The sequence below is a fragment of the Panulirus ornatus genome, chromosome 17, assembly GCF_036320965.1.
Source record: "Panulirus ornatus isolate Po-2019 chromosome 17, ASM3632096v1, whole genome shotgun sequence".
In the NCBI taxonomy this organism is placed as follows: Eukaryota; Metazoa; Arthropoda; class Malacostraca; order Decapoda; family Palinuridae; genus Panulirus; species Panulirus ornatus.
The window spans coordinates 15,701,116-15,845,294 of record NC_092240.1 but is presented as its reverse complement, the minus strand read 5'-3'; the positions used below and the strand labels follow the sequence as shown (position 1 = coordinate 15,845,294).

The 144,179-nt window shown below is 40.2% G+C and overlaps 3 protein-coding genes across 5 annotated transcripts; 2 read left to right on the top strand and 1 right to left on the bottom strand.

The window, feature by feature from the left end:
• Positions 1 to 6,543: 6,543 nt before the first annotated feature.
• Positions 6,544 to 43,295, top strand: LOC139754577 (poly(A) RNA polymerase, mitochondrial-like). Its single transcript, XM_071671959.1, has 11 exons — positions 6,544 to 6,780; positions 11,640 to 11,818; positions 14,032 to 14,259; positions 14,510 to 14,593; positions 18,234 to 18,362; positions 18,793 to 18,921; positions 24,282 to 24,370; positions 25,963 to 26,189; positions 31,932 to 32,137; positions 32,306 to 32,422; positions 42,722 to 43,295. The coding sequence occupies exons 1-11, from the start codon at positions 6,633 to 6,635 to the stop codon at positions 43,103 to 43,105; spliced, it is 1,920 nt and encodes a 639-aa protein (XP_071528060.1). The 5' UTR covers positions 6,544 to 6,632; the 3' UTR covers positions 43,106 to 43,295.
• A 19,683-nt stretch (positions 43,296 to 62,978) lies between these two features.
• kin17 (kin17 DNA and RNA binding protein) lies at positions 62,979 to 109,976 on the top strand. 3 transcript variants are annotated; one of them, XM_071671958.1, is made up of 3 exons: positions 97,005 to 99,930; positions 100,707 to 100,830; positions 106,166 to 109,976. In XM_071671958.1, the coding sequence occupies exon 3, from the start codon at positions 106,187 to 106,189 to the stop codon at positions 107,372 to 107,374; it is 1,188 nt and encodes a 395-aa protein (XP_071528059.1). In that variant the 5' UTR covers positions 97,005 to 99,930; positions 100,707 to 100,830; positions 106,166 to 106,186; the 3' UTR covers positions 107,375 to 109,976. The 3 variants fall into 3 exon arrangements, with proteins under 3 accessions (XP_071528058.1, XP_071528059.1, XP_071528056.1); XM_071671957.1 differs by lacking the exons at positions 97,005 to 99,930; positions 100,707 to 100,830 and adding an exon at positions 62,979 to 63,049; XM_071671955.1 differs by lacking the exon at positions 100,707 to 100,830 and having other exon boundaries at positions 97,006 to 99,930.
• Positions 109,977 to 117,005: 7,029 nt separating this feature from the next.
• Positions 117,006 to 134,975, bottom strand: LOC139754575 (cocaine esterase-like). Its single transcript, XM_071671954.1, has 12 exons — positions 134,879 to 134,975; positions 133,250 to 133,486; positions 130,917 to 131,048; positions 129,143 to 129,296; positions 127,384 to 127,569; positions 126,942 to 127,135; positions 123,867 to 124,050; positions 123,198 to 123,281; positions 119,468 to 119,568; positions 118,456 to 118,538; positions 117,515 to 117,712; positions 117,006 to 117,336 (listed from the first exon to the last, which is right to left on the bottom strand). The coding sequence occupies exons 2-12, from the start codon at positions 133,448 to 133,450 to the stop codon at positions 117,129 to 117,131; spliced, it is 1,725 nt and encodes a 574-aa protein (XP_071528055.1). The 5' UTR covers positions 133,451 to 133,486; positions 134,879 to 134,975; the 3' UTR covers positions 117,006 to 117,128.
• Positions 134,976 to 144,179: the final 9,204 nt, after the last annotated feature.

The following is a 144,179-nucleotide window of genomic DNA, read 5'->3' as shown; positions in this document are numbered from 1 at the left end:
AGAGAGAGAGAGAGAGAGAGAGAGAGAGAGAGAGAGAGAGAGCATGAAATCAAAGAATATGCCATTAGACTTTAAATACGGATGCGCAATAACACATCTTGGACTTAAACACAGGTACACGTACAACAAAAAAAATGTGTTGCTTCCAGCTACTCTTGTTGACATGTCATTCCATGTTAACAACCCTATTAGATAAGGACTAGTTGCCTCAAAGTAGAAATAAAAAAAAAGATTATCTACGCGTTTAAATCAAGGTTGGCGGGGGATTGATGACTGTGGATACTTATGGTAAATCTTCTCTTACTCTTCTTTTTTCCAGACTAAATATATTTAGGTCATTTGCACAGCTTTGATAAGATTCGTTTTTCTGTGTGGTAATCATCTCAATAACTCGCCTCTGCAACCTGTTTCATCTACGTCTTTTCATGTTCTTGCGGATAACCAACATTAGCACATTACTGAAGGTACGTTTATTAGCACTACGCACTACTCACTTGACTTACGTCACAAGAGACTTACACCGGTCTTTTTCCTACTGAACGATATGGAGCTAATCAGAGTTTACACTACACTTTGTCTTGTCGTAAAATTGTTAGCTTACAGACATTATGAATCCACTTGCCACTCTGGAGCCCAACCTATCACTTTGTCTAAGTTAATATAAAGCTGTAGACGTTCATTTTCTGTCGTAGCGTTCTGCGTTACAGTTTAGCGTCGCCTGCAATCACTGTCGTCATTAACATACCTTAGAACGTATGCACCTATACATCACTGCACCTGGACCAATGACCGATTGTAACTCATCCCATAACGTCCACTGTGATATTCTATCAACTTTTCAAACACAGTGTTAAGTAAAAGAGTTAAAAGATAGAAACGTATAAACTTGGCCGATGATATCAGTTTATTATGAATTTGACTCACTAGCTCGTGTTTAACGAATTCTGGCTTGGATTCTTCTCCGGGTTGCAGGTGATGTCGGAGCGTTCTTCCTAGTCTACGGATTGAACATGTGACGTTATCGCAGTGTCATTTTCAAGTCTTATGAACTAACTAGTATGACTTGCTTTTCGTAATGCTAGTCAAAAATCTACTTAACAACTTAAAAAACTGAAATTAGTCAACCTGATTCCATCATATGAGTTAATACTGGGATAAAAATGTCAATGTTATAGGGGTAATTATACTAAAATGCATGATCTTAAGGCAACACGTCTGCAGGATGGCGCTCAACCTGATCATGGCAGTGTTATAAAATGCTACGTAAAAAAAGAACAAGTCTTCCTCTCGTAGATAAACCACCTTTAAGATCCTCTCCATGATGAAGAGAGTAGTGGCTATAGTCCCACAATTTGGTGACGGTAAGGCGTTTACGTGGAGAATGTCGGATGAAAGGTGACGACTGGGTGACCACTGAAGGAATGCTGGAGTGATGGGTTAGGACTGACGGTTAGTGAATAATGGGCGGGAAGTTTCGGATAAAGTCCTGGTTTCAATTACTATGTTACCTGTTAAGAATCAAAATCTTTAATTGGAAAAATCCTTCACGAATGTTAAGCAGAATTTCCTTGAAAAAAAATCCAGGCGAAATTAATTTTCCTTTAGTTTCACCTGTTACTTTTTGTTTATCAATTTCCTATCATTATATATATATATATATATATATATATATATATATATATATATATATATATATATATATATATCAGAATCTTTTCCATCTTAGGGGGTAGGAGGAAGCATGGGACACAAACCTCACCTACCTCTGTCTTGTCATGACACTCTTGGGAAACACCTGTTTTTATAAACCACGACTCGACGGTCTTACCTACACCGGGATGAGAGCACTACAGGGGTGAGGACGATCACAGGCTACAACAATCTTGGATAACACTACAACACAACCACCATGACCATCCACTGCTGCCCTCTACCTGAGACCCATTGTTGTTTACATCAGCTGGGTACTCCAGCCACCCGCCACCGCGAGCAAGATTTCTTCCTAGAGCAGTCATCATTTTGAAAAGGTGAGAGAAAATATATATTTTTCTTTAGAGTACTGATATGTACTAAAATATGTATATAATTGAGCATTATAGTTTGAGACACATTTGCCGCCATGACGTTAAGGAACGAACGACAGTGAGGGGGCGTCGGCCAGGTGTCTCCTCGCGGACCGCGACCTTTCTTGGCTCTTTTGTTATGAAACTTTTCTCATGATGGGCCAACCATTCTCGACGAGGGGACAATGCGACAAGGACACATGAGATCCTCTCTGTTAGGGAACTTTTTACCTTTTCGCTGGTGCAGTTACAGTCGGATGTTGCGTAATATCAGTCTCCTGCTGTGAGAATGTCGGTTCCCACAGACGACATCATCCAGGGGAAGACGTTGGTGTACCATCCAAGGACTATCCCTACATTCCGTCGGAAATGAGAAAAGAAGTCACATTTTCCTATAAAAATCAACCTTCTAATCATGGAAACTTTAACTACAGGCCGCAAATGGCTGCAGGTTCGGTAGAACAGCTGATAGTGAGAGCTGAAGGAAAGATTTGTGCTGGTCTTCCGGAGAAGTGCACGCCAGGAATCTCGCGCCTCCTTTTAGGACCTCCCAGGACTAAATCACTGATTTCCGTTCCTTTTCCCGAGAATTTACCCTCTAACCAGTTCCTTTTTCTAAATAATCTCTTCTTATTGCTTTTATTTTTCTCTTTTCAGGTCTTGCTTATTTATTCGTCTTCCCTTTGCCTATATATTATTCAGATCAGCTTATCAATACGTTCAAGTTAGCAAAGCTATTAAGGTAACTGATATTTGTTCTCTAGTAATAAGACTGGACAAAACTACATCTCGAGCTAGCACTAACCGCAACTCTGGTATAATGTTGTTTAAGAATTAGTAACATTAAAGTTACAACTTAGCCTTCAACCTGCTCGAATCGCGTTGGTGGCTTCAAACGGAAAGTTGGATGTTCAAATGTTGCCACACATCAAGACCGCGAATGTACTTCACTTACCAGTCTTCTTGCTAACTTCTTTCGTTCCATCTTCATCTTGCTGCAATCCTTATCACATACCCTCTTATAACTATTGCATGCATGTACAGACAGCAATCCTGGAGCAAATAATGAGTCAACACAATCCTGCAAGAGAAATTTCCTCTCAATCCTCTTAAATATTCGCGTGTCGCCGTGAGTGCCACATACCCCTCGGGCGTTGAGGACGAACAGGTTGGACTGTTTATGATTTTCATTATAATTCCTATTTTCATTTCACACGTTTCACAACTAAATTCAGCTGGTTTTTGTTTATTGTGTGCCATTGTGGTGATATGTAATATGACAGAGTGATGACAGCGGTGTCGGGAACCTGCATTTTGACAGTAATATCAAGGAGGGGCGCCGATGAGGGTGTCAGATGATCTTCAAGGGAAAAGGGAATGATGGCTATCAACGCGGTGCACCACCACTCGACGTAGATCAGGCAGAGTACGCTAAAAGGCATATAAAACATCCGATAGCCCTTAGTTATATGCGGGTTCGACTAACGCTTGATAATCTTTTCATTGACACGATGCTTTATATATCTAGTATTTATTTTATTGAGTCATTGAAATTCTAAACCTGTGAACATGACAAAAAGCAAAGTAAATGCTAAGTAAAAGTTCATGCTGAACTCAGGAAAACAAATCTGTGGGAGGCTGTAGCTACAGACCACTTTAAAAATCTTCCATATGCACACAAGTGATACATATGCGATACACTGTGAAAAAATATTTCAAAGAAGACGTCCCTACGTTCGCAAGATAACCTCGTTATCATTCTTTTTCTATAACTTCGATTGTGGCATAGTCTTGCCCATGGTGTTGGCTACTATCAAAAATGAATTGGTGTCGAATATGCATCTGCCCAAGCCAAGTGGGCTACTCTAAAAGGAAATGCAGATCTGCCCTTTCAATAGTCGGTGGAAGGTTTTGTATCTTGAAAGATTAGAAAATGTTCTAATTACACGAATAGTTCTAAAGTACTTTACATATTTTCTTTACTGAAAATCTATATGTCGCTTCTTATAGAATTTTCAATGAATATAACAATCTAAAGTAATAGAAAAGATCAACTTCCATCATAAAATCTGGTTGAAGTACTCCTTAGCACAGATTTTATCTAAAAAAAAAGTTTACCTTCAGACATGGAGGGTAATGCTGGTATGTCCCAATGATTCCTATCAAATATGATGGTTCATTCCAACTACCGAGTTTTCACCTAAATGGAAACTATAAGACCATATATCACTCTCCAGCGAAACTATATTGGCTCTCTAAATGATAAAAATCATGCGAAATGTCCAACAGTACCTGGCAAGTCACATTGCCCTCGAAGTCTAGCCATCCTGCAGTTTATTTACCATTGGGAACTCTACCCTGCAGGCCACAGGTGATGTGGCCTGCCTAGTAGAAAGACAGCAATGAGAATGTTGGGTAAAATGATCGACAGGTTACATCATGGTGTTTTTCTACTCGGCGGGTATATATCGCAATCGGATTTTCCTTCCCGCCAATAACATTGTTATGGGATCTTAGTACGCGGCAGATCACCCGCTATGTGATCTTTCTACCCGGCAGGTAATATTGTTGTAGGATCTTATATTGCAAGTAACGTTGATGAGCGATCATCCTATCCGGCAGGTAACGTTGCTTTAGGTGTATTTTTAACCTGTTAGTTATGTTGGGCCGGAGTCTCTCTACCTGGGAGGGAACATTGCTCTACGTTTGTGTAGCAGGTCATGTTGTCATTCGCCTATGATGTACCTGCTGCGTAGAAAGTCCCCTGCTGTAATTTATCTATCGGGCTGAAAGTTCTGTGGAACGATGTGACTTGCTCAGTCCTTGAAAGACTGACGTCCAACTGATGGAATCTGTTATTGTTAGTCCTGGTGCTGACTGTTGAAGAATTTGAGCTTCCTTGCATCCATGAATAGACTGCTTGATTTTTTCCAAGCTTACATGATCTAAAATAGCATTTCCCCTTCATCTTAGAAGAGAAAAAAATTTGAGATTTCGGAACCTCAAGGAAGAATAACGGCATGATGTCATCTTGCAGTACATTGAATCTCAGTACCGTCCTTCAGTGTATGGTCCTCAGAGCCGTGAATACTAAATGCCTTTTGTGTCAAAAGTTACTTGGACATATTGTTTGAGACTCCAACTAAAAGCCAGAGGAAGTAAGGGAGAAAAAGAGGGATCAAAGATGAAGGCTAACCAGCGTCTTCATGTGTATCCGCTATCTGGAACGTGATAAATTGATATGACATAAGGGAGAGTTTCGTCATAGATGTAAGCGGGTATCACAAAAGCTGCTATGAAGGAATTTGCTAACGACAATACTTGACAAAACCAGATATAAAGACTAGATGAATTATGCTTCAAAGACTTAATTTGAAAAAAAAAAAAAAAATCCATGAGTAATAAACATTGATCGGAACAGGAACACGAACGTATCACTGACTAAATTACTGAAATACTCCCTCAGTTCTATATCCCCTTCTTTTCCAACACCAAATGACAAATTGGTTACAATAGATCAAAGAACTGAATAGAAGCATAAAGTGAATGATGTAGTATCTTGTTAAAGCATGTGGATCATAGTTTTAAGAGAAATTTCTTCAATTCGCCACCTTACCCTACACGAATAATTTTTGTGTCAAGTCGGAGTCATCATTCTTTATGGACTCAGTGAAAACTTACATACCTATTTCATGTCGTGAAAGCACAAGTTTAGGGTCCAAAGAACAAGAAAACATGCCAAAAAGTTTATGTATTAAGGATTAAGACAGCTTAGGCTTAAACTGGTGGGCTTATTTGAATATCGTCACTAGTACTCCATTATTAAGATTATGTTGAAATTGGATATGAAGTTTTATATCCAAAAAAAATTTTCGTTTCTTCATTTTTTATTCTCAAAAACACTTTACATGAGTTCACGGACGCACAGGCCAAAGGAACAGCTCTACCAAAGTGATGCGAGACAGACTAAACTGTAGATAGATTCCAATCTCGTGCTCAATGCTCAGGTTCTACCTGTGAAAGTTAATACGGTAAAATTCACTGAAAATGACTTTATACATCTAGATTTACGGTGATGTTCTACCGAAAGCGTGAATTGACATTCAAGTTGTCCAAATTGATTTCCAAATCCTATTATCAGTTGCTAGCTAAGTAAGAGAGCCTGAATATTTGGGATTTCAGTATGGCTCATAGATAGACTTTTGTTAATATCTATTTAGTTATCACTTTACATCAACTGTCAATCAAAGCGCACGTTTATAATTGTTTTGATGTGGTTTTTAAAAACCATCCCTCAGAAACTAGAACAGAACAGCAAAGATTAATAATCATCCGGAATTTGGATTCTTGCTCGTCCTCCAACATCTGATCAACAGCTGATTTTGTTCCAGCAACATGAATGTGCTTGCCTTTTTCTACTTTTTAAGCGATAAAATGGAAAGTATTAAATCTTGAAATGCAAAATTGTTCTGTATGAATATTGAATTAAGTATTTTGTTATCTAAGAGTGATATGAGCTATTTGTATGCTTTATGATTAACGAGTTTTACCTATGGTACTACGAGTATTATGGTTGCATCCAATGTTTACATACAGAAGGCTGCCGCAATGATAACGTGTTATGCTTTCCCTATACGCCGCAGTCTTAAATGGACCGTAAATTTTCATAGGAAGGCATTTCATTTATTCCCCTTGATAAATTCTCGAATGTCCACAGGTGAGATTCAAAGTTGATTGATGTAAAGAAGTAGATATAGATGATTATTCAGGTAAATCGGGCAGATTTCGAAATTTAAAAGCCGGTATATTTTACAAACCTGTTTTGGATTACAAGTTCCTGACAGATTATCCAAACTCTTAGGTGTTATAGATCTTAAGACGTTAGCTGTTGTGACACACGGCATATGAAACTTGTACATTAGGAAGGGAAAGCTGAAAAATCGTTTCGTGCATCCCCCAGCTTTCGAAAAATATGGTCAGAATCGTTCAAAAAACACCATAAACTATCGGAAAAACAGCAGCAACTAAACCAAGCCTAACCTATTAGATCTATGTTAACTTGACAAAATTTTCGGTATGTTCGAAACGGTAAGTAAAGAGAATAAGCTACCTATAAATAATTGTTATTTTGCCGACCAATTGGCACCGGCTGGTCTGACGTTATTTAACATTATTTACATAGATTTATGCCACAATTTAGTTAATGTGAGGTTGGGGGCAAAGCATTTTGGTTGGGGGTCGTTAATGTGGTTATGATTGCTGAATTAATAGTTTTGCAGTGCATTGAAACCATCAGTGGTAGATTGATAAATAGACTATGGAATGACAGATGTAGAGCTTGATATGGAGAAGTTTTGGAGGATTCTGAATATAAGGGAAAATGTGATGTTCACCAAATAGTGGGTAAAACACTTATATAAAGTCAATAATATATGAAAAACCTTCTTTACTAGCTGGAATTTTTATTATAAATATGCTCACATTGATATGGTGTGTTGTTAGGTGCTGCTTGTGCAGTGGTTGTGCGGTTGTATGAACGTGTGATATGCCTCAGTTTAGCTGACATTCAACAGCAGTTGATGTAATCTTCAGTTTTTGTTGTATTTGGTACATTTCAACTTGGATGTCAAAAGTTCAGATAGTACTTGGCCGTTGAAATGGTTGATAAAGTTTTTTGTAATTTTTGTTTTATGTTTCCCTTTTAGTTATATTGATTAATTCTGACATTTTCCTTGATATTTATAACCTCACCTTTATTGCCATATTTTTTATAGAATACGATATAATTCTCTTAACTTATATTCAGGTCTCTGAGCTTGATATTACATATGGTTTTAAGAATTAAGTGATTATGTTCTGTAGGGTAAATAAAGTGTTTAAGGAATAATAGAGCAAGATTTGGACCATTTTACATTATTGAATGATATTAATGAAGTATTCCTGGTAAATTATATGGGAGGGTATTGATTGAGAGGGTGAAGGCATGTACAGAGCATCAGATTGGGGAAGAGCAGTGTGGTTTCAGAAGTGGTAGAGGATGTGTGGATCAGGTGTTTGCTTTGAAGAATGTATGTGAGAAATACTTAGAAAAGCAAATGGATTTGTATGTAGCATTTATGGATCTGGAGAAGGCATATGATAGAGTTGATAGAGATGCTCTGTGGAAGGTATTAAGAATATATGGTGTGGGAGGAAAGTTGTTAGAAGCAGTGAAAAGTTTTTATCGAGGATGTAAGGCATGTGTACGTGTAGGAAGAGAGGAAAGTGATTGGTTCTCAGTGAATGTAGGTTTGCGGCAGGGGTGTGTGATGTCTCCATGGTTGTTTAATTTGTTTATGGATGGGTTTGTTAGGGAGGTAAATGCAAGAGTTTTGGAAAGAGGGGCAAGTATGAAGTCTGTTGGGGATGAGAGAGCTTGGGAAGTGAGTCAGTTGTTGTTCGCTGATGATACAGCGCTGGTGGCTGATTCATGTGAGAAACTGCAGAAGCTGGTGACTGAGTTTGGTAAAGTGTGTGGAAGAAGAAAGTTAAGAGTAAATGTGAATAAGAGCAAGGTTATTAGGTACAGTAGGGTTGAGGGTCGAGTCAATTGGGAGGTGAGTTTAAATGGAGAAAAACTGGAGGAAGTGAAGTGTTTTAGATATCTGGGAGTGGATCTGGCAGCGGATGGAACCATGGAAGCAGAAGTGGATCATAGGGTGGGGGAGGGGGCGAAAATTCTGGGGGCCTTGAAGAATGTGTGGAAGTCGAGAACGTTATCTCGGAAAGCAAAAATGGGTATGTTTGAAGGAATAGTGGTTCCAACAATGTTGTATGGTTGCGAAGTGTGGGCTATGGATAGAGTTGTGCGCAGGAGGATGGATGTGCTGGAAATGAGATGTCTGAGGACAATGTGTGGTGTGAGGTGGTTTGATCGAGTGAGTAACGTAAGGGTAAGAGAGATGTGTGGAAATAAAAAGAGCGTGGTTGAGAGAGCAGAAGAGGGTGTTTTGAAGTGGTTTGGGCACATGGAGAGGATGAGTGAGGAAAGATTGACCAAGAGGATATATGTGTCGGAGGTGGAGGGAACAAGGAGAAGAGGGAGACCAAATTGGAGGTGGAAAGATGGAGTGAAAAAGATTTTGTGTGATCGGGGCCTGAACATGCAGGAGGGTGAAAGGAGGGCAAGGAATAGAGTGAATTGGAGTGATGTGGTATACCGGGGCTGACGTGCTGTCAGTGGATTGAATCAAGGCATGCGAAGCGTCTGGGGTAAGCCATGGAAAGCTGTGTAGGTATGTATATTTGCGTGTGTGGACGTATGTATATACATGTGTATGGGGGGGGGTTGGGCCATTTCTTTCGTCTGTTTCCTTGCGCTACCTCGCAAACGCGGGAGACCGACAAAGTATAATAAAAAAATAAAAAAAATAATTAATGAAGGCAATAAGGTTTAAGTATATCAGGGAAAATATTTGGTAATGCAAGAGTAGAATATCTAGTAGCAGGATTATACTAACATAAATCTTTGTCCTGCTGTGAATTGCATGGCTCCTCACTCATTCATGGGTATGACTGTTAGGGAGGTTAAATTAGGGTCTTATGAGTTCCTGTGAATTATTAAAGTTGTATTATCGTGGGGGTATTTGATTTTATCACATGTTTTCCCTGATATACTACTATTACTTTATTTGATATTTTTCAGTAAAATGTGATACTCAGAGTCAAACTCTGCAACATTTGAATTTTTAAAGCATTATACGTGTAGAATAAAATCACTATTCAAAGCTGATAGTGATATAGAGCTAATTATAGCAATCAGCTACCACAAAGTTATTTGGTATTCAAATCTAGTTGTGATGTGTAGCTAACAGGTGAATTACCATTGGTTTGACCATTCTAACCCAACACTTTGTCTGGATTTCAAGTTAGTGGTGGATATGTGCTTTTCAATGACATTTGTGGATATAGTGCAATAAAAGTTTATATTTTCATTCTTAAAATTGATATTTGCAAGAATGTTTCTCTTGCATGAAGCTGATAAATGCAGTAATAGATTGGAAATAAAAGAAAAAAAAAAACGATAGCAAATTACAGAAAGTAGTTGTTACAAGGATTAAGAAGAATCAACAAAATAATGATCTGAATTGTAATTTTGCTCACAGATGCATCAGCAGAGGTGGAGGAAAGTCAGGTGACAACATTTTGATATTGTTTACTTTTCCTAATTCTCTTCATTTCTGGATTTGGTAAAATGTTACCCCAGGCACAGTACAGAAATAACATATGGATTTGGAAGAAGCTCATATGAGTGAATTTGACAGACAGTACTGTAGGAGTGAGTGATATCAGCAATGTACGATTTGGAGCATTTTTGTTCTTGATTATTAACTGTGGCTGTGCCACTTTATTAGCATTTTTTTCAACTTGGTGTATAGAAGAAAAGTTATTAGAAATATCGTAAAAGAAAGTAGTTGAGAGATGTATAGAAGAAAAGTTATTAGAAATATCGTAAAAGAAAGTAGTTGAGAGAAAGGCAATACCGATAATCTGTTTTCACTGAAAAGTTGTACTAAATCCAATGTGATGAACTCCATCAAGTTGCCTGTGTATGGTCTACAGATGTTTATGATGTAGATCCATTTCCTATAAAGCATCAGTCTTTCAGATTCTGGTAAAAGTCCAGTTTAGCTCTGAATCACTTCTGCCTCTGGATATTGAATGATTTTGTTTTACATTTTTAGGGTAGTGTTTAGAAATTAGATATAGAATGGTAGGGAAGCTGGATAGTATCCTTTTGTGTGGTTTAAAGGAGTGTGCCGGTGAAAGTTTAAGAGCATTAGAAATAGGTTAATGAAAATTATTTAAATTGTATTGATTATCTGGATACTTTATCCATGCTAGACTTTTACCTCACTGCTAAGTCCAGTTCACTTTTGTCTATTAATTTTGTATCGTGTTTAATGATTGAATGATGATACCTGTTCCTCCCTACAAGAATATGTGATGAAATAATTTGAGATTAAAGTTCAGGTGTTTAGACTGCCTTCTGATTATAGAAGCCCTCAACACATGGAGAAGACCTTGCCTTTTGTATTACCATATTCCATTCACAACTTGCTGCTGCTGGATGCTTACTATCTATGACCTTAGATCTCCCCATAACTTTGTATGGGCTGGCACAGGATAGAACCTGGTCATTCACCATGCAGGGTTGTTATCTCTCATGGTACTCACAAAGGCACACAAATCAGAAGATTATTGATGTGTTCCTAAATGTTATATTAAGAATAGATATTTTTCTGTGGTATAAGGATAGAAATTTAACGGTGGTGATTTGTAGCTTCTTGCCATGGGGATTCAATTTGTTATTGGGTCAAGCATGGTAATTTTGTTACATTTGAAGGATACAGAAGGTATATATAACATGCAGGTAGTTATATTCAACTTTTTTACTATAACTTTAGATGGCTTGAGCTTGTTTACATTAGGTTTTGTTGATAATTGTTTAGATATCTATAGACATTGTCTTTATCTAACTTTTTTCTTTTGTAAGATTATTTAGATATCAGTTATTAGTATTTGTGTACTTTTTAGACTCTGCATTCCTGCCTTTTGATCAACTTGTCAGCTGTCGACGTGATGAAGCTCAGAGATCATTATTGGTGGAGGTTGCAGGGCCGACATCTGCATCTGACCTTTATCAAGTCTGCTCACAGTATGGCTCTGTGCACAAGATGTTTTACTATTCTGTCAAATTTGATGGTGCAAACAAGGTATTTACTTTTTTTTTTTTTAGATATTAATGTCATGCATATTTGATAACTATTACCTTGTAATTTACTAGACAAATGATAATACTGTTATATATATATACATATGTTATCCCTGGGGATAGGGGAGAAAGAATACTTCCCACGTATTCCCTGCGTGTCGTAGAAGGTGACTAAAAGGGGAGGGAGCGGGGGGCTGGAAATCCTCCCCTCTTGTTTTTTTTTTAATTTTCCGAAATAAGGAACAGAGAAGGGGGCTAGGTGAGGATATTCCCTCAGGGGCCCAGTCCTCTGTTCTTAACGCGGGAAATGGCGAATAGTTTAAAAAAAAAAAGATTATTATTATTATTATTATTATTATTATTGTTATTATTATTATTATTATTATTATTATTATTATTATTATTATTATCATTATTATTATTATTATTTTCTTTTCTTTTAAACTATTCGCCATTTCCCGCGTTAGCGAGGTAGCAGTAAGAACAGAGGACTGGGCCTTTTTTGGAATATCCTCACCTGGCCCCACTCTGTTCCTTCTTTTGGAAAAAAAAAAAAAAACGAGAGGGGAGTATTTCCAGCCCCCCCGCTCCCTCCCCTTTTAGTCGCCTTCTACGACACGCAGGGAATACGTGGGAAGTATTCTTACTCCCCTATCCCCAGGGATATTATTATTATTATTATATTTGATTGCGATGTAGCGCTAGGAAACAGACATAGAAAGAATGGTCCATCCACTCATATACACATATATATACATAAACGCCCATACACACACATATACATATAGATATTAACATTTACACATATACACATGCATACACAGACATATACACATGTACATATTCATACTTGCTTGCCTTCATCCATTCCTGGTGCCACCCCGTCCCACAGGAAACAGCTTTGCTACCCACTGCTTCACCAAAGTAGCACCAAGAAAACAGACAAAAAAGCCCACATTCGTTCACACTCAGTCTCTAGTCATTTGTAATGCACCGAAACCACAGCTCCCTGTCCACATACACAGACCTTTCCATGGTTTACCCCAGATGCTTCACATGCCCTGGTTCACTTCATTGACAGCATGTTGACCTTGTTATACCATATTGTTCCAATTTACTCTATTCCTTGCATGCCTTTCACCCTCCTGTATGTTCAGGCTCTGATTGCTTAAAATCTTTTTCATTCCATCCTTCCACCTTCAGTTTGGTCTCCTGCTTCTCCTTCCCTTCGCCTCTGACTCACATATCCATTTTGTCAGTCTTTCCTCACTCATTCTCTCCATATGTCCAAACCATTTCAAACACCCTCTTGCTCTCTCAACCACACTTTTTATTTTCTTACATCTCTCTTACCCGTTCATTACTTACTTGATCAAACCACCTCACACCACTTATTGTCCTCAAACATTTCATTTCCACCACATCCACCCTCCTCCATACACCCCTATCTATAGCCCATGCCTCACAACCATATAACATTGTTGGAACTGCTTTTCTTTCAGACATACCCATTTTTGCTTTAAGATAACTTTCTCTCCTTCCACACATTCTTCATTGCTCCTAGAACCTTTGCCCCCTCCCCCACCCTGTGACTCACTTCCGCTTTCATGATGCCATTTGCTGCTAAGTCCACTCCCAGATATCTAAAACACTTCACTTCATCCAGTTTTTCTTCATTCAAGCTTACCTCCCAATCAACTTGTTCCTCAACCCTACTGAACCTAATAACCTTGCTCTTATTCACATTTGCTCTCAACTTTATCCTTTCACATACTTTTCCAAGCTGTCACCAACATCTGCAGTTTTACACTTGAATCAGCCACCAGAGCTGTATCATTGAACAACAACTGACTCACCTCCCAGGTATTCCAAATTAACTTTAGCACATGGAGATGACAATCAATTTGGTGATAGTCAGACTAGCATGCACCATTTGCTTAAGTATGGAATATTACTTGGCTGTTTTTTCATTAAGGTTGCAAGATTGGTGTTGAATGAAATGTTTATGGATGATTCTGCAAGTGTCACCGTGTTTCAGTTAAGGGATATTACTAAAAATTTCTGTTTGTGGATTTGTAACTAAGGATCATCTGTTTTTCACTTGTTCTTTGTCCTAAATTCATGCACTTGAGAGAGACAGTAGTGCATCTGCATTGATTTCTCTTTAGTTTGATTTCTGAATTATCATATCTGGAGCTTTTTTCTTTTTCATAGGAGATGATTCTTGTGGAGTTTAAGGAACTATCATCACTCAACAAAGCTCTTCGGTTTGTGTGTTCACTATCGTCAAAATATGTTGTTCCGGCTCAGTCTCCATTTGTTTGGTTAGCAGCTGGAAACCCAGGTGGTAGAACTACCAATAATGACCCTTCAGATTTCTTGACACCAAGTGTGATATACAGTCAAACTGAACTCATGCAGCAAATTTCTCAGTGTTCTACTGTAAGCAGAATTCTTAAATTTATATTTGGTTCTAAAAACTGAAATGTAGTGACCTAGATAACTATTGATTGATTAAGTTATTTATGATCCTTGTGGTTTAATATGCTCATATTTCTCTTTTTAAGTTTGCTCTTAGTTTATGTATCCTTAGAGTTTATATCATAGTCATTTAGGAATAGGAATGGCTTGTCTTTTTGATGAATAGACTGGAAGTATCCAAACTTTTTTCTGTAAGCAAATCGTTTTTAAGATTTCAGAGCAAATTCAGAAGCTGTATGATGGCCTGAAGCTGACAGAATTGGGCTGGAGATTAAGGTTTTTTACATGCAGGCAGGTTAGTGTAATGTTTAATTTTGTAGATTGATAATCAGATGTCCTGTTTATGATATCCTTTTTTTTCATTAGAGTAAACTGTACATAATCTGTATCAAAACAGTGAGTCCTGTTTATGATATCTTTTTTTTTCATTAGAGTAAACTGTACGTAATCTGTATCAAAACAGTAAGTAGAAATTCATTTACTTTTGATGACCTAACTCTTTCACCAAAACTTGACTGGTGCTACCACATCTCTTACACTATCATTCTTTACATGATCAACATTAATCACAAGACATATGGTCCTCAGGCATTTCATATTCAATACTTTCACCCTAATCCTGTTGTGTTTTGGGCCCAAGACTTGCATCCACAGTGCTTCTGGGACTACTGTACCTTTGTCTTAACAACCATTGACCTCACCTTCAGCTCCTCCATAATGCACCCAGGGCCTTAGACCCTTCTTCCACCCTGTAACTTAGCTCCATGGTTTCACCTGCTGCCACATCCACTTGTAGGTACCTGAAACATTCCACTTTTTTCAGATCCTCTCAGTTGAAATTTACATTCACAACATCCTGTCTAATCTCCATACTTCTGCTCATTACATTAGTTTTGTTCATGATAATACCTATATTTCTCTTTTCACATATTCCGAATTTCATGACCAGTTTGTTGAGTTCTTTATGGAGTAGATGGCGTCTGCAAACTGCCACTGATTCACCTTCCTTGCTGACCTCAGCATACCATAGACCTGCCTCTTGTTTCAAGACCATGGCATTTGCCTCCCTAATCATCCCATTTTTCTTGAGATTAAATGACCACATCATACATCCTTCCCTCAGACCCACCTTCACCAGGGATCACTCAGCCTCTTCCATTCCTTGCGACATGCTATTCATCATATTTTCCTCATGAAATTCCTCACTATTTTGTAACTTTTTAGCCAATATATTTTTAGCACCTTCCACAAGACGTCTTTGTTAACCTTGTCATGTGGTTTCTTTGATCCATAAATGTTATGCACAGTTAATTCTATTTCTCCAAGTATTTGTTACATATATTCTTTGAAGCAGACACCTACTCTTCACACCTGCTATCTGTTTTAAAGCCATATAGCTTCTCCCCAGTCACACTTATTGTGCATACCACCACTCTTGTCAGGTATTATTGTCCTATACACCTCAAAAGGTATACTCGACAGCCTTTTAACTGCTCAATTTAAACACTAACTTTGGCCTCCCATGCCTGTACATATACATACATTTTGCAAGTCCTTATGTAACTCACTTTGGTCCATATGAACATTGATTACCTTGATTAACCAGTCAACAACACTGACTCCATCTTCCATTTTCGATGACTCTCTCATTCTGCATACTTCTGTATCCAAAACACACCATATCTGCCACCCTGTCAGCAAACACTTTCAGCAAGCCATTTCAATACTCACTGTGATTTTTTTACTTCTTTCTCTCATACCTCTTCCTCATCCACTCTACTCACTGTCTCCTGTATTTGATTGCTTATTCTCATACTGTTCATCATATTCTTAGATATTTTCTCATTCTGTCTAAAGTTAATCAGTACTCTTTCACCCCATCTCACATTTGCTTTTCTTTGTAGCTCTTGTATCATTTTGTTCCTCAACTGCAGCTTCTTGTAATACTCCTTCCAGTCACACATACTACTTCCCCAGAAGACAGCATCCAAACACATCCCTTTTTTCATTCATTATTGATTTGACTTCCTTATTGGATCACTTACCACCCTTTCTCATATGTCTACATATCACCTGCCATATGTCAGTTACTTCCCCCATACATGTATGAACCAATTTCCTGAATACCTTCCCCTCCCCTTGTTTCACATACTCTCTCCCTATGCCACTTTTCACTGTGTCTTGGTATCTTTGCATTCATGCCTCTGTTAACAGTGTGTTTGTTTTCACTGCTTCTTTCTTATTTTCCCATTAAAACAGCCTTAGACTTTTATAATCTCACATTAAGAAATGATAGGCCATTCCACCTGTTACCTGCTGTCAGCACAGTTACATCCAACAACCTCTCCTTTGCATACTTCTCATTTAGCACATGGTGATTTGATAATGCTTTTTGACTCGTATTCCTACTCCCCATGTATTTTTATGAATACTTTTTTTAAACCAGTTATTTTCAATCAACTCTCCTCTTTCAGCATACTACTTTTCAACCCTTTTCCCATTTTCATATCCAATACTGTATGTCAGGAACCTTGTGCTATAAAGGTATACCTTTGGTTGCCCCATCATCCTTACCCTCAGATCCTCATGCACCAAGATTTGATGCCTGTTTTACTTTTTAATAATCAGTTCCTGCTGTATGCTGTTGCAAATTTTTGAAAAATCTGTAGGGTGTTGAGGTGAACAGCACCTGAATTGTTTGGAGGGGAAATTCTATCGTAACCACACTTCTATGAGTAGGGTAAACTGCATAGGTAACATAGATAAACTGAGTGATAGTAAATGTGTTGAGTATGAAGGTTGAAAAGGAAGTTCAGAATGATGGGCTGTATGCTTTGAGTGGAGTTCAGGAGCGAATGAAAATGCTGACATATAAAGTTATTTGTTTGGAGACATTGATCCCTCCAGGATATTCTTGTTTAAAGATCTTTTTTAACACTGTATATTTTAGGCTTTGTCTGTCTGATACCCAAAATATGATGGTTACTATCTTATGCAAGTTTTGTTTATTGGACAGCAGACTTGGGCCTTTGGGCAACTATTGCATTACATTCAGGTGTTGAGGAGACTGTGTGATGTAGGTTCATCTTTTCCTACATAAAACCTCATTATGACATTAGTTAAAGGAGGTTAAGGCTTATTTTGAAGAAAATAGTAATGCATTATTGTTTGATATACTATATGCCTGTGACCAAGGCAAAAGAGTCTCCACTTATCCGTATCCTTACATGCCTCCCTTGCACAAACAATTCCACACATTTTCTCCCGTTTCTCTGTCTCCAGTTCTCTTCACTGTATTTTACCATGTCACAGGTGGTCTTCCACTCACATCAAACCCTTTTAGTTGTACTATCATACCTTCTTGTATACTCGCCATTATGCATTTTTTCCACATGCCTAGACTACCTTACGATATTGCATTCATCCACTCTACCATTCCACAGTTCATTCCCTTTTCATTCTTTGCCATACCAAATTTCTCGCACACCCCTTCATTACTTTCCTCATTCCCTTTGCATTCCTTGCCCTACCAGATCTCTCATATATCCCTTCTTTACTTCCTTCATTCCATCTATGTATACCACATGCTCTTATGAATAACTCATTTCTGCAGCCTGGATTCTTGACCTCTGTGCTACATCCCATGTTCAGGTTTCAGCGACATAGGTCAGGGTTAAGAGGCCTAAGCTGGCCTGTAATCCTTTCTTCATTTTTGTACTTACACCTCTACTCTTCATTGTTCTATTAAGGACCTAGTGACTCTTTTACCCTGTTCTGCTCTCTTTCCACATCACCAAATTTACCCAAGATAGCTCTTAAATACTTAAAATCTGTCACCTCTTCCAGTCTTTCACATCACTTATCTATAACAGTTTAACACTTTCTGCTCTAACTCTACTGGGCTTTACTGTCAAAGCTGATTCTTTTTTTCTCAGATAGAAGTGGCATTATCAGGGGTATTTCCAAGAGCTGCTGTTCTCCCATTTGGGTCTTCTGTAAACTCCTTTGGAAACATCAACTGTGACTTAGACATGGCCCTTGACCTCTCTAGCATTTCATCAGAGGTAAGGAAATTGATCATGCTGTGGAAAGTTTTAAAGTTTACGTATCCATATGTGTACCTGTGTACTTCTCCACTGTTCTCTAGACTAATTCTTAAGTGATTATTTTACTCTAAGAGGTATGCACTGTATCTAGGTGATGTTACCAGCTCAACTCTTCTGCATGAGATTATCGAAAAGTTTTATATTTGAATTATTTATCTTACCACGTTACTCTCCTTGGTAACTAAGTATCTGAACACACATAAGTACCATTTTTAGTGCTGTTTCTGTTAATGCTTGTTTGTATTATATTTTTATATCACAAAGGATTGCATTATGGCAATGATACCTCATATTTAAATTGTATTGCATGTGTCCTTTGGGTATTCTTTATTAGCTAGTTATTGTGCCAGAACAACCATTTGATGGATGGATTCTCTCACATATTTAGGAAAACACTCAACGGTTGGTCTTTCAAGCAAAGAAATATCCAGCTGCTGCTCGATCTCGGTTTAGACTGCAGCGCCACATGGAAGTCATCTCAGGCATCATAGACAACTTTGTACCAGGTTGTTCCCAGGTGTGTAAGTCATATTTCCTTATCTCATACACTGATTTTGACCTTACATCTAGTTGAACTAGGAGGAGCCTGCTCAAAATACTTTATTGTACAGTTCCTCACATTTCCCTGAAGTAGAATATTTATATGATTTGGCACACAAAAACTATGAAAATTATTTTTTTATTATTAGTTAAATTTTAAGAATTTTTGGTTTAGGGAAAACACATTAATTACTGGACTGGCACTATGAGTAGTAGGTAGTAGGCAGCCAACAACCAGGGAGATATATTACCAGTACTACCCGCCTGGGTATCCGGAGGGTTACTGACATCTGCTCATTGAGCCGGCACTTTAGTGGTTGTCAAGTTGCACTCCTCTGATGCAGGTAGCTATCTTTTCTTTCTTCCTCACTAACATGTGGACTATGTACTGGCATTCTGTGTGCAAACACCATATCTCCTTATCGTATGTAACACTTGACAAAACTTAACTCACACAGCTCATTTTTCATAACTCTAGATTTTCCTGTGGTGTGTACTATGTGCTAGCCCAGCCTTTTGGCAAAATGGTAGGAGCAGTAAGTATAAGTAGTAAGTAGAAAGATTTAGGCAGAAGCATTAGGTAGTAACATTAGGTAGAAGTAGTATGTAGGAGCGTTAGATAGAAGTACTCATTAGGAGTACCGGGTAGAACCCTCAGCAAACACTGCACTAGACTTGCCCTCTGCCTGTGGCCTGTTAAGGGTGAGGCACTAAAGGCCAAGAAGTGGCTCAGGAGTTCTTCAGTTATGGAGACTGTTACCATGGCCACCTCTTTAAGGGAGTTCCTGTTGGAACAGGCATGAAAGATATAGATAGAATAGATAGATAGTGGCAGTGGGCATTGCGTATTCAGTGAGTTCATAGAGAAGGAGTGCAGCCACCTTTCATAGTCACTGGCAGATTACTGAGGTCTCCAGTGGCTCATGATCTGTTTGAGTTGCCATCAGTAGCCAGCCATCTGAGTCTGCAGTGTTTGAAATTCATCTTGTGACAGGAAATTAAAACTTTTTGAGTTCCAGCATCTCAGTAGTTATCTTTCAAAAATTTTTGTTGGTGAATTCACTAGAAATCCAGTTTTTGGTCTGTAGATGTGTTTCTTGGTAAAAATTGTGCACCAACCTCTCCTGTGCATTATGACCAACAGATGCATGTAAAAATCCACATAAGACCAATAAACAGTATCACAAGATATAGTAATGAATGCCCTAACTGGAGTACTGCACCATTTCAAAAGAACTCTCTGTTTAGTGATGATGGTTTCATATGTAGTTTTGGTGTGCATGATTTAACAGGCCAATCACTCATGAATAAAACTATGTAAAAGAGAAACATTTATCCCTGGGGATTTGGGAGAAAGAATACTTACCATGTATTCCCTGTGTGTCGTATAAGGTGACTAAAAGGGGAGGGAGCAAGGGGCTGGAAATCCTCCCCTCCTGTTTTTTAACTTTCCAAAAGAGGGAACAGAGAAGGGGGCCAAGTGAGGATATTCCCTTTAAGGCTCAGTCCTCTCTTCATAATGCTACCTTACTAATGCGGGAAATGGTGAATATGTATAAAAAAAAAGAAACATATATGACCAAAAATTATATCAGTCTTTTTTGTAGTGACCAACATGGTATGAGCAAATGTGCCTCAACCATAGCCATCTCAGATGAGAAGGAAATAGCGTAAGAAAAAATGACGAAATCCTTCAGAGCTCCTTAAGTGTGTAGACTCAACTTTAAAAGGTGCAAAGGTTGTAAGGTTGAAGGTAGCAGGAAGATAAAAGAAGGAAAAGGGGGTATCATTATGGTCCTACTCAACTTTAAAAGGTGAAAAGGTTATAAGGTTGAAGTTAGCAGGAAGATGAAAGAAGGAAAGGGGGTATCATTTTGATCAATCCTTGTGTTCCTGTCTCCACACACAAACTGCAGGTCCAAGCCTTAGTGGTAGGGTCACATGCAGACAGATGTAAGAACAGTGGCCAAAATAATACCCATAGAATAGAGTGAGGGAAGCACATCATGGTGGACAGTGATGGGTGGTGTGGGGAGAGTGAGGCCTTGAAAGTTAATAAGATGGAAGGCTTATCATAAAAATTTTCATAGTATTGGTAGGATGCATCTCAATAAAGATTTATTATTTGTTAAAAAGCCTTTATGAAAATGATTTGTGAATAAATAAAAAAAAAAAGAATATAAAACCAAATACAATGCAACAAATCATAAACATGTATGTTTGAGGACAATGTGTGGTGTGAGGTGGTTTGATCGAGTAAGAAATGTAAGGGTAAGAGAGATGTGTGGAAATAAAAAGAGCGTGGTTGAGAGAGCAGAAGAGGGTGTTTTGAAATGATTTGGGCACATGGAGAGAATGAATGAGGAAAGATTGACCAAGAGGATATATGTGTCGGAGGTGGAGGGAACGAGGAGAAGTGGGAGACCAAATTGGAGGTGGAAAGATGGAGTGAAAAAGATTTTGTGTGATCGGGGCCTGAACATGCAGGAGGGTGAAAGGAGGGCAAGGAATAGAGTGAATTGGATCGATGTGGTATACCGGGGTTGACGTGCTGTCAGTGGATTGAATCAGGGCATGTGAAGCGTCTGGGGTAAACCATGGAAAGTTGTGTGGGCCTGGATGTGGAAAGGGAGCTGTGGTTTCGGGCATTATTGCATGACAGCTGGAGACTGAGTGTGAACGAATGGGGCCTTTGTTGTCTTTTCCTAGTGCTACCTCGCACACATGAGGGGGGAGTGGGATGGTATTCCATGTGTGGCGAGGTGGCGATGGGAATGAATAAAGGCAGACAGTGTGAATTGTGTGCATGGGTATATATGTATGTGTCTGCGTGTGTATATATATGTGTACATTGAGATGTATAGGTATGTATATTTGCGTGTGTGGACGTGTATGTATATACATTGTGTATGGGGGTGGGTTGGGCCATTTCTTTCGTCTGTTTCCTTGCGCTACCTCGCAAATGCGGGAGACAGCGATAAAGCAAAATAAATATATAAATAAATAGTATGTGCTGCTGGTTTTATGTGCCTTTTTCACCTTTTGGTATAAGGAGAGCTCACTACCTGGTTCATGAAAGTATTATGTTATGGATTGACATTCATATCATTTTGCTTGATAACAGTAGATTGTCACCCATTGCATTGAAGTTTTAAATTTCTTGAACATGACATTGTGTCATATGGGAAAGGAACTTTAATGATCACCAGTTTATTGAAATCCTCTTTCTCTATGATAAAAATGATTAGCATCAGAACTGCTTAGAGTTACCTTTTTAAGGATAGTTTCCTTTTGTTGATTTATTTTTCTATGATATTCCATTTCTCCTTTGATGGATGGCAGCTTCAGAATGCTTTCCAAAAACATTTTCTTTTTCAGGACATCTCTATATGTTTAGATTTTAAAGATGCAAGCATTATGATTTTGCAGAAGACATTTGAGTAGATCAGCAGTCACATAGGGGTCAGCACTATTTTGTCTAATAGCATTTCTTATGTGTTTTCTATTCACTGGTACCCACATTGAAAAGAGAATGTTGTATGGAGGATCTTTGTGAAAGCATTTTGTTTATTTACCATCTTTTGCACTGGTAATTAAGATTGATCACCAGTGCCCAGTATTCTTATAATTTTTACTCCTCCATCATTGGAGTAGTTGCAGTTGGAAAAGCTTGTATTAGACAGAGAAGTAAATACAAGAAATGAGTTTTGTCTCTTCAAACATGCTCATGCATATGAGCATAAGTATCTTAGAGAAGCATTGGAGGTTAGATAAAAATAAAGAGATGTGTGGGTAGAAAAAACTATTGAAATCAGTCTCTAATGGATACCATGGAATTTGAACATGGGTAAATTTACATTTTGAGCTGATGTAGAATATTGGGATCATCTGAAGGTACCCCCCACCTCCAGTATCTTTCTAGGCTTTGTTAGATTAGGTTAGATTAGATGAGGTTAGGGTTGTACCTTAACAAAACCATATCTACAGATCTCATGTAAACTGTGGGGAGGTGGGGCATTCTTCATGTGATCCAAATATTGTCAATGAAGTAGAATTATTAGTGGCAGAAAAATGGCCTTAGAGAAATTCAGTATCTTATTCACTTAGATGTAAAAGAAGATCCATTTGGGTATGGATAGAATAGAAATGCTGTGAAAATGTAGTAAGAATTGGTACAGCACTCATCTGTTGTGTGTGTATGGTCATAAAACTGTGGAGTTTGTCATATGTATGCACAGCCATTCCTTTACAAGCCACATGAGTGCAGTCTGCTGCCAGATTGGTCCACCAAATGTATGAAAAGCAGACATCCTTGCTTCAGGTGATTTTTAGAAGGCCAGTGCCAACATGCCTGTATATTCTGTTCTGGGACTTGATGGCTTATTTTGATAGAACAGTGCAGAAAGACTCATGAAAATGCATTTATCACTTCTGGGAAGATAGTTTAAACTTCAAGTGTTATTCCAGTATTTTAAAAGATGGTAACATGCCCCACTGCTTAAAATGTGAGAAAAGTGATTCCCAAATACATTATAAACTGTAAGATATTTGATATAATGTTAAGAAGTAAACTGACTGTTTAAAATCAAATTACATAACCCAGGTAAGTATAACTTGAGGACTGACTATAAGGATAGAATCTGGAAAGTGTTTTAGAATAGTCAGAATGGTGTTGTTGAATATGCAGGTTTCATAACGGTCTGTGACAGCTGTAAGCATTGAGCAGTAGGACCTACATTTCACACAGGGGACATAAATGGTGAAATAGTACATTTGGCACTGTTTTTCATAACCTGATCTTGAAGTGTATTGGAGGAGAGAAAGAGAGAGAGAGATAGGTCACCAAAATGGTTACAATTTCTCATGGGTGTAGTATCTTGTCTTGTTGAAGGCATAGGTTTTAAAAGTTGATGGCCATCTTACGGTGAAATATGAGCTTTGCTTCTTTCTATTAAGCTGCGTTGCTTGGTAGTGTAAACCTTCCCGCTGTCTTTTTTTATTGTCCTGGTTTTCTTTTTCCAGAATAAGGGGTAATTTCATAAATGAGGGGCTAATTTGGTCAAGGGTTATGCAGTTGCTGATAACTTGAAAATTAATCACAGAGATCTTACATTTGTACACCATTACATTTAATTGTGAGTAGTCTGAGACAGTAGGTAAATAAGTACAAACATAAAATTAGCAGATTTAAGGGTTCCCGAACAGCTGTGAGTTTAACAAAAAAAATTTAAATAGTATATTTTTCTGTATAATGTAGCTGATGAGTCATTGCTTATTTCAATACAGTAGAATACCAAAGTATATAGATATGTGAACTACTGATTTTTCTTATCTCAGGTGCGAAAAATTCTAAATGCCAGAGTGCCTATCATCAAATATCGGCAGGATCTGACTGGTGTAGACTGTGATCTTAGCATGTCAAATAGGTGAGTAACATTATTGTATATTATGTAAGGAATTGTTTATACATACTGATAATGTAGTTCTAATGGCTGCAACAGTAATACTATAAATATACGCACATATATGCATTCACTCACATACACATACATATCAGTACATTATTATTTTTTTATTATACTTTGTCGCAGTCTCCTGCGTTAGCAAGGTAGCACAAGGAAACAGATGAAAGAATGGCCTAACCCATCCACATACACATGTATATACATAAACACCCACACATGTACATATACATACCTATAAATTTCAACGTATGCATACGTATACATACACAGACATATACATATATACACATGTACATATTCATACCAGCTGCCTTCATCCATTCCCATCGCCACCCCGCCACACATGAAATGGCACCCTCCTCCCCTTGCATGCGTGCGAGGTAAGTGCTAGGAAAAGACAACATAGGCCACATTTGTTCTCACTCAGTCTCTAACTGTCATGTGTAATGCATCGAAACCACAGCTCTCTTTCCACATCCAGGCCCCACAAAACTTTCCATGGTCTACCCCAGACGCTTCGCATGCCCTAGTTCAATCCGCCAATAGCACGCTGACATATACATATATACGCATACTTGCTTGCCTTCATCCATTCCTGGTGCCACCCTGCCCCTCAGGAAACAGCATCAACACCCCATGTCAGTGAGGTAGCACCTGGTAAACAGTCAAAAAAGGCCACATCATTCACACCCCAGTCTCTAGCTGTCGTGTGTAATGCACCTAAACCATACATAGGTAGCATTAATGGGATGGCTTTGATTTGGGCCTCAGCTGCCCTTGCTGTGGTTTTGGTGCATTACATATGACAGCTAGAGACTGAGTGTGAAAGAATGTGGCCTTTTATGTCTTCTCCTGGCACTACCTTGCTGGAGAGAGAGAGAGAGAGAGAGAGAGAGAGAGGGGGGGGGGGGGGGGGGATGCTATTACATGTGTAGTGGGGTGGCGACGGGAATGGATGAAGGCAGCAAGTATGAATATGAACTTGAGTATATATGTATATGTCTGTGTATGTTTTTTTTTTTTTCCAAACTTCGCCATTTCCTGCGTTAGCGAGGTAGCGTTAAGAACAGAGGACTGGGCCTTTGAGGGAATTTCCGCACCTGGCCCACTTCTCTGTTCCTTCTTTTGGAAAATTAAAAAAAAAAAAATGAGATGGGAGGATTTCCAGCCCCCCGTTCCCTTCCCCTTTAATCGCCTTCTACGACACGCAGGGAATAGGTGGGGAGTATTCTTTATCCCCTATCCCCAGAGATATGTGTATGTATATGTTGAAATATATATGTATGTATATGTGCGTGTATGTATATGCATGTGTATGTGGGTGGGTTGGGCCATTCCTCTTCTATTTCCTTGTGCTACCTCACTGACGCAGGAGACGGCGATTAAGTATAATAAATAAATAGTGGATGAATATATTTATATATATACTCAGATATTCATATATTATGAAAATATTTATAGTAATAACAAGTTCTTAGATGCACACTGTAATGTTTTATACATACCTACTTTTTCAGTTTCTCTGTAATTCATTTTGTCATTGTTTTGGGTAGATCTGGTTTCTACATGAGTCAGATGCTATATATGTATGGGAGCATGGATCCAAGAGTACGTCCAATTGTGTTTGCTGTTCGACGATGGGCAAGAGATCGACACATAACATCACCATATGCTGGTCGATGGGTCACAAATTTTTCACTCACAGTAATGGTGCTCTTCTACCTAATGAATGTGTCACCTCCAGTGATTACATCACTGCATTCATTAAATATTAATTCAGGTAATGATTTTATTGATCTCTGTTTGCAAAGTTGCACGTGTGTGTTTGTCTACAGTCATGTTTTCAAAGTTGTACTCATAAATTCAGGGTGTAATTAATTTTTAAGATTATGACATTATTACACTTGAATATGATCTGGTAAATGAAATTATATACACATGATCTGGTAAATGAAATCATTGTGGCAGATTATCTCATATCTAGCATTTTATGTTGTACATTTAAGTAAACTGATATTTTCTAAAACTTATAAAAGCTTATTTATTTAAGGAATAAATTTATCAGTTTGAATTATAATTATATTCAGTCTGCTTTCAAGCCCTTTTATGTTCAGTGAAACTTTGCTTGTGTCTGTGGAGTGCCATTCTGTTGTTTAGATGCTGCTAAAGCTTCCATGAGGTGCTAATCCATGGTTTAATCAGTTTTGAACACTTGTTGGTCATGTCTGTTGCACTTAATGATAATGTATTTGCCCTTATGATGGCATCCAAGATTCAGTTATGAGTGTAATGGTGTTAGTGGTATGGAGAAAATACACTTTGCTTACAACAGTAGTGGTGTGATTGGGGAGGGAGGCAATGATGTGGCATGAAGTAATAGTGAAATGTGTGGTGAGGAGTGAAGCAATGTAGTGGTAGCCTGGTGTTTAGAGAGGGGGCGACAGTTTGAGGAACAACAGTAGTGATGTGTGTAGGGAGGAGGGATATGACAATATGGTGCAGAACGATATCTGTGTTGGGATGTAGGTGACAGTGTGGTGTGGAGCAGTAGTGATATGTTTAGGGAAGGAAGCAGCAGTCTGGCTGGGAATAGTAGCAGTTTTTGTGGTTAGGACGTGGGCAACAGCATGGATTTAACACTTCCATCCCATTCCCAGGTAACTAAAACACTCTCCACTTCCTCCTTGTCCTCCCCATTCAGGTTGCTCTCAAGCCATCTTGTCTCATACCTTTCATCACTTAATTACCTTAGTGTTTTTTCACATTCAGTCTGAAATTTCTCTTATTACACACACTCCTAATTACTCTCATCACCTGGAGTTTCTCTCCCAAGTCAACCACCAGAACTATCTCACCTGCAAACAGCTACTAAGTCACCTCCTTGTAAACTCAGCCTTAGCATTCTACAAAGTTTTCCCTTTCTCCATGCCATTCATCCTTAAACAAGAGTTTAAACAAACATAGTGGCACCACCTATCCTTGACACAGAACTGCTTTCACTAAGAACCAATCATCTTTTCTTTCTACTTGCACATCCACCATTTTGTATTGGAGTGACTCCTTGCTGCATTTAGTAGCTTTCTGGTTACCTCATATTTTGTAGCACCTTGCAAATAGTCTCTCTTAAACCAATCCTATGGGTTTCTTTAGGTCCATAAATGCAATTTCCTTTCTGTAACTACTTCTCACTCAAATTCTTCAAAGCAGACTCTTAAGACCACACATCTATCTCTTTTGAAACCAGTCTTCTCCCTAATCTGATATTCTATGTATGCTACCTCCCTCTCAGTCATCATTCTCCTGCACAACTTATTAGGTATACTGAATAAAGTTATACATCTAGATTGAGCTTTCTCTTTTACCCTTATACATGCAGTCTTCCACTCCTCATGCACCTCACCATGGGCCATGAAATTTTAAGGAGCTTGACCAACCAATCAGCAACATTGTCACCACTTTCTTTAGAAACTCAACTACAGTCCCATCCATCCAACAGTTTTGCCACATTTCATTTTATGCAAGGCTTTAACTACCTCATTTTTTCACCAGGACTGACTTCAGATGCTACCAATTTTCTCATACCTGTCTCTTGACTTGCCACTTGTTCTTGTACATCTTCCAGTTGCTAATGCCTCTTCCCTGCATGTACTATTCATACTTCTCGAGCAGTTTCACTTCTTTATCCACCTCTCAGTACCTTTGCTCATGTGCCCACCACTCACCTTTGGCATGGCACACAATTCAGCTGCACATTTAAGAACTGCTTCACTGATACCATCCAACCTTCTTCCATTTCAAAGAGATGGTGTGTGACCTCCCTCCATGGTCACTAGTGGGTTACTCACGTATTCAGGTAGTTCAGTTACTCATCTTTGGTTTGCTATCTTTGACCTACCAACAGAGCTTACAGTGCATGTGGAATTCAACTTGTGGTGTGAAATTATGTGAGTAAATTGCCACCAATAGCAGCAAAGTGGTTAACATTTGACTGGATATTTTGACAATTTACTTGGTGTATGCAGAGGTTTATCATAGAATTTCTTATGCATTCCGAGGATTGGCGGAATACATGCATAGTGCCATTGTACAGAGGCAAAGGGGATAAAGGTGAGTGCTCAAATTACAGAGGTATGGGTTTGTTGAGTATTCCTGGGAAACTATATTGGAGGGTATCGATTGAGAGGGTGAAGGCATGTACAAAAGGTATGGGTTTGTTGAGTATTCCTGGGAAACTATATTGGAGGGTATCGATTGAGAGGGTGAAGGCATGTACAAAGCATCAGATTGGGGAGGAGCAGTGTGGTTTCGGAAGTGGTAGAGGATGTGTGGATTGGGTGTTTACTTTGAAGAATGTGTGTGGGAAATACTTGGAAAAGCAAATGGATTTGTATGTAGCTTTTATGGATCTGGAGAAGGCATATGATAGAAATGATAGAGATAATCTGTGGAAGGTATTAAGAATATATGGTGTGGGAGGCAAGTCGTTAGAAACAGTGAAAAGTTTATATCAAGGATGTAAGGTGTGTGTATGAGTAGGAAGAGAGGAAAGTGATTGGTTCTCAGTGAATGTTGGTTTGCGGCAGGGGTGCGTGATGTCTTTATGGTTGTTTGGTTTGTTTATGGATGGGGTTGTTAGGGAGTTGAATGCAAGAGTTTTGGAGAAGGGGACAAGAATTCAGTCTGTAGTGGATGAGAGAGCTTGGGAAGTGAGTCATTTGTTGTTCGCTGATGATACAGCGCTGGTGGCTGATTCAGGTGAGAAACTGCAGAAGCTGGTGACTGAGTTTGGTAAAGTATGTGAAAGAAGAAAGCTGAGAGTAAATGTGAATAAGAGCAAGGTTATTAGATAGAGTAGGGTTGAGGGACAAGTCAATTGGGAGGTAAGTTTGAATGGAGAAAAACTGGAGGAAGTGAAATGTTTTAGATATCTGGGAGTGGATTTGGCAGTGGATGGAATCATGGAAGCGGAAGTGAGTCACAGGGTGGGGGAGGGGGGTGAAAGTTCTGGGAGTGTCGAAAAATGTGTGGAAGGTGAGAACATTATCTCAGAAAGCAAAAATGGGTATGTTTAAAGGAATAGTGGTTCCGACAATGTTATATGGTTGCGAGGCGTGGGCGAAAGATAGAGTTGTGCGGAGGAGGGTGGATGTGTTGTAAATGAGATGTTTGAGGACAATATGTGGTGTGAGGTGGTTTGATCGAGTAAGTAATGAAAGGGTAAGAGAGATGTGTGGTAATAAAAAGAGTGTGGTTGGGAGAGCAGAAGAGGGTGTTTTGAAATGGTTTGGTCACATGGGGAGAATGAGTGAGGAAAAATTGACAAAGAGTGTCGGGTGGAGGGAACGAGGAGAAGTGGGAGACCAAATTGGAGGTGGAAAGATGGAGTGAAAAAGATTTTGAGCAATCAGGGCCTGAACATGCAGGAGGGTGAAAGGCATTTCAAGGAATAGAGTGAATTGGAACTATGTGGTATACCAGGGTCGACGTGCTGTCAATGGATTGAACCAGGGCATGTGAAGCGTCGGAGGTAAACCATGGAAAGTTGTGTGGGGCCTGGATGTGGAAAGGGAAGTGTGGTTTCGGTGCATTATACATGACAGCTAGAGACTGAGTGTGAACGAATGTGGCCTTTGTTGTCTTTTCCTAGCGCTACCTCGCATGCATGTGGGGGGAGGGGGTTGTCTTTTCATGTGTGGTGGGGCAGTGACAGGAATGAATAAAGGCAGCAAGTATGAATTATGTACATGTGTATATATGTATGTGTCTTTGTATGTATGTATATGTATGCGTTGAAATGTATAGGTATGTATATGTGCATGTGTAGACATGTATGTATATACATGTGTATGTGGGTGGGTTGGGCCATTCTTTTGTCTGTTTCCTTGCGCTACCTTGCCGATGCAGGAGACTGCAACAAAGTATGATAAAAAATAATATTCTTATGTTAAAACAGTCATCTGCTAAAGTGGCAGCTCTTTCTAGGGTTTCAGCTCCTTTTTCCTCTAAATGAGTTCGTAGATTCTGCATGTCTGCAATTCCTTTAACAGGAATATCTCTCTAAAATTATTAAAGTACCCATTTACATCTGAAGAACCACCCTGTGGCAAATAATCTCTCCTTTTTCGCATTTTCCATGTAACTATTTCAGTTTTCTATAAGTTTCTGAAATTTTGTATATTGTTTGGAACCCATTTTATAAGCTTTCAAAGTGCTAATTTGTACACCCATTATGACCATTTTATAAGCTTTCAAAATGCTAATTTATAAACCTGTTATAGCACTTGCAATCTATGATTGACAAAGGATTGAAAATTTCTTTGGCCATACCCATAAATGCAGTCTGTAAACATTGTGAAAAAGGTATATTACTACTTATTATGTGAAACAATGTGACACCATGGACAGATTTTGAGAAATGCCCATTGTTTGGGCCTCACATTGGTTGCCATGCTTTCATAATGTTGTTATATATCAGTTGCTAGTTACATTTACTGTCATTTGCCATAATAAATGTTATGTTGATTGCATATTTTGATGGAAATAACTATAAAGTGCGACTACCATTATTATTAGGAAATATGTCTCATGTTCGTATTTACCAACCCATCTGAGACAGTGTACGTCGTGTTGATCATTTTGAGATTCATGGGACCCATCCAGTTTGATACTTTTCTTATTGTGTATACAAGATAGGCCAACATTCATGCGACACTGGCACAACTGTAGCTAACTTCTTAAAGTAGGGGACAAATGATTCTGTGCTTACATTAGAATTAGAGAGCAACTTAGCATACTTATTCATGTCTAAAGATTTACATTCTTACCATCTACTTTAGATATGCCAAGTTTTAGCTTTCTTGATTGTGTCATGCCATCTCCCTCTCTGATGCTCTGATGCTTCTTCCTTATGCTGTAACTCTACCTATTTTCATTTTTTGTATTTCCTCCCTCACGTTCTTCTGCCTCAGGTTTTTGTCTTACGTGACTCTCATATGTTCTGCTTCATCCATTAACTCAAGTTCTGTACATTTGACTTGAGGATGTGTCTCAACTGGAAGTTACTGCTGCATAAATCATTTAAAACACCCCCTTTTGACTAACTAAACCTGGTTACAGAATTCTTTAACTGATAACTGTGTATTGCCATTACATTTTTTTTTGGCTCTCACAAAGTTTGGTTGTTAATTATTAGTGTGTTTATAGAATGATTTGTTCAGGCCAGCTTTGTTTAGATTCATGAACCATGTAGTTTAGAAAGAGTGAGATGGATGGGGGAAAGTCACTTTTTAAGTAATCGAATGAAAATTACCACAAAATTAGGACAGATGAACTGAAGGGATCTTACCTTTGATGTCTTGTAAAGTAAATATTGATAGTAATAATTTAGAGTATGAATGATTCCCATACATCAGTATCAATCTGAGAACTGAAGTAATATTTATATTTAAGTTGTTTATTGCAATTAAGAGCCCAATCCATTCATTAGTTTTTGATTTAACAAAATGTGCATTTCTTCCCACAGACCCAGATGATGAAGCAGATGACGTGAAATTTATTTTTCCCAGAAATCTTATTGATTTGGTTGTTAATGAAAACAAAGATTCTTTAGAGACTTTACTTAGAGGCTTTTTTGAATTTTATGACAAATTCAATTTTCGAGAACGTGGGCTTTCTATTGTACATGGGAAGAGTTTTGTAAAACCTGAACACAATGCATTATACATTCAGGTAAGTCAGTTATAGATTTTTTGAAAATAAATGCAAACTTGTCCTCACTTCAAAGTAATAGATGACTGTACTTGATCATTTGCTTTTTTCTTCCATACATTTATCATCTTTCTGTCTGTGCATAGCTTTTCCTCTAGTAGTATTTATGTGTGTTCTCTTCTTCCTCAGAATCCACTTGAGCTTGAGCTTAACGTAAGTCGTAATGTTACTCTTGAGGAAGTAGAAAGGTTACGCACTGAACTTACCCATGCACGGTTTCTACTAGAGGGCAGCACTCACACCAGTGTAAGTTAATAAGTACTTTGTTTTTAGTTGTATAGGCTTAAAAGTAGCCTATTAGAGGCATTACTGGCAAGATTAAAGGAGAAAGGGTGATTGTAAGAATATAGACAAATAAGTATTCTGGCATGGTTGATGAGGGACGTGTTAAAGAGGGTGTGTATACCACATTTTTGCACTTAGGTATCAAAGAAAGTTCTCCCTATCTATGTATCTGTATCTCTGACGCCTGCCTCAAGAGGGTGGCCACGGCAAAAGAGTCTCCATAGTGCCGCTTTTTAGTCTCTAATGCCTTACTCTTAACAGGCCACTGGCAGAAGGCAACTCAAGCATAGTGTTTTCAAAGTATCCCACGTATTGTTTGTACCTACTACTTCTTGTTAACGTTCCTACCTAATGCTCCTGTCTAATGTTCCTACCTACTACATCTATTTATTGCTCCTACCATTTTCTCAAGACAAGAAGTGCATAGTGCTTATCATGGGAAAAATCTAGAGCTGCAAAGAATGAGCTGTTTAAGTTGATTGTTGTTAAGTGTTATGTGTGTCAAGGAGAGATTGTATATTTGTGGACAGAATGCCAGCAGTCCATATGTGGGTAAGACAAAGAAAAGACAGATACCTGGGTCAGAGGAGTGCAATCTGACAACCATTAAATGCTGGCTCACTACCCAGTACTTACTCTCCCAAAACCCATACAGGTAGCACTGGTAATATTCCTTCTAATTGGTGGCTTCAAACCAACTACAACCTAAAGTGAGGAAAGTTATATAGAAAAAAGTAGGTGTTTATTGTTTATATGGATTTTGAAAATGTTTGATAAAAAGAACGGAAAATCTCTCAAGAAAGCTATTATAATGAACTTAGGGCCCCTTTTCCAAAGCTGTGTTACACTCATTAGCTGGGACAAGATGGACCTCTCTGAAGTGAGAAGTTCTTTGATGAGACTGTACTCTGGTTCCTTAATTGACAATGATACTTGCTGTATATATGTATTTAGGGAAGCAGAGATGGCTTGCGCAAAAGATGCATGTGGCATAAGAAAGGTGAGAGGGGGGCTGATTAGAAAGGGTAGTGAACGTTGGGATGAAGAAGTAAGATTGTTATTGAAAAAGAAGAGAGAGGCGTTTGGACAATTTTTGCTGGGAACTAATGCAAATGACTGGGAAAGGTATGAAAGAAAGTGGCAGGAGGTCAAGAGAAAGGTGCAAGAAGTGACAAAGAGGGCAAATGAGAGTTGGGGTGAGAGAGTATCATTAAATTTTAGGGAGAATAAAAAGATATTTTGGAAGGAGGTAAATAAAGTGCGTAAGACAAGAGAACAAATGGGAACATCGGTGAAGGGGGCAAATGGGGAGGTAATAACAAGTAGTGATGAAGTGAGAAGGAGATGAAGTGAATATTTTGAAGGTTTGTTGAATGTGTTTGATGATAGAGTGGCAGATATAGGGTGTTTTGGTCGGGGTGGAGTGCAAAGTAAAAGGGTCAGGTAGAATGGTTTGGTGAACAGAGAAGAGGTAGCGAAAGCTTAGTGGAAGATGAAAGCTGGCAAGGCGGCAGGTTTGGATGGTATTGCAGTGAGATTTGTTAAAAAAGGGGTGACTATGTTGTTAATTGGTAAGGATATTCAATGTATGTATGGCTCATGGTGAAGTACCTGAGGATTGGCAGAATGCATGCATAGTGCCATTGTACAAAGGCATAGGGGATATATATATATATATATATATATATATATATATATATATATATATATATATATTCCTCGCGTGTCGTAGAAGGCGACTAGAGGGGACGGGAGCGGGGGGCCAGAAATCCTCCCCTCCTTGTATTTTTTAACTTTCTAAAATGGGAAACAGAAGAAGGAGTCACGCGGGGAGTGCTCATCCTCCTCGAAGGCTCAGAATGGGGTGTCTAAATGTGTGTGGATGTAACCAAGATGTGAAAAAAGGAGAGATAGGTAGTATGTTTGTGGAAAGGAACCTGGATGTTTTGGCTCTGAGTGAAACGAAGCTCAAGGGTAAAGGGGAAGAGTGGTTTGGGAATGTCTTGGGAGTAAAGTCAGGGGTTAGTGAGAGGACAAGAGCAAGGGAAGGAGTAGCAGTACTCCTGAAACAGGAGTTGTGGGAGTATGTGATAGAATGTAAGAAAGTAAATTCTCGATTAATATGGGTAAAACTGAAAGTTGATGGAGAGAGATGGGTATTTATTGGTGCATATGCACTTGGGCATGAGAAGAAAGATCATGAGAAGCAAGTGTTTTGGGAGCAGCTGAATGAGTGTGTTAGTGGTTTTGATGCACAAGACCGGGTTATAGTGATGGGTGATTTGAATGCAAAGGTGAGTAATGTGGTAGTTGAGGGAATAATTGGTATACATGGGGTGTTCAGTGTTGTAAATGGAAATGGTGAAGAGCTTGTAGACTTTATGTGCTGAAAAAGGACTGGTGATTGGGAATACCTGGTTTAAAAAGCGAGATATACATAAGTATACTTATGTAAGTAGGAGAGATGGCCAGAGAGCGTTATTGGATTACGTGTTAATTGAGAGGCGCGCGAAAGAGAGACTTTTGGATGTTAATGTGCTGAGAGGTGCAACTGGAGGGATGTCTGATCATTATCTTGTGGAGGCTAAGGTGAAGATTTGTATGGGTTTTCAGAAAAGAAGAGTGAATGTTGGGGTGAAGAGGGTGGTGAGAGTAAATGAGCTTGGGAAGGAGACTTGTGTGAGGAAGTACCAGGAGAGACTGAGTACAGAATGGAAAAAGGTGAGAACAATGGAAGTAAGGGGAGTGGGGGAGGAATGGGATGTATTTAGGGAATCAGTGATGGATTGCGCAAAAGATGCTTGTGGCATGAGAAGAGTGGGAGGTGGGTTGTTTAGAAAGGGTAGTGAGTGGTGGGATGAAGAAGTAAGATTATTAGTGAAAGAGAAGAGAGAGGCATTTGGATGATTTTTGCTGGGAAAAAATGCAATTGAGTGGGAGATGTATAAAAGAAAGAGACAGGAGGTCAAGAGAAAGGTGCAAGAGGTGAAAAAGAGGGCAAATGAGAGTTGGGGTGAGAGAGTATTATTAGATTTTAGGGAGAATAAAAAGATGTTCTGGAAGGAGGTAAATAAAGTGCGTAAGACAAGGGAGCAAATGGGAACTTCAGTGAAGGGCGCAAATGGGGAGGTGATAACAAGTAGTGGGGATGTGAGAAGGAGATGGAGTGAGTATTTTGAAGGTTTGTTGAATGTGTTTGATGATAGAGTGGCAGATATAGGGTGTCTTGGTCGAGGTGGTGTGCAAAGTGAGAGGGATAGGGAAAATGATTTGGTAAACAGAGAAGAGGTAGTAAAAGCTTTGCGGAAGATGAAAGCCGGCAAGGCAGCAGGTTTGGATGGTATTGCAGTGGAATTTATTAAAAAAGGGGGTGACTGTATTATTGACTGGTTGGTAAGGTTATTTAATGTATGTATGACTCATGGTGAGGTGCCTAAGGATTGGCGGAATGCGTGCATAGTGCCATTGTACAAAGGCAAAGGGGATAAGAGTGAGTGCTCAAATTACAGAGGTATAAGTTTGTTGAGTATTCCTGTTAATTATATGGGAGGGTATTGATTGAGAGGGTGAAGGCATGTACAGAGCATCAGATTGGGGAAGAGCAGTGTGGTTTCAGAAGTGGTAGAGGATGTGTGGATCAGGTGTTTGCTTTGAAGAATGTATGTGAGAAATACTTAGAAAAGCAAATGGATATGTATGTAGCATTTATGGATCTGGAGAAGGCATATGATAGAGTTGATAGAGATGCTTTATGGAAGGTATTAAGAATATATGGTGTGGAAAGGCAAGTTGTTAGAAGCAGTGAAAAGTTTTTATCGAGGATGTATGGCATGTGTACGTGTAGGAAGAGAGGAAAGTGATTGGTTCTCAGTGAATGTAGGTTTGCGGCAGGGGTGTGTGATGTCTCCATGGTTGTTTAATTTGTTTATGGATGGGGTTATTAGGGAGGTAAATGCAAGAGTTTTGGAAAGAGGGGCAAGTATGAAGTCTGTTGGGGATGAGAGAGCTTGGGAAGTGAGTCAGTTGTTGTTCGCTGATGGTACAGCGCTGGTGGCTGATTCATGTGAGAAACTGCAGAAGCTGGTGACTGAGTTTGGTAAAGTGTGTGAAAGTTAAGAGTAAATGTGAATAAGAGCAAGGTTATTAGGTACAGTAGGGTTGAGGGTCAAGTCAATTGGAGGTAAGTTTGAATGGAGAAAAACTGGAGGAAGTAAAGTGTTTTAGATATCTGGGAGTGGATCTGGCAGCGGATGGAACCATGGAAGCGGAAGTGGATCATAGGGTGGGGGAGGGGGCAAAAATCCTGGGAGCCTTGAAGAATGTGTGGAAGTCGAGAACATTATCTCGGAAAGCAAAAATGGGTATGTTGAAGGAATAGTGGTTCCAACAATGTTGTATGGTTGCGAGGCGTGGGCTATGGATAGAGTTGTGCGCAGGAGGATGGATGTGCTGGAAATGAGATGTTTGAGGACAATGTGTGGTGTGAGGTGGTTTGATCGAGTAAGTAACGTAAGGGTAAGAGAGATGTGTGGAAATAAAAAGAGCGTGGTTGAGAGAGCAGAGGAGGGTGTTTTGAAATGGTTTGGGCACATGGAGAGAATGAGTGAGGAAAGATTGACCAAGAGGATATATGTGTTGGAGGTGGAGGGAATGAGGAGAAGTGGGAGACCAAATTGGAGGTGGAAAGATGGAGTGAAAAAGATTTTGTGTGATCGGGGCCTGAACATGCAGGAGGGTGAAAGGAGGGCAAGGAATAGAGTGAATTGGATCGATGTGGTATACCGGGGTTGACATGCTGTCAATGGATTGAATCAGGGCATGTGAAGCGTCTGGGGTAAACCATGGAAAGCTGTGTAGGTATGTATATTTGCGTGTGTGGACGCATGTATATACATGTGTATTGGGGTGGGTTGGGCCATTTTCTTTCGTCTGTTTCCTTGCGCTACCTCGCAAACGTGGGAGACAGCGACAAAATGTAAAATTAATAAAAATATAAAATATATATATATATATCAAGAGAAAGGTGCAAGAGGTGAAAAAGAGGGCAAATGAGAGTTGGGGTGAGAGAGTATCATTAAATTTTAGGGAGAATAAAAAGATGTTCTGGAAGGAGGTAAATAAAGTGCATAAGACAAGGGAGCAAATGGGAACTTCAGTGAAGGGCGCAAATGGGGAGGTGATAACAAGTAGTGGTGATGTGAGAAGGAGATGGAGTGAGTATTTTGAAGGTTTGTTGAATGTGTTTGATGATAGAGTGGCAGAAATAGGGTGTTTTGGTCGAGGTGGTGTGCAGAGTGAGAGGGTTAGGGAAAATGATTTGGTAAACAGAGAAGAGGTAGTAAAAGCTTTGCGGAAGATGAAAGCCGCAAGGCAGCAGGTTTGGATGGTATTGCAGTGGAATTTATTAAAAAAGGGGGTGACTGTATTATTGACTGGTTGGTAAGGTTATTTAATGTATGTATGACTCATGGTGAGGTGCCTGAGGATTGGCGGAATGTGTCCATAGTGCCATTGTACAAAGGCAAAGGGGATAAGGGTGAGTGCTCAAATTACAGAGGTATAAGTTTGTTAAGTATTCCTGGTAAATTATATGGGAGGGTATTGATTGAGAGGGTGAAGGCATGTACAGAGCATCAGATTTGGGAAGAGCAGTGTGGTTTCAGAAGTGGTAGAGGATGTGTGGATCAGGTGTTTGCTTTGAAGAATGTATGTGAGAAATACTTAGAAAAGCAAATGGATTTGTATGTAGCATTTATGGATCTGGAGAAGGCATATGATAGAGTTGATAGAGATGTTCTGTGGAAGGTATTAAGAATATATGGTGTGGGAGGCAAGTTGTTAGAAGCAGTGAAAAGTTTTTATCGAGGATGTAAGGCATGTGTACGTGTAGGAAGAGAGGAAAGTGATTGGTTCTCAGTGAATGTAGGTTTGCGGCAGGGGTGTGTGATGTCTCCATGGTTGTTTAACTTGTTTATGGATGGGGTTGTTAGGGAGGTGAATACAAGAGTTTTGGAAAGAGGGGCAAGTATGAAGTCTGTTGGGGATGAGAGAGCTTGGGAAGTGAGTCAGTTGTTGTTCGCTGATGATACAGCGCTGGTGGCTGATTCATGTGAGAAACTGCAGAAGCTGGTGACTGAGTTTGGTAAAGTGTGTGAAAGAAGAAAGTTAAGAGTAAATGTGAATAAGAGCAAGGTTATTAGGTACAGTAGGGTTGAGGGTCAAGTCAATTGGGAGGTAAGTTTGAATGGAGAAAAACTGGAGGAAGTAAGTGTTTTAGATATCTGGGAGTGGATCTGGCAGCGGATGGAACCAAGGAAGCGGAAGTGGATCATAGGGTGGGGGAGGGGGCGAAAATTCTGGGAGCCTTGAAGAATGTGTGGAAGTCGAGAACATTATCTCAGAAAGCAAAAATGGGTATGTTTGACGGAATAGTGGTTCCAACAATGTTGTATGGTTGCGAGGCGTGGGCTATGGATAGAGTTGTGCGCAGGAGGATGGATGTGCTGGAAATGAGATATTTGAGGACAATGTGTGGTGTGAGGTGGTTTGATCGAGTAAGTAACGTAAGGGTAAGAGAGATGTGTGGAAATAAAAAGAGTGTGGTTGAGAGAGCAGAAGAGGGTGTTTTGAAATGGTTTGGGCACATGGAGAGAATGAGTGAGGAAAGATTGACCAAGAGGATATATTTGTCGGAGGTGGAGGGAATAAGGAGAAGTGGGAGACCAAATTGGAGGTGGAAAGATGGAGTGAAAAAGATTTTGTGTGATCGGGGCCTGAACATGCAGGAGGGTGAAAGGAGGGCAAGGAATAGAGTGAATTGGATCGATGTGGTATACCGGGGTTGACGTGCTGTCAGTGGATTGAATCAGGGCGTGTGAAGCGTCTGGGGTAAACCATGGAAAGCTGTGTAGGTATGTATATTTGCGTGTGTGGACGTATGTATATACATGTGTACGGGGGTGGGTTGGGCCATTTCTTTTGTCTGTTTCCTTGCGCTACCTCGCAAACGCGGGAGACCGGCAAAAAAAAAAAAAATAAAAATATATATATATATATATATATATATATATATATATATATATATACATATATATATATATATATATATATATATATATATACACAGATTGGGGAAGAGCAGTGTGGTCTCAGAAGTGGTAGAGGATGTATGCATCAGGTGTTTGCTCTGAAGAATGTATGTGAGAAATACTGAGAAAACAAATGGATTTGTATGTAGCATTTATGGATCTGGAGAAGGCATGTGATAGAGTTGATAGAGATGCGCTGTGGAAGGTATTAAGAATATATGGTGTGGGAGGCAAGTTGTTAGAAGCAGTGAAAAGTCTTTATCGAGGATGTAAGGCATGTGTATGAGTAGGAAGAGAGGAAAGTGATTGGTTCTCAGTGAATGTTGGTCTGCGGCAGGGGTGCGTGATGTCTCTAGGGTTGTTTAATTTGTTTGTGGATGGGGTTGTTAGGGAGGTGAATGCAAGAGTTTTGGAAAGAGGGGCAAGTATGCAGTCTGTTGTGGATGAGATGGCTTGGGAAGTGAGTCAGTTGTTGTTCGCTGATGATACAGCGCTGGTGGCTGATTTGGGTGAGACACTGCAGAAGCTGGTGACTGAGTTTGGTAAAGTGTGTGAAAGAAGAAAGCTGAGAGTAAATGTGAATAAGAGCAAGGTTATTAGGTACATTAGGGTTGAGGGACAAGTCAATTGGGAGGTAAGTTTGAATGGAGAAAAACTGGAGGAAGTGAAGTGTTTTAGATATCTGGGAGTGGATCTGGCAGCGGATGGAACCATGGAAGCGGAAGTGAGTCACAGGGTGAGGGAGGGGGCGAAAGTTCTGGGAGCGTTGAAAAATCTGTGGAAGGCGAGAACATTATCTCAGAAAACAAAAATGGGTATGTTTAAAGGCATAGTGATTCCAACAATGTTATATGGTTGCGAGGCGTGGGATATAGATAGAGTTGTGCGAAGGAGGATGGATGTGTTGGATATGAGATGTTTGAGGAAAATATGTGGTGTGAGGTGGTTTGATCGAGTAAGTAATGATAGGGTAAGAGAGATGTGTGGTAATAAAAAGAGTGTGGTTGAGAGAGTAGAAGAGGGTGTTTTGAAATGGTTTGGTCACATGGAGAGAATGAGTGAGGGAAGATTGACCAAGAGGATATATGTGTCAGAGATGGAGGGAACGACAAGTGGGAGACCAAATTGGAGGTGGAAAGATGGAGTGAAAAAGATTTTGAGTGATCGGGGCCTGAACATGCAGGAGGGTGAAAGGCATGCAAGGAATAGAGTGAATTGGAACAATGTGGTATACCGGGGTTGACGTGCTGTCAGTGGATTGAACCAGGGCATGTGAAGCGTCTGGGGTAAACCATGGAAAGTTGTGTGGGGCCTGGATGTGGAAAGAGAGCTGTGGTTTCGGTGCATTATCCATGATAGCTAGAGACTGAGTGTGATTGAATGTGACCTTTGTTGTCTTTTTCTAGCGCTACCTCGTGTGTGTGCGGGGGGAGGGGGTTGCTGTTTCATGTGTGGCGGGGTGGTGATGGGAATGAATAAAGGCAGACAGTATGAATTATGTACATGTGTATATATGTATATGTCTGTGTGTGTATATATATATTTATACGTTGAGATGTATAAGTATGTATATTTGCGTGTGTGGACGTGTATGTGGGTGGGTTGGGCCATTCTTTTGTCTGTTTCCTTGCGCTACCTCGATAACGCGGGAGACAGCGACAAAGTAAGATAATAGATAAATAAATACTTTGTCGCTGTCTCCCATGTTAGCGAGGTAGCGCAAGGAAACAGATGAAAGAATGGCCCAACCCACCCACATACAACATGTATATTCATTCGTAAATGCCCACACACGCACATATACATACCTATACATTTCAGCGTATACATACTTATACATACACAGACATTTACATATATATTCATGTACACATCCACACTTGCTGCCTTCATCCATTCTGGTCGCCACCCCGCCACACATGAAATGGCACCCCCCTCCCCAAGCGCACGCGAGGTAGCACTAGGAAATGACAATAAAGGGCACATTTGTTCATACTCAAGTCTCTAGCCATCATGTGTAATGCACCCAAACCACAGCTCCCTTTCCACATCCATGCCCCGCAAAACTTTCCATGGTTTACCCCAGATGCTTCACATGCCCTGGTTTAATCTAATGGCAGCATGTCGACCCCGGTATACCCGATATGTTCACTCTATTCCTTGCACACCTTTCACCCTCCTGTATGTTCAGGCCCCGATTGCTCAAAATCTTTTTCACTCCATCATTCCACCTCCAGTTTGGTCCCCCACTTCTCCTCGTTCCCTCCATGTCTGACACATATATCCTTTTTGTCAATCTTAACTCACTCATTCTATCCATGTGATCAAACCATTTCAGTACACCCTCTTCTGCTCTCTTCACCCTACTCTGTATTACCACACATCTCTCTTACCCTTTCATTACTTACTCCATCGAACCACCTCACACCACATATTGTCCTCAAACATTTTATTTCCAACACATCCACCCTCCTATGCACAACCCTATCTATAGCCCATGCCTCGCAACCATATAACATTGTTGGAACTACCAATCCTTCAAACATACCCATTTTTGCTCTCCAAGATAACGTTCTCGCCTTCCACACATTCTTCAATGCTCACAGAACCTTCGCCCCTCCCCCACCCTGTGACTCACTTCTGCTTCCATGGTTCCATCCACTGCTAAATCCACTCCTAGATATGTAAAACACTTCACTTCCTCCAATTTTTCTCCATTCAAACTTACCTCCCAATTAACTTGTCCCTCAATCCTAGTTTACCTAATGACCTTGCTCTTATTTACATTTATTCTCAACTTTCTTCTTTTACACACTTTACCAAACTCATTCACCAACTTCTGCAGTTTCTCACCTAAATATATATATTTTTTCCTAGTTGTTCACCATTTCCTGCATTAAGATGAAGAAATAGCCTCATTTGCTCACACTAAATAAACAGTATGAACACAAGAAAAGAGAATTATTGGCCTGGGATATTGTGAGATGTGTGTTAAGGGCTATAGAATAATTTGAAAAACTTTAGTTTCACAGTATGTTTGGATTGGATCTCTTTATCATTGACTGGCATTTATATGAAAGTATTTACGGTCTTTTTCAAACAACATTGTTATCAGTCATCTTTACTTATTCACTTAAACCAGTCATTACAGAGTATCTTGATTTATCAACAGGATGTTGGGAATCATAAGCGATGGGGAGCTCTCTGCTTGTGGAATGAGGGTTCCTCTGTTAGTTCAAATCATCACACTCAAGAAGGTTCCCAAAATTATGCAATAGATTGGAAAGAAGTCTTTCACACTAGCCATTCAAAATTATTAGCATCTTCTGCTGGACAAGATGGATCATCTTTGAAATACAAAAGTGAAGTGAGTAATAGTACAAGAAAGGAAAATGACATTAAGATTGTTAAAGAAGATAGCAAAGCAAGGAAAGGAAAGGAACAGAAAAATGTCAAAGAATTCAATGGTGTCATATCAAAATTAAAACACAAAGCTTTGCAGAAAGGAAATAGTGGACGTAGATATAATTTTACTCCTAAAGGTAAATTTCGTTAATGGTGAAGCTTTGTGTTGTAGATGTTTTCCTTAAGTCTAAAACTATTATTATAATATGATTGCTAAAATATTTTTTATTGTGATTATGTATGAAGATTTTTTGTAAATTTCATGCATGGACCTGTGCACCATTGTAAGTAATCATGTGCTTTTTTTTTTTACAGTGTAAATAAAATTATGGATTTTTTAATCACAGTTTACATTTTAGAGTATGTACTTATAAGTTCATTTGGAGGATGGATGTGCTGGAAATGAGATGTTTGAGGACAATGTGTGGTGTGAGGTGGTTTGATCGAGTAAGTAACGTAAGGGTAAGAGAGATGTGTGGAAATAAAAAGAGCGTGGTTGAGAGAGCAGAAGAGGGTGTTTTGAAATGGTTTGGGCACATGGAGAGAATGAGTGAGGAAAGATTGACCAAGAGGATATATGTGTTGGAGGTGGAGGGAACGAGAAGTGGGAGACCAAATTGGAGGTGGAAAGATGGAGTGAAAAAGATTTTGTTTGATCGGGGCCTGAACATGCAGGAGGGTGAAAGGAGGGCAAGGAATAGAGTGAATTGGATCGATGTGGTATACTGGGGTTGACGTGCTGTCAGTGGATTGAATCAGGGCATGTGAAGCGTCTGGGGTAAACCATGGAAAGCTGTGTATGTATATTTGCGTGTGTGGACGTATGTATATACATGTGTATGGGGGTGGGTTGGGCCATTTCTTTTGTCTGTTTCCCTGCGCTACCTCGCAAACGCGGGAGACAGCGACAAAGCAAAAAAAAAAGAAAAAAAAGATCATTCCCAATATGATCTCTTTGTTACTGAGAGTATATATAATATCCCTGGAGATAGGGGAGAAAGAATACTGCCCCCTGTTTGTCATAGAAGGTGACTCAAATGGGTGGGAGTGTGGGGCTGTACTCCTCTCCATCTGTTTTGCTTTCCAAGAAGGAATAGAGAAAGGGGCCAACTGAGGATTTTTCCTCAAAGGTACAGTCATCTGTTCTTGATGCTGCCTAACTGGTGCAAAATATGGTGAATATGTATGGAAGATCGGATGTGGGGAAGAAGAGGAGAATGTATATGATATAATTTTTGTCAATTACTTGATGCACTTATGCTATTTCCTGTGGGATGGATTGGTGCTGGGAATGGATGACAGTGAGTAAGTATGAAATGTACATGTGTATGCATATATTATGTTTGTATACATAAAATTTCATGTGTGGTTTGGTGGCGACGGGAATGAATAAAAGCAGCAAGTGCCTAAATGTGCGTGGATGTAACCAAGATGTGAAAAAAGGAGAGATAGGTAGTATGTTTGAGGAAAGGAACCTGGATGTTTTGGCTCTGAGTGAAATGAAGCTCAAGGGTAAAGGGGAAGAGTGGTTTGGGAATGTCTTGGGAGTAAAGTCAGGGGTTAGTGAGAGGACAAGAGCAAGGGAAGGAGTAGCAGTACTCCTGAAACAGGAGTTGTGGGAGTATGTGATAGAATGTAAGAAAGTAAATTCTCGATTAATATGGGTAAAACTGAAAGTTGATGGAGAGAGATGGGTGATTATTGGTGCATATGCACCTGGGCATGAGAAGAAAGATCATGAGAGGCAAGTGTTTTGGGAGCAGCTGAATGAGTGTGTTAGTGGTTTTGATGCACGAGACCGGGTTATAGTGATGGGTGATTTGAATGCAAAGGTGAGTAATGTGGCAGTTGAGGGAATAATTGGTATACATGGGGTGTTCAGTGTTGTAAATGGAAATGGTGAAGAGCTTGTAGATTTATGTGCTGAAAAAGGACTGATGATTGGGAATACCTGGTTTAAAAAGCGAGATATACATAAGTATACTTATGTAAGTAGGAGAGATGGCCAGAGAGCGTTATTGGATTACGTGTTAATTGACAGGCGCGCGAAAGAGAGACTTTTGGATGTTAATGTGCTGAGAGGTGCAACTGGAGGGATGTCTGATCATTATCTTGTGGAGGCTAAGGTGAAGATTTGTATGGGATTTCAGAAAAGAAGAGTGTATGTTGGGGTGAAGAGGGTGGTGAGAGTAAGTGAGCTTGGGAAGGAGACTTGTGTGAGGAAGTACCAGGAGAGACTGAGTACAGAATGGAAAAAGGTGAGAACAATGGAAGTAAGGGGAGTGGGGGAGGAATGGGATGTATTTAGGGAATCAGTGATGGATTGCGCAAAAGATGCTTGTGGCATGAGAAGAGTGGGAGGTGGGTTGATTAGAAAGGGTAGTGAGTGGTGGGATGAAGAAGTAAGAGTATTAGTGAAAGAGAAGAGAGAGGCATTTGGACAATTTTTGCAGGGAAAAAATGCAATTGAGTGGGAGATGTATAAAAGAAAGAGACAGGAGGTCAAGAGAAAGGTGCAAGAGGTGAAAAAGAGGGCAAATGAGAGTTGGGGTGAGAGAGTATCATTAAATTTTAGGGAGAATAAAAAGATGTTTTGGAAGGAGGTAAATAAAGTGCGTAAGACAAGGGAGCAAATGGGAACTTCAGTGAAGGGCGCAAATGGGGAGGTGATAACAAGTAGTGATGATGTGAGAAGGAGATGGAGTGAGTATTTTGAAGGTTTGTTGAGTGTGTTTGATGATAGAGTGGCAGATATAGGGTGTTTTGGTCGAGGTGGTGTGCAAAGTGAGAGGGTTAGGGAAAATGATTTGGTAAGCAGAGAAGAGGTAGTAAAAGCTTTGCGGAAGATGAAAGCTGGCAAGGCAGCAGGTTTGGATGGTATTGCAGTGGAATTTATTAAAAAAGGGGGTGACTGTATTGTTGACTGGTTGGTAAGGTTATTTAATGTATGTATGACTCATGGTGAGGTGCCTGAGGATTGGCGGAATGCGTGCATAGTGCCATTGTACAAAGGCAAAGGGGATAAGAGTGAGTGCTCAAATTACAGAGGTATAAGTTTGTTGAGTATTCCTGGTAAATTATATGGGAGGGTATTGATTGAGAGGGTGAAGGCATGTACAGAGCATCAGATTGGGGAAGAGCAGTGTGGTTTCAGAAGTGGTAGAGGATGTGTGGATCAGGTGTTTGCTTTGAAGAATGTATGTGAGAAATACTTAGAAAAGCAAATGGATTTGTATGTAGCATTTATGGATCTGGAGAAGGCATGTGATAGAGTTGCTCTGTGGAAGGTATTAAGAATATATGGTGTGGGAGGCAAGTTGTTAGAAGCAGTGAAAAGTTTTTATTGAGGATGTAAGGCATGTGTACGTGTAGGAAGAGAGGAAAGTGATTGGTTCTCAGTGAATGTAGGTTTGCGGCAGGGGTGTGTGATGTCTCCATGGTTGTTTAATTTGTTTATGGATGGGGTTGTTAGGGAGGTGAATGCAAGAGTTTTGGAAAGAGGGGCAAGTATGAAGTCTGTTGGGGATGAGAGAGCTTGGGAAGTGAGTCAGTTGTTGTTCACTGATGATACAGCGCTGGTGGCTGATTCATGTGAGAAACTGCAGAAGCTGGTGACTGAGTTTGGTAAAGTGTGTGAAAGAAGAAAGTTAAGAGTAAATGTGAATAAGAGCAAGGTTATTAGGTACAGTAGGGTTGAGGGTCAAGTCAATTGGGAGGTGAGTTTGAATGGAGAAAAACTGGAGGAAGTGAAGTGTTTTAGATATCTGGGAGTGGATCTGGCAGCGGATGGAACCATGGAAGCGGAAGTGGATCATAGGGTGGGGGAGGGGGCGAAAATTCTGGGAGCCTTGAAGAATGTGTGGAAGTCGAGAACATTATCTCGGAAAGCAAAAATGGGTATGTTTGAAGGAATAGTGGTTCCAACAATGTTGTATGGTTGCGAGGTGTGGGCTATGGATAGAGTTGTGCGCAGGAGGATGGATGTGCTGGAAATGAGATGTTTGAGGACAATGTGTGGTGTGAGGTGGTTTGATCGAGTAAGTAACGTAAGGGTAAGAGAGATGTGTGGAAATAAAAAGAGCGTGGTTGAGAGAGCAGAAGAGGGTGTTTTGAAATGGTTTGGGCACATGGAGAGAATGAGTGAGGAAAGATTGACCAAGAGGATATATGTGTCGGAGGTGGAGGGAACAAGGAGAAGAGGGAGACCAAATTGGAGGTGGAAAGATGGAGTGAAAAAGATTTTGTGTGATCGGGGCCTGAACATGCAGGAGGATGAAAGGAGGGCAAGGAATAGAGTGAATTGGAGCGATGTGGTATACCGGGGTTGACGTGCTGTCAGTGGATGGAATCAAGGCATGTGAAGCGTCTGGGGTAAACCATGGAAAGCTGTGTAGGTATGTGTATTTGCGTGTGTGGACGTATGTATATACATGTGTATGGGGGTGGGTTGGGCCATTTCTTTCGTCTGTTTCCTTGCGCTACCTCGCAAACGTGGGAGACAGCGACAAAGCAAAAAAAAAAAAAAAAAAAAATGAATTATGTATATGTCTGTGTATGTATATAGATGTATACGTTGAAATGTATAGGTATGTATATGTGTGTGTGTGGACGTGTATGTTTATACATGTTTATGTGGGTGGGTTGGGCCATTCTTTTGTCTGTTTCCTTGCGCTACCTTGCTAATGTGGGAGACAGCAACAAAGTATAATAAAAATAATAAATAAACAAAATTACATGTATGTACATTATTATTATTTTTTTTATTATACTTTGTCGCTGTCTCCCGCGTTTGCGAGGTAGCGCAAGGAAACAGATGAAAGAAATGGCCCAACCCCCCCCCATACACATGTATATACATACGTCCACACACGCAAATATACATACCTACACAGCTTTCCATGGTTTACCCCAGACGCTTCACATGCCCTGCTTCAATCCACTGACAGCACGTCAACCCCGGTATACCACATCGCTCCAATTCACTCTATTCCTTGCCCTCCTTTCACCCTCCTGCATGTTCAGGCCCCGATCACACAAAATCTTTTTCACTCCATCTTTCCACCTCCAATTTGGTCTCCCTCTTCTCCTTGTTCCCTCCACCTCCGACACATATATCCTCTTGGTCAATCTTTCCTCACTCATCCTCTCCATGTGCCCAAACCACTTCAAAACACCCTCTTCTGCTCTCTCAACCACGCTCTTTTTATTTCCACACATCTCTCTTACCCTTACGTTACTCACTCGATCAAACCACCTCACACCACACATTGTCCTCAAACATCTCATTTCCAGCACATCCAACCTCCTGCGCACAACTCTATCCATAGCCCACGCCTCGCAACCATACAACATTGTTGGAACCACTATGTATATATATGTATATATTTTTTTTATACTTATTCATCATTTCCTGCATTAGTGAGGTAGCAATAAAACAGAGGATTGAGCCTTAGAGGGAAAATCTTCACTTGGCCCCTTTCTCTGTTACTTCTTTTGGAAAAATAAAAACTGGAGGGGAGGATTTGTAGCCCCCTGCTTCCACCCCTCTTAGTCGCCTTCTATGACGCGCATGGAATACATAAGTAGAATTTGTTCTCCCTTCCTTAGGGATATATGAAACATCTGGGGTAAGCCATGGAAAGGTCTGTGGGGCTTGGATGTGGATAGGGAGCTGTGGTTTCGGTGCATTATACATGACAGCTAGAGACTGAGTGTGAGCAAATGTGGCCTTTTTTGTCTGTTTTCCTGGTGCTACCTCCCTGATGCAGGGGGTGGCGATGCTGTTTCCAATGGGGTGGAGTGGTGCCGGGAACGCATGAAGGCAAGTGAATATGAATATGTACATGTGTATATATGTATGTGTCTGTATATGTATAGTATAAGTATGTATATTTGTACTGTATATGTTGATATGTATGTGTATGTGTGTATACGTATATATATATGTGTATGTGAGTGGATGGGTCTTTCTTAATCTGTTTCCTTGCGCTACCTCGCTAATGTGGTAAATGGTGATCAAGTATAATGATAATAATCGGGGCCTGAACATGCAGGAGGGTGAAAGGAGGGCAAGGAATAGAGTGAATTGGAGCGATGTGGTATACCGGGGTTGACGTGCTGTCAGTGGACTGAATCAAGGCATGTGAAGCGTCTGGGGTAAACCATGGAAAGCTGTGTAGGTATGTATATTTGCGTGTGTGGACGTATGTATATACATGTGTATGGGGGGGTTGGGCCATTTCTTTCGTCTGTTTCCTTGCGCTACCTCGCAAACGTGGGAGACAGCGACAAAGTATAATAAAATAAATAAAAATAAATTCTTTATTTCTATTTATTATACTTTGTCGCTGTCTCCCGTGTCAGCGAGGTAGCGCAAGGAAACAGACGAAAGAATGGCCCAACCCACCCACATACACATGTATATACCTACACGTCCACACACGCACATATACATACCCATACATTTCAATGTATAAATATATATACATCTTTCTTTCTTCTTTCAAACTATTCGCCATTTCCCGCATTAGCGAGGTAGCGTTAAGAACAGAGGACTGGGCCTTTGAGGGACTACCACCTCCAATTTGGTCTCCTACTTCTCCTTCCTCCCTCCACCTTTGACACATATATCCTCTTTGTCAATCTTCCCTCACTCATTCTCTCCTTATGTCCAAACCATTTCAACACACCCTCTTCTGCTCTCTCAACCACATTATTTTTATTACCACACATCTCTAGTACCCTTTCATTACACACTTGATCAAACTACCTCATACCACATATTGTCCTCATGCATATCATTTTCAACACATCCACCCTCCTCTGCACAATCTTATCTATAGCCCATGCCTTACAACCATATAAGATTGTTGGAACCACTATTCCTTCAAACATACCCATTTTTGCTCTCCAGGATGACGTTCTTGCCTTCCACACATTCTTCAACGCTCCCAGAACCTTCGCTTCCTCCCCCACTCTGTGACTCAGTTCCGCTTCCATGGTTCCATCCACTGCTAAGTCCACTCCCAGATATCTAAAACACTTCACCTCCTCCATTTTTTCTCCATTCAAACTTACCTCCCAGTTAACTTGTCCCTCAACCCTAATGAACCTAATAACCTTGTTCTTATTCACATTTACTCTCAACTTGCTTCTTTCACACACTTTACCAAACTCAGTCACCAACTTCTGCAGTTTCTTACCAAACTCAGTCACCAACTTCTGCAGTTTCTCACCTGACTACTATACCATCAAATATAACAATCATTGCCTTTAAAACAGTGACCTCTCTTTCCACTTTTTTCTTACTGCACCCTAAACCTTTCCCCCAGACTAAGGCTTACTTCGGTTTCCATGGTTCCAGTCACTGCCTATCCACTCCCATGTATATATAACACCCAACTTCCAACAAGTTCTCTCCATTCATACTCGTATTCCAAGTAACCTGTTTCTTTACACTGATAAACCTAATGATCATGCTTTTATTCACCTTTGCTCAAAATTTTCTCCTTTCACATACTCTACACACCAAATAATGCAGTTTCTCTCTCATACTTGTCACCAGTGCCAGTTCATCAGCAAACATATTACCTTCTAGACCCCTCTACCTCCAACAGACTGCATACCTGCTCCTCTTTCCAAGATCTTTGCATTCATCTCCCTTTCACATAAACAGATTAAACAGCCATGGTGACAAACACACCTTCACATGGAACCATTCAGCCTCCTCTCATCCTACTCACCCCTCACTTTACTCTTTTGAGAAAAACTCCTTACTGCTTCTGGTAGGTTTCATCCCTTAGCATTTGTTTGTAGCACCTTCTCCAGAGCATCTTCATCAACCCTATCATTTGCTTTCTTCAGATCCACAAATGTCACGTAGAAACCACCTCTGTTTCTCCTAAGCATTTCTCATACACATTCTTTAAAGCAAATATCTGATCCATTGTTTTTCTAAGTATTACTCACACACAACATTCAAAGCAGATACTTGATCCATACATTCTCTACCATTCCTTAAATCACATTGTTCTTTCCCAGACTGATGCTACTTGCATGCTGTCACCCTTTCAGTCATAACTCTTCCATACAACTTACAAGGTACACTCAAAAACCTTATACCTCTGTAATTTGAACTTCCATCTTTGTATCCCCACCTTTATACAGTGGCACCATACAAGCCTTCTGTCAATCCTCAGGCACCTCACCATGAACTTTACTTACACTGAAATTCTAACTAAGCTGTCAACAACACATTCACCCCCTTTTGTAAGATATTCAATTGTAGTGCCATCCATTACAGCCGCCTTGCCACATTTCATGTTATGAAAGGCTTTTATCATCTCTTTTCTCTTTACCAAACCATTTGCCACAACTCTTGCTTTACATTCATTCCTGACCCAAACACCCTACATGTGCTACCCTCTCATCAAAATAATTCAAGAACCCTTCAAAGTACTCACTTCATTTATGACTACCAGCACAAAAAATATAAAAACACTTTTTTGAGAGTATGAATTATGACTGAGCCATTCTCAGTTTAGGAAAAACACTTTTATAACGAATTAAGGATATAAAAGATTTTTAACTTTTAGATTAATATGATTAGTTGCACAAAAACTATCAAAGCCATTAATTGTTTCTCTTGAATGAAGAGTTAATTATTCCTAGTTTAGGCAAAACATTTTATACCTCATTGGCAAGTTCAGAGTACAAGCAGCAAAGTGGGCACAGACGTGGTGAGTCCCATGAAAACAATGCATGGCCATCCACCATAGTCACAAGCAGGTTACTAAGGCCTCACTATGGCAGCTTCATTAATCCTTTGTTTGGATTTTCGTCAGTAGCCAGCCAACAGAAAGTACATGTGGAATTCAGCTTATAACAAAAAATTAGATGTATAGATTGATACCAGTAGTACTCTGCCATGCAAGTGTAGATTGATGCCAACAGCACAGTAAGGGTTTAATTATGACAAGTAGCTGTTTTCATTAGCTCAGATTATTCACAGAGAATATTTTTTCTTAATTGAATGTCTATGCCATACCAGCTGCTTCTTCAGTGGCTTCAAGTATTTTTAAGAATCCTTGATTTCTCCAGCTAATATGCTTTGAATCATGGAGGGCAATTAGATTTACTGGAAATGAAATAATTTTTAAAGTAGGCATTTTTGGATCTTATCTATATATTATTTTCCCCTTCAGAGATTAAAGACATCATAAATGTCAACATTAGAGACATTGTTTCATATGATTAGAGTGTTTATCGTAGTGATATCAATAGCTTTCAAGTTAAGCTGTTCTGTCCTCTGACAGCTCCTACCTTTTAATTTGAAACATTATCATCAAGCATGATGTTTGTTTGGTTAGCAATAGGTGCTAGCCTAATGAACCATTTCAACTAACCATCTTTGCACTCCCAGACACTGATCTCTCCCTCCACACAACCCTTAATAAATCCAGGACCTTGGCTTCCTCTTCCAACCCATGGCTCACTTCAGTGTCTTGGTTCCATCAGCAGCCTTGTCCGCTCTTAGGTATATGAGCATTCCACTTTGTTCAGGTCCTCGCCATTAAGACTTACGCTAATTTCATCCTCTCATATTCTCTTGCTGCATCTCAGTGCCTTAATTTAGTTTAGAATTACTCCCAGTTTTCTCCTTTTGCACACACCCAAACTCTTGCACCATCTAAGATTTTCTCTCTCGAGTTTGCTACCAGAGCTTAGTTCATCTGCAAACAGCAAAGGATTCACCTCCCATGCTTTCTTATTTCCAGCATAGACCTTTCCTTTGCACTAAGATCTTTGCTTTTACCTTCATCACAACCCAATCCATAAACATTAAACACCCATGGTGACATTACTCATTCTTAATGTAGATCTTCTTTCACTGGGAACTACTCCTCCTGCTCTCTCTCCCTCTCTGTGCATACTATATGTCTTGTGTTTCATAAGAAACTATACAAAAACCTCGTAATTTCACATAAATATTTAAGGTTCCAGTATGTAATATTTACTAACAAGATCTCATAACATAGTCCACATGGTACTTTATGATTATGCTAGTACAAGATTTGGCTTTTGTCCAGTCTTTTGGAAAGGGCTGTTAGGGTAGTTATTTGTGTACTGGGACTCATTTTCACCAATGAAACTATTTGTGTATTGGGACTCATTCTCTTGGATGAAAGACCCTAGATTAAACTAATGGCTGCCACACAGAAAGTGAGCTGTTGTACGAAAGATGTATTGTATCTTATCTTCACACTAATTTAGATGTTAATACATTGGTGTAAAAGTTCTAATGCATGCCTTTAGAGTAACTGGCAATGAACCATAGGTAAGGTCTTATAAATGGAATGATAAAAAGCTATTTTGAGAGAGCGGGCAGTGATCACAGTCTACTGATTTACCACTGACTGTCATGCACATGGCTTTTCCACATTTGCTGCAAACATTCATGCTTGTATGCTCACTCAAGTGATCATTTTACACATCAGGATGAAACTTATTTAGTAAATGAGGACATAAAAAAATGAAACCAAGCTTAAAGAGTAGTACAAACCATAGGAACTGCACAACTAAGCAATTTTTATCAGAACGTGAACTAGGAAATGGAGTTCAGCAGACATGATATAGGTCATTATTACTGAAGGTTCTATAAAGTTTTCAATGGAATTCATACATAAGTACTTTTAGCATCAAATACAGAGGGAAGGTTAAAGAAAGAGAGGCATATTTCAAGAAAGGGTGTCATGAAGTGAGAGAGCCTAGGTTTGTATTGTGGAGATGGCACAAGCTGGTACTATATCAAGTCGGAATTTGAAAGACATGAAAGAGCAAGAAATTTTAGGTTAAAAATAAACTAATCAGGCTACAAGATTCAGAGGAAAGACTTTTGGAGGATAATATATGAGAAGCTGAATAACAAGTCAAAGGTGTTTTCACAGTGGAAGACACTAACACTGGTGAAGTACAGTGGGGAAGAAAACTTGGAAAGCAATTAAATATTATGTAGAGACAACCATTCTACTAAAGAGCCTTAACTCATACAAAGCTCACTGTCTTGATGAATTTTCTCTGTGTGTGCCAAAGAAGTGTGCAGATATGCTTGAAAAGCCACTTAAAATGTTGAAGATGTTAAAGAGTCAAGTGCCAAGGGAGTGGAAGAGGACAAATGTCATACCTACCATAGGAACTGGGAAGTAGTGCTAAACTAAAGACTAGTCTCCAGTCCAAGTGTGGTGTGCAGAATGCTGAAAAAGATAATAAGAAAGGAAATATATGTTTATATGCAGAGGTGAAACACAATTTAGATTCAGGGAAATTAAGTAATGTGTTACAAATATCTTTGACTATTATGAGATTCCATCTTAGACGAGAATGTTGGGTGGTTTGTATGTGTCTTGGGCTGTTAGAATGCATTTGACTTGACAACATCAGAGGCTGGTAAAATAGCTGTAATTTCCAGTTGACATAAGGAAGAGACTCTTTAAAGGGATAGAAACTTAACTTAGTGGAAAGGAACAAAGGGCACATGTCAGAGGAACCTTGCCAAAATGGATTAGAGTCATCAATTGTTTGCCTTATGGTCCATTCCTGGAATCATTGCTCTTCTTGATTTATGTAGCTGACATTCCAGATAATGTTAACATGATGCCAAGGTCATGAGGGCAGTAAACAGTAAGGAAGATTGCATAAAAAAACAAGGGGTACTAAACAAACTTCTAAGCTGGTCTGATACATGGTTATGAAATTCAACCAAAGTAAATGAAAAGTCACCAGGATGATACATAGCAAGAATCTGTATGCAAGAGGAACTTGGGAGCTAGCATTGTTCCTGATTCACTGCCACAGCCACATCCTCGGGGAATTTTAAAGGAGACAAACTGTTTGGAGGCAAATAATAGAATTGCATTTAAGCCATAGATCAAATATGAACAACTGTTCACATACTATCTTAGGTGAAAACTATAGTAGATAACACTTTTCAAATTTAGTCATAAGCACAGCGAACTAATGGAAAATGTACAGTGGAGGGCAACAAAGATTTACCAAAATTAAAAGAGCCAAGTATTAGTGAGAGGTTATAGGCCTTTGTCATGAAAAAGAAGAGTACGGGAATTTGACACCAACCTTTAGATGTTAAACCTCTTTAATGATGTCAGTAATGAATAATTCCTCAACAGATGTTAAGAGAAAAAACAAGCAATCAGATTGAGTAAAGAACTTGTTAGGAAAGAGTACTATATTTTATATATATATAGAAGAGGATGGATAGAATGAAGTGAGTAAGGAAAATGAAGGCAGATAGCTACAGAAGTTCAAAATCATTTATGATGGGAGAGAAAGCTCAAGAGATGGGGCCAAATTAGTGTAAAACTGTGCCATACAAATAGGTAATTACAAAAACTGCTTTAGATAAGCAAATTCTTATATTTGAGTTTTTTAGGCTAGTAATCCAGTTGTACTGGCCCATTAGCTGAAGTGGGACCCTTGACAGGTAGGCCCAGTGGAGAAGTAAATACTGGTGAAGTTTTTGTGGATATCAGAGAGAGTTTGCTTGTATGAGAAACTTTCCAAAGAGCGGTGAGTTTCCAGCTTTTCAGATTTTTTCATGTCCCAGGATTATAGGTTTTGCAACAGAGGAGTCAAAGGAACACTCGAGGTTGAAATTTATTTACAATGTAGGTGAGACAAAATAAGAAAAATGAAGTCACGAAAATATTTATATTGTTGCTTAAGCAGTCTGTAAGACTAATGCCCAATGAAATTTAGCAAAATTTCGGATTTTTTTTTAGTTTGCAGCACAATAGAATGAAAGTCAGTCATTCAGAAAAAGGTCTCAAATGAAAAGAATGAACTTAACAAGGATGTGTGGACCTGAAATAAGCTATGTTAAAGGATATTATGCCTTAGAAAGGGGAAAATGCTAATGATGATTATGGAACTCTGGTAATTACCAGTCTGGCTCACTAAGGATTTTAACTTCCCCAGATAGCAAGAAAATCAACACAATAAGAAACTGGTAATACTAAAAGGTGTATGCTTCTTACATTTTCCAAACAATTATAGCCAAATAGTGCTCTCACTTTTTTAATCACCCAGGTATTACTTATGCATGTGCCACAATCAGTACCCCAAACCCAATTATTTTAACATGAGTCTCTCATTTGTGTATATTTTAATTTTTTGGTAAATTTCATGTGCCATGAAGCTTGTGAGCCACGGAAGGATCTCCAAGGTTGTGTTAGTGTGTGCTGTCGACAAATGGAGTACCTCATTTAAGCTCAATGTCCCTGCAGTCATCAGTCAGCAAAGACATTCATTGCTTTACCTCCTATTACCAGGACCTCACGTGTTTGCTATAAACATCCATACTGACATCTAGGCAAAATGAATTTTTGTACCTTTAAATGTCTAAAACTTCATTTCTTTTAGTTTTTGATTATAATTTGCATTAATTTTACATTCTGATGACTTTTCTATCTCTTTTTATTTTTTGCAAAGATCTAGTATGTTTGATTGCTTGTTTCCCAACACCTTATATAAATATTTATATTGCAAATAGGAGGCATATCAAAAATGGTCTTGCATGCCTTAAAAAGATGCCTTGTAATAATAGGGAGAATTTTATGTAGACCAGGATAATGGTACTTATTTGATTAATTTTTTTCTTGGTTGAACTGGCTGTAGGTTAGGAGATCTTCGCAGATTAATATTTAGATTCAAAAGATTTTCAAGAAATACCAAACACTCTTATGGTCACCTTAACGAGGTGAGGTGGTTGAGGTTGTGCTGTTGTGATGCATCTTCTAGTGATACAACAAAACTCTAATCATTCGTCACATGGGGTGGGTGCCTTGCAGAGCCTTGAGTATACTTACTGCCATGTTACTTCATAGTCCACCTGCTCTGAAGTCATTATGCACACTCCAGGTGTAAATGCCTTGGTTGTGTTGCACAACCTTCTTACCCACAAGCATAATTCACACCATAGTGACACACCACCTCACTGGAGAGTTGGTCAAACCAGTCACTAACCTCCACAACAACACATAACCTGAAGTACAGCACCACCACCACCACCATATGATTCTGGCATTCCCCCCATCCATTAGGAACTTTATGGGACTTCATCACCTGCTTCTTGCAGAAGTATTGCTGACCTTAGCGATGCCTTTTTCCTCTAGCAACACGATCACAGAACCCAACAACAGTTCCTTGCTGCAATACTTGCAGCTGAGCTGAGACCTCTACGATGCCTTCCTCCTGCAACACAGCCATATACCTCAGAAATGTTTTCTCTTACAACACGGCCACAGGACCTTATCAACATTTTCATGCAGTGGATGCAACACAGCAATGAGACCTCAGTAACACATTCTTCCTCCTGCCACACAACCACAGGAACTCGGCAATATTTTTTTGCATTACTTACAGAAAAACTATGAGACCTCAGCAACAACCTCCCCTTCCCCCAGCAAAACCATGAAACCTCAGCAGCACTCTTCCCTCCTACAGCACATTCACGAGAGCACAGTAATGCTCCTTTACCCATGTAGGATAATCACGGGACCTTAGTAAAGTCGTCTCCCTTCTGCAGCAAAAACCACTTAACAACGCCTCCTCTCCTCCAGTACGTGCAGCACATCTACAGAACCTCAGCAACGCCTCCTCTCCTCTATTCCATGCAGCAAACCTACGTCTTTTCCCACCGGCAATAGTATTATGCCCAAGAGCTGCACTTTCTGTATTTATCAAAATGGCAGTTTGTTACCCATGTTTCTGTACCCCCTCTCCATCCTCACACTCCAAAAGAAACGAGACACACGCATCTGCAAAACTGTTAACCCCTTTGGAATGACTTAGAAAGCAGTCACATGTGGTATGCAGTAATGCTTATTGACAGCCTTCCCATTGCACTCCATGGCTGCAATATCCACACGTCACTTTCGCAGATCTCGGCAACACCAACCCTGTTCCCCAGTACCTCACCGCTAACCCGCTAATGCAGCAGTCGATACCATCACCACCCACATGAATGGCCATGGCTTGATCTACCACTATCCTCACACCACATCCTGTTGGCAGAAAACAACCAGTCAATTGCAGCAGCTCCCTTAGCTCCACTTCCAGTGTTTGCCACGAGAAGTAAGGCGAAACAGGTGGCATTAGCCATGCCTTGTATCTCTTTCTGTAGTACTCTTAAAATTATCACTAATACTTTATGAAAGTGTTTAAATGTTTTTTTTTTTTTTTGGGTGCTATCTATAATATGACTTTGACCTCATTTGACCTCTTACCTTTCTGCATCATCATCATTAGTAACGCCTGTTCGCTTCCGCAGCACAGCCAAGAAACCTCGTTGCTGCCTTCTTTCACGTACAGTACAGTACAGCACGGCACAGTCACAGATTCACGGCAACGCATTTTCCCTCCTGCAGCATAACCATGAAAATAGGCAAACTCTCATCTCTATTCCAGCAGCACCGGCGTCACGGGACTCTTTCCTCACTACTGATAATGATTTTCACCAGCAGTAGCAGTTCGCCGGTTAGACGCATTGGCCTGCGTTTACTTGATTCAGCATTGCTGTGTTATCCGTGATCCTACAGATAGGAAGAGGCGTTGCCGAAATCCTGTGGCGATGGTACAGAAGGGAAAAAAGGGTTAGGAGGCATAGTATACTTGAGGCTGTGCTGCAGGAGGCAGTCGGTGTTGCTGCGGTCCTGTGGTTGTGCTGTAAGTGTGAGGCGTTGCTAAGGTCCCGTGGTATTGCTACTGCAGGAGGGATAAAGCTGTACTTAGGTAATGTGACAGAAGACATTTTCAGGTGCAGGTTTGTGTACTTTATTATTCCTGTAGCTGATGAACTGACATGAACTTTCAAGCAGAGGTGTACGGCAAGGAGAGCTAAAACGGGTTCCTTCCCAGTGTAGTGTAAATCGTTTGTATGCGAGAGACCTGTCACTGAGGTGTGAACTATGGTTGTGGGCAAGGAGGGACTTGTAGGGATCCTAAGGCTTTACAAACGAACCAGCTCATGCAAACCATCTGGAGGGTAGATCATGGCTGAAGGCCAGGTAGGCCGAGGAACATCGTAGGAAGTGAATGCACCGAAAGATTGCGAGTCGCCCAGGGTCTTGAGGACTAAAACGCTGGTAAGGGTTTAGAGGCGAATGTGTGAGAAGCATCATTACTATCCCTTAATGACAGACTATGATAGTCAGTGAGTCCATTAAAGGAATGAGGCGATCGACCAATTTAACTAAAATCTTAATTAATACTTGAGAAATGGAAGAAAAAGTATTATTAAAGGCTTCAGCCATGGAAAGAAATCCTCTTTATCGGAGCCAAGCCAATTAAAAAAGGATTTTGAATTAGGAACAAAAATCTTGAAAAATGAAATACTAGAGAAAATATCATTACGAAAGGTGTCTTTAGGAAGATATTGGTAGGATTGAAAAAGGACGGAGTCTTAGTACTGATTGCAAGAGGGCAAAGACACTCAGTTAGAACTAGATGTACTGGAATTAATGAAACAAACCTTTACGAGATGGCCAAGAAATTAGACCAAATGTATAATAGAATTAGTAATGTGATGCACTGACGCAGATCAGAGATGAAACTTGGAGTGGATTATTACATTTGGTAAAGGATAGGAAAATAAAATAAGAACCAGTAGGGTAAATAAAAGAGGAAAATGTAGTCCTCGGAGTTACATAAACATAAAAATAAAATAGAATGAAAGGGGAGACCTGGAAAGGTTACTTTCATATGGTCTAGTAGCCAAATGGTGATAAAAATTGTGCTTATCATGGAGAATACTGTTTCCTATATAAAGATCAAGGGAGAAAAATGAAAGCAGAAAAAAAACCCGAGAAAGACGGCTGAAAAAAGTACCAGAGCTCAGGTCACCTATAGCACCATCACAATGAAACCAGGTCTGTTAGTGGCAGGGTAGGTCGAAAATAAATATACTTATTGACGAGGCTTCTGGAGCACTCATAAGGGTGTCTGTGTCAATCAGTCTGGACTACAGGTCATGAAGTCTTGTGGTGTTGTGTGCACAGACGGTGCAGGGTAACTGAGTAGTATAGAAAAGGTTTCAAACAGCAACAGGCCACTGGGTCCTTTCATGGCCGTTTTGTGAAAGTGGAAGGTACGAAAGATTAACAGATTAACTTGGTAACGTTGGAAGCCATACAGATGATTCAAAGTAGTAACCTGCAAATTGTCAATGTGATGAAGGAGACGCAAATAATTCGTGGACCTGAGGCGAAATACTTATCAAATCTATTCGTAAACATGTCTATAGTAGTGCTTTCAACCACTCAAATTAGTATTTGCAAATCTAATATAGAAAAAGTGCTTCGCCCCATTCGAGGAATTGAGTTACGGTATAACGTTTGCTTACGAGTTTGTATCCATTACAATGAGTGAAAGCGGACGAACCTTGTATTCGTAGCCTTGTATTCGTAGGGACGGATACTTTATTGATACTCTCATATTCCCACACAGCAACCTGGAAAAGAAAAAAAACATCAGAGAGAAGTATCAGGTAGTGGTGAAATCTGAGTATTTTGTACGGCAAAGGATTCAGAGATATGAGAGAGGAAACTACGCCCAGAGTATTTTGTACGGCAAAGGATTTAGTGATATGAAAGAGGAAACTACTCCCAGAGGTTTTTCCGACCAAACGATTGCTTTAAGGACGCAAGCTGGGAGTCAGAATGTTTGCAGATTCTGGAAGAGTGATGCAAGAGCTTTCTTTTCAACAGCGACTGTCCGTGGCTATCACTGCTAAAGAAAACGAAGACTCTGTAAGACTTACCCCTTCCAACATATTGCCTTTTGACAACTAACACCCTTATAGTGACCTCCCAGGATACCGAGTACCTTGCAACTTCAAGGCCGAACTGTACTGGATCTCGAAATACGTTACAGCTCAGGTACATACCATTCCAACCTCCACCTATGAGCATTTTTTTTCTTCCATTTTAGCAGAGTAAAAACGTTGTCTGAACAGATTGGTTGGCGATGAAGCAAGAGCAGACGGGGCTTCCCAGCTGTTTTTTTCAGCTGTTCATTTAGGAGCAAAATTCTTCGGACACCTGTTGCACCTGTCTAATGACAGCTGCTCGAACGAAAGATTGGAAACGGCTCTGCACAAAAGCCAACCACTTGATATCCTTTCAGAGTAGAGGTTGGTCAGCAGAGCAACATCGTCCTGTACGTACAAGGTGACCTCAAGGTGACGACCCTCCTTCATGGATTAGGTACAATATGGAGATCATATCCTAGAATGATATAGCTCTTTCTAAGGTCTAGAGGTCGCCACAAGAATTTGCGTAAAAAGAGAAACAAAGAACGATTTTGGGAAAGTTTGGCAATGAAGCAGTAGACGCATAAAAGAACCTAATTGAAGAGGAGATTACTGCTGCTACCATTAGGATGTTAGATACTTTAATAACAGAAACACGAGGAGACTAGGAAGAGAAATTTAGAAGATTTCACCGCTGTCACCGAGTGACACCGCTGTCACTCACCGAATACACTGAAGGGACTGAGGTCCCATCAGCACTACGATATCACTTTCATGCACATTATTCTGATAAAGAAAGCACCATTAATGTTACTGGAGAAACGTGTGTTTTTGATACACTCGTTTTGTCGCTCCAAAGCCTTTCTCGCCTGCAGTCATGAGTCCACGAAGGGCTCGTGATGAGAGGCTTGAACGACCTCACTCCTCTCGTTGTAACAAAAGCTTTCTAACCTGTGGTCATGACACACTCCAGATGGCACGAGTGACCTCGACACCTAGTGCAATCTTTAAGTCATTCTACAGCCCTTCTTCCCCACAGCCGTATTTCATAACCCAGCTTTGAATGACCCTCATGCAAATGAATGTTCTGTGTGCCTTTGTAAGATATATGTCACTGTCGTTTCATTAATTAGTCGATTGGCTGTGAACCTCATTGGCTCTGACGTCTCACGCCGTGACCTGCAGCAACGGCGCCATCATGGGATCCAAGCTACAACCTCCCCTTCAAGCAGCAGCATCACTTAGGTAACCTTGCATTGCGTCCTCCACTGGGTGAACTCAGTAACGCCTCCTTCCTGTTGCACATCCACACGACCTGGACAACGCCTCCTGCGGTATGATTTCTTCCTTTTGCAACGCAATCATGGGAACTCGTTAACACCATCTCCATTGCAGCACAACTGCAGGAACTCTGCAACGCCTTCTTCCTGCAGTAAGACTTATTCGGGAATGACTTCTCCCTCTTGCAGCACGGCCTCTGAACCTCATTAACACCTGTCCCTTCTACAGCACAACCACAGGACTTGGATAACACTTTTTCTCAACTGCAGATCTCGGCAACGCCCCCTTCTGTAGCGGTACCACAAGACCAGGCAACGATTTGCATCTCCCGCAGCAGCACCACGGGACTCCTGCTCCCCCTTTTTTTTTTTTTTTTTTCAACACTAGCAACTTTCGTACAAGCCATTGTGCATATATACACAGCTTTGTAGTGTTACCCGTATCTGAGAATCACTCTCCTTCCGTATCGAGTACACTTTAAGCAAGTAGTAAGGATGAGGTGACAAAGGAATCGCTAGGGACCCCGCTGCTAAGGGAAGATGGAAAAAAATGGATAGAAGAGTTCCCTCAGAGAAGTACGTATAATTAACCGGAACAAAGAATTCCCCAGAGAAAGAATAGTTGCGAAGACTGAAATTTGTTATTTTATGTTATAAGTTACGTTCATTGTGTCTGATAATATGTGATATGAAATTCACTCATACTAGCTAGCATAATTTTGCAAAATGGTTTGAAGGAAAGCAAACTAAGAAAACTATAAACAAAGATCTTTAGTATAAGTAAGTGCCGAAGTAATGTTTATGTGATTTTATTACTATTTGAATAAGAATCCTCATACAGTTTAAGAAAAGGTAAGCTAACAAATATATTTACAATACATTTTGATATTTATATTATATGCTCATTCATAACATTTATCACAACGACGCCTTGTATCAACACGTACGGCATAAGAATTTCAATTTCAATTTTTTTTCCAGAAATTATCAGGTATTATTTCATTCGAATATGTTCTTGCTTTAGAGAAACGTCTTAGTAGGGTTGTTAGTATTAACATAATACTTACTAAACTGTAGAGATTATATATTTTTTCGGTAGCTAGTCTGTAAATAGATGGCCTTCTTTTCCGGTCAGTAGTACAGCAGTACTACAGGATTTCTTTGGCGAATTTACCTTAAGCTAATGCTGATTAATTACTTCCTCTCTTCAGGTGATAAGGCTCTGTCATAATATGTTTAGTCATCTTAAGAGACTTCCTGAAATGTACGGAAACCTACGATGAATGTTCAGACGGATGAACTACTGTATATTTGTGGGAAATCGCAAAAACTTATAAATTTATAGAGGATTATTCCCGGCTGAATACCACTGTAAGGTCGTCACTGTATGTTGATATTGGACGAATGCGTTAGTATTTCGATCAATCTGAGTAGATTTTATTTTGATTAGCGCAGTGTAATTTGGAGTATTAGACTTTAGTTATTGCTGTTTAATGTGATTGTAGTGCAGGTGATGAAAAAATCATGTGTTTAATGTGATAGTGGTGCAGGTAATGAAAAATCATGTGGTAAAGTTCCAGTTTAGGGGTTCCACAGAATTAACTCATGGAGTGGGTAGAAGCATGTCACTGAACTCAGTATGGTAGAAGTGATTTAGGATGTGAAACATGATTCCTTGAATTATTTTTTAAAATTGATGTGAGAAGGGAAGGGCTATGATCATCAGGGAAAATTTGGGTTCATAGTTAATAGTCTTTGAAAACCTACCCCATCCACCAAGATTTACCCTATATCCCATGTCATTTAAAAAATGTGTGAATGTCTGGGTGTGTCTGCTGATTTTGATGTGCTGTTATGTGAGTGCCTATTTGAAATTACTCACTTGTACTGTTCATGCAGGTTTCCCTTCTCTTGAACCACATACAACCAATACAGTACAGCAGAATGAAGATCAAGGCAGTGTTGTTTGCATGATTTAACATTTTATTGAAAATATAGGTAAATCTCAGCCCCTAGTTGAAGTTGGGTGTGATGCTCTTAGGTTCTTTTGATTTTTACCTGTGTTGTACTTACTTTTGCCTCATGTTTTCATTAATCATGATATCTATTCTCACTCATTTATTCATTATTCATAAGATAGCGATGTCCCAAATCTTGTTGCTTCAGTGTGAATCACTTCTACTAAGTATGAAGAGTTCTTTGATATGCATTTCCTTCAAATCCATAGTTAATTGTGAGGTAAAAGTAAAAACAGATAGAGCAAATGTTGAAACCATTGTAATGTATTCAATCATCATCTAGCTTTCCCTTCTGTTGCTGCCACTTTTCACCTTAGATTTCAATTCATATTTGTAATATATCAAGGGAATTTTCGTGTACCATATGAGGTAACATACTGATATGTACTCTTCCACAGAATCCAGCTTTGCTCATAAATGATTCTAGGGCTTTGAAGATCAGGAGAATGAGATGTTGATTAATATAAAAGTAGCTGAAGCAGGTTTATAAATGAACAAAATCTCTTAAAACCTCCCTTATGCTTACCAAGTTTCAGTGTTATTCTTGATATATTTAGTTGCACTGAAGCCGATGGAATCCATTTTTTCCTCATGAATGTATCTACCATTCTCATAAATAGAGGCAATGTATTGGTAATATATTTGAAGAGTGGCATAATGATAAAGGAATATACTGCCTACTAGTTGAATTTAGTTGAGCTTTCCATAATTTCTGTTGATTCTACAAGTATTTTGCTTACTTTTGTTGTAGCTGAATATACGTTTTCTTGATCTCGAGAACCTCCACCATCGTTACTATTTTTTATTGTAGGATAAAACATTCTCCTAATCATGCATTTCCTATCTAAATCAGCTTTGATACTTTTAGGGAATGCATTGATCCCAATTTCTTCCAGTTTCATATAGATATAAAGAGACGTATCTAATCTGGTACTTTACCATGTTCTCATCATCTTCATTGATATACTAATGCAGTATCAAAATAATTGTTGAGATATGGCAAAGGTGGGCAAGGCTTGGTGGTATAGAATTGATATCGTATTAGAATAATCATAATACAATAGATTTATCTTAAACAAATGACACAGGTCTTGTTTATTTACCAATTATTATTTTAGTGATTTATATAGCTGTTAATGTAATTATAGAGGAACTTGGAAATACTATAGTGATATACTGTCTCTCCCGATGTATGTCCATATTCTGTTCTGATTGACCAGTCAGATCTTAAAATGGTTGTAAGTCGGATGTATATCAGAATAGCATGTAGAATTTGTATAACTGCACAGCATTCTTTTGTCACTCTCAATTTCTATCATGATTATCTCATTTTTTTATTAAGCAGCTTTATTATATGATTCTGTCATTTCATTTTACTTTTTATTTAAGATTCTTTAGTTCATATTTTGTAATTTTAATTCTTATGTTATGCATGTTCTATCGTGATTATCTCATTTCTTTAACCAGTTTTATGAATTGACTTTGTTTTTTTTAGATCACTCTATGGTTTAGTAAAGAAAAAGACTTTGGTTTTTTTTTTTACCTTTTCAGCAGCTTCATCAGCACTTGCTGCTTCACCTGTGACTCTCACGTTGTGTAAGCTATTTCTTCTTTTAAATCTGTTGAACCAACCATGACTTGCTGTGAAGTTCTCATTGTAATCCTCGCCTGCTTGCTCCTTCAAAGTCTTAGAAAGACTTCTAGCCTTTGCCTGAATTGTTTGTAAGCCTAGTGGTACATGTTTTGGAATTTGATTTTCCATCCACCGCATCAACAACTTTTTCATTTTGTGGATGGGCCCTTGTTGTTGCTTTGTTATTATTGTAGACTTCATACTTGGTGAACTTTTCACTGCTCCATGTTTTTTTTCCCCTATGAAATTGTGGAGACCATCAAATGGGACAACTGCAGATCATGTGCAGTAACATTAACTTTTTTCTTCTTCATGTTGGGTGATTATGTTCATTTTCAATTTCAAATCAAGCTTCTTCCTTGATTTCTTGCCAGATCTAGCAAAATGTGATGGGTTTTTCCTCTTGCTCGTCATCGTCTTTGGGGTTTGATACAAAAATGGTTTAATCCAGCACGAAGGTCCGTTAGATTCACTTGAGCAATGTGCACTTACTGAATGAGAACTGAGAGATGCTGTGATGTACACATTGCCGGGATATTGTCTGACATTCACTATTGTATGCATGCAGCCGTTAGCACGGGCAGATGTACATCCAAGCTTGATTTTATATTTACGTATATTTTTTAATATATTTTTTGTTGTATGTACAGATGGATGTAAGTCACATAGGTCATAAGTAGGGAATAGACAATAGTTTGTGCTCCATGCCACGGTCAAGAACCTTTACCTGTTCATGTAGAGGTCCCAGACATTCTACAGAACAGCATTGTTTACAACTAAGTTTACTTACATTCATTTGCATGCTCAAAAACTGTAGTTTATAAATGCATATCCAAATGGTGTGCCCAGTGGGATCTTGAAGTTGGACACCAGATTCTTGTTTCTGCTGAAGAATGAGCCATCCCTCTGTACTGGGCAAATCTGCATTTAAGTCACAGGACACACCATGATCAGCTCTGACTAGGAACATGTTTGACCACTGATAGGACACCTGCACTGTTTTCTTCAGCAAGGGTACCATGTGACCTTGGCTTCTCCCTCCAGCAGAAGTGCTGTGGGGCAATTTCATCATACCTCCTTCCTGCACCAGCACCAAGGGTCTTTAGTATTGCCTTTGCCTCCTGCAACAACCTATCCTCACTTGCATTAACACCACAAGACCTGGCAACACTTCGTTTCCCTTGCAGCAGCATCACTGTACCATGGAAATGCATCAACCTTCCTGCAGCAGCACCATCAGCACCATGGGACCAAGGAGTGCTTCAACCTCCCTTGAACAGCACTAAGGTGCCTTTTCTTAACTGTCCTGTCTCTCCCAGAAATAGAATTATGACCTCAGGACACAACTGCTGTCCTCCAGCATATAACCTCGTTGTGGAACATCTGTTCTCTTGTTACCTGTCCTTCCCATGGACCTGGGCAGTGCTTCATCTCTCTTGCAGCAGCACTACAGGACACCTATTTCACCTTGTTTACTTGCTTCTGCATCAGCACTAGCTACTCTCCCTCTAGTTTCATGTCTTTTCCCATGTTAATGAAATTGCTATTGTCTTACCTATGCTTCCATACCTTGTGTCAGTCCGCACATTTCTGAAGAGTTTGTAGATATGCAACTTGTGACTAAATGGAGGAGTTTATTAGTGATATTTTATTTTTCAGGTAGTGATGGAAGTTAGTATTATGAATACATATCATGCAAATGAATAACATAACTACTGTACATAAAAACTCCTCAAATTTGAATTAGCATTGGTAGGTTTTGTTGGCTGTGGCTTTATGTACAGTATATATGTAAAATGGTTTGTTTATGGTAAATGAAACATAATGAAGCAAGAAAATTTGAGATTGTAAGTGACTGTAGTTGCAATCTAGGGGAATGAGTATGCTATCATAAAACATTGGTAAAACTGTAGTTTAAGGCTCTTATATGAAAACTTAGAAATGTTTGGAAAGAGGGGCAAGTATGAAGTCTATTGGGGATGAGAGAGCTTGGGAAGTGAGTCAGTTGTTGTTCGCTGATGATACAGCGCTGGTGGCTGATTCATGTGAGAAACTGCAGAAGCTGGTGACTGAGTTTGGTAAAGTGTGTGAAAGAAGAAAGTTAAGAGTAAATGTGAATAAGAGCAAGGTTATTAGGTACAGTAGGGTTGAAGGTCAAGTCAATTGGGAGGTAAGTTTGAATGGAGCAAAACTGGAGGAAGTAAAGTGTTTTAGATATCTGGGAGTGGATCTGTCAGCGGATGGAACCATGGAAGCGGAAGTGGATCATAGGGTGGGGGAGGGGGCGAAAATCCTGGGAGCCTTGAAGAATGTGTGGAAGTCGAGAACATTATCTCGGAAAGCAAAAATGGGTATGTTTGAAGGAATAGTGGTTCCAACAATGTTGTATGGTTGCGAGGCGTGGGCTATGGATAGAGTTGTGCGCAGGAGGATGGATGTGCTGGAAATGAGATGTTTGAGGACAATGTGTGGTGTGAGGTGGTTTGATCGAGTAAGTAACGTAAGGGTAAGAGAGATGTGTGGAAATAAAAAGAGCGTGGTTGAGAGAGCTGAAGAGGTTGTTTTGAAATGGTTTGGGCACATGGAGAGAATGAGTGAGGAAAGATTGACCAAGAGGATATATGTGTTGGAGGTGGAGGGAACGAGGAAAAGGGGGAGACCAAATTGGAGGTGGAAAGATGGAGTGAAAAAGATATTGTGTGATTGGGGCCTGAACATGCAGGAGGGTGAAAGGAGGGCAAGGAATAGAGTGAATTGGATCGATGTGGTATACCGGGGTTGACGTGCTGTCAGGGGATTGAATCAGGGCATGTGAAGCGTCTGGGGTAAACCATGGAAAGCTGTGTAGGTATGTATATTTGCGTGTGTGGACGTATGTATATACATGTGTATGGGGGTGGGTTGGGCCATTTCTTTCGTCTGTTTCCTTGCGCTACCTCGCAAACGCGGGAGACAGCGACAAAGCAAAAAAAAAAAAAAAAAAAAAAAATGTTTTTCTGTCAAACATTACTGAATAACTCAGAAGTGGGTAGGACTTTGAATTTAAGGGAGAATATGGGGTTTAGATATTTAGAACACTGAAAAAGAGATAAAATTGCTAGAACCAAGGAAAATATCATGTGATTTTACCATGGGGTGACATTTACATTAACTATTATTTATAAATGTGCATTGTTATGGTTATACAGTACTACACACATGTGGTGCAGCTGTGTGCATTATAAGTAAGACAAACATGATTTCTTGTCTGAAAATTCATGAAATTTTTATTTTAACCTAATTTTTTTTTTACATTTCGTGCTGTGGACATTAATCTACTATTATGGAGAAGGATGCTATGAATGTCAGTTTATAAGTATAATTTCCCATCACAAGTTAGATTTTGTGTACATTGTGGTTTCTTTTAGCTGGCCATAGATGGCAGCCCAAACAAAGGATGAGTTATGGGAGCTGCCTAGAGTTCTCAGTAACCCACTAGTAAACTGGATGGGTATTTGTGCACCTTTTCTAGGGATTTGATCTATCTTTGGTACCAACCATTGCTTGCTGTACCCCTTGCCTCACCAACTCGTCAGTACTTTGGATTAGTCAGTCTGGTGAGTAATGTATTTTTCTTAAAGTAGGTACTTAACTCTTATTTCATAAGAAAATAAATAATGGTTTTGATAATTATTTTATATTTATTTTGCTTTGTCGCTGTCTCCTGCGTTAGCGAGGTAGCGCAAGGAAACAGATGACAGAATGGCCCAACCCACTCACACATGTATATACATACACGTCCACACACGCAAATATACATACCTATACATCTCAACGTATACATATATATACACACACAGACATATACATATATACACATGTGCATAATTCATACTGTCTGCCTTTATTCATTCCCATCGCCACCCCACCACACATGAAACAACAACCCCTTCCCCCCTCATGTGTGTGAGGTAGTGCTAGGAAAAGACAACAAAGGCCACATTCGTTCACACTCAGTCTCTAGCGTTCATGTAATAATGCACTGAAACCACAGCTCCCTTTCCACATCCAGGCCCCACAGAACTTTCTGTGGTTTACCCCAGACGCTTCACATGCCCTGGTTCAATCCATTGACAGTATGTCGACCCCGGTATACCACATCATTCCAATTCACTCTATTCCTTGCACGCCTTTCACCCTCCTGCATGCTCAGGCCCCGATCACTCAAAATATTTTTCACTGCATAATCATATGCATAAAGAAGTCAAGATTTTTTTGCATACTCAGAATAAACCAGTGCAGTAGATAGTGTTTTTTCTATGTGTGGAAGAGTTAAGTCTTAATTCATAAGAAAACAATTAAGTTTTTTGTATTCTTATGAACCTTTTCATAGATTGATGAATAAAAGATTATTTTTTGTTTTGCACACTGTGGGAGGCCAGAAAAATCATTTACACCCTGAAAGAGTTATATAGGGGATATAGTTTGGAAAGTACATCATGGAATATTAGAAAAAAATTTCTTTTATGTAATGATAGATGGATAATCACTTATAATAGAAAATCCATGGGTATGTTTGAAGGAATAGTGGTTCCAACAATGTTGTATGGTTGCGAGGCTTGGGCTATGGATAGAGTTGTGCGCAGGAGGATGGATGTGCTGGAAATGAGATGTTTGAGGACAATGTGTGGTGTGAGGTGGTTTGATCGAGTAAGTAACGTAAGGGTAAGAGAGATGTGTGGAAATAAAAAGAGCGTGGTTGAGAGAGCAGAAGAGGGTGTTTTGAAATGGTTTGGGCACATGGAGAGAATGAGTGAGGAAAGATTGACCAAGAGGATATATGTGTCGGAGGTGGAGGGAACGAGGAGAAGAGGGAGACCAAATTGGAGGTGGAAAGATGGAGTGAAAAAGATTTTGTGTGATTGGGGCCTGAACATGCAGGAGGGTGAAAGGAGGGCAAGGAATAGAGTGAATTGGAGCGATGTGGTATACAGGGGTTGACGTGCTGTCAGTGGATTGAATCAGGGCATGTGAAGCGTCTGGGGTAAACCATGGAAAGCTGTGTAGGTATGTATATTTGCGTGTGTGGACGTATGTATATACATGTGTATGGGGGTGGGTTGGGCCATTTCTTTCGTCTGTTTCCTTGCGCTACCTCGCAAACGCGGGAGACAGCGACAAAGCAAGAAAAAAAAAAAATTATTACTGATGTGTTGGCTTGGTATAGTGTAAATTGAATAGGCAGAGGGGCATGGTTGACATTTTTGAGAGCTCCCTATGAGGGAGGAAGATGTATGAGGAAATGACATTTCATTTTATCTGTTGAGCTTGCTTTCCTACAATTCTGTACTCTTATTTCATCCATAGGCACAGCTTTGTTAATTAAAGACATGAATATATTTAGAATTATTACGCCTTTTGCATTATCAGTCATTGTGGGGGTGATTGGCTGGCAAATGTGGGTAGGTTATTGAAGGCTTTGTTTCTTTGTTTCATACACAGAAACAGCATTGGTGTTGAATGACATGAATATGTTTGGAAACACTGTCTCTCACTACACATAAGTGGGAGGACATAGGAAGCCTGGAATATGTGGGGAGGATATTGGAGGTGTTTTTTCTTTGGAAATATGGAGTGAAAAAGATTTTGAGTGATCGTTGCCTGAACATGCAGGAGGGTGAAAGGCGCGCAAGGAATAGAGTGAATTGGAACGATGTGGTACCGGGGTTGACGTGCTGTCAATGGATTTAACCAGGGCATGTGAAGCATCTGGGGTAAACCATGGAAAGATTTGTGGGGCCTGGATGTGGAAAGGGAGCTGTGGTTTCAGTGCGTTATACATGACAGCTAGAGACTGAGTGTGAACGAATGTGGCCTTTGTTGTTTTTTCCTAGTGCTACCTCGCATACATGTGGGGGGAGGGGGTTGTCATTTCATGTGTGGTGTGCAGTCTGTTGTGGATGAGACAGTTTGGGAAGTGAGTCAGTTGTTGTTCGCTGATGATACAGAGCTGGTGGCTGATTCGTGTGAGAAACTGCAGAAGCTGGTGACTGAGTTTGGTAAAGTGTGTGAAAGAAGAAAGCTGAGAGTAAATGTGAATAAGAGCAAGGTTATTAGGTACAGTAGGGTTTAGGGACAAGTCAATTGGGAGGTAAGTTTGAATGGAGAAAAGCTGGAGGAAGTGAAGTGTTTTAGATATCTGGGAGCGGATTTGGCAGCACCTTTCTCTTGACCTCCAGCCTCTTTCTTTTATACATCTCCCACTCATTTGCATTATTTCCCTGCAAAAATCGTCCAAATGCCTCTCTCTTCTCTTTCACTAATAATCTTACTTCTTCATCCCACCACTTACTACCCTTTCTAATCTGCCCACCTCCCACACTTCTCATGCCACAAGCATCTTTTGCGCAAGCCATCACTGCTTCCCTAAATACATCCCACTCCTCCCCCACTCCCCTTACCTCCTTTGTTCTCACCTTTTTCCATTCTGTACTCAGTCTCTCCTGGTACTTCCTCACACATGTCTCCTTCCCAAGCTCACTTACTCTCAACACTCTCTTCACCCCAACATTTTCTCTTCTTTTCTGAAAACCTCTACAAATCTTCACCTTCGCCTCCACAAGATGATGATCAGACATCCCTCCAGTTGCACCTCTGAGCACATTAACATCCAAAAGTTTCTCATTCGTGCGCCTATCAATTAACACGTAATCCAGTAACGCTCTCTGGCCATCTCTCCTACTTACATACGTATACTTATTTATATCTTGCTTTTTAAACCAGGTATTCCCAATCACCAGTCCTTTTTCAGCACATAAATCTACAGGCTCTTCACCATTTCCATTTACAACACTGGACACCCCATGTATACCAATAATTCCCTCAACTGCCACATTACTCACCTTTGCATTCAGATTACCCATCACTATAACCCAGTCTCGTGCATCAAAACCACTAACACACGCATTCAGCTGTTTCCAAAACACTTGCCTCATGATCTTTCTTCTCATTCCCAGGTGCATATGCACCAACAATCACCCATCTCTCTCCATCAACTTTCAGTTTTACCCACGTCAATCTAGAGTTTACTTTCTTACACTCTATCACATACTCTCACCACTCCTGTTTCAGGAGTAGCACTACTTCTTCCCTTGCTCTTGTCCTCTCACTAACCCCTGACTTTACTCCCAAAACATTCCCAAACCACTCTTCCCCTTTACCCTTGAGCTTCATTTCACTCAGAGCCAAAACATCCAGGTTCCTTTCCTCAAACATACTACCTATCTCTCTTTTTTTCTCATCTTGGTTACATCCACACACATTTAGACACCCCAATCTGAGCCTTCGAGGAGGATGAGCACTCCCCGGGTGACTCCTTCTTCTGTTTCCCCTTTTAGAAAGTCAAAATACAGGGAGGAGAGGGATTCTAGCCTCCCGCTCCTGTCCCCTTTAGTCGCCCTCTACGACATGTGAGGAATGTGTGTGAAGTATTCTTTCTCCCCTATCCCCAGGGATATATATATATATATATATATATATATATATATATATATATATATATATATATATATATATATATCTTGTGGAGGCTAAGGTGAAGATTTGTATGGGTTTTCAGAAAAGAAGAGTGAATGTTGGGGTGAAGAGGGTGGTGAGAGTAAGTGAGCTTGAGAAGGAGACCTGTGTGAGGAAGTACCAGGAGAGACTGAGTACAGAATGGAAAAAGGTGAGAACAATGGAAGCAAGGGGAGTGGGGGAGGAATGGGATGTATTTAGGGAATCAGTGATGGATTGCGCAAAAGATGCTTGTGGCATGAGAAGAGTGGGAGGTGGGTTGATTAGAAAGGGTAGTGAGTGGTGGGATGAAGAAGTAAGAGTATTAGTGAAAGAGAAGAGAGAGGCATTTGGATGATTTTTGCAGGGAAAAAATGCAATTGAGTGGGAGATGTATAAAAGAAAGAGACAGGAGGTCAAGAGAAAGGTGCAAGAGGTGAAAAAAAGGGCAAATGAGAGTTGGGGTGAGAGAGTATCATTAAATTTTAGGGAGAATAAAAAGATGTTCTGGAAGGAGGTAAATAAAGTGCGTAAGACAAGGGAGCAAATGGGAACTTCAGTGAAGGGCGCAAATGGGGAGGTGATAACAAGTAGTGGTGATGTGAGAAGGAGATGGAGTGAGTATTTTGAAGGTTTGTTGAATGTGTTTGATGATAAGAGTGGCAGATATAGGGTGTTTTGGTCGAGGTGGTGTGCAAAGTGAGAGGGTTAGGGAAAATGATTTGGTAAACAGAGAAGAGGTAGTGAAAGCTTTGCGGAAGATGAAAGCCGGCAAGGCAGCAGGTTTGGATGGTATTGCAGTGAAATTTATTAAAAAAGGGGGTGACTGTATTGTTGACTGGTTGGTAAGGTTATTTAATGTATGTATGACTCATGGTGAGGTGCCTGAGGATTGGTGGAATGCGTGCATAGTGCCATTGTACAAAGGCAAAGGGGATAAGAGTGAGTGCTCAAATTACAGAGGTATAAGTTTGTTGAGTATTCCTGGTAAATTATATGGGAGGGTATTGATTGAGAGGGTGAAGGCATGTACAGAGCATCAGATTGGGGAAGAGCAGTGTGGTTTCAGAATTGGTAGAGGATGTGTGGATCAGGTGTTTGCTCTGAAGAATGTATGTGAAAAGTACTTAGAAAAGCAAATGGATTTGTATGTAGCATTTATGGATCTGGAGAAGGCATATGATAGAGTTGATAGAGATGCTCTGTGGAAGGTATTAAGAATATATGGTGTGGGAGGAAAGTTGTTAGAAGCAGTGAAAAGTTTTTATCGAGGATGTAAGGCATGTGTACGTGTAGGAAGAGAGGAAAGTGATTGGTTCTCAGTGAATGTAGGTTTGCGGCAGGGGTGTGTGATGTCTCCATGGTTGTTTAATTTGTTTATGGATGGGGTTGTTAGGGAGGTAAATGCAAGAGTTTGGGAAAGAGGGGCAAGTATGAAGTCTGTTGGGGATGAGAGAGCTTGGGAAGTGAGTCAGTTGTTGTTCGCTGATGATACAGCGCTGGTGGCTGATTCATGTGAGAAACTGCAGAAGCTGGTGACTGAGTTTGGTAAAGTGTGTGGAAGAAGAAAGTTAAGAGTAAATGTGAATAAGAGCAAGGTTTTTAGGTACAGTAGGGTTGAGGGTCAAGTCAATTGGGAGGTGAGTTTGAATGGAGAAAAACTGGAGGAAGTGAAGTGTTTCAGATATCTGGGAGTGGATCTGGCAGCGGATGGAACCATGGAAGCGGAAGTGGATCATAGGGTGGGGGAGGGGGCGAAAATTCTGGGGGCCTTGAAGAATGTGTGGAAGTCGAGAACATTATCTCGGAAAGCAAAAATGGGTATGCTTGAAGGAATAGTGGCTCCAACAATGTTGTATGGTTGCGAGGCATGGGCTATGGATAGAGTTGTGCGCAGGAGGATGGATGTGCTGGAAATGAGATGTTTGAGGACAATGTGTGGTGTGAGGTGGTTTGATCGAGTGAGTAACGTAAGGGTAAGAGAGATGTGTGGAAATAAAAAGAGCGTGGTTGAGAGAGCAGAAGAGGGTGTTTTGAAGTGGTTTGGGCACATGGAGAGGATGAGTGAGGAAAGATTGACCAAGAGGATATATGTGTCGGAGGTGGAGGGAGCAAGGAGAAGAGGGAGACCAAATTGGAGGTGGAAAGATGGAGTGAAAAAGATTTTGTGTGATCGGGGCCTGAACATGCAGGAGGGTGAAAGGAGGGCAAGGAATAGAGTAAATTGGAGCGATGTGGTATACCGGGGTTGACGTGCTGTCAGTGGATTGAATCAAGGCATGTGAAGCGTCTGGGGTAAACCATGGAAAGCTGTGTAGGTATGTATATTTGCGTGTGTGGACGTATGTATATACATGTGTATGGGGGGGGTTGGGCCATTTCTTTCGTCTGTTTCCTTGCGCTACCTCGCAAACGCGGGAGACAGCGACAAAGTATAAAAAAAAAATATATATATATATATATATATATATATATATATCTTTTTTTCTTTCTTTTAAACTATTCGCCATTTCCCGCGTTAGCGAGGTAGCGTTAAGAACAGAGGACTGGGCCTTTTTTGGAATATCCTCACCTGGCCCCCTCTGTTCCTTCTTTTGGAAAATTAAAAAAAAAAACGAGAGGGGAGGATTTCCAGCCCCCCGCTCCCTCCCCTTTTATTCGCCTTCTACGACACGCAGGGAATACGTGGGAAGTATTCTTTCTCCCCTATCCCCAGGGAAGTATATATATATATATATATATATATATATATATATATATATATATATATATATATTATCCCTAGGGATAGGGGATTAAGAATACTTCCCACGTATTCCCTGCATGTCGTAGAAGGCAACTAAAAGGGGAGGGAGCGGGGGGCTGGAAATCCTCCCCTCTCGTTTTTTTTTAATTTTCCAAAAGAAGGAACAGAGTGGGGCCAGGTGAGGATATTCCAAACAAGGCCCAGTCCTCTGTTCTTAACGCTACCTCGCTAACGTGGGAAATGGCGAATAGTTTAAAAGAAAAGAAAGAATATATATATATATATATCCCTGGGGATAGGGGAGAAAGAATACTTCCCACGTATTCCCTACGTGTCGTAGAAGGCGACTAAAAGGGGAGGGAGCGTGGGGCTGGAAATCCTCCCCTCTTTTTTTGCTTTTAATTTTCCAAAAGAAGGAACAGAGAAGGGGGCCAGGTGAGGATATTCCCTCAAAGGCCCAGTCTTCTGTTCTTAATGCTACCTCGCTAACGCGGGAAATGGCAAATAGTTTGGTAAAGTGTGTGAAAGAAGAAAGTTAAGAGTAAATGTGAATAAGAGCAAGGTTATTAGGTACAGTAGGGTTGAGGGTCAAGTCAATTGGGAGGTGAGTTTGAATGGAGAAAAACTGGAGGAAGTGAAGTGTTTTAGATATCTGGGAGTGGATCTGGCAGTGGATGGAAACATGGAAGCGGAAGTGGATCATAGGGTGGGGGAGGGGGCGAAAATTCTGGGAGCCTTGAAGAATGTGTGGAAGTCGAGAACATTATCTCGGAAAGCAAAAATGGGTAAGTTTGAAGGAATAGTGGTCCAACAATGTTGTATGGTTGCGAGGTGTGGACTATGGATAGAATTGTGCGCAGGAGGATGGATGTGCTGGAAATGAGATGTTTGAGGACAATGTGTGGTGTGAGGTGGTTTGATCGAGTAAGTAACGTAAGGGTAAGAGAGATGTGTGGAAATAAAAAGAGCGTGGTTGAGAGAGCTGAAGATGGTGTTTTGAAATGGTTTGGTCATATGGAGAGAATGAGTGAGGAAAGATTGACCAAGAGGATATATGTGTCGGAGGTGGAGGGAACGAGGAGAAGAGGGAAACCAAATTGGAGGTGGAAAGATGGAGTGAAAAAGATTTTGTGTGATCGGGGCCTGAACATGCAGGAGGGTGAAAGGAGGGCAAGGAATAGAGTGAATTGGAGCGATGTGGTATACCGGGGTTGACGTGCTGTCAGTGGATTGAAGCAAGGCATGTGAAGCGTCTGGGGTAAACCATGGAAAGCTGTGTAGGTATGTATATTTGCGTGTGTGGACGTGTATGTATATACATGTGTATGGGGGTGGGTTGGGCCATTTCTTTTGTCTGTTTCCTTGCGCTACCTCGCAAACGCGGGAGACAGTGGCAAAAAAAAGAAAAAAAAAAATGTGTGTGTGTGTGTGTGTTTGTGTGTGTGTGTGTGTGTGTGTGTGTGTGTGTGTACATATATGTGTATATATATGTTTTTATCGCTTGGGACTAAAAGGCGACTAAAAGGGAAGGGAATGAGAGGCTGGAAATCGTCCTCTCTTGTTTTTGATTTTCCAGAAGAAAGAACAGAGAAGTGGGCCAAGTTACGATTTCCCTCAAAGGCTCAATCCTCTGTTCTTTAATGCTACCTCACTAATGTGGGAAATGGTGAATAGTATAAAAAATATTTATGTGAGTGGATTGGTCTGTCTTTGTCTGTTTCCTGGTGCTAGCTTGCTGAAGCAGGAAATGGCAATCAAGTATAGTGAATAAGTAATTTCTTTCTGAGTACAGTACCTCAGATAAGATTGAGAACAGTAACCCATGAACTCCTAGGGTTGGCTCCTTTTCCTTACTGTAAAAAGTTAACAACTCAGGGATTTTTGTGTTTGATCATAAGTGTTTTTCTCATAGCGATAGGAAAATATATCAAAGTATAAGATTTTAAGAGTATGTTTAGTCCACTTATGTCCTTCTGAGAGTGTGAGAAAGTTTGGAATACCTTGTCAGTGTGGAGGACTAAAGACATGCTTGATGTATGGGTCACCATTCTGCTGATTTAGTATTTGTTTGTTGTTCTTTTTACTTATAGTCTACTTTCTTACTTTTTATGATGAAGTGAACTATTTTCTTTACTAGCCTTGTGATTTATACATATATTTTATTCATAACAATAAAAGGAAATTTGTGTAAAAGTACTAGGTGGTTTGATTCCCCCCCCCCCCCCAGTCTTGCCACCTGGATTCACCAGCCATATACACTGTACACTGAGATTCGTCCACACTTCTTGATTTATTTGTAGTTACATCTATTTTCCCCTGTTCTTTCTCTCTCAGTCTAATACACTCATATTTGCCCCTTAGAGCTGATAGATAAAAAGATAATGTAATCCATAAAATGAATTTATTCCTATAGTATTACTATGAGGTACAGAGCTGATAGATAAAAAGATAATGTAATCCATGAAATAAATTTATTCCTATCGTATTACTATTAGGTACATAATGGTTTGTGTTGGAAAAATTACATGATATTGAGACACATGAATAAAGGAATAAGAATCATAACTATTATGATAATCAGAGTGGAAGGTGATAATACAAAGGATATCATAACAGTGCATTACACATGACAGTTAGGAATGGAAGTGAGCTGATGCGGCATGTCTTTGTTCCTGGTGCTACCTCACTAATGTGGGAAATGGTGATCAAGTATGAAGAGAAGATCAACATTGAAAAAAATAAGTCTTCAATTCTAGATTACTGGAAGTTAAATGATGATGAGTACAAGGTTGTTTAATGATGCTTCCTCTGCTCTTTCTCTCCCATTCTAAAACATTTATATTTTGTAGGTTGATGAATGAAGAAAGTATTTTTTTACAGTAATACTGCAAGGTTAATAATGTTATGTAGTTGATTACATAATAATGAGGTAGTGAAGTAAAGAAATGAGAACAATTTCTTTTATAGTAGGTAGTAGTTGGTAGGCAGCCAATAACCAGGAAAGTATATTACCGGTACTATCCACCTGAGTATTGGGATGGTTGGTGACATCTTAATGAGCCAGCACTTCAGTGGATGTCACGTTTTGATTGATTTGTGCCAGTATCCCCGGCAAATTTATTGTGCACCCCATGGTCATCCTGTGAGTGGTAGTGCAAAAAGGTTATAGGGGTCACAAAGGGTCTTAGTCAGACCCCAGTGGGTTGATATTACAAGTTGTACTCCTTTGAGCCAGGTAGCTGTCTTTTCTTTCTGCCTCGCTAACATGTGGACTACTGGCATTCTTTCCACAAATGTACAATCACTCTTTGTCATAATTGACAATGTAATTGATTTCAGAACAATGGAAAATTGAACAAGGATCATTTCTAGGTTACTGGGAGGTAAATAATGATGAGTATGTGGTTACTTGATATAGCCCTTTTTTCCTTTCCCTTTTTCATAGTCACATTGGAGGCCAATCGCTAAAAGACAATATAATCTATGAACAAGATTTATTCCTTTTGTAACACTGGGAAGTACATAATGAAACAATTAATATTCCTTGAAACAGGGACTTAAGCAGAAAGGAATCACACCCAAGTTAACAATGTACATGCATCTCTGAGGTCTGTGTGTGTGAGGTCTATACCAGTAGTTTGGCAGTCTAATAAAAGGATTTGGGTGACAAGAGTGATATTCAGAGACCACATTAATATTCCTTGAAGCAGGGACTTAAGCAGAAAGGAATCACACCCAAGTTAACAAAATCTTCTGTACATGCGTGTGTGAGGTATGTGTGTGTGAGACCTATACCAGTAGGTTGGCAGTCTAATAAAAGGATTTGAGTGACAAGAGTGATATTCAGAGACCAGATTAATCGCAGTGTTTTGCATGAGATCATGTAATACCTGACCAAGAAGAACCTTCACTTCAGGGTTCTGCTTCTTTTGGATAACATCTGTGGATACATCTCAGACACATCACCATGTTGATTTGATATACCTGCCTCCTAACACCACATTGATTTTGCAAACAGTGGACCAAGAAGTTAACAGAAATATAAGTTTTATGACACCCAAATTGTCACTAGATACAACACTCAGGTATAAATGTTAGTTCATTTGAAAATTTACTCCACTTCCAAAAAGAAAAAAAAGAAAATCCTGTAACATTAAGGAATGCTTCAGTTTTGTCGAGGGGACCTGGGATGAAATTAAACCCAGTGTGTTGAATGCATGCATGCTGTTATTAGCTTTGATCTGCAGTCATGAATAACTTTAAGGGATTTTCCAATGCTAACAAAGAAATTTCTGAGACCATGAAGCTAGTCAAAGAACTTGGAGGGAAGGGGTTTGAAGACATAAGATACAGGGAGGTGGAAGAGCTCCTGCAGCTTCAACACCAAGAGCTGACCAATGAGAAGTTTGAGATGATAGCCTCCCTCTAGCAGCAGTGACAGTGATGAAGAGGAATCACTTGATAATTTGATTTTTCTTAACAAAGGCATTAACAGACTTCTTTTGCAAGATAAAAGAGTGGGCAGAGATTGAGTTGGACGTAGATGGAATAATGGGGAGAAATCTCGCATTTAATAGAGGATTAAAGACTGTCTTAGTACCTTACAGTGAGGAAAGATATACTGAGGAAGGCAATACAACAGATTATCACTTCATATGATAGATTTGTGGTTGCATCTTCTCAGGAACTTGCTCTTAGTTCTCCTTATCAATTGTAGTAGATTTTGAAGTTGGTGATCCTTGGCCATAAAAGTTAACCCCCACCCTTTACATTTATCATCATCATCACTTGCATAAACACACTGTTATCTCATTGGTAAGTACAGTAAAACATATATATTACTTTCCTTTTATTATCTTATTCAATATACAAGTACAATATGTGCATGTATTGTAAAATAATATTCTTTGATAATTGTTTAGTTCATATATATGTACAGGTATCACCATGATATTTTTATTAAGAAACATTAATCATTTTTTCTTTATATCATGTTTTGATGCCACATTCCCTCATTCTCATTATCTCATATCATATTGTTTGTGCAACAGTTTTTTCCAACACACCATTTTCTGTAGCTCCTGTTTTGGACAAGGATTCAGTGAATATATATCTACTGTGGCAGCCTGCAAGTCCAGCATTTTTCAGTTGAGACTACATTCTGTATTCTTCACCAGGGCACTTGAGTTGTCTTGCACTGCACAATAAATATTCAGGCATTTTATTTGAAGGTGCAGTAGCTGGCAAGTCAAGAAGCTCTTACCAACCTTTTTATTTGGTGTCTGCTCTGAAACAGATGGATAGCAGGGACAGTGCTGTCAGTCGCAAATTCCAAGGGTGTATCAGTGATGTGTACCAAGTTGTGTGTAGGGAGGTGGGAATCTGATAATTGAGAAATTCCTTATAATAGTGTTAAGTACCAGAGGAACAAATAATTTCAAACCAATAGAAGGCTAGTATAGATGTATGAGATAGACTTCAGAAAAAATTCTTTGCAATAGTGTGAAATACCAGAGGAACAAATCATTTCAAACTGATAGGAGATTAGTATAGACAGACTTAAGAATACTAAGGGCGTTGATTTGGGACTTATTGAAAGTTCATACTTATAATGTATTACTTTTGATCTACCTGTCAAAGATTAGCATATTATTGCATTGTCTTGTTTGTCCGTTTTGTAGCATTGTCTTTGCAACTCATTATCTTTATCTGTACCTTGTATATTTTCATGAAAACTGGTGCGGCTTGCTTTCAAGAGTATAAAGAAACCATTTCTTTTAAGGTTGTTAGGTCAAAAGTCAAGGTTAGTAACCTGAAGAGAAATTATGCTGTTGCAGGTGTATTATATATTCATTGTATTGTGGTTTATTGTTGCGAAAACCTGTTGTATCTAATTTTTTATTTGCCCCTACACATCTTTAACAGCAAATCAAGCTGTAATATTTTGTTGCTTTGATGTAGCATATGGGTTCTGGTTTGATATTCTCTGCTAAATGAAAAGCATTTGCTTCCCAAACGTTACTTATCTCTCATCAGTTCAGTTTTTACAAGAAGGGAAAAGCTCAGTCTGCAGAAAAATCTCTTAGTATTTCCAGCAATTGTTAATGTATATCTTGAAATGAATAAGAAATTGAATCACAGAACAGAATAGATAAGTCTCACTCATTTTAAGAGAAAAGAGTGAGTATCATAAACTTGTATAAAGTGTGCCTCATTGCATAAGTAGACAATGAAGAAGAAAATTTTTGAGTGTATCCTAACATCTTGTATTGTGTTAGTACCAGTGCAGATCTGTTGAAAGAATCGATATGGATGCCAAAGTGTCACCAGTTACACATGTTGAAGACAAGTAGCAGTCAGCGCACCTTGAGAGTTCCATAAGTTAAGTCACAAACTTTTCTTTGTAGATATTATAGTAAGATTAATAAATCAGTTTTCAAATTGCTCTGTGTATCAGTCACTGCTGTATAAATATATATATATATATATATATATATATATATATATATATATTTTTTTTTTTTGCCGCTGTCTCCCGCGTTTGCGAGGTAGCGCAAGGAAACAGACGAAAGAAATGGCCCAACCCACCCCCATGCACATTTATATACATACGTCCACACACGCAAATATACATACCTACACAGCTTTCCATGGTTTACCCCAGTCGCTTCACATGCCTTGATTCACTCCACTGACAGCACGTCAACCCCGGTATACCACATCGCTCCAATTCACTCTATTCCTTGCCCTCCTTTCACCCTCCTGCATGTTCAGGCCCCGATCACACAAAATCTTTTTCACTCCATCTTTCCACCTCCAATTTGGTCTCCCTCTTCTCCTCGTTCCCTCCACCTCCGACACATATATTCTCTTGGTCAATCTTTCCTCACTCATTCTCTCCATGTGCCCGAACCATTTCAAAACACCCTCTTCTGCTCTCTCAACCACACTCTTTTTATTTCCACACATCTCTCTTACCCTTATGTTACTTACTCGATCAAACCACCTCACACCACACATTGTCCTCAAATATCTCATTTCCAGCACATCCATCCTCCTGCGCACAACTCTATCCATAGCCCACGCCTCGCAACCATACACATTGTTGGAACCACTATTCCTTCAAACATACCCATATATATATATATATATATATTAATTCTATTTATTTTGTTTTGTTGCTGTCTCCCGCGTTAGCGAGGTAGCGCAAGGAAACAGACGAAAGAACGGCCCAACCCACCCACATACACATGTATATACATACACGTCCACACACGCAAATATACATACCTATACATCTCAAAGTATACATATATATACACACACAGACATATGCATATATACACATGTACATGATTCATACTGTCTGCCTTTATTCATTCCCATCGCCACCTCACCACACTTGAAATAACAACCCCCTCCCCCCCTCATGTGTGCGAGGTAGTGCTAGGAAAAGACAACAAAGGCTTCATTCGTTCACATTCAGTCTCTAGCTGTCATGCAATAATGCACCGAAACCACAGCTCCCTTTCCACATCCAGGCCCCACATAACTTTCCATGGTTTACCCCAGACGCTTCACATGCCCTGGTTCAATCCATTGACAACACATCGACCCCGCTATACCACATCGTTCCAATTCACTCTATTCCTTGCACGCCTTTCACCCTCCTGCATGTTCAGGCCCCGATCACTCAAATTCTTTTTCACTTGATCTTTCCACCTCCAAATTGGTCTCCCACTTCTCGTTCCCTCCACCTCTGACACATATATCCTCTTTGTCAATCTTTCCTCACTCATTCTCTCCATGTGGCCAAACCATTTCAAAACACCCTCTTCTGCTCTCTCAACCACACTCTTTTTATTACCACACATCTCTCTTACCCTTACATTACTTACTCGATCAAACCACCTCACACCACATATTGTCCTCAAACATCTCATTTCCAGCACATCCACCCTCTTGCGCATAGCTCTATCCATAGCCCACGCCTTGCAACCATACAACATTGTTGGAATCACTAGTCCTTCAAACATACCCATTTTTGCTTTCAGAGATAATGTTCTCAACTTCCACACATTCTTCAAGGCTCCCAGAATTTTTGCCCCCTCCCCCACCCTATGATTCACTTCCGCTTCCATGGTTCCATCCGCTGCCAAATCCACTCCCAGATATCTAAAACACTTCACTTCCTCCAGTTTTTCTCCATTCAAACTTACCTCCCAACTGACAAAGAGGATATATGTGTCAGAGGTGGAGGGAATGAGAAGTGGGAGACCAAATTGGAGGTGGAAAGATGGAATGAAAAAGATTTTGAGTGATCGGGGCCTGAACATGTAGGAGGGTGAAAGGCATGCAAGGAATAGAGTGAATTGGAACGATGTGGTATACCGGGGTCGACGTGCTGTCAATGGATTGAGCCAGGGCATGTGAAGCGTCTAGGGTAAACCATGGAAAGTTCTGTGGGGCCTGGATGTGGAAAGGGAGCTGTGGTTTTGGTGCATTATACATGACAGGCAGAGCCTGAGTGTGAACGAATGTGGCCTTTGTTGTCTTTTCCAAGCGCTACCTTGCATACATGCAGGGGAGGGGGTTGTTATTTCGTGTGGTGGGGTGGTGACGGTAATGAATAAGGGCAGGCAGTATGAATTATGTACATGTGTATATATGTATATATCTGTGTGTGTATATATATATGTATACATTGAGATGTATAGGTATGTATATGTGTGTGTGTGTGGACGTGTATGTATATACATGTGTATGTGGGTGGGTTGGGCCATTCTTTTGTCTGTTTCCTTGCGCTACCTCGCTAATGCGGGAGACAGGGACAAAGTATAATGTTAATAAAAAAATATATTGGTGACTGGTTGGTAAGGATATTTAATGTATGTATGACTCATGCTGAGGTGCCTAAGGATTGGCGGAATGCTTGCATAGTGCCATTGTACAAAGGCAAAGGGGATAAAAGTGAGTGCTCAAATTACAGAGGTATAAGTTTGTTGAGTATTCATGGGGAATTGTATGGGAGGGTATTGATTGAGAGGGTGAAGGCATGTACAGAGCATCAGATTGGGGAAGAGCAGTGTGGTTTCAGAAGTGTTAGAGGATGTGTGGATCAGGTGTTTGCTTTGAAGAATGTATGTGAAAAGTACTTAGAAAAGCAAATGGATTTGTACGTAGCATTTATGGATCTGGAGAAGGCATATGATAGAGTTGATAGAGATGCTATGTGGAAGGTATTAAGAATATATGGTGTGGGAGGCAAGTTGTTAGAAGCAGTGAAAAGTTTTTATCGAGGATGTAAGGCATGTATACGAGCGGGAAGAGAGGAAAGCGATTGGTTCTCAGTGAATGTAGGTTTGTGGCAGGGGTGTGTGATGTCTCCATGGTTGTTTAATTTGTTTTATGGATGGGGCTATTAGGGAGGTGAATGCAAGAGTTTTGGAAAGAGGGGCAAGTATGCAGTCTTTTGTGGATGAGAGGGCTTGGGAAGTGAGTCAGTTGTTGTTCACTGATGATACAGCGCTGGTGGCTGATTCGGGTGAGAAACTGCAGAAGCTGGTGACCGACTTTGGTAAAGTGTGTGAAAGAAGAGAGCTGAGAGTAAATGTGAATAAGAGCAAGGTTTTTAGGTACAGTAGTGTTGAGGGACAAGTCAGTTGGGAGGTAAGTTTGAATGGAGAAAAACTGGAGGAAGTAAAGTGTTTTAGATATCTGGGAGTGGATTTGGCAGTGGATGGAACCATGGAAGCGGAAGCGAATCATGGGGTGGGGGAAAGGGCGAAAGTTCTGGGAGTGTTGAAAAATGTGTGGAAGTGGAGAACATTATCTTGGAAAGCAAAAGTGGGTATGTTTGAAGGAATAGTTATTCCAACAACAATGTTATATGGTTGCAAGGCATGGGCTATAGATAGAGTTGTGCGGAGGAGGGTGGATGTGCTGGAAATGAGATGTTTGAGGACAATATGTGGTGTGAGGTGGTTTGATTGAGCAAGCAATGAAAGGGTAAGAGAGATTTGTGGTAATAAAAAGAGTGTGGTTGAGAGAGCAGAAGAGGGTGTTTTGAAATTGTTTGGTCACATGGAAAGAATGAGTGCGGAAAGATTGACAAAGAAGATATATGTGTCAGAGGTGGAGGGAATGAGAAGTGGGAGACCAAATTGAAGGTGGAAAGATGGAGTGAAAAAGATTCTGATTGATCGGGGCCTGAACATGCAGGAGGGTGAAAGGCGTGCAAGGAACAGAGTGAATTGGAACGATGTGGTATAACAGGGTCGATGTGCTGTCAGTGGATTGAACCAGGGCATGTAAAGCGTCTGGGGTAAACCATGCAAAGTTGTGTGGGGCCTGGATGTGGAAAGGGAGCTGTGGTTTTGGTGCATTATACATGACAGCTAGAGACTGAGTGTGAACGAATGAGGCCTTTGTTGCCTTTCCCTAATTCTACCTTGTCTACATGCAGGGGGAGGGGGTTGTCATTTCACGTGTGGCGGGATGGCGACGGGATGAATAAGGGCAGACAGTATGAATTATGTACATGTGTGTACATGTATATGTCTGTGTGTGTATATATATGTATATGTTGAGATGTATAGGTATGTATATGTGCGTGTGTGGACGTGTATGTATATACATGTGTATGTGGGTGGATTGGGCCATTTTTTCGTCTGTTTCCTTGCGCTACCTCGCTAATGCGGAAGACAGCAACAAATTTATGATAAATAATAAATAATATATATATGTTTGCGTTGGGGAATTTATGTGGGAGATACTTGGAAAGACAAATGGATTTGTATGTAGCATTTATGGATCTGGAGAAGGCATATGATAGAGATGCTCTGTGAAAGGTATTAAGAATATATGGTGTGGGAGGCAAGTTGCTAGAAGCAGTGAAAAGTTTTTATCGAGAATGTAAGGCATGTGTACGAGTAGGAAGAGAGGAAAATGATTGGTTCTCAGTGAATGTTGGTTTGCGGCAGGGGTGCGTGATGTCTCCATGGCTGTTTAATTTGTTTGTGGATAGGGTTGTTAGGGAGGGGAATGCAAGAGTTTTGGAGAGAAGGCCAAGTATGCAGTTTGTTGTGGATGGGAGGGCTTGGGAAGTGAGTCATTTGTTCTCCGCTGATGATACAGCGCTGGTGGCTGATTTGGGTGAGAAACCGCAGAAGCTGGTGACTTGAGTTTGGTAAAGTGTGTGAAAGATGAAAGCTGAGAGTAAACGTGAATAAGAGCAAGGTTATTAGTTACAGCAGGGTTGAGGTACAAGTCAATTGGGAGGTAAGTTTGAATGGAGAAAAAGTGGAGGAAGTGAAATGTTTTAGATATCTGGGAGTGGATTTGGCAGTGGATGGAACCATGGAAGCAGAAGTGAGTTACAGGGTGGGGGAGGGGCGAAAGTTCTGGGAGCATTGAAAAATGTGTGGAAGGTGAGAACATTATCTCGCAGAGCAAAAGTGGTTATGTTTGAAGGAATAGTGGTTCCAACAATGTTATATGGTTGTGAGGCATGAGCTATAAATAGGGTTGTACAGAGAAGGATTGATGTGTTGGAAATGAAATGTTTGAGGACAACATGTGGTGTGAGGTGGTTTGATCGAGTAAGTGATGAAAGGGTAAGAGAGATGTGTGGTAATAGAAAGAGTGTTGTTGAGAGAGCAGAAGAGGGTGTTTTGAAATGGTTTGGTCACATGGAGAGAATGAGTGAGGAAAGATTGGCAAAGAGGATATATGTGTCAGAGGTGGAGGAAACGAGGAAAAGTGGGAGACGAAATTGGAGGTGGAAAGATGGAGTGAAAAATATTTTGAGCAATTGGGGCCTGAACATTCAGGAGGGTGAAAGGAGGGCAAGGAATAGAGTGAATTGGATCGATGTGGTATACCGGGGTTGACGTGCTGTCAGTGGATTGAATCAGGGCATGTGAAGCGTCTGGGGTAAACCATGGAAAGCTGTGTAGGTATGTATATTTGCGTGTGTGGACGTATGTATATACATGTGTATGGGGGTGGGTTGGGCCATTACTTTCGTCTGTTTCCTTGCGCTACCTCGCAAACGCGGGAGACAGCGACAAAGCAAAAAAAAAAAAGAAAATATATATATATATATATATATATATATATATATATATATATATATATATATATATATATATATGAGAATGTATGTGAGAAATACTTAGAAAAGCAAATGGATTTGTATGTAGCATTTATGGATCTGGAGAAGGCATACGATAGATTTGATAGAGATGCTCTGTGGAAGGTATTAAGAATATATGGTGTGGGAGGCAAGTTGTTAGAAGCAGTGAAAAGTTTTTATCGAGGATGTAAGGCATGTGTACGTGTAGGAAGAGAGGAAAGTGATTGGTTCTCAGTGAATGTAGGTTTGCAGCAGGGGTGTGTGATGTCTCCATGGTTGTTTAATTTGTTTATGGATGGGGTTGTTAGGGAGGTGAATGCAAGAGTTGTGGAAAGAGGAGCAAGTATGAAGTCTATTGGGGATGAGAGAGCTTGGGAAGTGAGTCAGTTGTTGTTCGCTGATGATACAGCGCTGGTGGCTGATTCATGTGAGAAACTGCAGAAGCTGGTGACTGAGTTTGGTAAAGTGTGTGAAAGAAGAAAGTTGAGAGTAAATGTGAATAAGAGCAAGGTAATTAGGTACAGTAGGGTTGAGGGTCAAGTCAATTGGGAGGTAAGTTTGAATGGAGAAAAACTGGAGGAAGTAAAGTGTTTTAGATATCTAGGAGTGGATCTGGCAGCGGATGGAACCATGGAAGCGGAAGTGGATCATAGGGTGGGGGAGGGGGCGAAAATCCTGGGAGCCTTGAAGAATGTGTGGAAGTCGAGAACATTATCTCGGAAAGCAAAAATGGGTATGTTTGAAGGAATAGTGGTTCCAACAATGTTGTATGGTTGCGAGGCGTGGGCTATGGATAGAGTTGTGCGCAGGAGGATGGATGTGCTGGAAATGAGATGTTTGAGGACAATGTGTGGTGTGAGGTGGTTTGATCGAGTAAGTAACGTAAGGGTAAGAGAGATGTGTGGAAATAAAAAGAGCGTGGTTGAGAGAGCAGAAGAGGGTGTTTTGAAATGGTTTGGTCACATGGAGAGAATGATTGAGGAAAGATTGACCAAGAGGATATATGTGTCAGAGGTGGAGGGAATGAGAAGTGGGAGACCAAATTGGAGGTGGAAAGATGGAGTGAAAAAGATTTTGTGTGATCGGGGCCTGAACATGCAGGAGGGTGAAAGGAGGGCAAGGAATAGAGTGAATTGGATCGATGTGGTATACCGGGGTTGACGTGATGTCAGTGGATTGAATCAGGGCATGTGAAGCGTCTGGGTAAACCATGGAAAGCTGTGTAGGTATGTATATTTGCGTGTGTGGACGTATGTATATACATGTGTATGGGGGTGGGTTGGCCATTTCTTTCGTCTGTTTCCTTGCGCTACCTCGCAAACGCGGGAGACAGCGACAAAGCAAAAAAAAAAAAAAAAGAAATACATATATATATATATATATATATAATATATATATATATAATATATATATATAATATATATATAATATATATATATTTATTTATTATACTTTGTCGCTGTCTCCCGCGTTTGCGAGGTAGCGCAAGAAACAGATGAAAGAAATGGCCCAACCCCCCCCCCCATACACATGTATATACATACGTCCACACACGCAAATATACATACCTACACAGCTTTCCATGGTTTACCCCAGACGCTTCACATGCCTTGCTTCAATCCACTGACAGCACGTCAACCACGGTATACCACATCGCTCCAATTCACTCTATTCCTTGCCCTCCTTTCACCCTCCTGCATGTTCAGGCCCCGATCACACAAAATCTTTTTCACTCCATCTTTCCACCTCCAATTTGGTCTCCCTCTTCTCCTCGTTCCCTCCACCTCCAACACATATATCCTCTTTGTCAATCTTTCCTCACTCATTCTCTCCATGTGGCCAAACCATTTCAAAACACCCTCTTCTGCTCTCTCAACCACACTCTTTTTATTACCACACATCTCTCTTACCCTTACATTACTTACTCGATCAAACCACCTCACACCACATATTGTCCTCAAACATCTCATTTCCAGCACATCCACCCTCTTGCGCATAGCTCTATCCATAGCCCACGCCTTGCAACCATACAACATTGTTGGAATCACTAGTCCTTCAAACATACCCATTTTTGCTTTCAGAGATAATGTTCTCAACTTCCACACATTCTTCAAGGCTCCCAGAATTTTTGCCCCCTCCCCCACCCTATGATTCACTTCCGCTTCCATGGTTCCATCCGCTGCCAAATCCACTCCCAGATATCTAAAACACTTCACTTCCTCCAGTTTTTCTCCATTCAAACTTACCTCCCAACTGACAAAGAGGATATATGTGTCAGAGGTGGAGGGAATGAGAAGTGGGAGACCAAATTGGAGGTGGAAAGATGGAATGAAAAAGATTTTGAGTGATCGGGGCCTGAACATGTAGGAGGGTGAAAGGCATGCAAGGAATAGAGTGAATTGGAACGATGTGGTATACCGGGGTCGACGTGCTGTCAATGGATTGAGCCAGGGCATGTGAAGCGTCTAGGGTAAACCATGGAAAGTTCTGTGGGGCCTGGATGTGGAAAGGGAGCTGTGGTTTTGGTGCATTATACATGACAGGCAGAGCCTGAGTGTGAACGAATGTGGCCTTTGTTGTCTTTTCCAAGCGCTACCTTGCATACATGCAGGGGAGGGGGTTGTTATTTCGTGTGGTGGGGTGGTGACGGTAATGAATAAGGGCAGGCAGTATGAATTATGTACATGTGTATATATGTATATATCTGTGTGTGTATATATATATGTATACATTGAGATGTATAGGTATGTATATGTGTGTGTGTGTGGACGTGTATGTATATACATGTGTATGTGGGTGGGTTGGGCCATTCTTTTGTCTGTTTCCTTGCGCTACCTCGCTAATGCGGGAGACAGGGACAAAGTATAATGTTAATAAAAAAATATATTGGTGACTGGTTGGTAAGGATATTTAATGTATGTATGACTCATGCTGAGGTGCCTAAGGATTGGCGGAATGCTTGCATAGTGCCATTGTACAAAGGCAAAGGGGATAAAAGTGAGTGCTCAAATTACAGAGGTATAAGTTTGTTGAGTATTCATGGGGAATTGTATGGGAGGGTATTGATTGAGAGGGTGAAGGCATGTACAGAGCATCAGATTGGGGAAGAGCAGTGTGGTTTCAGAAGTGTTAGAGGATGTGTGGATCAGGTGTTTGCTTTGAAGAATGTATGTGAAAAGTACTTAGAAAAGCAAATGGATTTGTACGTAGCATTTATGGATCTGGAGAAGGCATATGATAGAGTTGATAGAGATGCTATGTGGAAGGTATTAAGAATATATGGTGTGGGAGGCAAGTTGTTAGAAGCAGTGAAAAGTTTTTATCGAGGATGTAAGGCATGTATACGAGCGGGAAGAGAGGAAAGCGATTGGTTCTCAGTGAATGTAGGTTTGTGGCAGGGGTGTGTGATGTCTCCATGGTTGTTTAATTTGTTTTATGGATGGGGCTATTAGGGAGGTGAATGCAAGAGTTTTGGAAAGAGGGGCAAGTATGCAGTCTTTTGTGGATGAGAGGGCTTGGGAAGTGAGTCAGTTGTTGTTCACTGATGATACAGCGCTGGTGGCTGATTCGGGTGAGAAACTGCAGAAGCTGGTGACCGACTTTGGTAAAGTGTGTGAAAGAAGAGAGCTGAGAGTAAATGTGAATAAGAGCAAGGTTTTTAGGTACAGTAGTGTTGAGGGACAAGTCAGTTGGGAGGTAAGTTTGAATGGAGAAAAACTGGAGGAAGTAAAGTGTTTTAGATATCTGGGAGTGGATTTGGCAGTGGATGGAACCATGGAAGCGGAAGCGAATCATGGGGTGGGGGAAAGGGCGAAAGTTCTGGGAGTGTTGAAAAATGTGTGGAAGTGGAGAACATTATCTTGGAAAGCAAAAGTGGGTATGTTTGAAGGAATAGTTATTCCAACAACAATGTTATATGGTTGCAAGGCATGGGCTATAGATAGAGTTGTGCGGAGGAGGGTGGATGTGCTGGAAATGAGATGTTTGAGGACAATATGTGGTGTGAGGTGGTTTGATTGAGCAAGCAATGAAAGGGTAAGAGAGATTTGTGGTAATAAAAAGAGTGTGGTTGAGAGAGCAGAAGAGGGTGTTTTGAAATTGTTTGGTCACATGGAAAGAATGAGTGCGGAAAGATTGACAAAGAAGATATATGTGTCAGAGGTGGAGGGAATGAGAAGTGGGAGACCAAATTGAAGGTGGAAAGATGGAGTGAAAAAGATTCTGATTGATCGGGGCCTGAACATGCAGGAGGGTGAAAGGCGTGCAAGGAACAGAGTGAATTGGAACGATGTGGTATAACAGGGTCGATGTGCTGTCAGTGGATTGAACCAGGGCATGTAAAGCGTCTGGGGTAAACCATGCAAAGTTGTGTGGGGCCTGGATGTGGAAAGGGAGCTGTGGTTTTGGTGCATTATACATGACAGCTAGAGACTGAGTGTGAACGAATGAGGCCTTTGTTGCCTTTCCCTAATTCTACCTTGTCTACATGCAGGGGGAGGGGGTTGTCATTTCACGTGTGGCGGGATGGCGACGGGATGAATAAGGGCAGACAGTATGAATTATGTACATGTGTGTACATGTATATGTCTGTGTGTGTATATATATGTATATGTTGAGATGTATAGGTATGTATATGTGCGTGTGTGGACGTGTATGTATATACATGTGTATGTGGGTGGATTGGGCCATTTTTTCGTCTGTTTCCTTGCGCTACCTCGCTAATGCGGAAGACAGCAACAAATTTATGATAAATAATAAATAATATATATATGTTTGCGTTGGGGAATTTATGTGGGAGATACTTGGAAAGACAAATGGATTTGTATGTAGCATTTATGGATCTGGAGAAGGCATATGATAGAGATGCTCTGTGAAAGGTATTAAGAATATATGGTGTGGGAGGCAAGTTGCTAGAAGCAGTGAAAAGTTTTTATCGAGAATGTAAGGCATGTGTACGAGTAGGAAGAGAGGAAAATGATTGGTTCTCAGTGAATGTTGGTTTGCGGCAGGGGTGCGTGATGTCTCCATGGCTGTTTAATTTGTTTGTGGATAGGGTTGTTAGGGAGGGGAATGCAAGAGTTTTGGAGAGAAGGCCAAGTATGCAGTTTGTTGTGGATGGGAGGGCTTGGGAAGTGAGTCATTTGTTCTCCGCTGATGATACAGCGCTGGTGGCTGATTTGGGTGAGAAACCGCAGAAGCTGGTGACTTGAGTTTGGTAAAGTGTGTGAAAGATGAAAGCTGAGAGTAAACGTGAATAAGAGCAAGGTTATTAGTTACAGCAGGGTTGAGGTACAAGTCAATTGGGAGGTAAGTTTGAATGGAGAAAAAGTGGAGGAAGTGAAATGTTTTAGATATCTGGGAGTGGATTTGGCAGTGGATGGAACCATGGAAGCAGAAGTGAGTTACAGGGTGGGGGAGGGGCGAAAGTTCTGGGAGCATTGAAAAATGTGTGGAAGGTGAGAACATTATCTCGCAGAGCAAAAGTGGTTATGTTTGAAGGAATAGTGGTTCCAACAATGTTATATGGTTGTGAGGCATGAGCTATAAATAGGGTTGTACAGAGAAGGATTGATGTGTTGGAAATGAAATGTTTGAGGACAACATGTGGTGTGAGGTGGTTTGATCGAGTAAGTGATGAAAGGGTAAGAGAGATGTGTGGTAATAGAAAGAGTGTTGTTGAGAGAGCAGAAGAGGGTGTTTTGAAATGGTTTGGTCACATGGAGAGAATGAGTGAGGAAAGATTGGCAAAGAGGATATATGTGTCAGAGGTGGAGGAAACGAGGAAAAGTGGGAGACGAAATTGGAGGTGGAAAGATGGAGTGAAAAATATTTTGAGCAATTGGGGCCTGAACATTCAGGAGGGTGAAAGGAGGGCAAGGAATAGAGTGAATTGGATCGATGTGGTATACCGGGGTTGACGTGCTGTCAGTGGATTGAATCAGGGCATGTGAAGCGTCTGGGGTAAACCATGGAAAGCTGTGTAGGTATGTATATTTGCGTGTGTGGACGTATGTATATACATGTGTATGGGGGTGGGTTGGGCCATTACTTTCGTCTGTTTCCTTGCGCTACCTCGCAAACGCGGGAGACAGCGACAAAGCAAAAAAAAAAAAGAAAATATATATATATATATATATATATATATATATATATATATATATATATATATATATATATGAGAATGTATGTGAGAAATACTTAGAAAAGCAAATGGATTTGTATGTAGCATTTATGGATCTGGAGAAGGCATACGATAGATTTGATAGAGATGCTCTGTGGAAGGTATTAAGAATATATGGTGTGGGAGGCAAGTTGTTAGAAGCAGTGAAAAGTTTTTATCGAGGATGTAAGGCATGTGTACGTGTAGGAAGAGAGGAAAGTGATTGGTTCTCAGTGAATGTAGGTTTGCAGCAGGGGTGTGTGATGTCTCCATGGTTGTTTAATTTGTTTATGGATGGGGTTGTTAGGGAGGTGAATGCAAGAGTTGTGGAAAGAGGAGCAAGTATGAAGTCTATTGGGGATGAGAGAGCTTGGGAAGTGAGTCAGTTGTTGTTCGCTGATGATACAGCGCTGGTGGCTGATTCATGTGAGAAACTGCAGAAGCTGGTGACTGAGTTTGGTAAAGTGTGTGAAAGAAGAAAGTTGAGAGTAAATGTGAATAAGAGCAAGGTAATTAGGTACAGTAGGGTTGAGGGTCAAGTCAATTGGGAGGTAAGTTTGAATGGAGAAAAACTGGAGGAAGTAAAGTGTTTTAGATATCTAGGAGTGGATCTGGCAGCGGATGGAACCATGGAAGCGGAAGTGGATCATAGGGTGGGGGAGGGGGCGAAAATCCTGGGAGCCTTGAAGAATGTGTGGAAGTCGAGAACATTATCTCGGAAAGCAAAAATGGGTATGTTTGAAGGAATAGTGGTTCCAACAATGTTGTATGGTTGCGAGGCGTGGGCTATGGATAGAGTTGTGCGCAGGAGGATGGATGTGCTGGAAATGAGATGTTTGAGGACAATGTGTGGTGTGAGGTGGTTTGATCGAGTAAGTAACGTAAGGGTAAGAGAGATGTGTGGAAATAAAAAGAGCGTGGTTGAGAGAGCAGAAGAGGGTGTTTTGAAATGGTTTGGGCACATGGAGAGAATGATTGAGGAAAGATTGACCAAGAGGATATATGTGTCGGAGGTGGAGGGAACGAGGAGAAGTGGGAGACCAAATTGGAGGTGGAAAGATGGAGTGAAAAAGATTTTGTGTGATCGGGGCCTGAACATGCAGGAGGGTGAAAGGAGGGCAAGGAATAGAGTGAATTGGATCGATGTGGTATACCGGGGTTGACGTGATGTCAGTGGATTGAATCAGGGCATGTGAAGCGTCTGGGGTAAACCATGGAAAGCTGTGTAGGTATGTATATTTGCGTGTGTGGACGTATGTATATACATGTGTATGGGGGTGGGTTGGGCCATTTCTTTCGTCTGTTTCCTTGCGCTACCTCGCAAACGCGGGAGACAGCGACAAAGCAAAAAAAAAAAAAAAAGAAATACATATATATATATATATATATATATATATATATATATATATATATATATATATATATATATATATATATATATTTTATTTATTATACTTTGTCGCTGTCTCCCGCGTTTGCGAGGTAGCGCAAGGAAACAGATGAAAGAAATGGCCCCACCCCCCCCCCCCATACACATGTATATACATACGTCCACACACGCAAATATACATACCTACACAGCTTTCCATGGTTTACCCCAGACGCTTCACATGCCTTGCTTCAATCCACTGACAGCACGTCAACCACGGTATACCACATCGCTCCAATTCACTCTATTCCTTGCCCTCCTTTCACCCTCCTGCATGTTCAGGCCCCGATCACACAAAATCTTTTTCACTCCATCTTTCCACCTCCAATTTGGTCTCCCTCTTCTCCTTGTTCCCTCCACCTCCAACACATATATCCTCTTGGTCAATCTTTCCTCACTCATCCTCTCCATGTGCCCAAACCACTTCAAAACACCCTCTTCTGCTCTCTCAACCACGCTTTTTTTATTTCCACACATCTCTCTTACCCTTACGTTACTCACTCGATCAAACCACCTCACACCACACATTGTCCTCAAACATCTCATTTCCAGCACATCCATCCTCCTGCGCACAACTCCATCCATAGCCCACGCCTCGCAACCATACAACATTGTTGGAACCACTATTCCTTCAAACATACCCATTTTTGCTTTCCGAGATAACGTTCTCGACTTCCACACATTCTTCAAGGCCCCCAGGATTTTCGCCCCCTCCCCCACCCTATGATCCACTTCCGCTTCCATGGTTCCATCCGCTGCCAGATCCACTCCCAGATATCTAAAACACTTCACTTCCTCCAGTTTTTCTCCATTCAAACTCACCTCCCAATTGACTTGACCCTCAACCCTACTGTACCTAATAACCTTGCTCTTATTCACATTTACTCTTAACTTTCTTCTTCCACACACTTTTCCAAACTCAGTCACCAGCTTCTGCAGTTTCTCACATGAATCAGCCACCAGCGCTGTATCATCAGCGAACAACAACTGACTCACTTCCCAAGCTCTCTCATCCCCAACAGACTTCATACTTGCCCCTCTTTCCAAAACTCTTGCATTTACCTCCCTAACAACCCCATCCATAAACAAATTAAACAACCATGGAGACATCACACACCCCTGCCGCAAACCTACATTCACTGAGAACCAATCACTTTCCTCTCTTCCTACACGCACACATGCCTTACATCCTCGATAAAAACTTTTCACTGCTTCTAACAACTTTCCTCCCACACCATATATTCTTAATACCTTCCACAGAGCATCTCTATCAACTCTATCATATGCCTTCTCCAGATCCATAAATGCTACATACAAATCCATTTGCTTTTCTAAGTATATATGATGCCTGTTCCCAACTTGAACTCCCTTAAGGGGGTGGCCATGGCAATAATATATATATATGTATAAGGCCACATTTGCTCACGTTCAGTCTCTAGCTGTCATGTGTAATGCACCGAAACCACAGCTCCCTATCCACCTGCAGGCTCCACAGACCTTTCCATGGTTTTCCCCAGACATTTCACTCACCCTGGTTCAGTCCATTGACAGCACATTGGCCCTGGTATACCACATAGTTCCAATTCACTATATTCCTTTCACGTCTCTCACCCTCCAGTATGTTCAGGTCCCAATCACTCAAAATCTTTTTCACCACCCTTCCACCTCCAGTTTGGCCTCCCACTTCTCCTTGTTCCCTCCACCTCTGACACATATATCCTCTATGTCAATCCTTTCTCACTCATTCTATCCATATGTGCAAACCATTTCAACACACCCTCTGCTCTCTCAACCACACTCTTTTTATTTTCACACATCTCTCTTACTCTTTCATTACTTACTCAATCAAACCACCTCACACCACTTGTTGTTCTCAAACATTTCATTTCCAACACATCCATCCTTCTCTGTACAACCCTATTTATGGCTCATGCCTCACAACCATATAATATTGTTGGAACTACTGTTCCTTCAAACATACCCATTTTTCCTCTCTGAGATAACGTTCTCTCTTTCCACTCATTCTTCATCGCTCCCAGAACCTTTGCCCCCCCTTCTCCACCATGTGACTCACTTCCACCAACATGGTTTCATTAGTTACTGAGTCCACTCCCAGATATCTATAACACTTAACTTACTCCAATTTTTCTCAATTCAAACTCACATCCCAACTAACTTGTTCCTCAACCCCACTGAACCTAATAACCTTGGTCTTATTCACATTTACTCTCAACTTCCTCCTTTCACACGCTTTTCCAAATTCAGTCACCAATTTCTGCAGTTCTCACTCTAAGCAGCCACCAGTGCTGTATCATCAGCAAAGAACAACTGACTCATTTCCCAGGTCTTTTCATCCCCAACAGACTGCATACACGCCTCTCTCGCCAAGACACTTGCATTTACCTCCCTAACCACCCCATCCATAAACATATTAGCAACCATGGGGACATCACACACCCCTGCCACATAGTGACCCTCACTGAGAACCAGTTGCTCTCCTCTCTTCCTTCTTGTATACATGCCTTACACCCTTGTGTGTGTATGTGTGTGTGTGTGTGTGTAGGGCTAGTAAGTGGAAGGTGATGTTTGGCAAGGCGGCTGCTGGAGGTGGTGGGTTAGGAATCAGGTAAGCAGGTTGTGTAGGTTGTGGTTTTGTAGTTATGAAGCATGTTTTACCAGTCATACACCCTGTCAAATTTATAGCCACTCTAAGTCCATAATGTATGCAGAAATCCTTCCATATACATGGTCCTTGATTAATGTCTCCTTGTTCTTCCATGATAGGGATCTCTTTTACATAATTCCAAGTCCATGCTTCATTTTTTTTTCTTTTTTCAGCCACTCACTGTCTTATGTCTCTTTAGTCATTGTTCCCAGTGGAATTTTTCTTTTAATCAGATTACCTCAGGATTCCTTGTAGTGTAAACATCACAATGTAAACTTAATTCCTCTGAATTGTAATACTTCTTACATATCTCCCGCACCCACTTCCAAATCTTTTAGAATCTCTCTGATCTTTCTTCAGAAGCAGTTTTTGTTGGAATTGGTTGCATTGCCTTTTAGCAGCTCTTATCACATATAGAGACATTTTCTTTTGCTGTTGTTTCCTGTAGAGATTTAGTAACTTGCCTGCTTTTTGATGCCCATTAGCATTCATTCTTCCATAGTTTTGAAATGTACTGGAAGTGTCTGAGTTCTTTAAGTCCATACGTCATGCATCCATATTTGTATATTTTTACTCATAAATACAAACACCATGCTTTTATTTTTCTGCTTGCTTAACTCTCATTTTATCATCACCCGCTAAGAATTTTAATCTTTCTGGAAATCTTTTTGTAAATCCCTATACAATTATTGTTCCCACTATAGAGATCTTATAAATGCAAGTTTTTTTCCAAAATCTTTAGCTACCCTTGTAACCAGAATTCTCTAGTTTGTATTGAAATCAATCAAGAGTTATGTCCACGTGAAGCAACCTTGTATTATTCCAATTTTTTAAATTTGTTATATGCTGTGATATCATTGATGAACTCATTATAGTCTTTGGCATCTTTTCTTCACACACAGTGGGAATTACAAGTCTTTTGGTGTGTTTATAGTTTCATTTTATGATTCAGAGTGTCTCTCTTCCTGTTACTTTTGGATGCTTAGCCTTTCCCTATAGTATCATCATGTCTGTATTGACATTCTGTCTTTTGTTTTTAGATTAGTCTTGAATTACCCTAGTAGCCCTATTATCATTAGGAATTTCGAAACCTTTACATTGATAAAAAATTGGAAACCAAAGAAATAGAAAAGGAAGACTTCGTGTCACTGATATTGTGTGAATCATTGATGATTTTGTGAGGTAACATATGTACAATCCATCATCATTTTCCATGTCACCCCTTAGTTTTTTATTGGATGTTTTTTTGTGCTAAATCTGCTAGGGTAGGGCATTGGTGAAAGCAGATATGCATACCCTTTAATTTTCCAGAAACTAATGGCTGAAAACTCACTGTAACGTGTTACAAAACCTTATTCCCTTTTTTTTCTTTGGAGACTGACCTGCTTATCATCTTACATCTGGGTCTCAACTTACTACTAGATGAACAGAGGGGGTCAGGTTTATGAAACTTGTCTAAGTTTTCATCCCACCTGGGAATTGAACCAGGGCCCTCTGACTTGGAGGGCAGAGGCACTAGCCACCACTCTACAGGTCCTATCTCTACGTTTTGGTAAGCATGAGATGTGAAAACCATTTTACTTGTCTGTTGTCAATAATTGTTCACATATATGTACGATGGATGAGGAACATCCGCTCACTGACTTGTATAACATAATGTGTGAATCTTTTTATTATGTAGAAGATTTGTCGATAGTCTGCATGTTTTTTGGTAAAAATAAAGAAATCAAGAATACTAGTATATGGATGAATCATAAGGTAATTGATGCCTTTGTAAGATCTGTTTATAACAGTTAGGTTGAAAAAATACAGGCATTGCTTAAGTGTTTTCTTCATAAATACAGATTATCACATAAAGTCAGTGATGAATGTTTTATAAGAATTACTTGTTTCAGTGTTTCTTTCTGGAAATGAGTTTATGAATGAAGGCATATTGATTTTGTACAGAATAATGCTTAAGAAACTACAGGTATCCTCACTTAATGACCACTCATATATTTTACTGGAATTTTGCTGTAAAGAAACATATTAACTAGGGAATCAGCTCATTAAATGGAATGCTAAAATTACTCTATGATTTTATTTTGTACCTGTAGCATGTAAATTTCTTGCTTGCCCATCTGAAAATTATAAAACTTCAAATTTTAATATGACCAAGAATGAAGGTGAACAGTATGAAAATGAGGCTGTTAGTTTATTACTATATTAGTGTACTCTATTCCTTTCTCATTTTGATGAGGTGGTTCAAATACATGCCACCTTTAAACATAACTCACACACATCTTCAACTCATGGCCAGTTTGTTAACCAATCATGGTCTTACTACAGGGTTTACTAAAGGTAAAGATGATTCAGATGGTGAGGTAGATGTCCATACTTTCCCTCCCTCTTTTTCCAAATAACTCCATCACATCTCTGAAAAATCACCTGAAGTAGCAGCAGCCAGTGTCTTGTAAGTTTTGGAAATTATTATATTATTATTAATTTTTTCTTTTTTTTTCATACATTTTCACCATTTCCTGCATTAGCAAGGTAGCATTAAGAACAGAGGACTGAGCCTTAGAGGAAATATCCTCAGTTGGTCCCCTTCTCTGTTCTTTCTTTTGGAAAATTAGTAATGGGAGGAAAGGATTTCCAGCCCCCCGCTCCCTCTCCTTTTAGTCACCTTCTGCGACTTGCAAGGAATACGTTGGAAGTATTGTTTCTCCCCTATCCCCGGGGATATTAATATTATTATTATTATTATTATTATTATTATTATTAATATTATTATTATTATTATTATTATTACAATGTTGTATGGTTGCGAGGCGTGGGCTTTGGATAGAATTGTGCGCAGGAGGGTGGATGTGCTGGAAATGAGGTGTTTGGGGACAATGTGTGGTGTGAGGTGGTTTGATCGAGTAAGTAATGTAAGGGTAAGAGAGATGTGTGGAAATAAAAAGAGCATGGTTGAGAGAGCAGAAGAGGGTGTTTTGAAATGGTTTGGGCACATGGAGAGAATGAGTGAGGAAAGATTGACCAAGAGGATATATGTGTCGGAGGTGGAGGGAACGAGGAGAAGTGGGAGACCAAATTGGAGGTGGAAAGATGGAGTGAAAAAGATTTTGTGTGATCGGGGCCTGAACATGCAGGAGGGTGAGAGGCAGGCAAGGAATAGAGTGAATTGGATCGATGTGGTATACTGGGGCTGACGTGCTGTCAGTGGATTGAATCAGGGCATGTGAAGCGTCTGGGGTGAACCATGGAAAGTTGTGTGGGGCATGGATGTGGAAAGGGAGCTGTGGTTTCGGGCATTATTGCGTGACAGCTGGAGACTGAGTGTGAACGAATGGGGCCTTTGTTGTCTTTTCCTAGTGCTACCTCGCACACAGGAGGGGGGAGGGGGATGGTATTCCATGTGTGGCGAGGTGGCGATGGGAATGAATGGGGGCAGACAGTGTGAATTGTGTGCATGGGTATATATGTATGTGTCTGTGTGTGTATATATATGTGTACATTGAGATGTATAGGTATGTATATTTGCGTGTGTGGGCGTGTGTGTGTGTAAATTGTGTATTGGGGTGGGTTGGGCCATTTCTTTCGTCTGTTTCCTTGCGCTACCTCGCAAACGCGGGAGACAGCGGAAAAAAAAAAGAAAAAAAAATTATTATTATTATTATTATTATCAATTATCATTATGTGCTGAAATGGTTTAGACAAATGGAGAGAATGAGTGAGGTATTTACAAAGAGGATATATGTGTCATAAGTGGAGGGAACAAGAAGGGGAAGACCAAATTGGAGATGGAGGGATATAGTGAAAAAGATTTTGAGTAACTGGGACCTGAATATGCAGGAGGATGAAAGGCATGCATGGGATAGAATGAATTGGAAGGATTTGGTATACAGGGGTTGAATTGCTGTCATTTGGACTGACTCAGAGCATGTGAAGCAGCTAGTGTAAACCATGGAAAGGTTTGTGGGGCCTGGTTTTGGATAGGTAGCTGTGGTTTCATTGCATTATACATGAGAGCTAGAGAGTGGATGTGAATGAATGCAACCTTTCTTCGTCTGTTTCTGGCAGTACCTCTTTAATGCGGGAAACAGCAATATGATGTATATCATATTAATGCAGTATGTGTTTAAAAGGTTTTTCTGCATTCTTAAGATTGTTTTTGTCACATCCTAGGAGCACAGCTCCAGATACAAAGTAAGAATCTGTTAGAAAATGTGTTTTGCTTATTTGATGTTCAACATTTTAGAAATATTTTGGTTCTGTTAAGTGAGGGATATTTGAAGTTAATCATTTTAAATTCCAGTTGAGCTTATTTCACAGCCACACAACTTATTTTGAAATACTCTATATGCATTGTATTTTAGAAGAGTGTCATAGAAATTTATTTAAATTTTGGACATTGTTGTTAAGGCTGCAAGTATAACCTTGAATGATTGAGCTATAGCTTTAGAAATGAGGATTATAGTCAACATTTTATCAATGTATCATGTTTGGGGATTCTTTTAAGCAATAATTTTTCTCTTTTATGTTTGATAAGAAAATCCTGTAAGAATTGTATGCTTATTCTCTGTGAAAAGCCAGCTATTATTGTATAAACAAATTACAGAAGTTATGACATGAGGCTACAACTTGTTGCTGTAAAGGATAGTGGTTTATGGTAAAAATATCTTGTATGTATGTTTTCCTTTCTTTAGAGGTTCATTAAAATTTAGAAGAGCAGATTTAATAAGAATGACATATTTGTGAAGGTGCTTTTCTTTCTTTTTTTTTTTTTCTTTTTTTCTCGCTGTCTCCCGCGTTTGCGAGGTAGCGCAAGGAAACAGACGAAAGAAATGGCCCAACCCACCCCCATACACATGTATAAACATACGTCCACACTCACGCAAATATACATACCTACACAGCTTTCCATGGTTTACCCCAGACGCTTCACATGCCCTGATTCAATCCACTGACAGCACGTCAACCCCAGTATACCACATCGATCCAGTTCACTCTATTCCTTGCCCTCCTTTCACTCTCCTGCATGTTCAGGCCCCGATCACACAAAATCTTTTTCACTCCATCTTTCCACCTCCAATTTGGTCTCCCACTTCTCCTCGTTCCCTCCACCTCCGACACATATATCCTCTTGGTCAATCTTTCCTCACTCATTCTCTCCATGTGCCCAAACCATTTCAAAACACCCTCTTCTGCTCTCTCAACCACGCTCTTTTTATTTCCACACACCTCTCTTACCCTTACGTTACTTACTCGATCAAACCACCTCACACCACACATTGTCCTCAAACATCTCATTTCCAGCACATCCATCCTCCTGCACACAACTCTATCCATAGCCCACGCCTCACAACCATACAACATTGTTGGAACCACTATTCCTTCAAACATACCCATTTTTGCTTTCCGAGATAATGTTCTCGACTTCCACACATTCTTCAAGGCCCCCAGAATTTTCGCCCCCTCCCCCACCCTATGATCCACTTCCGCTTCCATGGTTCCATCCGCTGCCAGATCCACTCCCAGATATCTAAAACACTTTACTTCCTCCAGTTTTTCTCCATTCAAACTTACCTCCCAATTGACTTGACCCTCAACCCTACTGTACCTAATAACCTTGCTCTTATTCACATTTACTCTTAACTTTCTTCTTTCACACACTTTACCAAACTCAGTCACCAGCTTCTGCAGTTTCTCACATGAATCAGCCACCAGCGCTGTATCATCAGCGAACAACAACTGACTCACTTCCCAAGCTCTCTCATCCCCAACAGACTTCATACTTGCCCCTCTTTCCAAAACTCTTGCATTCACCTCCCTAACAACCCCATCCATAAACAAATTAAACAACCATGGAGACATCACACACCCCTGCCGCAAACCTACATTCACTGAGAACCAATCACTTTCCTGTACAGTAATATTTTATCTTGCAAAACGTCAGGTGCTGTATAAACCTATATGGTACAATAATAGTGAGAACATATATGCAAGCCTGGCTTCAGTTATGTTAGATTACATTAGTGAACTAGTCCTCTTTTTGTTATATATAATTAAACTATGACCAATTTCTGTGAAAGAATAATGGTATTGCCCATGACCTTTTTCTAAAGGCTCCTGCAGCCAAAAGCTGTGTTACATTCAGTAGGTGGGAAATGTGGACTTCTTTGGAGGGATAAGTTCTTTGACAAGACTGTACTCCAGTGATACTGCCTCACCAAAGGTTACTTTTCACTTATAGTGTAGCCTCTTGCAGGCAGAGCCCGATAACACCTACCAATCCTGAGGAAATAGCTGATGTTTGGTTTCAATTTTGGTTTATTTCACAATTGTTTATTTTTTGTTTAAAACTACTTTATTGATAGAGTATAAGTGTGCTTTATTGCTGTTAGAAGTATATGTTTAACACAGTGTTAACACACCTTGTCCTGTAATGTCTGAGTATGTTCTTTGTCAGTCACACTTCTCAAAATTTCCAAGATTTGCATGTAACGGGTATTCATGGGAATTTCCTTTAGATCCCAAACTTAGTCCAGTAGGATCAAGAGAGTCCATCAGAGGTCAAATTCCAATACATTGAAATGGATTAGAACAAGGTTTTGATATATGAATGTGTAGCTCTTGAAGCTAGAGCTGGGCTAGGACATCATTAAGGAAAGATTCTCTAGATGGTCCTCTTCAGAATATAAAGTACTAGAAATATTTGTTCTTTTAATGGTGACAGTTTTCTGCTGGCTTGCTTCTCATTCCACGTGGAGTTCTTTGGTAAGACTACATAGGTGAAAGCCTAGAATATATTGTCCAGTGATCTCAGCCTAATTATATAAGAGTACATTAAGGAGTTGAGTCTTTATTGAGTTCTCTTTAGGTAACGACAGCTTACAAACTAGAAACTTTGTCTTTTCTATGATTCCATGATATTGATATTTATGATGTATGCTAACTTTGTATTCCAGTGTTCATCGACCTCTTTTGTTAAGAACAACTTCCCTGAAATGCTGTGAAGCCATAATCCTTTAAACTTTATTCCATTGTTTCTTAATACTGGATCCCTGTGTACTTTGAAGAGTGGTTTTGTCTATTGATTGTTTGATTTGTTGAGGCCACATCCATATTATAGCCTCACATTGAAATGTGTTGTAATTTTTCATCATTGGGATATCCTTTACTGCCTTTTTTTATATATTGCTTAGGTTACCTTGCATGTTGTATTCCTTTCACTATGTGATTCTTTTATTTCCATTTTTTTGGTTAATGGTAGACAACTATGAGTTTGTTGCTTTATGGTTGTTTCACAGTCATAAATTTGTTTATTTTTGTAATAGCTTAATTTGATTGCTAGACATTTTTTGATAAATATTGTTGAGACAAGACAATTCACTTAGTGATTTTCTGCCGTGAAGTACCACTTCAAATCCCTTAAATACTATACTATCGTACTTGATATTGTGATTTATACTTTGTAGTGTTTAATATTGTTGATAGGTAATTTGATATCACAGTTAAGTGTATCAGCAGTTTAGTCATTTAAGTATTAAATGAGTGCAAGGATAGAACATAAATGAAGTGTGTAGTTTATTGTTTGTATTATAGCGAAGTTACAAATGATCACCCAGAGGCTTTTATTTACCGTATTTTTGTTGATTCATTTAAAAGTAAACGGTAATAAATGATATTTTTTCTTACCCAAACTTTGTTTTTCCCCTCTTTCTCGGATGTCATTATGCTGCGGTAACTCATGTTTTCAATAATGTGGTTTCTATGAGATAAACTGTTTTCCCTCTTTTCAGTTACCAGAAGATTGAATCAAGATGGGGAAGGCAGAAAAAGGCACACCAAAGGACCTGGCAAACAAGATGAAGGCCAAAGGTTTGCAGAAACTACGCTGGTATTGTCAGATGTGCCAGAAGCAGTGCCGGGATGAAAATGGTTTCAAGTGTCATACTATGTCTGAAAGTCACCAAAGACAGTTGCTGCTTTTCGCAGATAACCCAGACAAATTTCTGGATAGCTTTTCCCAAGAATTTTTGGATGGGTATGTGAGTCTTCTTAAACGCAGATTTGGGACAAAGCGTGTGCATGCCAATAATGTATATCAAGAATACATCCAAGATAGACATCATATACACATGAATGCCACACAGTGGGAGACTCTGACTGACTTTGTCAAATGGCTGGGACGTGAAGGTCACTGTGTCGTTGATGAGACAGAGAAAGGCTGGTATGTGGCTTACATAGATCGAGACCCAGAGACAATCAGAAGACAGGAGCAACTTAAACGAAGAGAAAAATTTGAAAAAGATGAAGAGGAAAGAATGCAGGATTTCATTAACAAGCAAATTGAGTTAGGTCGTTCAAAGTCTGGTGATGGAAGTCAGACTCAGTACACACAACTTCAGCGTGATGAAGGGGAGACTATAGCACTGAATCTGAAGTTAGGAGCAAGCAAACCAGTTAAGCCCAATTTGGAGGTTAGAAGTAACATACTGAAAGCTCCCTCAACCAGCAAGATGAAGGCTCAAGACAAAATGAGAAAACATGTCAAGAAGCGTACAGCATTAGATGATATAATAGAGGAAGAAATGATGGCAAAGAAACTGAAGGATGAAATTGCAGCAAAAAAACAGACTGAAGAAAAGACTCAAAAGGAGGAAAGTCCTTGGTTAACTGAAAATATAGTAGTTAAGGTGATTACAAAAGACCTTGGTTCTAAGTATTACAAACAAAAGGGTATTGTTCGGGAAGTCCTTGATAACTATGTTGGGTTAGTAAAATTGCTAGAGTGTGGAACTAAGCTGAAATTGGACCAGGCACATTTGGAGACCGTGGTTCCATCCATAAACAGAAAGGTAATGGTTGTAGAGGGTCAGCATCGAGGAAAAGAAGCAGTGCTCAAGAGTATTCAAGAGGAAACTTTTAGTGCCACTTTAGAGCTACAAGATGGCAAGACTGTCCATGAAATACCATATGAACACTTCAGTAAATTGTATACATCTTGATTTTATGAATTCTAGTTAGTGAATTATTTCACTAATTTTTGACCAGTGGAAATGCAGCTCATGATTGTTTCCTTTTATATTGTTATTGCTTTTCCACTTACACAACTCAAGAGCTTGGGGATAATAGTGATGGGTTGGTCCAGTATAGTTGGAATTTCCTGGTGAAGTTTAAAGAGTTTGCTTATTATGCAAAGTTACTGAGTTCGTTAAATTCTTTTCTTGTGTTTGGAGGACTGTTCCCCACAAAAATGAAAAAATTGATTTAATATGACTGATCTTTTGCTTACTGATATTGTTGGCAAGTGAATGGTGCAGTCTACATTCTCTTATGACTGTGCACTTGAGTAATTTGAAATTGTGCATGAAAAAAATATGGTATGTTGTTTAAGGCATGAAATAGCTTAAGATACAAAAAGTTATTGGTACAGTGACATTACTGACTCGTCTGAAAGCTTGAATGACTAGATTTAACCCTTTGGCCATGAATTACAGCTTAAGTTGTAATACACAATATTCCTTCTCACTGTGAAATACAATTTTATTCCTAAGCTATAAAACACAGTTTGTGTACATCTTGCACATTTCACCAACCTTCCTATAATCAGGAAATGGAGCCAGTTTCTCTTAAGGTGCTGCCTCTATTTAGTGGCTTACTGAAATTACATATAAACAATGACAATTAGCTGATAGCTGCCACCCATAAAGTGATTTACCTCTATTTTATCATTTTACCTTGTTTTCACCTTTACTGAGGTAATACGTATAAGTGTTACATGGAGTGAGGATGAGCCTGTCAAATTTATGTTTTGAGAAAAGCATTTAAAAGTGTTTAATTTGTAAATAGCTTAAACATTAATTAACACCTCAGCAGTTCATTATGTAGAAAAACCTCATTGACAGCTGCAGTGTCATCAACGCTTTCTTGTAGTGCAATGAGGTTCATTGAAATTACTAATGTAGAAGCAAGACCCATGACGGGGAATGCGATAGGGTGAGTGGTCTAACAGCTTATGTATGCAACATAAGTGTTTCTTTCCTGTACTGCCTTCACCTTTTTCCACTTATCTGCATTCTTTTGCCTCTCCCCAAAGTAGTCTGACATACTAGACTGCACGTCACTATCAGAATTCGTAATGATGACCATAATTGCAAAGTTTTGGCCAAATGAACTGGTACCTGGCAAAGGCAGAGTCATCCTTGGTGCTTGTTTGTCAGTTTTTTAAAACATGATGGCGACTTTGCAGTATTATAGGAAATGGACAGACCTTTCTGCTGCCATGGAAAACTGATTTTTTGGACCACGGCAGGCTCAACTTTGTTACATGGAGTACCTTGTATATGGAAGTAATGATGTCAAGATATGCCGTGTAGGTGTTTGTTATGTATTGTAATGCATAAGGAAAGATAAATAATGATCATATACAACACTTTTGAATTTTTATGAATGAACAACACCAGGCTGCTTAGTGTTCATTTAAATCTTATTCTCTGTTTGTACAATTTACAGTTTGGTCAGTGTTATGTGTGTATTATGTATTTCAATGCATTGATAAAGTTATGTATGGTAATGGTACCATTCAATGTTTTTGATGTGTGCTTATGAGGTGGCAATGCTGGATGCTTAGTACCTACTGTATTGAGCCCTTTAATTTCTGTTTGCATCGTTTACAGTTCATTCATCATCATGAGTGTGTGCTAATAGATAAAAATATGTAACGACACTACACTGACGACAGGTTTTTAAAAGTTTGCAGTGTGGTGCTGCCTAGTGTCTGTTTAAATCCAGTTATTAAATTTTTTTCCACACCCTGTACAATTCATTAATTAATATGAGTGTAAGGAATAAGATGCCTTACACTTAAGGAAGTTTATGCCATCCATCAGGCATCTGCTATATATACTTTTAAATTTTTTTCCCATTCCCACAGCTGGTAGATGTTTTCAAGAAATGTGAATGTCAGATATGAAAATTAAGCTTTTGCTTTTGTAAAAAAGTAGCAAAAAAGGACCAATTAACACTTTTCATATTTTGCTGGAGAATTGAAACCTCGGAAATGCAGCTGGAAATTCATCATGTGGCCAAAGGGTTAACTAAAAGTTCATAGCAAGTAAATTACATGAATGTTCGTCACTAAAGTTTGTCCTTACCAACCTTCTTACTACCAGGAAAAACGACTTTCAGGAAGCATACTTAAATTTAAGTCAACAAATTCTGTAAAGGGTTGTACAGTATATGTAAGTACACTGGCATCTCTGCTCAATTACTTGGTCTCATCCAAACACTTCAACATCATACTGTTCACTGTAATGAAGCTAGGTGAAGTGTACTTTGTAGTGAAACTGTATTGTTTATCTGTGCCCTTTTAGTTCTTAAGATTCTTGGGAATTATTTTTCAGTCCTTATTTTGTATGGAGGTGTGTCTTAATCTTGTTACCTTCAAGTTGAAAGATGTAACAAGTTTTCCTTTATAAGGAATAAACAAATATATTTCAACCTAATAGTAGCTAGGAAACAAAGTATTGCAATCTTTATAGTGTGGATTTATACGTAGATGATTATTTGATAGAAAAAATGTAGTAAATATTTATATATATATATGTGTGTGTGTTGTATTTTTCACCAGATTGAAACTGTGATGACTAAACTCTCTGGCAGACTTTGCTCTTTTTGGTCTGACTCTGCTTCTGAGTAAACCATATATTTCCACTGTTAACTATATTTATTCTGCCAAAATAATGCATCCCTTACATGGGAATTTCAAAAGAAAATGTGGACTAATATGGTATAAAGTAATTTTGTACCTACTTTATTCAGTCTGAGAGCTACCTTTGTAATACCTGATAAAGATTGAAGAGAATAAGTGAACGCAGACTTATGGCCCATAGCTTTATTAAGCTGACTTGTTTTCTTACAAAAGTAGCAATTTAGAGTGTAATATAGTTTTTTCATATTGCCCAGCTATCATGAACTTGAACATTTTTTTGTGTAAACCTGTAACAGGTGAGGGAAAAGGATAGGTACATAAGAAGACTAATGTATTTTGTTACCTAGCTGGTAACTAGACAGACTCCATGTGACATTAAGTAAAGAAAGCTAAACACAATACATCCAGATTGGTACAATAGTTATGCACTGTAGTTGCCTTCACGAAAAAATAGACCATATTTTTCGCCAGATAACATTGCAAAAATGTTCATGATACATTGATAATCAAAACCAATAAATTTGTGGAGGTGAACAGAAAACCGGCAACAAAGTTAACTGGATCAACAGAAAATGTTTGTGAAAACAAAACTACTCCGGTGTATCCAAGGGGAAGGGGTAAGTAGAATCCCTTTTGAGGCATACACTGTGTACAGTACTGTGCTGCACATTGCACTTAATGATTTATAAACATTTAATCTTATTTAAATCCTTTGTCACTCAAAAGGAAACACAATACATACATGAGGGACAAATGGAGCAACTTTGTGTTTCACTGTTTTCTAAGAGTACTTACATATGCTTATATTAAAAAAAACTCCAACAGCTAAAGACACTGAATAAAATTCATTTGAATTTTTGTCAACAGTTGTATGTTAGGAGATACCAAATTTATTAACATAAAAAAATGGACTCGTCCTAAAATAATCTGACTTCCCTACAACAGCTAAAATCTATTATATAAGAATTTGACCAATATCAGTGATTTGGATTAAGCCAAATAAATTTTTTTTTTTTTCTTGCAATTCTCTTGAGCTGTTAATTATCTTCACGAGTTGGTAATTCACCCCCACCCCATGTAGATTTAGACCAAAGTACAATGGGTAATTACTGTAAACTTAGCAGCACATAGAAGCCTAACCCGGCTATGATAAATAAAAAGGAAATCCCTTCACCCCCATACCATTTTCACTTTATCGTGTCTTATCCTCGCCTAAATTCACACACAACCCATGCAAGCTGGTTCAAGCCCTGGATTTTACTCATTCCTTTTCGCCACACCAATTTTCTTTCCCAGCTCTTATCTCTGCTTTTCCATTGAAGTAATTTCCTATCCATACTTTCGTTCATTCGTTCGTTATAGCGCCTACATTTCGTATTTAGCGCGTTTTTCGGCGTTTATTGTATTTAGTGCCAAACTTTATTGCAATATGGGTGGAAATTCAAACGTTTGTTAAAACGTTAATGTGATTTAGGAAGTTTAATCGAAACTTGCTTTCACAGGAAAACAATACAATTATTACGCGTAATTCATTTTTATCGAAACGATTATGTTCGAAAATTTTGTAGCAGGTTCAGTTCGGGTTCATTCTGAGGTGCTGACAAAATTAACGTGGGCCTTGAAGTACTAACATTGCTAGTTGTGTGTCTGTTCAGGCCGTTACATTAAACGAACACATTAAAGAGTAAGAAGTATATTCAACGCTTTTGAGCAGAGTGGTTGAAAGACCCAAAACATGAAAAGTGGTTAAGAAAAGTAGAGGAGGATGAACACAAAATGTCTTTGCAAGTACTGCCATTGTCCATTGTCCGCCAAACTTAGTGACAGTGAAAGACACAAGAAAGCTAAAGAGCCATTCAGAACTAAAAGACAAACCACCATACTGTTTGATAAAGTGAGTGATGACGCACAGGAGACTGAAGGAAATGCATTACTATTCATTGCTGAACACTTCATTACGTGTTGTTGATTATCTGAGTTGTGCAAAGTCGATTCACAAACAGTAAAGTATGCAAGAAGTTCAAGTTAAAAAGGTTGTAGTCAAGTGCAATGTGATGGCCCCGGAATTTAGGTGACTTTAAAAGTGATACAGACAATCAGAATTTTAGCCTCTTGAGAGTAATGACATTACGGTAACGAAACTATTGGGTATCGCTGTTCGGTTCTATTCTGAAAGTAAAAAAATTGTATCTGCCTGACTGTAATGCTAATGGGATATGCGATACTATGCCATCCTGATATTCCTGAAACGTATTCTTGGAGAAGTTCAGCGTGTTAATGAGAAATTTGAAGCGGCGGTACAGGATACAACCAAACAGCTAAGTGACTTTATTCAATTAATTGATTCCATACGTTCCAAAGTCCATCCGACAGAAAATAAAAGATAGGAAATTCACCAAAGTACTATGTAAACCCACATCCGTACTTTGGGTACGAGTTTGGAAAGATGGCACAATGTAAGTTACCTGATGAAAAGGATATTAGGGGAAGATGCATACAATTTGTAAGTGGAGTTGGTGAAACAGCTTCGTCAGCGTGTGCCAGACAGTGAAACAGCTTCATCAGCGTGTGCCAGACAATGTCCAGGTAATGAGTAAGTGTTGTCACTGAGTGCAGATGAATGCCTGCAACCCTTAAAGCCTGGAATACTGGAATCAGCAAAGATGTTTACTGATAACGAAAAAATTCTCATGCATTGTGTTCCTGAGGAGGAAGCTTCATCATGTATTGAGAAAACAGAACACTGGCATCCTAGCACTCAGGGCTGACATATACTTGTGCAAGGATGCAACAGGAGAAAATCCCTTTAGTAAACTCTCAGAGTTGGCTTTAATTGTGCTGAGGTCGCCTCACTCCATCGCTGATATAAATTTTCTTAGTCATATGAACATCGAGAAGTTAAAGCTTTGAAATAGACTATCAAAAGCTTAAATGCATCACTAGTTATCAAGTATGGGCTAAGAAGAAATGGAAACTGCTGTTATGATTATAAACTGCCTAAGGAAGTACTGGAAAAAAAAAAAAAGGGTCCTTAAAAGCATACGAGCCATCGCAACCGCAATCAGAACCCTCATATAGACCCCCACAACCCCTTCACATTGAGGACGAAGTGAGATTGCGGATTGGGAATTAGCAGATCTCAATTAATAGAGTGTTTTGTATCAAAACAGTCAGTCATACCTGTTATTAATATTGTGGCACGTCAAATAGCATAATTAATTCGAAGAGCATTTTTACGATGCCAGTCTGGTAAGCTTAGTGATTTTTTTTAGCGCTTTTCGGGAGTGAATCTAGCGCCATCAGAGTTTGAGCTGGCAACTGCGTGCGTAAGATGGTAGTAAGGCAGTTGATTTGCTGTAGACAAGTGATCCACTCCAATACTTAAAGTTTAGGCCAAGTGACTCCAGACTCAAGCCGCCCTGAGGGTGCATCCTCTGTCAGTAGAAGCCCAAAGTGACTCCTGACGTTTCATCTTCCTAGCAGTTTTCCTTGTGATACCTAATCTCTGACATCCACGTTACGAGAAGCAGATGTAACAAGAAGGGATCTACTTCCAACGCACGTGGCACTTCTGCAACCCACGCGCAGTTCGGTAGCCGCAGCACTCTCCAGGATAAGCGTCACATCCACCTTCTACAGGAGATCCATATATAGTCTGCATCATGATTTTTCTCCCATATTCTCCTGCTTCATCTGGCATTCTCACCAGCATCACAGGACCCCTGCTAAGCCTGTCTCGTATTGATAAGCCTACTTCACTTTACCTTTCCTTCTTCACCATTATCCTACACCTCTAGTAGGTAGCTCATTGTCCCTGGGCTATTTCACTTTTTTTTACCTTAACCAATAAATCATTGTTGTTGTTCTTATTGGATTATTGGACTGGAGTAATTGAGAGAGGGACACTGAAACACTTAACAACAAAACACGCTAAAACCTGTCAACAAGTCAAGGCGCGAGGGTGGGTAGCTACAAAGCTATCCATGCAGTTACAACGGAAATCGAGACGTTTAGCATCAAGTTTTCCTTTGTCGATAATGATGTCATTACTGTTGACAATTTCAGGTGACCCAGTGCGACGGCCGCCATGCATTTTATAAGCCGTTGCCTCCCGCTAGTTTGCGACGTCTGCGAATATCTGATAAAATTTGCCTAACTTATTTATTACAGTTAACAGAAAAAACTACCGTTTATTTGTCAGACTAAAATGTTTTGAATTTAATGACTGCAATAATTGAGGCACTCGGTTTTCAGATTTTATATGTCAACTATGACCCATCCTAACAATCGGTTCGATGTTAAACCTTGTTACTTGAGCCCGGCCAGGTGACGGTAGCAGCTCTACTCAGTCAGTTCAGCCCTGACGTCTGTGCTGATAGGACGTTGAACCTAAGTGTACGGTATACTTGCTGTGTAGCGCTTTACTTACATTTGATGTTAGCAAACGAGAACATTGATGTGATCATATTATTAACCCCCGTGTCTGTAAATGTGGAATAGTAAGTGTTTGGCCGTCAGATTGTAATCACGGGTAAATCATAGTGCAAGAACTTTATTGCATTTAATTCTTTATATGAAATATTCAGATATATTTCGGGTAAAACAAAAATGACGTAAAAAATCATATGGATGATTGGCAACTCGTTTTATCGGGTTAGGAAATAAGTATGTGAATACATCTTCGACCCTCGTGTGGATTAGGTCAGTGTGATCACTTGTGCATTGGATTTAAGCCTACAAGATATCGGTACTGTCAATCGTGTCACTTTATGCACGTGCGGCTGTATGCATGTGTCACTCATGGCTGTTATGTACATACAATCATTGTTATACTCACGTCACCCATGGCTGTACACACTTGCCACTCATGGCTGAACCCACACGTCATTCATGACTGTACCCAGTTGTCATCGTGGCTGTACCCATACGTGACTCATGGCTTTACTAAGTGTTACTCGTGATTTGAAACGGAAAAAGTGTGCAAAAGTGATATTGAAGATGAGAACATTTAAAGACATGAACAATAAGATGAAAGATTGCAGCAGAATTTTGTGACGAACAAAATGATGGAAATACTGCAAAATAATGTCATTACTTGGAAAACAAGTGATGAGTATTCTGAACGTCTCGCTACTGTAAGGTGACTGATGACTATTCCAGCCTTACACTTGACGTGTGATGGAAGGTAAGTAATATGTTGCTCATTTGTAAATCTGGTAATTGTGTAGGATATCTGTGAATCGTCATTTGCTTGGAATATTAACTGATTATGCTTGCGTTGTGTGTGAATGCTTAGCCCCTATAATGATAGTTGCAGACCATGATAGTTGCAGACCGTGATTTGGAGCGTTGTATTCTATTGAATTATATCAAAGACGGCGATAAGGGTTGTGTGCAAAGCCGTAACAAGGAAGATAGGAAAGCGAGGGGTCTTTGGTTGTGTGTGTTAGAGAAAAATGTGGTGTTAATGTACAAAAAGGCAATACACAATATATCAACATGTAAAAAACTTCACCTAATCTCAATTAATGACCGAAATTATTATAGAAATGTCATTTAAATCATTGGCTTCAGAGGATCGCATTCGACGTCTGTTTGTTGACACCAGGCGCGATACAATTCCATGGGTGTGACGTAATGTAATAGAATATTGGACATGGAAATAAACCTTAACGATTGCGAAGGTTATGTGAAGTTTCCTTAGATTTTGTTGTTATATTTCAAGAGTATTACCTATTTTTCATGACATTGATTAACATACAGTGTTCTTGATATACCATTAAGGCCATGTTATATATCGTCAGTACGAAAGATTGGCTGTATCGGTCCTGAGCAGGTACTTCACTGATCACAGAAACACTTAACATAGTAATAGCCATTCCCAGGAACTAGTTTCGGTAGATGCTGGATAAGTGCCGGTGAACCATTAGAGTATTCAACAATATTTTTCCTAGCATAGACTTGTAGTGCTTCAACGTTGAAATGGGGTCTATAACCATTATTTATTTTGGTGTATTTGACTGATAGTAATTAAATCTAACATCCATAAACTCAAATGGTGTTAACTGTTCTAAGATACATTATATATTCTGATATACCACTTGTTGTAAGCTTTTCATCAGTAGTTTGGTGAAGTCGTTTATGTCGCTGCTTCTCTCCATAACGAAATCTAGAGACGCTCCTGCTTCCCCTGAAATGTGTCGGGAATTCTCAGTGCCAAGAGATTTGTTCGCAGTTGTTGATCACATGGCGAAGGTATTTGTTTAGGTAACGTTTCAGTGCGGGATGTGGGGAATACCATCACCATTTGTGTGAATAACAAATTCTTGAAAAGTGAATTTCGCAATATGAAATGAAAAAAAAAATGGGTTACAAAAGAGGAAAAGTAAGAAAGTATTGTACAAAAAATCCTTTGTTGGTTTAGTCCATTAGTGAAAAGGGGACTGATGGGGATAGTTAACATTTAAAAGCTGTCAAGAAGAGGGGTGGACGTGGTGGTTTCTTTCTCTTGGACTTTGTTAATCATATCACTCGTATTTCGTACCACTTGCAGATGAAGCCCGAGAACGCTCATACATCATCTGTTTAAGGAAAGGGAGTACAGTCCCGCCTACCATGCATAAGATCCGGGGTTCGAGTCTGTCTGTTGGAGGTTTGTGTTTTATGGAGGTGCGCGTTCATTTGCTCTCTCTCTCTCTCTCTCTCTCTCTCTCTCTCTCTCTCTCTATATATATATATATATATATATATATATATATATATATACGTATGTGTGTGTGTGTGTGTGGTCCAACAGAACAGTGTAAGCTGTAGTACGGACATCTCTGATGACAATCTTGTTAGAAAAAACTATAGTCACCCAAAATGGGTGGCTACGACTTGAGTGCTTGCTGGGTTGATGACGTAAATTACCAAAACACTCCAGCTTAGGTTTTCGGATACTTTATTATATTTTCCCCTTTAAAAACGTTAATTTTACGTCACACATTTCAACCAGCTGTCATAAGGTGATGAAGAGCGCTTGTTAACTAGCAAAGCGATAACCCAAGTCAGAGTTCATCGTGAGCAGCAGCAGCAGCAGCGTCTTCCTCTGTCATGTTCTCCAAGATTGACTTGTGATGGTACGAGTGGATGTTGTCAAGCATCTGGGTTCTCTCTGGGCCCTCGAACTTCCTGCTGGAGAAGGACCCATCTGCACCCAAAACTAAGGTTTCCTGAAGTGTTTTCGTGAACAATGGCCAGTGTTCTCGAGGAAGTCTGAAGAATTAGGAAGGGTCTCAAGCTATGGAAGTACACAGCAAAGAAATACAAGACAAACGGGCAAAAGATTCATAATGAAGCATTAACAGAAAACTTGGACGACATAATGAAAACGATGATATTAATAATCATAACTTTGGCCAGACATGAGAACAAGAGGGTTGAACCTACGCACCTTCCATTGGCATAGTTCTCGATTATATCGAGGAGGGCTTCACTCACGGTCTGCTGCTCCGGGGTGAGGTTGACGGGGTAGTCCGGGAGGAGGAAGGCCATCTCATCTCCATGGCTCACAGCTGGGGGAAGTGGAGGCGCCTCAGTGGGGTCCGGGTGACGGAGGTTAAACAATTTTGGTCCTCCTTCGTACTCAAACCTGACGAAGGAAAGGATTAAGGTAAACTCTACATTTTGTACGTATTTGATTCGAAAGATATTACTTGTGATAAATAGAGTGGTGGTGTAATAACTTCCATGAGATTTTAAATATACCTTTTTATAACTATTCTTACAATATATATAGTACAGAACTGTATTTATGTAACTACATAAAATGACATATATCTAATCGATGCACTGAGTGGTTATTTAACCTCAGGAATCTACTTATGATGCTTTTGTAGCTTAAAGGCTGCACTTCATATGGGAACAGGGTAAGGTGGGATCCTTTGAGAGCGATGAAGTTCCTCTTCTGCATCAGCTGACGGTGATAACGGCCTCGCTGGATGCGACATTTCGCCTGCGGTATATTTACCACTTGCAGGAGGAGGACGCAAGGAGCAAAACTCTCGGAATAAGAGACAGTAATACCGAGAAATCTGGTTCTTTTCTCATAGTTAGACTTGGAAAGTGCTCGATGTTTGTTGAGGTGCTGATGATTTTTGACTTTGGTCGGTTTTAACGTGTCGATCAGTTGACTCGTGCTCGGACAGTGTCATTCGTCCGATAGTTGACTCGTACGGGGTCTATGATCACTCTCTAACAACTGACGTACGGGGTCTATGATCACTCGCTAACAACTGACGTACGGGGTCTATGATCACTCGCTAACAACTGACGCGTTCTGGGACGGCGTCACTCACCTGACAGATGGCAAATTCTGGATCTGTGTTCACTCACCTGAGCATGCGCGTTGGCACATGCTGCGACAGGAGGTTGGCCGTACTCAGGATCCCGGCCTTGTAATGTATATCCCCCAGCATCTGCAGGAAACACCGTCGTCACTCGGGGATTGCTAAACACACTGCTATGTTTTTTAAATTAACACCATCAGCCACAATGAGCAAATGTTACGATCTGAGCATTTCCCGTAATTCCTCTTGGAGAGAGAGAGAGAGAGAGAGAGAGAGAGAGAGAGAGAGAGAGAGAGAGAGAGAGAGAGAGAGCCCACCCTCGATAGGATATAAACTACTCTTAAAAAACGAAAAACAAGAGCCTCTATAAAACTGAATGATATACGCAGGTGATTGTAGCCTACTTCGTTATCACACACACACACACACGCGCGCGCACCTATATGCCCATCTGTGTTGATTTTTTTTTTTTTTATCGCGAACTATTGCAGTTGGACCACAGTGATCCTGCTCCGCACACCACGATGTAAGGCTCATCCCTGAACATTAAAGCTTCCTTTCGGGACTCCTCACTCATACATTCCTTTACCATCACTCCATTCTCATCTTCAGATCACCTATAAACATTTTGCAATCATTTCTTCTTCTTGAACGTTCTTTCAACATGTATGCCCTCCATGTACCTATACTATTTTAGTAATTCACTGATTAGCGTTCATTCATCCAATAACATTGTTCTCTCATTCCTTTGTCACTATCTTCCTATTTCTTAAAAACCGCGTATTTATGTATCAGCAAAGATATTCCCCGGTCTTAGTTATAGGGATAAAATATAGAGAACCTTCCAATATTTTTGTTGTCTGCATCACATAGCAGAGGATATCTAGTAAGCAATCACAGAGGGGGGGAAATATTTTAGCAAGGTGAGCTGTAACATAAATTCATCCGTTAACCTGTACTTGCTTCACAACATATCACCAGTGTAATAGACTTGGCCAAACGTATTGATTCACATATCATTCCATACAGAGCCATATGGCATTTTAAACGCGCCTCACCTCCGCCAGGCCCGGAAGAATTTCCTCGAGCTTGTCGAAGGTGATCCCTGGGAAGTAGAAGTTGACGAACTCATCTTCGTGTGACGCAGGGTCAGGGATAACTGTGGAAAGGCAGGATACATCATTCTTAACTCACTATTTGAATAATGGTACATCTTAATGTAGTTGCTGCTTACCACGTCAAACATTAATGGATGTGGAAAGGGAGCTGTGGTTTCAGTACATTATACATGACAGCTAGAGACTGAGTGTGAATGAATGTGGCCTTTGTTGTCTTTTCCAAGCGCTACCTCGCGCACATGCGGGGGGAGGGGGTTGTTATTTCGTGTGGCGGGGTGGCGATGGGAATGAATAAAGGCAGACAGTATGAATTATGTACATGTGTATATATGTATATGTCTGTGTGTGTATATATATGTATACGTTGAGATGTATAGGTATGTATATTAGCGTGTGTGGACGTGTATGTATATACATGTGTATGTGGGTGGGTTGGGCCATTCTTTCGTCTGTTTCCTTGCGCTACCTCGCTAACGCGGGAGACAGCGACAAAGCAAAATAAGATAAAATGAAATATATATATATATATATATATATATATATATATATATATATATATATATATATATATATATATATATATATCTTTTTCTTTTCTTTCATACTATTCACCATTTCCCGCCTCAGCGAGGTAGCGTTAAAAACAGAGGACTGGGCCTCTGAGGAAACATCCTCACCCGGCCCCCTTCTCTGTTCCTTCCTTTGGAAAGTTAAAAAAAAAAAAAAATGAGAGGGGAAGATTTCCAGCCCCCCGCTCCCTTCCCTTTTAGTCGCCTTCTACGACACGGAGGGAATACGTGGGAAGTATTCTTTCTCCTCTATCCCCATATATATATATATATATATATATATATATATATATATATATATATATATATATATATATATATATATATATATATTTATTTATTTATTATTTATTTTGCTTTGTCGCTGTCTCCCGCGTTTGCGAGGTAGCGCAAGGAAACAGACGAAAGAAATGGCCCAACCCACCCCATACACAATGTATATACATACACGTCCACACACGCAAATATACATACCTATACATCTCAATGTACACATATATATACAGACACAGACACATACATATATACCCATGCACACAATGCACACTGTCTGCCTTTATTCATTTCCATCGCCACCTCGCCACACATGGAATACCATCCCCCTCCCCCCTCATGTATGCGAGGTAGCACTAGGAAAAGACAACAAAGACCCCATTCGTTCACACTGTCTCTAGCTGTCATGCAATAATGCCCGAAACCACAGCTCCCTTTCCACATCCAGGCCCCACATAACTTTCCATGGTTTACCCCAGACGCTTCACATGCCTTGATTCAATCCACTGACAGCACGTCAACCACGGTATACCACATCGATCCAATTCACTCTATTCCTTGTCCGCCTTTCACCCTCCTGCATGTTCAGGCCCCGATCACACAAAATCTTTTTCACTCCATCTTTCCACCTCCAATTTGGTCTCCCACTTCTCCTCGCTCCCTCCACCTCCGACACATATATCCTCTTGGTCAATCTTTCCTCACTCATTCTCTCCATGTGGCCAAACCATTTCAAAACACCCTCTTCTGCTCTCTCAACCACGCTCGTTTTATTTCCACACATCTCTCTTACCCTAACGTTACTTACTCGATCAAACCACCTCACACCACACATTGTCCTCAAACATCTCATTTCCAGCACATCCACCCTCCTGCGCACAACTCTATCCATAGCCCACGCCTCGCAACCATACAACATTGTTGGAACCACTATTCCTTCAAACATACCCATTTTTACTTTCGAGATAATGTTCTCGACTTTCACACATTCTTCAAGGCTCCCAGGATTTTCGCCCCCTCCCCCACCCTATGATTCACTTCCGCTTCCATGGTTCCATCCGCTGCCAGATCCATTCCCACATATCTAAAACACTTTACTTCCTCCAGTTTTTCTCCATTCAAACTTACCTCCCAATTGACTTGACCCTCAACCCTACTGTACCTAATAACCTTGCTCTTATTCACATTTACTCTTAACTTTCTTCTTTCACACACTTTACCAAACTCCGTCACCAGCTTCTGCAGTTTCTCACATGAATCAGCCACCAGCGCTGTATCATCAGCGAACAACAACTGACTCACTTCCCAAGATCTCTCATCCACAACAGACTTCATACTTGCCCCTCTTTCCAAAACTCTTGCATTCACCTCCCTAACAACCCCATCCATAAACAAATTAAACAACCATGGAGACATCACACACCCCTGCCGCAAACCTACATTCACTGAGAACCAATCACTTTCCTCTCTTCCTACACGTACACATGCCTTACATCCTCGATAAAAACTTTTCACTGCTTCTAACAACTTGCCTCCCACACCATATATTCTTAATACTTTCCACAGAGCATCTCTATCAACTCTATCATATGCCTTCTCCAGATCCATAAATGCTACATACAAATCCATTTGCTTTTCTAAGTATTTCTCACATACATTCTTCAAAGCAAACACCTGATCCACACATCCTCTATCACTTCTGAAACCACAGTGCTCTTCCCCAATCTGATGCTCTGTACATGCCTTCACCCTCTCAATCAATACCCTCCCATATAATTTACCAGGAATACTCAACAAACTTATACCTCTGTAATTTGAGCACTCACTCTTATCCCCTTTGCCTTTGTACAATTGCACTATGCACGCATTCCGCCAATCCTCAGGCACCTCACCATGAGTCATACATACATTAGATAACTTTACCAACCAGTCAACAATACAGTCACCCCCTTTTTTAATAAATTCCACTGCGATACCATCCAAACCTGCTGCCTTGCCGGCTTTCATCTTCCGCAAAGCTTTTACTACCTCTTCTCTGTTTACCAAATCATTTTCCCTAACCCTCTCACTTTGCACACCACCTCGACCAAAACACCCTATATCTGCCACTCTTATCATCAAACACATTCAACAAACCTTCAAAATACTCCATCTCCTTCTCACATCACCACTACTTGTTATCACCTCCCCATTAGCGCCCTTCACTGAAGTTCCCATTTGCTCCCTTGTCTTACGCACTTTATTTACCTCCTTCCAGAACATCTTTTTATTCTCCCTAAAATTTAATGATACTCTCTCACCCCATATATATATGGAAAATATACAGTTAAATGTTCGTCCAAAAACATTGATAACTGAAAAAATGAAATTAGATTACTACAAGCACTGTTTTGGTCATTTACGTAGCAACTGATATATATAATGTATAAGAGCGATGCACCTCACCAGACTAAATTCATATATAGTTCTATCTAAATATCATCAATTGATAAAAATGATCATTTATATGCCTTGTTTCTATTCATCAATTGGATCTGCACTTCCCCTCAACCTGGTGTCACCATCGAATACTAACAGTATCAAATGGTGGGACCAGGTGGGTAAAGAAATACTATCATTGCTGTGAAAATAAACTAAGGAATATGTTAATAAAAGGCATGATTGGGTTAACTGAACGGACATCACGCCGAAAAATCTTTGAATCAAACTCTTTGTTAACGTTCTCATCTCATTTACTTAGTCTCTGTAGACAAATTCAGGGAAACCTAAACCGATTAAGAAAAATATATTCGACACAAAAGAAATTTAAATAACTTCAAGTAACTTACGACATTCCTTGAGCAGCATGACCAGAATTTTATCCAAAAACTCGGGATCTTCTTCCAGCCTGAACAGAAGGAAGTCGTACAGCACTGAAACACCAAGATTAATTGTAAGATGATCAGTCAGTAACAAATAACTTCAGGCAGTATGGTCGATCAATGACCAGCGAGAGTGATGGAGCCAGTGCCCCCTTCCACCCCCAACGGAATGAAAACTATCACTTTTTGCGTGTCTCAGCCCGGAATATGTTCATTATATTGTTATGGTATAAACACATCTTACAAGACTGCATTAAGTACTGAAGTTGTGATGACATAGTAATGGTGAAAAAAACTAGCATTTCCTTTAGACTTAAAAGCCTATCATTAATCGAGCTCTTTTTTTTTTTTTTTTTTTTTGAATTATCATACTACCGACTGAATATGTGCATACATGAAGGATTGCTTTAGACCATAGAATCATTGTTATCTGACAGTTAGACTGGCTGTTCTGACTATCTGAATATCAAGGGCATTACGGATACAACTCTAGGGATGCGCTTGTCTCGATACATGCGTGGTAGACTACTCTCTCTCTCCACCCGTCTAGGGAAAGAGCCCGGTACAGATAGCTTTGTTCAAGCGCGTCGTAGGACTTGGTATCAGCGTCTTTATATGTGTTCTACCCTGACTTACTCATGTCCACGAGGTAGCTGCCGACGTCCCTGGTCACCCCCATCAGGACGGGGATCTTATGGATGTTCCCGTCTGTGAGGGCTCTCAGCGGGTGCTGGTCCAAGAAGAGCGACGCTTCATCGTTGTGCTCCGCCTGCTGCACGGATGGCGATAGTCTGTGGTTCCCGACAAGTAGGTCGCGAGCCTAGAAATATCACAACTCATGTGAGATCATAGGGGATACATTGTAGTCCATTATTTCTTTCTACCTGATCTGACCGATCAGAGGGGCACATCCATCTCAGAATTTAAGTTCAGTCTGAATTAGGATATCCAGCCATTTATGGGTAACAAAGTCTAAACCCTATCACTGTACTTGCAAACGCTAGTTCATTCTACTGGCAGAGCATAATACAACAGAGGGACGTACGAATGATTTTTTATTTATGTTTTAAGTTGCAATAAGAAAAACTATAAGATTCATGGAAGAGGGACGTTTAGCTGATACAAAAATATTTTGAAATTTTGTGGGTGGATATATATATATATATTTTATTTTTATTTATTTTATTATACTTTGTCGCTGTCTCCCGCGTTTGCGAGGTAGCGCAAGGAAACAGACGAAAGAAATGGCCCAACCCCCCCCATACACATGTATATACATACGTCCACACACGCAAATATACATACCTACACAGCTTTCCATGGTTTACCCCAGACGCTTCACATGCCTTGCTTCAATCCACTGACAGCACGTCAACCCCGGTATACCACATCGCTCCAATTCACTCTATTCCTTGCCCTCCTTTCACCCTCCTGCATGTTCAGGCCCCGATCACACAAAATCTTTTTCACTCCATCTTTCCACCTCCAATTTGGTCTCCCTCTTCTCCTTGTTCCCTCCACCTCCGACACATATATCCTCTTGGTCAATCTTTCCTCACTCATCCTCTCCATGTGCCCAAACCACTTCAAAACACCCTCTTCTGCTCTCTCAACCTCGCTCTTTTTATTTCCACACATCTCTCTTACCCTTACGTTACTCACTCGATCAAACCACCTCACACCACACATTGTCCTCAAACATCTCATTTCCAGCACATCCATCCTCCTGCGCACAACTCTATCCATAGCCCACGCCTCGCAACCACACAACATTGTTGGAACCACTATTCCTTTAAACATACCCATTTTTGCTTTCCGAGATAATGTTCTCGACTTCCACACATTCTTCAAGGCCCCCAGGATTTTCGCCCCCTCTCCCACCCTATGATCCACTTCCGCTTCCATGGTTCCATCCAATGCCAGATCCACTCCCAGATATCTAAAACACTTCACTTCCTCCAGTTTTTCTCCATTCAAATTCACCTCCCAATTGACTTGACCCTCAACCCTACTGTACCTAATAACCTTGCTCTTATTCACATTTACTCTTAACTTTCTTCTTCCACACACTTTTCCAAACTCAGTCACCAGCTTCTGCAGTTTCTCACATGAATCAGCCACCAGCGCTGTATCATCAGCGAACAACTGACTCACTTCCCAAGCTCTCTCATCCCCAACAGACTTCATACTTGCCCCTCTTTCCAAAACTCTTGCATTTACCTCCCTAACAACCCCATCCATAAACAAATTAAACAACCATATATATATATATATATATATATATATATATATATATATATATATATATATATATATATATATATATATATCTTTTTTCTTTCAAACTATTCGCCATTTCCCGCATTAGCGAGGTAGCGTTAAGAACAGAGGACTGGGCCTCTGAGGGAATACCCTCACCTGGCCCAATTCTCTGTTCCTTCTTTTGGAAAATTGAAAAAAAAAACCGAGAGGGGAGGATTTCCAGCCCCCCGCTCCCTCCCCTTTTAGTCGCCTTCTACGACACGCAGGGAATACGTGGGAAGTATTCTTAATCCCCTATCCCCAGGGATATATATATATATATATATATATATATATATATATATATATATATATATATATATATATATATATCTCGGAAAGCAAAAATGGGTATGTTTGAAGGAATAGTGGTTCCAACAATGTTGTATGGTTGCGAGGCGTGGGCTATGGATAGAGTTGTGCGCAGGAGGATGGATGTGCTGGAAATGAGATGTTTGAGGACAATGTGTGGTGTGAGGTGGTTTGATCGAGTAAGTAACGTAAGGGTAAGAGAGATGTGTGGAAATAAAAAGAGCGTGGTTGAGAGAGCAGAAGAGGGTGTTTTGAAATGGTTTGGCCACATGGAGAGAATGAGTGAGGAAAGATTGACCAAGAGGATATATGTGTCGGAGGTGGAGGGAACGAGGAGAAGAGGGAGACCAAATTGGAGGTGGAAAGATGGAGTGAAAAAGATTTTGTGTGATCGGGGCCTGAACATGCAGGAGGGTGAAAGGAGGGCAAGGAATAGAGTGAATTGGATCTATGTGGTATACCGGGGTTGACGTGCTGTCAGTGGATTGAATCAAGGCATGTGAAGCGTCTGGGGTAAACCATGGAAAGCTGTGTAGGTATGTATATTTGCGTGTGTGGACGTATGTATATACATGTGTATGGGGGTGGGTTGGGCCATTTCTTTCGTCTGTTTCCTTGCGCTACCTCGCAAACGCGGGAGACAGCGACAAAGCAAAAGAAAAAAAAAAAAAAAAAAAATATATATATATATATATATATATATATATATATATATATATATATATATATATATATATATATATATAGGGAGGCATATGCAGGAACAGACGAAGAAAGGCCACGTCCATTCTCTTGCTGTCATGTGTAATGCACCAAACCCACAGCTCCCTATCCACAACCAAGCTCCACAGACCTTTCCATGGTTTACCCCGGACGCTTCATATGCCTACAGTGGGTTACACCGCGAGTGAAAAATCATCTTTGGTGGAGCTGTATCACTAAGAGTACAGTCTCGTCAAAGAACTTCGCACTTGACAGGCATCCATTCCTCTATACTGGACGTAGCGTACGCTTTAGATCTGCAGGAGCTCATATTAAAGGGGTCCCGTAGCAGCTATAGTTGACTAATCATATTCTTTTTCAAATCATTTGTCATACCTCTATAACCAACTGCGCCCCTTCGAGCAGCTCGGCTTGTTCCAGCTCCTGGAAGCACTGGACCATGAGGCTTTTGTCGTAAGCCGGACACTTGATGTAGTTGGCCATGATGAGGATGAAGCGGTGCATCCTGGTGCTTAACGCCCACGGAGACAAAGGCGACCCGGACAGTGACAACACTCGGTGGAACAGACCTGCCACACACCCAGGCTTAACACTTAGTATTGTGTCATGTTAAGAAATATACACAATACGTTACTAAAGTTCGTTAAGTCGTTATCGTCCTGTGCGAGTTCTGATCCTAGCCTCCTTCTCTTTATAAAATGGTAGAGGGTAATGAAATAATCTAAAAGCTAACCATAAACAATTATGTGAGGTCTGTATAATAATTTAAAACTGATATAGATTGAAGAGAAGATTATACCAGACAACAGCTACTCACCTGCTGACTTTGGTGACATCATGTGGTAGATGGCGGCAGCTCCGCCCGCACAGTCACCCGCTAGCGTCACCTGGTCCGGGTTCCCGCCGAAAGCTGCCACATTGTCATGGACCCAGCGGAGCGCTGCTGTCTGGTCCATCATACCCATATTACCCGGACTGTCTCCCGTGTTGGTGGAGAAGAATCCTTGGAAGATGAACAGCCATCGTGGGGTCAGCCCCAGATTCGTTTCGTTTTTTTTTTTTTTTTTTTTTTTTTACTACACTGAGATTAATAGAGTTGAATAACTCAAACCTTTTTGGAACTTATACTGAATTCTTGATTACAGTGACATTAACCATTTGTACAGTAACCATATTAATCTATAATGAAATTTATTGCCTTTAATCCGATGACCTAATTTGCCTTTCAATGCAAGTAACTAATTCAGGGCGACAAAAGTGTGTATTATGATGGCATATCTCTTTGATAGTATAGATGACGCTTCGAGTTATAGCACATTAGCTCTCTTAGTACTGTGAGTAACAGTACTACTGTAAAAGCATCTTTTTTTTTTTTTAACTGATCGCGTGGCAACGAAAAACTAATCTTGTTTACATGTAACACCAAGAGAAAGATCTCGACTGTAGTTTAAGTATCGACTTCAATGAAACTCTAAGTTTGCGGAAGAATAGCATTTTCCCCACGTGCTTTCAGTACGGTTACATAAGACTTGTAGCAACTGTTTTCAAGGAGGTGCACATTCCTGATATTCAAGGTAACTGATATTTCTGATATTCCTGATATTCGTGTAACTGATATTTCAAAATCTGGATGACTGCTTGACCATCAGGAAGCTAACTTCAAGTGCTTGTATCCTGGATTGCCCGTACACCAGCGTCTCTAACTGGTCTTTTCCTATAGTTGTGGTCAGTTCCTTGACGTGGCCGTTTTTTTTTTTTAAGATATTTCAACTTTAGATTCGTTTTCAGCAGGAAAAATATTCTTGATACTGACATTTTCAAGTAAATCTGTTATACCAATTATTGCAGATAGTAAATAGTTCAGGGCATTATTTTATAGCCCCCCAAAAGTCTTTGTTTTAAAGTATACAACATAATGAACGCTTTTACACTTGAAGTAATCATGGAAAAATACCTCAGGATTACATACCTATTAAGGACGAGGAGAATAATGATAAAAGGTTTTGAAAGTGCAATAATTTAATCACAGGCGGTAATTACCCCTAAGCAATATTTCAACCAATGATTCGTATTCAACTGAGGGCAACGGGTTGCTTGAAAACATCGGTATAAGGACTATTTCTCGCGGTGAAAACGAATCTGGGGTTGAAATGTTGTTTGGGGGGTCATTATGGCCTGTAATTAAATGATTGTATTCTAAAAAGATTTTGTCATTCTTCTCTTTGTATTTACTGAGTATCAGTCACCAAACGAAAGCATTATGAGATATTTTCCGAAACCATTCTAGCCATCTATATATCTTGCCGCCAGATGGCCCCTCATCCCCGAGTTGCAGTTCGGCACGACTGCGTCGAGCCTATCCGAATCCTCACAGATCCTTATAAGAACGGCCTTATTCCAAACAATGTGAAGATTCATGGAATGATGATTATCCACCGTACTGTGCCTAACCCTTGACGTTACACGTATCATAGTTAACCTTTTGTTAAATTTGGCTCAAAAAACGTTCTTTACTTAAGCCTAATTGAATTGATCATAATCACATTGCATAAAGTAACCCACATAAGCTACCATACCTAGGATTCCGAGACGGTATTGAGGGATCACAAGGACGACGTCTCGGTCCAAAAGGTAGGACTCGTCGAGGGCGGCGGCTCCTCCCACCACGAAGCTGCCACCGTGCAGCCACACCACCACCGGCAGGGTCACGTTCCCGCCCGGGAAAGGCAGCTGCCGAGAGTATTGCAACGGCTTAGATAACTGAAGATCAAAGTACTTTAATACCCCATAAGCATCAATAGCATTACCCGTTAAGGGCTTCATAATACCTATTTAATTATTATTATTATTATTATTATTTTTTTTTTTTTTTTTTTTTTTATACTTTGTCGCTGTCTCCCGCGTCTGCGAGGTAGCGCAAGGAAACAGACGAAAGAAATGGCCCAACCCCCCCCCCCCCCCCATACACATGTACATACACATGTCCACACACGTGTATACATACCTACACAGCTTTCCATGGTCCACCCCAGACGCCTCACATGCCTTGATTCACTCCACTGACAGCACGTCAACCCCTGTATACCACATCGCTCCAATTCACTCTATTCCTTGCCCTCCTTACACCCTCCTGCATGTTCAGGCCCCGATCACACAAAATCTTTTTCACTCCATCTTTCCACCTCCAATTTGGTCTCCCTCTTCTCCTCGTTCCCTCCACCTCCGACACATATATCCTCTTGGTCAATCTTTCCTCACTCATTCTCTCCATGTGCCCAAACCATTTCAAAACACCCTCTTCTGCTCTCTCAACCACGCTCTTTTTATTTCCACACATCTCTCTTACCCTTACGTTACTTACTCGATCAAACCACCTCACACCACACATTGTCCTCAAACATCTCATTTCCAGCACATCCATCCTCCTGCGCACAACTCTATCCATAGCCCACGCCTCGCAACCATACAACATTGTTGGAACCACTATTCCTTCAAACATACCCATTTTTGCTTTCCGAGATAATTATTATTATTATTATTATTATTATTATTATCATTATTATATTATTATTATTATTATTATTATTATTATTATTATTATTATTATTATTGATATTTTACGGTGGAGGCTCCATTCAAGGACAAAAGTCCACATTAAAGGCTGGGCCTTAATTGAAAAAAAGAAGAGACAAGGGAAAGTATTTACGAATTTTGGAGGAAGTGAAAACTTGTCATAGCTATTGGGAAAGACATGAGAACGTGGTTCCAAAGCTTTGAAGTGTGGGGAGAGAAACAATTATTAAAGCGGCCCACCCTTGAGTTGCCAATGGCCACACACTAATCATGTGACGCAGCTGATTATATATGTTCATTATGGGTAAACTCCAGTCTGTTTTTGAGGAATGCAAAAGGTTATGTAAAACGTAAGGCTATATATATATCGGCTGGCACACAAGGCTATATATTTATCGGCTGGCACACAAGGCTATATATTTATCGGCTGGCACACGTGTTGATGGTGTTTCAGTGCATAAGTGTAGTTTCAAAACAGGGAAGAGACATTTTATTTATAAAGCCGATGAAGTGCAATCTTAGGACCCCACGATTAAGTATTGAATGCTACGATATTCCTTAAACGGATTGGTCAGTCCTGAAGAAAGTTTTATATCCATCAGCGCCTTATCTTCCGAAGTAGGATGTAACTTCATAAAAAGTGCTTTATCTCACGAAGGAACTTGCCCTAGTAGAGAAAGATGACGTGTGAGTGAGATACCAGGAAAGGTCATTCCTAATTTTAAGGAGTTACAATCACACGCACAGATAATGCGTTGACACATTATATATACTTACCCTGGGCGTGTAGACGTACAGGTTAAGACAGTCCTCGACGCCGGCCACAATGCCCAGCGCTGCCTGAGCGCACGGCTCCCCCGGCTGCGTAGCGTCTAGTACCCCCGGCCATTCCACGCCAGGCAGCGTCGGCTGGGGGGGGGGATTCAAATATGATTATATAAGAACTGTACAGATAGAAATATCATATTATATTCCTACTATCTGGTCCCAATCCATATCCATTTAGTATTTCCACTGTCTCTTACTTTTACCGTTTTGATAGCACATTAAAATTTAACTGGTCAACACGTTCAGTCACACAGTAAACTGACTGCTTTTTTCTTTTGTACAAACAGTGGCCTCTAAGTGAATAATTTCTCGTAATTCGATGACCATAGAGGGTATTCAAGTCAATATTAATACTCTACAGTTTAGGCGCGTTTCATGGAATAACAATGTCATCTCTTGTTGACCTATAATTCATTTAATCGTTTTCTTGTTAGTAGTACCGTAGAATCCAAGCTGACAGTGTTTTAAAGGAACGAGAACAGACTTACTGAGTAGATTTAATACAAACCTAGATCCTCTTCAGACTTGCCTACACCCTTTGTCTTATTCTCTTCTTAAATATGTATCCGACGCTGGGGTGGGAAGAGAGACCTTGGCTACCATCTGACATTTATGAGAGTAAATTCTTTCCTCTAGCTCGTCCATGGAACCTAAGACCGTACAGAGAGTTCTAGGCACAAAACCAGAGTCGTTAACAAAACTTCTGCGATAGAACTTCAGGCGGGCTGCCAGAGTTTGTGGATTCATTTGCCAGAATAGAACTTCAGGTCCTCTGGTATTCTCTTACCGTCCCCCTTCCAGCAATCCAAATGCCCACAATGCTTAGACAACTTTGTTTAGAATAGAGAGCTTCAAAAGTCTGTGGTTACTTGGTGACCTCAACCTTTAGGTCGTAAACTTAAATGCATGTTCACGTATTTTACACCATCCACAACAGCGATATATATGCACCCTGTTGCGGATAGAACCCTCCTGAGAGAACTATTATCAGTGTCAGTGTAGTCCTTGGAAAAGTGGAGACATTCTTTTTTTATAAGTGAGTAGTTCGTCACTACTGGAGTATCTATAATTCAACACATCCGAGCCAGAAAGACACGGACAGTCTTAACGATAGATACATCTTCAGTCGCTCGGGATTACTAACATCAATACAAACAACTATGGGCCAATATTTTTTGTCAGCTGAGTCGGCACGGGCAACTGATGCCCTTATCAAGGCCAACTCATTAACGATATATATATATATATATATATATATATATATATATATATATATATATATATATACATACATATATATATATATATATATATATATATATATATATATATATATATATATATATAGTCTTGGAAAATCGCATATTTACCAAATGGCATCCTAGCTTCGTCTCTTCGATGTATATCAACTGACTTATATTTCTCTCTAGTGTCTACCCTGATGATGTGATTATTACACGAAAGTGCACTTGGAAACTTATCGTGTTTCATTTTCCCCATGGACTCATAGGAATATCTTGATCACGCGCAAAATTGTGATCCTTTCCAATATATATATGTATGTATATTTTGAGTAATGTATGTATACTTCTGCCCCAGGATCCCTTTTAGGGGCTCCCGCATCACTCAGTAAGCCAATAATTCCACCGGGCATAATCACAGGTGAACAAATGAGGTGTGTGTTTGTCCTGGTGGTGTGAATACAGTGTACCAGAGGTATAGGTGGTCACTGTTTTCCGTGGGTAGGTTGCATCCTGCGCGTAAGGAGCTTTACGACACGCCGAGTCCATGTTTGTCGTGTTAGAGACGTGCGGTTTTGTTCAGAGCGCAGACTGGAAAGTGTGACTCATACATGTCTGGGAACATGGTTTTATATAGTGGAGTTGGGTTTGGGCGAGGAGGGACGACTGTTTAGTGGAGTAGTTCGTAGAGGTGGGTGATCTGGGAAGATAGGTTGGTGAAGTATGAAGCAGGAGTGAGCTTTTCATCCCTGCGTTTAAGATTATTGAATGGTTATGGGGTAGTTAAGGTGTGCTGGGGTTAGTGCTTCTACAAAGACTGGAGTGCCAAGCACGTTTAGGTGGGATTGTATTGAAAATGTTTCGTTTCTTATTCAACCAATGATTATTCTGAGTGTTTTGTGGATGCACTGCGGGCTTGCAAGCAATCCTATCCTTCACATTTGATTATCAAACTGCTTAATAGTTTCACTATCATGACGATGATCATTATCATTAATGTCATGGGTGTCGTTACCATACCAACATTCATTTAGACCTTACCATGAACCTGTTCTTGTCCACGGGCGGCTTGGCGTATGGTATGGCGTGGAAGGCGTGGTAGTCCCGCCCACTCCTGCTCTTCTTGACCACGCCTCTCACCAGGCCGCCGCTCACACGCACTTCGGCGCCAACGATCCCACACACGCCCACCACCACTGCAAGCACCACCGTCCACGCCCATGCTCCAGCCGTCGGCGTCATGATCACCCGTTTTTTGAGATAAGCGATCGACCTTTCCTTTAGGATAAAAGCACATATTCTTATAATGGAAAAAACATTTACTGGAAACACATCTGGGGCGGTGTACGTTGATATCAGGATTTAATTAATTACTGATGATGATAATCAATCATCATAAGAAGATCCACACCAAATGAGGGATATATCACCTCGAGCAATAATTCATCTTATAAACATGACCTTCACAATTCTAATCTTCGTTGCCGTTTTCTGCAGCGACATGGAAAGAAAATCTGCGCAGGTGCTTCCTTAAGGGTTCAGGGAGACGAACGTTACAGGGTAAAAGGTCAAGGCTGCACGGTAGTGGTCACAGTGCAGCAACTCCTGCTCGGGGGATGAGTCACTGGCATCACGTTATCATGCAGCAACCAAGATTGTTCAGCATATCAAAACTCTACATATTCTAAGCGTCTTGGCAGAAAACATAAATCTCTAAGTCCCAAATGGCCCCAGAATAATATTCCTCTCAAGCTTACTGATGAATTTGTGAACTGGAGAGTAGAAGACGAATCTTTATCAAACACGCCAAACTGTGGAAAAGAGATCTGGGTCCGTGTGAAATGATCATCTGTGCGTTGACTTGGTCCTCAAACTGCTCACTGAACGTTACCCTATGGATGAATGACCTTTGCAGCATAAGTTGAATGCGTCGTCTCCACTTAATCATTCCTTTGATGCGGAATATATTATCATCCGTAAAAGACTTCCTCGTATACCCGGGTCGCTGCTGGTCCAAAGCATCACAAACCTCTCCGTTTTCGGAGGCATCGCACCAAAACTAGACCTGTTTACGTAACGTTGTCTCCATATAGTTTCAATCTTTGGTGATGAATTTCATAGTTTTGCTCTGTGTGTATGGAAATCAAATCCCGTTGTGTTCTTCAACGTTTGATCATATTTTCACAATGCCATCTTGAAACCTATAGACAGAAAGGAGAAGCTGTTGATAATGTTGAAAGGCACTGCACTCATTCATCCTTACACAGTAACGCGTTTCTAATCATGAGGTATTATTGCTTTCCTGAAACATACCGCCTTGTAATGACTTGGGTTCGTCCAGACACGGACAAAAGCCGTCTTAGAGGGCAGTAAGGATGGTAATATTAACTAGGGCGGTTGCTGTTTACTTCCTACTGACACGGATGGTGTAAGATGGCTCCGGGCATCATTTAAGTTAGGACGTTGGCGCTTCCTTCAACGAATGCTGTTCACAGTATTCTCTCTTCTAGTCTCTCTCTCTCTCTCTCTCTCTCTCTCTCTCTCTCTCTCTCTCTCTCTCTCTCTCTCTATATATATATATATATATATATATATATATATATATATATATATATATATATATATCGTCATTACTATCATTTTGTAGGAACAGCTATTGAGGTATCTCACCTGTATGTGTGTGTGTGTGGCCGGTCAGGTGTGTATGTCTGACCAGGTCGAGTACTCGCGCGAGAGTGACAAGAGCGGTGCGCCACGTGTATCGCCGGTACAGCCAATCGTAACTCATTATCATTATGGTTGTACACAATATCAAGACGGATGAGTATAAGTAGGAGAGTGTTACATATACTCCACACAGGATGAAACAACGATCGTGTATGGTTCGCTATTCTGGGGAAGAAGGTTGTTAGACATTTACTCGTATGCAACCAGATGTTTAAAACATAACACCAGAGAAAGATCGTAGTGAGCGAACTTCATTGGCTAGGCTATGGATTACCTTATCAGTCGAGGCAAGGCTGGCGGTCAGGGAGACTGGGACTTCCACATCTGGGAACACCTTTTGTTGGTCATCGTCTGCTTTGACAGATACACTTACGTTTCTTGGTAAATATATATATATATATATATATATATATATATATATATATATATATATATATATATATATATATATATATATATATATATATAAAGATCCACATCTAACTTTTTCATTTATCATATAAAAATTGCAAGAGTATTTCATTTATGAAATTGTTTTGTGTTCAGTGATGAACTCTGCAGCAGACTAAACAGACGGGGTAGATGAAAAGTAGTAAGGCCTGTGACAGTAGCCAGATACTGGTGAGAATCCGGCAGCTGTTAGAGTGCAGTTTTGTTGGCGGTCTTGCCATACTGAAATCCCAAAGATAACTCATTTAACGACATGCATTTGAAAATTATGGCTGCACATCCTATTGATAGAGTTACGGCAATATGATACATGATTATTTTTAATAGTCAATCGTTGCAAATGCTGCACATGACTTAATTAGTCTTATTTCAAGTACAACTTCTTGAAAATATGACGTTCTTATTGTATGACTCATGGTGAGGTGCCTGAGGATTGGCGGAATGCGTGCATAGTTGCATAGTGCCATTGTACAAAGGCAAAGGGGATAAGAGTCAGTGCTCAAATTACAGAGGTATAAGTTTGTTGAGTATTCCTGGTAAATTATATGGGAGGGTATTGATTGAGAGGGTGAAGGCATGTACAGAGCATCAGATTGGGGAAGAGCAGTGTGGTTTCAGAAGTGGTAGAGGATGTGTGGATCAGGTGTTTGCTTTGAAGAATGTATGTGAGAAATACTTAGAAAAGCAAATGGATTTGTATGTAGCATTTATGGATCTGGAGAAGGCATATGATAGAGTTGATAGAGATGCTCTGTGGAAGGTATTAAGAATATATGGTGTGGGAGGAAAGTTGTTAGAAGCAGTGAAAAGTTTTTATCGAGGATGTAAGGCATGTGTACGTGTAGGAAGAGAGGAAAGTGATTGGTTCTCAGTGAATGTAGGTTTGCGGCAGGGGTGTGTGATGTCTCCATGGTTGTTTAATTTGTTTATGGATGGGGTTGTTAGGGAGGTAAATGCAAGAGTTTGGGAAAGAGGGGCAAGTATGAAGTCTGTTGGGATGAGAGAGCTTGGGAAGTGAGTCAGTTGTTGTTCGCTGATGATACAGCGCTGGTGGCTGATTCATGTGAGAAACTGCAGAAGCTGGTGACTGAGTTTGGTAAAGTGTGTGGAAGAAGAAAGTTAAGAGTAAATGTGAATAAGAGCAAGGTTATTAGGTACAGTAGGGTTGAGGGTCAAGTCAATTGGGAGGTGAGTTTGAATGGAGAAAAACTGGAGGAAGTGAAGTGTTTTAGATATCTGGGAGTGGATCTGGCAGCGGATGGAACCATGGAAGCGGAAGTGGATCATAGGGTGGGGGAGGGGGCGAAAATTCTGGGGGCCTTGAAGAATGTGTGGAAGTCGAGAACATTATCTCGGAAAGCAAAAATGGGTATGTTTGAAGGAATAGTGGTTCCAACAATGTTGTATGGTTGCGAGGCATGGGCTATGGATAGAGTTGTGCGTAGGAGGATGGATGTGCTGGAAATGAGATGTTTGAGGACAATGTGTGGTGTGAGGTGGTTTGATCGAGTGAGTAACGTAAGGGTAAGAGAGATGTGTGGAAATAAAAAGAGCGTGGTTGAGAGAGCAGAAGAGGGTGTTTTGAAGTGGTTTGGGCACATGGAGAGGATGAGTGAGGAAAGATTGACCAAGAGGATATATGTGTCGGAGGTGGAGGGAACAAGGAGAAGAGGGAGACCAAATTGGAGGTGGAAAGATGGAGTGAAAAAGATTTTGTGTGATCGGGGCCTGAACATGCAGGAGGGTGAAAGGAGGGCAAGGAATAGAGTGAATTGGAGCGATGTGGTATACCGGGGTTGACGTGCTGTCAGTGGATTGAATCAAGGCATGTGAAGCGTCTGGGGTAAGCCATGGAAAGCTGTGTAGGTATGTATATTTGCGTGTGTGGACGTATGTATATACATGTGTATGGGGGGGGGGGGGTTGGGCCATTTCTTTCGTCTGTTTCCTTGCGCTACCTCGCAAACGCGGGAGACAGCGACAAAGTATAAAAAAAAAAAAAAAAAATATATATATATATATATATTATACTTTATCGCTGTTTCCCGTGTTAGCGAGGTAGCGCAAGGAAATAGACGAAAGGCCCAACCCACCCACATACACATGTATATACATACTCATCCACACATGCACATATACATACCTATACATTTCAACGTATATATATATATATATATATATATATATATATATATATATATATATATATATATATATATATATATATATACATATATATATATATATATATATATATATATATTTTTTTTTTTTTTTTTTTTTTTTTTCATACTATTCGCCATTTCCCGCGATAGCGAGGTAGCGTTAAGAACAGAGGACTGGGCCTTTGAGGGAATATCCTCACCTGGCCCCCTTCTCTGTTCCTTCTTTTGGAAAATTAAAAAAAAAACGAGAGGGGAGGATTTCCAGCCCCCCGCTCCCTTCCCTTTTAGTCGCCTTCTACGACACGCAGGGAATACGTGGGAAGTATTCTTAATCCCCTACCCCAGGGATAATATATATATATATATATATATATATATATATATATATATATATATATATATATATATATATATGTCTGTGTGTGTGTGAGTATGGGGGTGAGTTGGGCCATTTCTTTCGTCTGTTTCCTTGCGTTACCTTGCAAACGCGGGAGACAGCGACAAAGCAAAATAGGGGACGGGAGCGGGGGGCCAGAAATCCTTCCCTCCTTGTATTTTTAACTTTCTAAAATGGGAAACAGAAGAAGGAGTCACGCGGGGAGTGCTCATCCTCCTCGAAGGCTAAGACTGGGGTGTCTAAATGTATGTGGATGTAACCAAGATGTGAAAAAAGGAGAGATAGGAGGTGTGTTTGAGGAAAGGAACCCGGATGTTTTGGCTCTGAGTGAAACGAAGCTCAAGGGTGAAGGGGAAGAGTGGTTTGGGAATGTCTTGGGAGTAAAGTCAGGGGTTAGTGAGAGGACAAGAGCAAGGGAAGGAGTAGCAGTACTCCTGAAACAGAAGTTGTGGGAGTATGTGATAGAATGTAAGAAAGTAAATTCTCGATTAATATGGGTAAAACTGAAAGTTGATGGAGAGAGATGGGTGATTATTGGTGCATATGCACCTGGACATGAGAAGAAAGATCATGAGAGGCAAGTGCTTTAGAGCAGCTGAATGAGTGTGTTAGTGGTTTTGATGCACGAGACCGGGTTATAGTGATGGGTGATTTGAATGCAAAGGTGAGTAATGTGGCAGTTGAGGGAATAATTGGTATGTATGGGGTGTTCAGTGTTGTGAATGGAAATGGTGAAGAGCTTGTAGATTTATGTGCTGAAAAAGGACTGGTGATTGGGAATACCTGGTTTAAAAAGCGATATATACATAAGTATACATATGTAAGTAGGAGAGATGGCCAGAGAGCGTTATTGGATTATGTGTTAATTGACAGGCACGCGAAAGAAAGACTTTTGGATGTTAATGTGCTGAGAGGTGCAACTGGAGGGATGTCTGATCATTATCTTGTGGAGGCTAAGGTGAAGATTTGTATGGGTTTTCAGAAAAGAAGAGTGAATGTTGGGGTGAAGAGGGTGGTGAGAGTAAGTGAGCTTGGGAAGGAGACTTGTGTGAGGAAGTACCAGGAGAGACTGAGTACAGAATGGAAAAAGGTGAGAACAATGGAAGTAAGGGGAGTGGGGGAGGAATGGGATGTATTTAGGGAATCAGTGATGGATTGCGCAAAAGATGCTTGTGGCATGAGAAGAGTGGGAGGTGGGTTGATTAGAAAGGGTAGTGAGTGGTGGGATGAAGAAGTAAGATTATTAGTGAAAGAGAAGAGAGAGGCATTTGGACGATTTTTGCAGGGAAAAAAATGCATTTGAGTGGGAGATGTATAAAAGAAAGAGACAGGAGGTCAAGAGAAAGGTGCAAGAGGTGAAAAAGAGGGCAAATGAGAGTTGGGGTGAGAGAGTATCATTAAATTTTAGGGAGAATAAAAAGATGTTCTGGAAGGAGGTAAATAAAGTGCGTAAGACAAGGGAGCAAATGGGAACTTCTGTGAAGGGGGCAAATGGGGAGGTGATAACAAGTAGTGGTGATGTGAGAAGGAGATGGAGTGAGTATTTTGAAGGTTTGTTGAATGTGTTTGATGATAAGAGTGGCAGATATAGGGTGTTTTGGTCGAGGTGGTATGCAAAGTGAGAGGGTTAGGGAAAATGATTTGGTAAACAGAGAAGAGGTAGTAAAAGCTTTGCGGAAGATGAAAGCCGGCAAGGCAGCAGGTTTGGATGGTATTGCAGTGGAATTTATTAAAAAAGGGGGTGACTGTATTGTTGACTGGTTGGTAAGGTTATTTAATGTATGTATGACTCATGGTGAGGTGCCTGAGGATTGGCAGAATGCGTGCATAGTGCCATTGTACAAAGGCAAAGGGGATAAGAGTGAGTGCTCAAATTACAGAGGTATAAGTTTGTTGAGTATTCCTGGTAAATTATATGGGAGGGTATTGATTGAGAGGGTGAAGGCATGTACAGAGCATCAGATTGGGGAAGAGCAGTGTGGTTTCAGAAGTGGTAGAGGATGTGTGGATCAGGTGTTTGCTTTGAAGAATGTATGTGAGAAATACTTAGAAAAGCAAATGGATTTGTATGTAGCATTTATGGATCTGGAGAAGGCATATGATAGAGTTGATAGAGATGCTCTGTGGAAGGTATTAAGAATATATGGTGTGGGAGGCAAGTTGTTAGAAGCAGTGAAAAGTTTTTATCGAGGATGTAAGGCATGTGTACGTGTAGGAAGAGAGGAAAGTGATTGGTTCTCAGTGAATGTAGGTTTGCGGCAGGGGTGTGTGATGTCTCCATGGTTGTTTAATTTGTTTATGGATGGGGTTGTTAGGGAGGTGAATGCAAGAGGTTTGGAAAGAGGGGCAAATATGAAGTCTGTTGTGGATGAGAGAGCTTGGGAAGTGAGTCAGTTGTTGTTCGCTGATGATACAGCGCTGGTGGCTGATTCATGTGAGAAACTGCAGAAGCTGGTGACTGAGTTTGGTAAAGTGTGTGAAAGAAGAAAGTTAAGAGTAAATGTGAATAAGAGCAAGGTAATTAGGTACAGTAGGATTGAGGGTCAAGTCAATTGGGAGGTAAGTTTGAATGGAGAAAAACTGGAGGAAGTAAAGTGTTTTAGATATCTGGGAGTGGATCTGGCAGCGGATGGAACCATGGAAGCGGAAGTGGATCATAGGGTGGGGGAGGGGGCGAAAATCCTGGGAGCCTTGAAGAATGTGTGGAAGTCGAGAACATTATCTCGGAAAGCAAAAATGGGTATGTTTGAAGGAATAGTGGTTCCAACAATGTTGTATGGTTGCGAGGCGTGGGCTATGGATAGAGTTGTGCGCAGGAGGATGGATGTGCTGGAAATGAGATGTTTGAGGACAGTGTGTGGTGTGAGGTGGTTTGATCGAGTAAGTAACGTAAGGGTAAGAGAGATGTGTGGAAATAAAAAGAGCGTGGTTGAGAGAGCAGAAGAGGGTGTTTTGAAATGGTTTGGGCACATGGAGAGAATGAATGAGGAAAGATTGACCAAGAGGATATATGCGTCAGAGGTGGAGGGAACGAGGAGAAGTGGGAGACCAAATTGGAGGTGGAAAGATGGAGTGAAAAAGATATTGTGTGATTGGGGCCTGAACATGCAGGAGGGTGAAAGGAGGGCAAGGAATAGAGTGAATTGGATCGATGTGGTATACCGGGGTTGACGTGCTGTCAGTGGATTGAATCAGGGCATGTGAAGCATCTGGGGTAAACCATGGAAAGCTGTGTAGGTATGTATATTTGCGTGTGTGGACGTATGTATATACATGTGTATGGGGGTGGGTTGGGCCATTTCTTTCGTCTGTTTCCTTGCGCTACCTCGCAAACGCGGGAGACAGCGACAAAAAAAAAAAAAAAAAATATATATATATATATATATATATATATATATATATATATATATATATATATATATCCCCTGGGGATAGGGGATTAAGAATACTTCCCACGTATTCCCTGCGTGTCGTAGAAGGCGACTAAAAGGGGAGGGAGCGGGGGGCTGGAAATCCTCCCCTCTCGGTTTTTTTTTCTTTTTTTTTTCCAAAAGAAGGAACAGAGAATTGGGCCAGGTGAGGGTATTCCCTCAAAGGCCCAGTCCTCTGTTCTTAACGCTACCTTGCTAATGCGGGAAATGGCGAATAGTTTGAAAGAAAAAGAATAATATATATATATATTATATATATATATATATATATATATATATATATATATATATTGTGCGTGTGTGGGCATTTGTGTATATACATGTGTATGTGGGTGGGTTGGGTCATTTCTTTCGTCTGTTTCCTTGCGTTACCTTGCAAACGCGGGAGACAGCGACAAAGTATAAAAAAAAAAAAAAATATATATATATATATATAATATATATATATATTATATATATATTATATTTATATATATATATTATATATATAATATATATATATATATAATATATATATATATTTTTTTTTTTTTTTGTTTTTTTTTTTTTTTTTTTTTTTCATACTATTCGCCATTTCCCGCGATAGCGAGGTAGCGTTTAAGAACAGAGGATGGGGCCTTTGAGGGAATATCCTCACCTGGCCCCCTTCTCTGTTCCTTCTTTTGGAAAATTAAAAAAAAAAAAAATTATATATATATATAATATATATATAATATTTATATATATATTATATTTATATATATATATATATAGTCTTGGAAAATCGCATATTTACCAAATGGCATCCTAGCTTCGTCTCTTCGATGTATATCAACTGACTTATATTTCTCTCTAGTGTCTACCCTGATGATGTGATTATTACACGAAAGTGCACTTGGAAAACTTATCGTGTTTCATTTTCCCCATGGACTCATAGGAATATCTTGATCACGCGCAAAATTGTGATCCTTTCCAATATATAAGTATGTATATTTTGAGTAATGTATGTATACTTCTGCCCCAGGATCCCTTTTAGGGGCTCCCGCTCACTCCAGTAAGCCAATAATTCCACCGGGCATAATCACAGGTGAACCACAATGAGGTGTGTGTTTGTCCTGGTGGTGTGAATACAGGTACCAGAGGTATAGGTGGTCACTGTTTTCGTGGGTAGGTTGCATCCTGCGCGTAAGGAGCTTTACGACACGCCGAGTCCATGTTTGTCGTGTTAGAGACGTGCGGTTTTGTTCAGAGCGCAGACTGAAATGTGACTCATACATGTCTGGTAACATGGTTTTTATATAGTGGAGTTGGGTTTGGGCGAGGAGGGACGACTGTTTAGTGGAGTAGTTCGTAGAGGTGGGTGATCTGGGAAGATAGGTTGTGAAGTATGAAGAAGGAGTGAGCTTTTCATCCCTGCGTTTAAGATTATTGAATGGTTATGGGGTATTTAGGTGTGCTGGGGTTAGTGCTTCTACAAAGACTGGTTTGGCCAAGCACGTTTAGGTGGGATTGTATTGAAAATGTTTCGTTTCTTATTCAACCAATGATTATTCTGAGTGTTTTGTGGATGCACTGCGGGCTTGCAAGCAATCCAATCCTTCACATTTGATTATCAAACTGCTTAATAGTTTCACTATCATGACGATGATCATTATCATTAATGTCATGGGTGTCGTTACCATACCAACATTCATTTAGACCTTACCATGAACCTGTTCTTGTCACGGGCGGCTTGGCGTATGGTATGGCGTGGAAGGCGTGGTAGTCCCGCCCACTCCTGCTCTTCTTGACCACGCCTCTCACCAGGCCGCCGCTCACACGCACTTCGGCGCCAACGATCCCACACACGCCCACCACCACTGCAAGCACCACCGTCCACGCCCTAATGCTCCAGCCGTCGGCGTCATGATCACCCGTTTTTTGAGATAAGCGATCGACCTTTCCTTTAGGATAAAAGCACATATTCTTATAATGGAAAAAACATTTACTGGAAACACACAGTGCGGTGTACGTTTGATATCAGGATTTAATTAATTACTGATGATGATAATCAATCATCATAAGAATGATCCACACCAAATGAGGGATATATCACCTCGAGCAATAATTCATCTTATAAACATGACCTTCACAATTCTAATCTTCGTTGCCGGATTCTGCAGCGACATGGAAAGAAAATCTGCGCAGGTGCTTCCTTAAGGGTTCAGGGAGACGAACGTTACAGGGTAAAGGTCAAGGCTGCACGGTAGTGGTCACAGTGCAGCAACTCCTGCTCGGGGGATGAGGCCATGGCATCACGTTATCATGCAGCAACCAAGATTGTTCTCATATCAAAACTCTACATATTCTAAGCGTCTTGGCAGAAAACATAAATCTCTAATCCCAAATGGCCCCAGAATAATATTCCTCTCAGCTTTATGAAGAATTTGTGAACTGGAGAGTAGAAGACGAATCTTTATCAAACACGCCAAACTGTGGAAAAGAGATCTGGGTCCGTGTGAAATGATCAATCTGTGCGTTGACTTGGTCCTCAAACTGCTCACTGAACGTTACCTATGGATGAATGACCTTTGCAGCATAAGTTGAATGCGTCGTCTCCACTTAATCATTCCTTTGATGCGGAATATATTATCATTCGTAAAAGACTTCCTCGTATACCCGGGTCGCTGCTGGTCCAAAGCATCACAAAACCTCTCCGTTTTCGGAGGCATCGCACCAAAACTAGACCTGTTTACGTAACGTTGTCTCCATATAGTTTCAATCTTTGGTGGATGAATTTCATAGTTTTGCTCTGTGTGTATGGAAATCAAATCCCGTTGTGT

Coding starts and splice junctions, on each gene's coding strand:
- LOC139754577 (XM_071671959.1), top strand. CDS start 6,633: ATGGTTGCATCCAATGTTTACATACAGAAGGCTGCCGCAATGATAACG. Junction 26,190..31,931: donor TTCATTAAATATTAATTCAG/GTAATGATTTTA, acceptor TTCTTCCCACAG/ACCCAGATGATGAAGCAGAT. Junction 32,138..32,305: donor ACAATGCATTATACATTCAG/GTAAGTCAGTTA, acceptor CTTCTTCCTCAG/AATCCACTTGAGCTTGAGCT.
- kin17 (XM_071671957.1), top strand. CDS start 106,187: ATGGGGAAGGCAGAAAAAGGCACACCAAAGGACCTGGCAAACAAGATG.
- LOC139754575 (XM_071671954.1), bottom strand. CDS start 133,450: ATGACGCCGACGGCTGGAGCATGGGCGTGGACGGTGGTGCTTGCAGTG. Junction 129,297..130,916: donor TGTACGTCTACACGCCCAGG/GTAAGTATATAT, acceptor TACTCTCGGCAG/CTGCCTTTCCCGGGCGGGAA. Junction 119,569..123,197: donor CATGCTGCTCAAGGAATGTC/GTAAGTTACTTG, acceptor GCCTTTCCACAG/TTATCCCTGACCCTGCGTCA.